At 42.8% G+C, this 144,179-nt stretch overlaps 7 protein-coding genes across 7 annotated transcripts; 5 read left to right on the top strand and 2 right to left on the bottom strand.

Annotated features, from left to right (window-relative positions):
* Positions 1-2,746: 2,746 nt before the first annotated feature.
* On the bottom strand, positions 2,747-4,990 carry LOC308429778 (beta-defensin 13-like; the record flags this gene model as incomplete). The annotated part of the gene is made up of 2 exons (XM_080928732.1): positions 2,747-2,889; positions 4,933-4,990. The coding sequence occupies 2 exons, from the start codon at positions 4,988-4,990 to the stop codon at positions 2,747-2,749; spliced, it is 201 nt and encodes a 66-aa protein (XP_080784858.1).
* Positions 4,991-43,892: 38,902 nt separating this feature from the next.
* On the bottom strand, positions 43,893-46,997 carry LOC308429928 (beta-defensin 12-like; the record flags this gene model as incomplete). The annotated part of the gene is made up of 3 exons (XM_080928962.1): positions 43,893-44,014; positions 45,762-45,803; positions 46,901-46,997. The coding sequence occupies 3 exons, from the start codon at positions 46,995-46,997 to the stop codon at positions 43,893-43,895; spliced, it is 261 nt and encodes an 86-aa protein (XP_080785088.1).
* A 233-nt stretch (positions 46,998-47,230) lies between these two features.
* Positions 47,231-50,222, top strand: LOC308429977 (beta-defensin 15-like; the record flags this gene model as incomplete). Its single annotated transcript, XM_080929044.1, has 2 exons — positions 47,231-47,279; positions 50,032-50,222. 2 exons carry the CDS (start codon positions 47,231-47,233, stop codon positions 50,220-50,222), a joined length of 240 nt encoding a protein of 79 aa, XP_080785170.1.
* Positions 50,223-56,514: 6,292 nt separating this feature from the next.
* LOC308429463 (sperm-associated antigen 11B) lies at positions 56,515-58,480 on the top strand (the record flags this gene model as incomplete). Its single annotated transcript, XM_080928303.1, has 3 exons — positions 56,515-56,575; positions 57,113-57,259; positions 58,347-58,480. The coding sequence occupies 3 exons, from the start codon at positions 56,515-56,517 to the stop codon at positions 58,478-58,480; spliced, it is 342 nt and encodes a 113-aa protein (XP_080784429.1).
* Positions 58,481-72,169: 13,689 nt separating this feature from the next.
* On the top strand, positions 72,170-73,779 carry LOC308429464 (sperm-associated antigen 11A; the record flags this gene model as incomplete). The annotated part of the gene is made up of 2 exons (XM_080928304.1): positions 72,170-72,224; positions 73,631-73,779. 2 exons carry the CDS (start codon positions 72,170-72,172, stop codon positions 73,777-73,779), a joined length of 204 nt encoding a protein of 67 aa, XP_080784430.1.
* Positions 73,780-97,699: 23,920 nt separating this feature from the next.
* Positions 97,700-98,543, top strand: LOC308430042 (beta-defensin 14; the record flags this gene model as incomplete). Its single annotated transcript, XM_080929135.1, has 2 exons — positions 97,700-97,757; positions 98,398-98,543. 2 exons carry the CDS (start codon positions 97,700-97,702, stop codon positions 98,541-98,543), a joined length of 204 nt encoding a protein of 67 aa, XP_080785261.1.
* Positions 98,544-103,276: 4,733 nt separating this feature from the next.
* Positions 103,277-105,774, top strand: LOC308429927 (beta-defensin 4; the record flags this gene model as incomplete). The annotated part of the gene is made up of 2 exons (XM_080928961.1): positions 103,277-103,334; positions 105,641-105,774. 2 exons carry the CDS (start codon positions 103,277-103,279, stop codon positions 105,772-105,774), a joined length of 192 nt encoding a protein of 63 aa, XP_080785087.1.
* Positions 105,775-144,179: the final 38,405 nt, after the last annotated feature.

Here is a 144,179-nt window from a genome sequence, read left to right as displayed (position 1 = left end):
GGGATAAGTAATTTGAATAGCTGTAATCCAAAATATCGTAGAGGATGGTAATGTCAAAATGGAGTCACCAAGATGTGAGGAAAATAATTCAAATAATATGAGGTTGAGTTTTGTAAATCACACATGTTCCTTTGCCTCTGTTCATTAACTCAGTGTCTGATCCCACCAACAGAGACATCACACACACACACACACACACACACCACACACACACACACACCCCACACACACACACACACACCACAGATTCAAAGTCTTTTGCTTCTGTGTCTCTTTACCCAGAGGGCATTTACTCAGTTGGCTGCTTAGTAACATCTCTTGGCAGCTTCCTCTTAAACATGATCCAGGTGGTGGATCATGCTAATTCTCCTGGGAGGCAACATTCTGGAAGCTACTTGCACTCACAGACAAGTGCTTAAATGCCACTTACGTGAGAAGTTGCTCCCTGTGACCATAGCATCTTCTCTGATGATGTCCCCAAAGTCTTCATTTAATGTTTCATGAAATTTCATAAAATTAACATTTTACCAGTCATGAGGCTATTGCATGGGAGAAGAGCCATCGTCGTTATCTCTACCTGAAAAGTGTCCAGACAAAGGTTTTGCCCTTAGATTCTACTACGACTTTGGTCACCATCGCAAACATGCCATGGTGTGTAAATTCCAGTGGGATGTGAGATAAGAAAGGAGCGTGGTATAATTCCCCAGTGATCCTGGTAGACACCGGGATCCAGTCCTTCCCTCCTGAAGACCTGTCAGGGTGGAGGTTGTGACAGGCATTAGTCACAGATAAGCTTCTTATTGTTACAGGCTAGAATTACATTTAAAACAAAATGCAGATTAGCAGTAAAATACATATTGCTTAAAGTGGATTAAATTATTAAAATGCTATAACCTGATGATGTATAAAGGTAATTAGCAAACATTTCAATATAGACCGATAACTAGAAAGACTTAAGAAGGTCTTAAGCTACCTCATAAACATTGTAGATCTTTATTTGTAAGCACCGGCTTCCTGTAGCAATAGCTCATGAACAGTCATCAGAGACAACCAGCACAGATTAACTTGTGTGGATCGCAGGGAGGAGGACAAGGAACAGAATTAAGGTAGTGAGATGTTGGTTTGGCACTGACACCTGACTGACTCTGTGAGGCTGAGCTTCACTAGGGCAGTAGGCAGTCACACACTTCTGCAAAATGAAATCATTGAGAATTATCTGTAAAATTCCTTTTCACACCGAGAGTGAATAATTTCAGTGTCTGAAGACAGCATGCTCAGCCCCCAGTTTCTAAAATCCTATAAACTATTTTGTTTATGGTATCTATTTCTGAAAGACCATATTCATTCGAAAAGAATCACTTCCAAGTTAATTTACAACGTATTTATGAGTGTAATACCTAGATGCTCATTATAGTAAACTTTCAGTGTTACAGACATAAATGCAAGCCAGCAAATTATTTATCTCATGTGCGCACATGTGTATTGTGAAGTCACAGCTTAGACACGTGTGTATACTGTGTGTGTGTATATGTGTGTGTGCTTGCACATGCTTGTCATCTCAAGTCAACAGATTCATGATTATGCAGCCACTTCTATAATTGAGATACACAATGGTTCTGTCACCTCCAAGAGTTACCTAAGCCTGATGGAAGCCTGCCACTCTCCACTCTGGGTAGGAGAAGAACTCAGGGCTCAGAAATGTTGGCAAATAAATGCTGTGGCCTCCACCCGAAGCCACAGGGCTGAGTGGGGACTTCAAGGTAGCATGTGTAGTAAGATGGGCAAATTCGGGCAATGCAGTTCAAGCACAAAGAAAACTAGGAGAGACTGGCAGAGCCAGACTGAGTGGGGAATTCAGCAGAAGAGACACCCTCACAGGCACGTTGAGAGAATGGAAGAGCGGGTGGAGGGGACCACATTGTAGGCCAGGAAAATACAAACAAGTCCCAGACTGTTGTCAGCACCCTGCACCATTGCAAAGAGAAGAGTGACTACTTTTTAAAAAGATTTATCTATTTATTTTATGTATGGGTATACTGTAGCTGTCTTCAGACACACCAGAAGAGGGCATCAGATGCTATCACAGATGGTTGTGAGCCACCATGTGGTTGCTGGAAATTGAACTCAGGACCTCTGGAAGAGCAGCCAGTGCTCTTAACTGCTCAGCCATCTCTCCAGCCCTCTACTTGTTTTTCTATGTGGCTGATTGCTTTTGACCGCCCTTCCACTTTTGCTGCTAAGAACTGCCACACCTTTATCCATGGCCTCTGCTTTTCCATCTTCGCCCAGAACATTATGTAATGGACAAGCTAAGAACATGAGACATAAAAGGCAGCAGTCTACACTGTAGTGCAGTGAGTCACAGACTGAGCGAGGGCTCATCTGTGGTTAGGCACTGAGTTCATGACTTCTGAGGACTGTGCTGTGGGCACAGGCTCTGGTTTAAGTTCCCACTGTATGTGGCCAGTGTGAGACACGTGGACTCTACAGCCAACCTGCATTTTGATGAGTTCTGCTCTATATGGAACTCCTTGTTTTAGGCCGGTCAGTGTGTGGAAATCAGCCTGAATGATTTCTCACAATGTGTGTCAGGGCTGTTGCTGAAGCTGTCTGTGTCCTGCAGGTAGCACATTTACCGTGAGGGTCGAGTTCTTTCTGTTTACAGGTATCAGAAATGTGAGGGGCCAGTGAGGGACAGCGCAGAGAAGATTCTCCCCAGAGTCTGCTCATGGCTGGTGCTGAGGATTCAGTGCTTCTTTCTTTTCTTGCAGCACAGTGGTGTAAAGTTGGCTCGGCAGGTCCCAATCTTTTTCTCGGAGGTAAGGCAGTCAATTTCACATCGGCCTTTCATCTTTTTACAGAGGAATCTTCTGTACAATGTGCCCCTGGCTAGGGGAGGGACAACTGTTAGTTATCTAGTAATCTTTTAGTAGGCCAAACAGTGAATACTTCATTACTTAATGAGAAGGAGAGACAGAGACACAGAGAAAGACAGAGACAGAGAGATATAGAGAGAGATAGGTAGAGATAGAGACCAACAAATATACTCACAGAGAGATAGAGACAGAGAGAGACAGAGACAGAGAGACAGAGACAGACACTCACAAAGAGACAGGGAGAAAGAGACAGAGACAGATAGTTACACACAGCAAGTGAGCAAGCAAGCGAGAGAGACAGAGACAGAGAGAGGAAAGAGATATCAGACTCCTGGTAAGTCATTTGTAATTAGTGCCCTTACCAATCAACTGGAAAAGTCACACATAATGTAATCCCCCCCCCCCCCCCCCCCCCGTTCCAAGCAGCTAACTCATATGGAAAGAGTGTTTGTCTCTTCCTAGGAGGGCGGCAATCCACTTCCCACCTCCAAGAAACCAACCTCCCCAACAAGACCTTTTCTTTGTACTTCTAATAGTGTCTGATATAGACCAACATGTAAAGACAGTGCGTTCCACACGTCAACAATAATCCAAGCCCGATATCGTATGATATTCATGTTCCAGATACAAAACCAGTCAACTGTGCTCTCCCTATTGGCACTTGCAGAAAAGAAATGCAAGCACAGAGTTCAAAAACTTAACTAGGAACGTGCTCTGCCACGGAGAATTCAGCAAGGGCTTTGCTGGGAGAGCTCACCATGGCTGTTTCCTGCATTTTCCTATGCCTTTTTAAAAAACATTTTTAATTAGATACTCTGTATTTACATTTGAGATGTTATCCCTTTACCCTGTCCCGCTCCTATGCCCCTCCCTCTCCATTTGGCTTCCCAAAGGTGCACTCTCTCCTGATCCCCCTCCCCACCCCATTGCCTTGGCATTCCCCTACATTGGGAAAACCTGCCCTGTCTGGAACAAAAGCCTCTTCTCACATTGATGCCAGACACTGCTATCCTCAGCTACATACGCAACTGTTCCTGTGTCGTGTGCTGCCTCTTAGCAAAGGTTCATGGAACCAGCTTCTCAGGAGGTCTTTCTGCATTCCCCAGTAAGAGTGTGGACTGCCCAGCACCTGCTTCTTCGTACTTGGCATTCTGGCTTTTAGGAAAAGGGCTTTTATTAAAGCTCTATGTACACAGTCTTTCCTCACTTACTTAGCAGTACACCAAAGGTTTGGAATGATTTTACTTTTTCAGGGACTCTATTATTTATTAACAGATATAGTTTGACAGCACTTTTCCAGAAAATTAAGGACAATGGCTCTGCTTTCATTATAAACCTCTGCTAACTTTGTATAGTGGAATGGAAACATCTGGAGGCAATGTCTCACAGTAGTAAGGATACACTGTTAGGGTCTCTTGTCTCCCTAGAGCATCTGGGGTTGACACACGTACCCAAGATGATAAAGACACCTGAGAGTGAGGGAGGCAGGGTGAAAGCTCAGTGCGGGGATTATGTAGCAGGGTGTTTGAGGGGGCTAGCCAGATTGTTGTAGGCGTAGGCTATGCTGTGCAAACAGATCTGTTTAAAGCACCCTGAATCTCACATGCAAACAAACCAGGATGGTAGCAGCTTCAATGAGATTGTTCTCCGTTATATATCAGGTCCTAAATAAAGTTTGAAATGGTCTCACACTAAGCTATGTGAACCAATTACCAAGATGTGGAAAATGTTGATTTCTTTTCTACTTTAAAGCCCTCACTTTGTCATGTGCTGAGATGTGTTGAGATTTGAGACCCAGGGAAAGGATCTAAAGCAATGACGGAGTCCGAACCCTGTGTAGACTTGAGAAGAGGCCCCGATGCTCTAGTCCTAGCTGATTTGAGTAAGTGTAACTGGAGTCTTCTGTTCCTCAGCTTTGATAGTTCCCAGTGATCATTTGGCTCCAGACTTAGAGATCACAGAGATGAGGGTGAGGTCTCCCTGGAGTTAGCTTGCTCTCCAAGGACAGATCCCCATCAAATTGCCAACGCTGCCTCTCCAGCGACTTTCCTCTTACCTGGGTAAAGTTGGAGAAGAAGAACAAGCCCAGCAACAATTAAGAAAAAGAGTCTCATGTCTCCAGGCAGCAGTGGAGATGAAGGAGGTGGAGTAGTGGAGCTCTGCTCCTTTATTAAGGAGAGGAGAGCAAGAGCCATGGTGATGTTCAGAAACAGCCTTAAGGGAGGACTGTTTTTCATGCTCCACTGAGTGACATGCATACCAGCAGCTGATCAACCTGTGTCTAAGTCTTTTATTGGCGGCAAGGCAGAGAAAGCACCCCCACTTTTTTGCCTGGAATATTCTTTTTCCTTTCCTCTTAGGCATTCCTCATTTCCTTTCATGTTCTGTCTCAAGGATTCCCAGTTCCACAAAATCTACCACCATCCACCCCTTCTTCCTATAGTAAAGTGTAATGTATAGCATACTCATTTATGCTACACACATAAGTTTCACCTACCAGTTCTTAGTTAATTGATTGATAGCAGGCATAGTGGCTTTTGTGGGGTAAATTCGCTATCCCAGCAGACAATGCCATAGAAGAAACCAGGTCAGCTTTGGTTTCTTTTCTTGCAGTGGGTTAAACATCACTATTGTTTAGGCTTCTAGTGATAAGCTAGTGATATGCCCAGGATAATTCATGACTAAACAAAAAATTAGATGCAAACTATCATTAAATCTTTGAAGTTTACACATATATAAGGATTTTGAAGAAGGTATAATTCTTAATACTTTTTCCACACTCATTTGTGGTAAAAAGCTATGTGCACTTGTACTGCAGGTATTTGCTACCACTAGGCCTTCATTTTGTCCTAAAACCAAATAAGACACTGTAGGATTTTGACTAGGAGAGATATCTGGAAGAATATTCTAGAGGAAAAGTCCACCTTCCCTTAACAGATAAATTCTTACACCAAGAGTAAAATTAATTTCGGCAAAATGCAGAGCTGCCAAAATGATGTGTAAGATCCAATGAAGTCATACATTGAGGGCATACATTGGAGGCATACATTGGGGGCATACATTGGAGGCATACATTGGAGGCATACATTGGGGGCATACATTGGAGGCATACATTGGAGGCATACATTGGAGGCATACATTGAAGGCATAAATTGAAGGCATAAATTGGGGGCATACATTGGAGGCATACATTGGGGGCATACATTGGGGGCATACATTGGAGGCATAAATTGGGGGCATACATTGGTGGCATACATTGGAGGCATACATTACATTGGAGGCATACTTTGGAGAAAAGAAATCATCTAGGTAAAAGATGAGTTTGGTGAGTTAGCAGTGGTTCTTTTATTTTTTTAATTAGATTTTTAAGTTTACATTTTAAATGTGATCCTCTTTCCTGGTTTCCCCTCCATAAACCACCTATCTCATCCCTCCTTCCGCTGCTTTTATGAGGGTGCTCCTCCCAACACCCCCTCCTGCCTTTACACCCTGACATTCCCCTACACTGGGGCATGGACCAGTGATTGTTAATGTGTTTGAATCTTGGTCCTCAGTGTGAGATATGATGGAACCTTTAAAATGTAGGGCTTAGAATCCAGCTGTGGTGTTTCACACCTGTCTGAGTACTCAGGAAGTGGAGGATGAGAATTTTAGACCTGCTAAGGCTGTAGAGTGAGTACTAGCCCAATCCAGTCTCAGAAGAACTCTATCTCAACAAAACAAAAGTAAAGCAAAAAAAAAAAAATGTATAGATTAGTATAATTAATTAGGTCACTAGGGCACACTGCCCTTAGAAGGAATAACATGGTTCTTATGGGGACTCACTATTCCGGAGAGGTTAGAGTAAGAATGTCCCCTCCCTGTTCTCCAGCTTCTTGTCTTCCATGCTGCCTTTTCCTCTTATCCAAGCTCCTCTCCAGGATGCCATCATGGCCTGGGAGATGCTCTCTGAAGCTGAACTCAGATGTCAGCTGATCATGGACATAAGCCTGTTTTAAAAATAAAGTACCTAGACTTGGTTGCTGTGTGTTAGCAAAAGAAAAACAAGCAAATACATTCACTTGTGCCTACCCTTAGGCAATGGCCCTGTTCAAGAGTCTTTATGAGAGACAGAACCAAAATAGGTGGTTCTTAGAGCTCACATTACTACCATCCCTTAGGCCCAGAAACCTGGAAGGTTTAACCTTCCTTTGAGTTCCTTCTCCAGGATCTCCTCTTGACCTCAGGCATCACTTTCTTTCCATTTCCTGAGCAAGGCTGGTGCTGTGACACTAAGTAATTTGATTTGGAAAAGCAGGAGAGGTGTCCCAAGGATGAGATCCCTTCCCACCGAAGGGCCCAGGGTGCTAAAGCACCACACCTGAAAGTATTTCTGTGGAAGGCTTGCCCAGGGAGACCCCAGGTTCCCTTGTGTGAGCTCTCAAAGCTTGGTGCAGCTACAGTCCAAGAGGACCTGGTGACTTCTCGAGCTGGCAGGAGAATTTGGATGTCTATGCCATCCTAGTTTTGTTGGTTGCCGAGTGCAGGCCCTGTGGGAATGTATAGACTCTAAGTAAGGTTCCAGAGAATGTAGCTTGTATGCAGGATGGTATACCAAGGTCAAATTTCCTGCAAAGAGCTCTGGCACAGGATTTACACAAAGCTCTGGGAGTGAAGTCTATGCTTTGGCCAAGATCCTAGGGATACCAAGAATGTTGGATTTCTACCAAGGAAAGCCACACTTATCAAATGGGCCAGTTATTAAGAAGCTATATTTGTTGCAGGAGACAGGGCTGCAGTAAAGAGACAGGGCTAGCTAGATCCCCCGGAGTTTACATCATGTTACCCCATGGCCCAGATGCAAGGCACAAAGCAGAAGGCTTTAATATTTGCACAATTGGATTTTGATCTGGGGTTGGGTCACTGTTCTTTGTTATCCTCATGATTCTTCTTGGAATAAAAATGTTTTCTTTGTGACATCATAAATTGGAAGCACATCATTTGACTATTTTATGTTTACATATGTTCACATCTGAGTTTCTGTTGAATCTTGGAAGAGACTGGATATTTGAATTTTGATGTGTCAGTATTTCCTTCAAGTATTTTAGGGTTCTGCTCTTAGGTGAAAAAATTTTAAATAGTGTATATCTTCTCTTGGATTGATACTTCAGTCATAGAACAACCTTGTCTCTCATAACAGGGTTTTCGTTGTTGTCAATCTGTTATAAAAGTTATATGTCTACCACTTCTTTCCAATGTGTTTTTGGAATGTGAAGTTTTTAATCTATATAACTTAAATATTAATCTGTCAATCTCCAATTGGGATGGTTAATTGATTTTCACTTAATGTAATAATCAGTAAAGTAGAATTTATATCAGTTTTGCCATTTGTCTATCAAGGATTATCATTTTTTCTCCCCCTCTTTGGTGCAATAATAATAAATTATATTATTCTTTGATGGTGACACTAACTTACTTTCAATAGTAAACCTGAACCACAGCCCCAGTTCTTCAGCTCATTTTTGATATACCAAGTAAGTTGGGGAGTTCTGGAGTGAGGGGTTCTCAGTCTTGAAGGATGAGGTTGCCATGGACAAAGGCACTGTCAGCAGGGAACACTAAGTAGTCTGTCCTTGCTAGAACCACTGAGGTTGGCCCCTAACTGCGTGCCTTTGGAAGACCTTTTGCCTTTGATGGCAGTGCAGCTCCAGTGGATGCTTTATTGTCTGTCAGTCTTGTGAAACACTGAAAAGAGGAACCATCAACATGAGACCCAGACTTCCTACCCGAGATAGTTCGAGAGGCAGCATGTGCTGTGTGAAACTGCTAAGGTCACAGTGGGCTCTTATACATCGACCTGAATGGCAATTGTATTTTAAGTTGCATGTATTCTGTAGAGGAGAATTTGATTGTTCTCACAAGGTTGCTGTGCTCCCCAAAGCAGTGAGCAGTTTCTCAAGTGGTTGGACATCTTTGTAATTGTCTTTTTATGAATTCATCTCAGTCCCAGAACTTTATGATAAAACCTCATCATGCTAAGTTCTTTCTCACCTCTGTGAACCACACATCTTGCTGCCCTCCATCCAGTATCCTAGGCTCTGCCTGTCTGGAGCTAAGCCTGCTGTGGGAGAACCAGGTGAAAGCTGAGGGAAAGCAGCAGCTTTAACACAGGAAACAAATTCTCTGATGGGGAAATATCCATTTCTGTTCCTACCTGCCATTCTTTTGGCAGATTACATGGATTAAACTCAGCCAAATGCAAGGAACCCTGGTGGATGTGGATCGATAGACCAGTGCTGATGTTTCATAGTTAGAAGGGAAAGAGTAAGAGAAGACCCGAGGTACCAGGTAATGATGGGCAGGTTCATGTGTCTCCATAGTGTGAGCCCCTTGGCTGTTAGTTTTGATGTTTAGGGTTTGAAGCTACAGATTTTATTTCACAAGGCGAAAGTTATAGTTTTACATCTGCAGATATTCTATGCAAATGACATTTTAATTAATTTCTAACCATTTCCTTTGCAGTCAAGAAGGATGATGCAGACTCAGGACCACAGGCATTAACAGAGTATTTGAGGGTTGTTTTAAAAAAATATATCATAATTGTTGTAATCTGCGGATAATAACAGGTTAGCTCATCAAGAATCAGACGAATGAACTATTTTGTATTCTATAGAAATACAAACTGTCAACAATAGAAGAACGACACTTTCCTTTGTCCATCAATCCCATAATAATTGGTATGTTAGAGAGACACAGAGAGAGGTAGTGATGCGAACACTGCCCCTTGTCTCCCAGATTTCCTGTACCACAGGCAGAAACACAAACCACATGCCTGGGTTGAATACAAACAAGAATGACAGTCACACGCTCTGGTGATTCTGAGCCCTGTGAGAAAATCCGGGAAAGAACATTGTAAGTGTTTGGAAATGTGGAGTTGTGCCAACTTGTACGGAAGGCATTCGTTGCTGTTTTGATTTTTGTCATTCTAAAATTAAAATGAAGATCAGAAACAGAGAGATGAGATGGGACCAAAAAGAGCTGACCATGACCCTGTGAAGCCACAAATGTTCTCTCCTTGATCATTCATTCAGCACATTTTCTAAGGCCCAAAGGCCATTGGTCTGTGGGTTCAGAAGAACATTCTTCAGCACTAGTGAAGGACAGAGTTAGGGGAGCTGCCAGGGCTTAGATCTGGATAACCTAAGTATGGAAGAAGTTTAATCAGCAGCTGTTCTTGAATGCTATACAGTCACAGAAGCCTGGATGTTTCTGGAATATTGCAATGATCTTTATCTTACTGGAGCTGATGATTTATCACATATTGTCAGGAGGAGGTCTTATTTCATCCCTTTTTAAATCTTGTTTTGTAACAAGCTTAGAGTCTTTAGATACTTTGCTAAATATAATAAAAAAAAGTATATGGCAAATATGTCAGTAGAAATGGGTAGAATACAGATGTTTCAACATCTGCTTGTGTACATCAGCACTTGTGTTCCTCACCCAGATATAGTCCTGGAAGAGGCATGTGTACATTCTCTCCAACTTCACTGCAGATTAGCTGTCACAGTCCCTAGGTAATTTCTGCAAACTGGTTAACTTTTGACTGTGAGTTACCTTGGCACCAAAGCAAGATACTAAGATGATCTATAGAGTACAACATTTTTACCTTCTAGGGAAACATGGGTCAGGTATGAAAGAGAAGATTTACATAGGTCAGTGTGTACAAGGGTCACTTAGTGATATGGACATCACCACAGTAACTGATTGGCCTGCTCTAGTGGCTGGTGAGTGGCTATGGGGAAGCCCAGGCAAAAGATCTACAGCTGTGCTTTTCTGATTAATTCAGATCCTACATCCAAACTGTCTGTCCTTCCAGTAACCCCTGGCTGAGGGGCAAGATATTGCAAGGAGAGCCTAAGAGGGTCATAGATATGCATTCATTCTCACATGATTTATAAAACACATACACACATGGCCACAAAAAGACAAACAGAGAAGGAAAAAAAAACAGAAGAAAAGATGAACTGAACCTTTGATGTTATCACTAAAGCCTAGCAATCGAAGGATTCTGCAGTGGGTATTGACAAGGACAGGTATGCTGCAAAACCCAGGGTATAGAAACCAGGAGAAGGTCTCACAGTTCTGGAGTCATAGATGAGAACTGAGATTAAACTGAGGTGTGCAGCAGTGAATTGTCTCACACTGCAGTCCAAGTTGGTAGGAAACTCACTTAGTAGCTCTTTCAGCTCCCAAATAAATGGAATCCTCAGGCCTTTGTCTACTGCAGGGCTGGTATTCCATATATGAACACCAGCACTGCTGCTCTCTTTTTACTTTTACTTTTTAAAATTTTACTGCTGTGAACAGACACCATGACCAAGGCAACTCTTATAAAGATGACATTTAACTGGATAAACGTTCAGTGGTTCGATCTGTTATCTTCAAATTGGGGACATGGCCACATTCAGGCAAGCATGGTGTAGGTTTGGCTGAGAGTTCTTCATCTTCATCTGAAGGTTGCTGGCACAAGACTCCCACCTAGAGAGTAAGGGTGAGAATCTTAGAGCCCATACCCCCAGTGACACACCTACAAAACAAGGCCACACATTCTAATAGTGCCACTCCCTGGGCCAAGAATATAAAAAGCACCATAGATGCCAATCCTTGTTGTTGAACATTCTTCAGCTCTAGTGAAAAACAGAGTTAGGGGAGCTGCCAGGGCTTAGATCAGGATAACCTAAGTATGGAAGAAGTTGAATCCAGCAACATGGCTGCTCTGGCAAGGGATCACATCCAAAGACAGTCTAAGCCTAAGAGACCTGGGTGAAATGCAGACACACCTTTAATCTATTACAATGAAAGTAAGGTTAGTTTGTAGAAGAAAGTAGCCATGTTTGAAAGCAGCCATGTTGGAAAGGCAAAGTAACCAATCAGAGAAATATTTGAGAGTGTGAGTCAGAGATACTATACATCCAACTCTTGTGAAAACAGCACAGAAAAGAGACTGTATTTAAGAGATGAACAGAGAGAAATGTGGTGGCATAGTGGTATGTGGAGCAGTTTTACTGGGGTGGGTTGCAGAGAGAACAAGCTAGAAAGGCAGAACATTAAATATAAAAACTGAAACATTCTAGGTCTATGTTAGCAGATAGAGACTGGAAAGTGAAGCCTTCAGGGTCTATATTTGCAGAGGATTAGATTGTATGAAGGCTAGAAGTGTCCAGGCTTAGTCCTTGGCAGAGTTAGAACAGAGAAAGCAACTCTCTGGGCTCATCCTAATCAATGTATTGATAAAGCTTGGTGTGTTAGTTAGGGTTTTATAGCTGTGAGTAGACACCATGACCAAGGCAACTCATATAGGGACAACATCTAATATGGGCTGGCTTAAAGGTTCAGAGGTTCAGTCTAGTAGCATCAAGGTGAGAGCAAGGCAGCTTTGAGGCGGAAATGGTGCAGAAGAAGCTGAGAGTTCTATGTCTTCATCCAAAGGAAACCAGGAACAGACTGAGCATCCTCAGACAACTAGGAGGAGTGTCTTCAAGCCCACCCTAAGAATGACATACTTCCTCCAACAAGGTCACACCTTCTAAGTAGTGCCACACCCTGGGCCAAGCATGTATAAACCACCTCATTTTACTCCCTAGCCTCCATCTATTTTTCATACACATGAGTCTATGGGTGCCATATATAAACATGGCAGACTGAAAAGAACAGTCATTCCAAGTTCCAAAGTCCCCATAGTCAATAGTAGTATCAACAATGTTTAAAAAGTCCAAAGTTTAAAGTCTTTTCTGAGATTCCATCCAATCACTTAACTTTGATCTTGGTATTAAGTCCGGCAACCAGCTGGGCAAAATCTAAATTATGCAATCTCCATGCCTAATGTCAAATTGGTCTTCAGGTCTTCAACTCTTTTTTCATCTTTGTTGACTGCAACAAGTTTCTTTCTCCTGAGCTGGTTCCACTTCATTAGCACCTTTCCTTGGCAGGTATCCCACAGCTCTGGCATCTTTAACATCTTGATCTTTCCAAGACAGCTTCAATGTTACAGCTTCTCATTTCAATGTCTGGGATTCACCTATGAACTTCTGGGCTCCTCCAAAGGGCTGGCTTTAATTCTCTAGCTCTGCCCTTTGTAGTACTTCAAGCTCAGGGTGATCCATTACACCCCTCCAGTTGTACTTGGTGATCATCTTGTGGTAATAGCCTCTCCAATATACTCGGGTTTTTCATTGCAACTAGGCTTCATGAATAGCCTCTCATAGGCTCCATTCACGGTGCCAAACCCTATATCCTTTCATGACCCCTTCAATCTTGGATTGTCAACCACTGAGGCTGCACTTTCACCAATAGCCTTCCAAGGCCTCTCACATTCCCAAGCCTCAGTTGTTTTCCATGATGCCTCTATGCCTTCAGAACAAGTACCACCTGGGTGATTCTTACACATTACCAAGTACAGTTGCAGCATGAGGTACAACCTTGGCTATTGCTGGAGCATAGTTTTTTTCCTCTCAGAAAACACTTCCCAGAACATTTCACCACAGTAATGCTGCTCTCTTCTTAATCACCACTAATTTTTTATCTCCAGCTGACCAGCATCAATTGTCCCATTGTTCTTTTTCTCCTGTTAAATATAAGGCCAGAGCCACATGGCCAAAGCTGCCAAATCTGCTGCTTACAGGAGCTAAAAATGTCCCCATGTTTTGATTACATAATCACTAGATTACTCTATTCTAACTCCTTTTCTGGCTAAGCTTGAATGTCCTAATCTTTCTCTGTAGATTGACCTTGAATTTAGAAATCATCATGCCAGTCCCTTTAGATTAAGAGTGTGTACCACCACACCTGAATTTAAGCTTTTCTTCACCTAGAACTTGCTCTGTTCTAGGCTGACCTTGAATTTAGACATCTGCTTTTCTTTGACTCCTGGGATTAAAGGTTTGTTCTAATTTGCCTGGAGATAATTTAGTTGGGTGGGCTCTTGCCCCAAGGTCTTACTTCCTTAATTCAATTGACAATTTTCTTTTAAACACAGGATTCAGCTCCATTTCATTTCCTGGTGTCCCTTTAATATGTGAACCAAATATTTTGTATCTTTCTTTTCTCAACTTGCTCCTTCTCATTAAAATGTTCGTCATAAAGTTGAGCTTTAGTAACCTCACAACAGAATTTACACCAGGCTGTTATGAGTTTTCCTCTTTCAAAGCAACTAATCTAAATCTCTTCATTTTAAACTCTGGAAGACTCTTTGGACAAGGGCACAAAGCAGTCATATTCTTCAGCAAAATACAACAAAACCAGTCTCTTGGCCACAAACTGAAATTCTCCACTGAAACCCCTTGATCCAAGTCAGCACATTTCAAATCACTCTCAGTAACAAAGTCTTCCACATTCCTTTAAGCCTCATTTAAAGCCTTCCATAGCTTTCTAAATCCAAAGTTGCAAAATCTACAATCTTCCAAAATAAGCATGGTCAGGCCAATCACAGTGATACCACACTCCTGGTACCAACTTCTGTCATAGTTAGGGTTTAATTGCTGTGAACAGACACCATGACCAATGCAACCTTCATAAGGACAACATCTAATATGGGTTGGCTTCCAGGTTCAGAGGTTCAGTCTAGTAGCATCAATGTGAGAGCATGGCAGCATCCAGGCAGGCATGGTGCAGGAGAAGCCGAGAGTTACACATCTTCATCAGAAGGAAACCAGGAACAGACTGAGCATCCTCAGGCAGCTAGGAGGTGTGTCTCCAGGCCCACCCTTAGAATGACATACTTCCTCCAACAAGGCCACACTTTCTAAGTAGTGCCATTCCTTGGGTCAAGCTTATGCAAACCATCACACTGGGGTGTGGCTTTCATCTCATTTCTTTGTCCAGTGATGTCAAAGTGACACTTAAGTCTAGTCTGAGTCAAAAGAGTTTTATTCCATGTGTACTTATATGGATCCATAGAGGATACAGCAGAAGATACCCAAACAGAGACACCTGAGCTGCTTCTGGTTGGGGACACCACCCACAGTTGGCTATAGATGCAGCTGTGACAGCACTGTGCCTGGCTAGTAGGCTGGGCAGATGCAAACCATTGAAGCTTGTTCAACAGCCTAGCTAGACAAGTTGTTGAAGCTCTAGTCACTGAGAGACCCTGTCTCAAACACAAAATTACAGAAAAATATAGTCACTGCTCTGTGGGCATCTTGAACACCCTTAATGCAAAAGCCAGATGAAGAAAGTTAGGACTGTCCTAAACTCATGGGTGGATGCCAAGTTTAAGATGAGACATGGGGTTAGTGAATTGAATCACTTTGGAGAAAGTTTTGTCTAGCCACCTAGCAAGTAGCCAACTAAGCCCCCAAACGGAGGCAATATTCTGACTATGGTGTACTGTATGCCCAACATGAGCTCTGTGACTTTCAACCCTGCTGTTACTGTGTACTGTTGAACATTCTCTTATTTCAATGGGAGATTGTCAAACCTAGACGAAACTGTCAGGATCACACACCAGGGCATCCTGAGCTTGAGTCACCAGGGCTCCATACCTTATTGTTTGTGTTACCTGGCTTTCTGGGTGTCAATAAAGACAGTGCCTCAGTAACACAGAAGAGGTTTGGAAGAATAGAACAGACTGTTTTGTGTCTCAAAGGTCCTAGGATCACAGGTGGCAGGTACCTGTGCAGAGTGTCAAAATGTCTAAGTGTCAAAGTAGTGAACCTGGTGCAGTAGGTCGAATGCCACTAGGGTTTTTGGGTTGCTATTGGGTCATAGGTAGTGTGAGATTCCCCGTGCACAACAACAAGAATACAAGTCATAGACATAATTTCCAAGGAAACTTTATTGGCGAAACTAGAAAATCTCATACAATAGCAAAACTGGCAGATAGTTTTGAACACCGAAGAAGCTGAAAGGACATACTAGAGGTCCCTGATGACAAGACTGGAGAGGACAGGTGATCTTTCTTCAGAGTTCTTCTAAGAGGCACACCTCTGAGTCCAGATATCATGTTGAGGTGAGGCTGGTTGCAAAGAGAGGAAAGGGATGTGATCCCAACAGCCATTGGGGTGCTCATTTGGAAGCAACTGGTCAAGATACAGTCAGGTTGTCTATCTGGTTAATTTGGTGTATGGAGCAGTCTGAATGAATCTTGAAATTAGAGCAGGGAAGTAGCATCTGCTCTTCAGGTGGTAGCTTATTCTCAATCACTGTCCTCTGAGGAAGAGGAGACCAGAAGGTCCTCATAGAGAACACTCACTTTGACCTGGGATTCTGCTGCCGATCTGTCCACTGGGAAGGCAGGGCTCTCAGAAGAAGGGGTTTGCTTCTCAAGGGGAAGTGGTGGGGTCATTGTTAGGAACCTGGAGCTCCAACAGTTCTTGCTGTGTCTGGTGAAGATCATTTTCAGGGATTGGCCTACAACAGGGCCCGCTGTTGACTGGTTGGACTCAATACCCTGGTGGTTGGCAGGATGGTGGCTGGACTGAGTTTTCCTACTGGGATCCTTGGCTTTTGACTCTTTGTGGAGCAGTTCACAGATTGCATTACTTTCAGGGACATCAATGGGGTGTTGATGTAAGATACCCTGCAGCTTTTGATCCACTAGGTTTTCTGAGGCTGGGTTTCTGCCATCCTTTCTGTACCCTGGTTTGGCAACACCAGGGACAGCCTTGTTGTGACTTGCCTTCTGCCTGGAATGGAAGTTGCTGTCAAAGCTTTGGAGGATAGGCTTTCTGGGCCATATCTGCTTCCCAAGAGAAGTTTTAACTGGTGGTGCAGGTATCATTCTTTTCCAAGGCATGACTGAAGTCTGTGGTTGCTGTAGAAAAAACAGACATCTGGAGAGATCAGACGGGCACTGTCAGCCTGGAAGGACAGTGAAAGCTTTCAAAACAATACCAAAAGTTCATAGGATTTATGGTGGTAGTTTGTGGCAGCTTTGTCTGATGTGAACTCATCAAGCTGTGATGACCCCCATTAGCTATCCAAAACTTGCAGCATAGTAGGTTGGGAAATGTAAGGGTGGGAGTTCCAGCCTCCTCTTAACGTTTAAGTGAAGCTTATTCTGATAATCCAAAAGTATTTGTGTGTATATGTGCCTCTCTCTCTCTCTCTCTCTCTCTCTCTCTCTCTCTCTCTCTCTCTCTCTCTCTCTGTGTGTGTGTGTGTGTGTGTGCCTGTGTGGTCTGACAAGAGGTACATGAAGGGAAATATTGATGTATTGATCATCAGAGAGACAGATAGGAAAAGGGCTATGTTCTTCTGTTGTCATAGAAGAACAGTTTGATTTAAATTATGTCATTTACAGCATAGTATTGAAAATTCTAATCATCTCACTTGGGAAATGAAGCAGAGCAAGAGGCACTGGCTTGCCTTGAGTTTTTCTGGCAAAGGCCTTTGAGGTCAGGGGTATAGCTAACAAACTGGGATGGTGGAAAAGGATGTGCCCATTCTGCTTAGACTTCTCCAGTAAATGTCCAGATTTATAGAAGCAGCAGACAAAATGTCAACCGCCAAGACCGTGGACAGATACACAGGTCACCAGAAATCTCAGAAAGCAGGTCCTGTTTATAATCTGACAGCAGACTGAAAAAAACCCTGGACACCTAAATCCATGTGAAGACATTGGGTGAGCAAACAGGCCCTGCAGAAGGAAGGTGCAAGTGGCAGAGGAGGGAGGAGGGACTTTCAGGAACTGGGTATCCACTTTTACTTACAGCCAAACCATCCTGCTGGTTCCCCTTTCCTGGCTCTGTTCGAAGTTTCTTGAAGGGAGCCTCCCTCGACTGCTCAGCACACCTGTGGGACAGACAATGCCATGGCAACTCTTCAGTTTTAGTCTCAAATAGTCTTTCTCTCCCCCCTCCCTTCCACCAACTCTCCCTTGTCAGCAGACTATTACTAGCTCTCTGGCCTTTCAGTTTGTTGATGGAGAGAAAAGACATGGTAGTCCCATGATCACTGCTCTGCCTGGGTCCTTTCTTCCTCCCAACCTGGTTCTCATCACTTGCCTTTGTCTTGTGGCTTGACTGAGTTTGTGCAGACCCTGGGGCCTGCAAGGATCCTTGTTCTCTTTCTCCTTCCTGGCTCCCAGAGGCTGTGGGAATAGGTGCACCACCTGGCCACACTTAATTGGACACCTTCTACTTCTTGCATAGTGGCCAAAGGCACCACAGTTTCTGCATTTCACATGTGAGAGGCAAAGAAGATGTCAGGGAGTCACAAAGGATCCATGAACCTTTCTACCCTTAATCCCTCCTCAAGAAGTAAAGGCCCTTTAATGTTTTCTGTTGAAGAAATACATTTCCTACAGAATGGGTTGTTTTTTTTGAACCTGGAAGAGGCACACTTAATTGGGAAATGTATGGGTGAGGACCGGGAGCCCTGTATCTGCCAATAGATGAATCCTGCCAATTAGGAGCTGAGCCTTCTTCCAGTCACTCCCTACTTCCACATGCAGGGGAAGCAGTTTGTCTGGCTCTCTGATACCTCTGATATGATCAAGACCATGGGTCAGTGTGACAAATGTAACAGGGTCCCAGACCTTAGTAGACCCCCAGACATTTGTATAACTATCTCTAAATATCCTTCTGGTCATAGAACTCATCCCATAGACACTACAGTATGGCACCATGGAAACCAGACCTGGAGGGACCATATCCAGAAGTTAGGCCCTGCACCTGATTGAGGGTGTGGCCACTCACTCATCTCCAAATTTTAACCCAAAATTACTCCTGTTCTAAAGGAAATACAGGGACAAAGAGTGGAGCAGCGACTGAAGGTAAGGTCATCCAGAGACTGCCCTACCTGGGTATAAATCTCATATGCAGCCACCAAACACAGACACTATTGCTGATGCCAAGAAGAGATGGCTGACAGGGCCCTGATATGGCTGCCTCCTCAGAGGCTCTGCCAGAGGCTGATCAATACAGATGCAAATGCTTGCAGCCAACCATTGGACTGAGCTCAGAGACACTAATGGGTAAGTTAGAGGAAGGAAGGACTGTAGGAGCTGAAGGGGATTCCAACAATATCAATCAGACGTGCCCTCCCCTAAGTCATGGACTAAACCACCACCCAAAAATACAAATGGAAGGACCCATGGCTCCTGCTGCTTGTGTGCTAGAAGTTTGCCTTATCTGGCATCAGTGGGAGGGGAGGCCCTTGGTCCTGTGAAGGTTCGATGCCCCAGTGTAGTGGAATGCTAGGGTGGTGAGGTGGCATTGGGGCAGTGGGGGAGCACTCTCAAAGAAGCAGGGGAGTGGTATAGGACAGGGGGTTGTGGAGGGGAAACCAGGAAAGGTTTCCTCTACATATTCCAAATGTAAATAAATAAAACCCAGATTTAATCCATTTAAGGCCACCATTCTGAGAAAGTCTTTGTTCCCCTTGTATCAGTGAATTATTTATTACCCTTGCCTTTCAGCCTCTGCTGAGTTTCTGCTTCTGTTCTATTGTTTTGGTTTCCTGGAATTCACCATCCTAGAACTTGGTTTCTGTGCCCAAAACTCACTGGGAGCAAGGCTCAGTGGTCCACTGAGTTTCACAGGACCTACCCACACAGCTCCCTGGACCAGTTGACTACTCAGATCTTCGTACTGGCTTAAACCCATATCCCAGCATCTTCTCTGGTGGATCCCGAACAACACAAAGATTTTGGGGTGTAGCTCTGTCTGTGTCTCATCTAGGCCCAGGGCTGGCTGACACATACAGGCCTCCACTTACATTAGGGTTCTCCTCTTTCAGTGATGGAAGAGTCTGTTCCCCTGAGCCTCTTGGCTTTCTCTTGGCTGTTCCAGCTAGAATGGCTGAACGAACGTCTGTGTTCATTTGCGATTCCATTTTGTGGACTTGTTGGCCTTGATTTTCTGAAACAGAGGTCAACTAAAGATTTTAATCAATGGAATTAAGCTTCATGACCTTGTTGTAATATGTCTGGTTATGGCTCTGACAAATAAACCCGAGTCTGTGTTTCCACCTCCCAAGCATGTTTCATCAGAGACAGAGACTTGAAGTTGTAATGCTGAGGGAATATTTCACCTCAAGAACCCATGTCAGCTGTCCAGCTCTGAATGAGAAAGTACTATTTCGGTAAAATGCCATGACCCTCGCACGAGAAATTCATCGCTGAGCTTCAGATTTATTTCAAAACACTCCCGTTTCTAACCACTCACCTGGAGAAAAACCCGATAAAAGATTTCCAACTGAGCACCTTCCTTCTCCCTGTGGTCTATCTGGAGGTTTCTCTGAGTTGTGTCTGGAGTCTGGGTCTGCATCCACAGGTGGAAGCTGTCTGAAACAGGAGTTTGAATATGGCGCTGCATTGCTTTCGTCACGCTGACATGAGAGTACTGGGCAGAAGTCACATCTCGTCAGCCCCCTGCACTGTGTTCTCATAGGTCCCCTAAGGTCTTGAATCTGAGATTCAATCTTACTTAATTAGCCTTTTATACAGAACACCTGAGCTTAAGGCAGCAACCCAAAGGCTTTGGTCCTGGTTTAATACATCGGTGAAGTTGGAGTCCTCATGACTTGAAAATCCAGCCTTTGATACTTGGGATGTTGGGTGGGGTACTTAGACTAGTTAAGATAAGGATGGCCTTGTGATTATCACACACACACACACACACACACACACACACACACACACACACACACACACACACCTGTGCTGCTCCCACTTGAGGAGTGTCTGAATTTATTGACAGAGAAGGAGCAATGGGGGAACCATTGCTAGCAAGATGCCAGTTTGTAGATGTCAGATGCTTGCCAGAGCACCTGGTACATCAGCAGCTGTTCTTGAATGCTAAACAGTTACAGAAGCCTGGATGTTTCTGGAATATTGCCGTGATCTTTATCATAATGGAGCTGATGATTTATCACATATTGTCAGGAGGAGGTCTTATTTCATCCCTTTTTAAATCTTGTTTTGTAACAAGCTTAGAGTCTTTAGATACTTTGCTAAATATAATAAAGAAAAGTATATGGCAAATATGTCAGTAGAAATGAGTAGAATACAGATGTTTCAACATCTGCTTGTGTACATCAGCACTTGTGTTCCTCACCCAGATATAGTCCTGGAAGAGGCATGTGTACCAACTTCACTGCAGATTAGCTGTCACAGTCCCTAGGTAATTTCTGCAAACTGGTTAACTTTTGACTGTGAGTTACCTTGGCACCAAAGCAATATACTAAGATGATCTATAGAGTACAATATATTTCCCTTCTAGGGAAACATGGGTCAGGTATGAAAGCGAAGATTTACATAGGTCAGTGTGTACAAGGGTCACTTAGTGATTTGGACATCATCACAGTAACTGATTGGCCTCTTCTAGTGGCTGGTGAGTGGCTATGTGGAAGCCCAGGCAAAAGATCTACAGCTGTGCTTTTCTGATTAATTCAGATCCTACATCCAAACTGTCTGTCCTTCCAGTAACCCCTGGCTGAGGGGCAAGATATTGCAAGGAAAGCCTAAGAGGGTCACAGATATGCGTTCATTCTCACATGATTTATAAAACACATACACACATGGCCACAAAGAGACAAACAGAGAAGGAAAAAAAGACAGAAGAAGAGAAAAGATGAACTCAAACTTTGATGCTATCACTAAAGCCTTGCTCTCAAAGGATTCTGCAGTGGGTGTTGACAAGGATGTGTATGTTGCAAAACCCAGGGTATAGAAACCAGGAGAAGGTCTCACAGTTCTGGAGTCATAGATGAGAACTGAGATTAAACTGAGGTGTGCAGCAGTGAATTGTCTCACACTGCAGTCCAAGTTGGTAGGAAACTCACTTAGTAGCTCCTTCAGCTCCCAAATAAATGGAATCCTCAGGCCTTTGTCTACTGCAGGGCTGGAATTCCATATATGAACACCAGCACTGCTGCTCTCTTTTTACTTTTACTTTTTAAAATTTTACTGCTGTGAACAGACACCATGACCAAGGCAACTCTTATAAAGACAACATTTAACTGGGTACACGTTCAGTGGTTCAATCTGTTATCTTCAAATTGGGGACATGGCAACATTCAGGCAAGCATGGTGTAGGTTGGGCTGAGAGTTCTACATCTTCATCTGAAGGCTGCTGGCACAAGACTCCCACCCAGGCAGTAAGGGTGAGAATCTTATAGCCCATACCCACAGTGACACACCTACAAAACAAGGCCACATATTCTAATAGTGCCACTCCCTGAGCCAAGAATATACAAAGCACCATAGATGCCAATCCTTGTTGTTGAACATTCTTCAGCTCTAGTGAAAGACAGAGTTAGGGGAGCTGTCAGGGCTTAGATCAGGATAACCTAAGTATGGAAGAAGTTTAATCCAGCAACATGGCTGCTCTGGCAAGGGATCACATCCAAAGACAGTCTAAGCCTAAGAGACCTGGGTGAAATGCAGACACACCTTTAATCTATTACAATGAAAGTAAGGTTAGTTTGTAGAAGAAAGTAGCCATGTTTGAAAGGCAAAGTAACCAATCAGAGAAATATTTGAGAGTGTGAGTCAGATATTATACATCTAACTCTTGTGAAAACAGCACAGAAAAGAGACTGTATTTAAGAGATGAACAGAGAGAAATGTGGTGGCATAGTGGTATGTGGAGCAGTTTTACTGGGGTGGGTTGCAGAGAGAACAAGCTAGAAAGGCAGAACATTAAATATAAAAACTGAAATATTCTAGGTCTATGTTAGCAGATAGAGACTGGAAAGTGAAGCCTTCAGGGTCTATATTTGCAGAGGATTAGATTGTATGAAGGCTAGAAGTGTCCAGGCTTAGTCCTTGGCAGAGTTAGAACAGAGAAAGCAACTCTCTGGGATCAGCCCAATCATGTATTGATAAAGCTTGGTGTGTTAGTTAGGGTTTTATAGCTGTGAGTAGACACCATGACCAAGGCAACTTTTATAAAAACAACATCTAATATGGGTTGGCTTAAAGGTTCAGAGGTTCAGTCTAGGAGCAGCAAGGTGAGAGCATGGCAGCTTTGAGGCAGGAATAGTGCAGGAGGAGCTGAGAGTTCTATGTCTTCATCCAAAGGAAACCAGGAACAGACTGAGCATCCTCAGACAACTAGGAGGAGTGTCTTCAAGCCCACCCTCAGAATGACATACTTCGTCCAACAAGGCCACACCTTCTAAGTAGTGCCACTCCCTGGGCCAAGCATGTATAAACCACCTCATTTTACTCCCTAGCCTCCATCTATTTTTCATACACATGAGTCTATGGGTACCATACATAAACATGGCAGATTGAAAAGAACAATCAGTCCAAGTTCCAAAGTCCCTATAGTCAGTAGTAGTATCAACAATATTTAAAAAGTCCAAAGTTTAAAGTCTTTTCTGAGATTCCATCCAATCACTTAACTGTGATCTTGGTATTAAGTCCGGCAACCAGCTGGGCAAAATCTAAATTATGCAATCTCCATGCCTAATGTCAAAGCAGTCTTAAAATCTTGAACTCCTTTTTCATCTTTGTTGACTGCAACAAAAATCTTTCTCCTGAGCTGGTTCCATTTCATTAGCAACTTTCCTTGGCAGGTATCCCACAGCTCTGGCATCTTTAACATCTTGATCTTTCCAAGACAGCTTCAATGTTACAGCTTCTCATTTCAATGTCTGGGATTCACCTATGAACTTCTGGGCTCCTCCAAAGGGCTGGCTTTAATTTTCCAGCTCTGCCCTCTGTAGCACTTCAAGCTCAGGTTGATCCATTACACCCTTCCAGTTGTACTTGGTGATCATCTCATGGTACTGGCATCTCCAATATACTAAGATCTTCCATTGCAACTAGGCTTCACGAATAGCCTCTCATAGGCTCCATTCATGGTGCCAAACCCTATATCCTTTCATGACCCCTTCAATCTTGGATTGTCAACCACTGAGGCTGCACTTTCACCAATAGCCTTCCATGGCCTCTCACAGTCCCAAGCCTCAGCTGTTCTTCATGAAGCCTTCATGCCTTCAGAACAAGTACCACCTGGGTGATTCTTACACATTACCAAGTACAGCTGCAGCATGAGGTACAATCTTGGCTATCTCTGGAACATAGTTTTTTGTCCTCTTAGAAAACACTTCCCAGAAGATTTTACCTCAGTGATGCTGCTCTCTTCTTAATCACCACCAATTATTATCTCCAGCTGACCAGCATCAATTGTCCCATTGTTCTTTTTCTCCTCTTAAATATAAGGCCATTGCCATGTGGCCAAAGCTGCCAAGATCTGCTGCTTATAGGAGCTAAAAAATTTCCCCATGTTTTGATGACATAATCACTAGATTCCTCTATTCTAACTCCTTTTCTGGCTAAGCTTGGATGTCCTAATCTTTCTCTGTAGATTGACCTTGAGTTTAGAAATCATCATGCCAGTCCCTTGGGATTAAAGTTGTGTACCACCACACCTGAATTTAAGCTTTTCTTCACCTAGAACTTGGTCTGTTCTAGGCTGACCTTGAATTTGGAAATCTGCTTTTCTTTGACTCATGAGATTAATGGTTTGTACTACGTTGCAAGGAGCTAAATAAGTTGGGTGGGGTCTTGACCCATGGTCTTACTTCCTTAGTTCAACTGACAATTTTTTTTAAACACAGGATTTAGCTCCATTTCATTTCCTGGTGTCTCTTTAATATGTGAACCAAGTATTTTGTATCTTTCTTTTCTCAACTTGCTCCTTCTAATTAAAATGTTCTCCATAAAGTTGAGCTTTAGTAACCTCACAACAGAATTTACACCAGGCTTTTTTGAGTTTTCCTCTTTCAAAGCAACTAATCTAAATCTCTCCATCTTAAACTCAGGAAGACTCTTCTGTCAAGAGGAAAAAGAAGCCATGTTCTTCACCAAAATTCAACAAAACCAGTGTCTTGGCCACAAACTGAAATTCTCCACTGAAACCACTTGATCCAAGTCAGCACAGTTCAAATCACTGTCAGTAACAAAGTCTTCCATATTCCTACTAAAATAGCCCATTAAGCACCATTTAAAACCTTCCATAGCTTTCTAAATCCAAAGGTGCAAAATCCACAATCTTCCAAAGAAAAGTATGATCAGGCCAATCACAGGATACCTTACTCCTGGTACCAACTTCTTTCACAGATAGGGTTTTATTGCTGTGAACAGACACCATGATCAAGGCAAGTCTTATAAGGACAACATTTAATTGGGGTTGGCTTCCAGGTTCAGAGGTTCAGTCCAGTAGTATCAAGGTGAGAGCATGGCAGTATCCTGGCAGGCATGGTGCAGGAGGAGCTGAGAGTTCTATGTCTTCATCCAAAGGAAACCAGAAACAGACTGAGCATCCTCAGGCAGCTAGGAGGAGTGCCTCCAATCCCACCCTCAGAATGACATACTTCCTCCAACAAGGCCACACCTTCTAAGTAGTGCCACTCCCTGGGCCAAGCTTATCAAACCACCACCCTGGGGTATGGCTCTCATCTCCTTTCTTTGTCCAATGATGTCAAAGTGACACTTAAGTCTAGTCTGAGTCAAAAGAGTTTTATTCCATGTGTACCTATATGGATCCATAGAGGATACAGCAGAAGATACCCAAACAGAGACACCTGAGCTGCTGCTGGTTGGGGACACCACCCACAGTTGGCTATAGATGCAGCTGTGACAGCACTGTGCCTGGCTAGTAGGCTGGGCAGATGCAAACCATTGAAGCTTGTTCAACAGCCTAGCTAGACAAGTTGTTGAAGCTCTAGTCACTGAGAGACCCTGTCTCAAACACAAAATTACAGAAAAATATAGTCACTGCTCTGTGGGCATCTTGAACACCCTTAATGCAAAAGCCAGATGAAGAAAGTTAGGACTGTCCTAAACTCATGGGTGGATGCCAAGTTTAAGATGAGACATGGGGTTAGTGAATTGAATCACTTTGGAGAAAGTTTTGTCTAGCCATCTAGCAAGTAGCCAACTAAGCCCCCAAATGGAGGCAATATTCTGACTATGGTGTACTGTATGCCCAACATGAGCTCTGTGACTTTCAACCCTGCTGTTACTGTGTACTGTTGAACATTCTCTTATTTCAATGGGAGATTGTCAAACCTAGACGAAACTGTCAGGATCACACACCAGGGCATCCTGAGCTTGAGTCACCAGGGCTCCATACCTTATTGTTTGTGTTACCTGGCTTTCTGGGTGTCAATAAAGACAGTGCCTCAGTAACACAGAAGAGGTTTGGAAGAATAGAACAGACTGTTTTGTGTCTCAAAGGTCCTAGGATCACAAGTGGCAGGTACTTGTGCAGAGTGTCAAAATGTCTAAGTGTCAAAGTAGTGAACCTGGTGCAGTAGGTCGAATGCCACTAGGGTTTTTGGGTTGCTATTGGGTCATAGGTAGTGTGAGATTCCCCGTGCACAACAACAAGAATACAAGTCATAGACATAATTTCCAAGGAAACTTTATTGGCGAAACTAGAAAATCTCATACAATAGCAAAACTGGCAGATAGTTTTGAACACCGAAGAAGCTGAAAGGACATACTAGAGGTCCCTGATGACAAGACTGGAGAGGACAGGTGATCTTTCTTCAGAGTTCTTCTAAGAGGCACACCTCTGAGTCCAGATATCATGTTGAGGTGAGGCTGGTTGCAAAGAGAGGAAAGGGATGTGATCCCAACAGCCATTGGGGTGCTCATTTGGAAGCAACTGGTCAAGATACAGTCAGGTTGTCTATCTGGTTAATTTGGTGTATGGAGCAGTCTGAATGAATCTTGAAATTAGAGCAGGGAAGTAGCATCTGCTCTTCAGGTGGTAGCTTATTCTCAATCACTGTCCTCTGAGGAAGAGGAGACCAGAAGGTCCTCATAGAGAACACTCACTTTGACCTGGGATTCTGCTGCCGATCTGTCCACTGGGAAGGCAGGGCTCTCAGAAGAAGGGGTTTGCTTCTCAAGGGGAAGTGGTGGGGTCATTGTTAGGAACCTGGAGCTCCAACAGTTCTTGCTGTGTCTGGTGAAGATCATTTTCAGGGATTGGCCTACAACAGGGCCCGCTGTTGACTGGTTGGACTCAATACCCTGGTGGTTGGCAGGATGGTGGCTGGACTGAGTTTTCCTACTGGGATCCTTGGCTTTTGACTCTTTGTGGAGCAGTTCACAGATTGCATTACTTTCAGGGACATCAATGGGGTGTTGATGTAAGATACCCTGCAGCTTTTGATCCACTAGGTCTTCTGAGGCTGGGTTTCTGCCATCCTTTCTGTACCCTGGTTTGGCAACACCAGGGACAGCCTTGTTGTGACTTGCCTTCTGCTTGGAATGGAAGTTGCTGTCAAAGCTTTGGAGGATAGGCTTTCTGGGCCATATCTGCTTCCCAAGAGAAGTTTTAACTGGTGGTGCAGGTATCATTCTTTTCCAAGGCATGACTGAAGTCTGTGGCTGCTGTAGAAAAAACAGACATCTGGAGAGATCAGACGGGCACTGTCAGCCTGGAAGGACAGTGAAAGCTTTCAAAACAATACCAAAAGTTCATAGGATTTATGGTGGTAGTTTGTGGCAGCTTTGTCTGATGTGAACTCATCAAGCTGTGATGACCCCCATTAGCTATCCAAAACTTGCAGCATAGTAGGTTGGGAAATGTAAGGGTGGGAGTTCCAGCCTCCTCTTAACGTTTAAGTGAAGCTTATTCTGATAATTCAAAAGTATTTGTGTGTATATGTGCTTCTCTCTCTCTCTCTCTCTCTCTCTCTCTCTCTCTCTCTCTCTCTCTCTCTCTCTGTGTGTGTGTGTGTGTGTGTGCCTGTGTGGTCTGACAAGAGGTACATGAAGGGAAATATTGATGTATTGATCATCAGAGAGACAGATAGGAAAAGGGCTATGTTCTTCTGTGGTCATAGAAGAACAGTTTGATTTAAATTATGTCATTTACAGCATAGTATTGAAAATTCTAATCATCTCACTTGGGAAATGAAGCAGAGAAAGAGGCACTGGCTTGCCTTGAGTCTTTCTGGCAAAGGCCTTTGAGGTCAGGGGTATAGCTAACAAACTGGGATGGTGGAAAAGGATGTGCCCATTCTGCTTAGACTTCTCCAGTAAATGTCCAGATTTATAGAAGCAGCAGATAAAATGTCAACCGCCAAGACCGTGGACAGATACACAGGTCACCAGAAATCTCAGAAAGCAGGCCCTGTTTATAATCTGACAGCAGATTGAAAAAAGCCCTGGACACCTAAATCCATGTGAAGACATGGGGTGAGTAAACAGGCCCTGCAGAAGGAAGGTACAAGTGGAAGAGTAGGGAGGAGGGACTTTCAGGAACTGGGTGTCCACTTTTACTTACAGCCAAACTATCCTGATCCTGCTGGTTCCCCTTTCCTGGCTCTGTTCGAAGTTTCTTGAAGGGAGCCTCCCTCGACTGCTCAGCACACCTGTGGGACAGACAATGCCATGGCAACTCTTCAGTTTTAGTCTCAAATAGTCTTTCTCTCCCCCCTCCCTTCCACCAACCCTCCCTTGTCAGCAGACTATTACTAGATCTCTGGCCTTTCAGTTTGTTGATGGAGAGAAAAGACATGGTAGTCCCATGATCACTGCTCTGCCTGGGTCCTTTCTTCCTCCCAACCTGGTTCTCATCACTTGCCTTTGTCTGGTGGCTTGACTGAGTTTGTGCAGACCCTGGGGCCTGCAAGGATCCTTGTTCTCTTTCTCCTTCCTGGCTCCCAGAGGCTGTGGGAATAGGTGCACCACCTGGCCACACTTAATTGGACACCTTCTACTTCTTGCATAGTGGCCAAAGGCACCACAGTTTCTGCATTTCACCTGTGAGAGGCAAAGAAGATGTCAGTGAGTCACAAAGGATCCATGAACCTTTCTACCCTTAATCCCCCCTCAAGAATAAAAGGCCCTTTAATGTTTTCTCTTGAAGAAATACATTTCCTACAGAATGGGTTGTTTCTTTGAACCTGGAAGAGGCAAGCTTAATTGGGAAATGTATGGGTGAGGACCGGGAGCCCTGTATCTGCCAATAGATGAATCCTGCCAATGAGGAGCTGAGCCTTCTTCCAGTCGCTCCCTACTTCCACATTCAGGGGAAGCAGTTTCTTTGTCTGGCCCTCTGATACCTGTGATATGGTCAAGACCATGGGTCAGTGTGACAAATATAACAGGGTCCCAGACCTTAGTAGACCCCTAGACATTTGCATAACTATCTCCAAGATGGGAGTATCCTTCTGGTCATAGAACTCATCCCATAGACACTACAGCCTGGCACTATGGAAACCAGACCTGCAGAGACCATATCCAGAAGTTAGGCCCTGCACCTGATTGAGGGTGTGGCCACACACTCATCTCCAAATTTTAACCCAGAATTACTCCTGTTCTACAGGAAATACAGGGACAAAGAGTGGAGCAGCTACTGAAGTTAAGGTCATCCAGAGACTGCCCCACCTGGGTATAGATCTCATATGCAGCCACCAAACACAGACACTATTGCTGATGCCAAGAAGAGATGGCTGACATGGCCCTGATATGGCTGCCTCTTTGGATGGCTCTGTGAGAGGCTGATCAATACAGCTGCAAATGCTTGCAGCCAACCATTGGACTGAGCACAGAGACACTAATGGGTAAATTAGAGGAAGGAATGACTGTAGGGGGTGAAGGGGATAGAAAAATTATTAATCAGACTTGCACTAGCCCATGTGAAAACTAAACCACCAACCAAAGAATACAAATGGAAGGACCCATGGCTCCTGCTGCTTGTGTTCTAGAAGTGTGCCTTATCTGGCATCAGTGGGAGGGGAGGCCCTTGGTCCTGTGAAGGTTCGATGCCCCAGTGTAGTCGAATGCTAGGGTGGTGAGGTAGGAGTGGGGCAGTGGGGGAACTCTCTCAAAGAAGCAAGGGGAGTGGTATAGGACAGTGGGTTTATGGAGGGGAAACCAGGAAAGGTTTTCTCTCCATATTCGAAGTGTAAATAAATAAAACTCAGATTTAATCCATTTAAGGCCATCCTTCTGAGAAAGCCTTTGTTCCCCCTATATCAGTGAAATATTTATTACTCTTGCCTTCAGCCTCCTCTGAGTTTCTGCTTCTGTCTGATTGTTTTTGTTTCCTGGAATCTGCCATCCTAGAACTTGGTTTCTGTGCCCAAAACTCACTGGGAGCAAGGCCCAGTTATCCACTGAGTTTCACAGGACCTACCCACACAGCGCCCTGGACCAGTTGACTACTCAGATCTTCGTACTGGCTTAAACCCATATCCCAGCATCTTCTCTGGTAGATCCCGAACAACACAAAGATTTTGGGGTGTAGCTCTGTCTGTGTCTCATCTAGGCCCAGGGCTGGCTGACACATACAGGCCTCCACTTACATTAGGGTTCTCCTCTTTCAGTGATGGAAGAGTCTGTTCCCCTGAGCCTCTTGGCTTTCTCTTGGCTGTTCCAGCTAGAATGGCTGAACGAACCTCTGTGTTCATTTTCGTCTCCATTTTATGGACCTGTTGGCCTTGATTTTCTGAAACAGAGGTCAACTAATGAGTTTAATCAATGGAATTAAGCTTCATTTCCTTGTCGTAATATGTCTGGTGATGGTTCTGAGAAATAAACCCGTGTCTGTGTTTCCACCTCCCAAGCATATTCCGTCAGAGACAGAGACTTGAAGTTGTAATGCTGAGGGAATATTTCACCTCAAGAACCCATGTTAGCTGTCCATCTCTGAATGAGAAAGTACTATTTCGGTAAAATGCCATGACCCTCGCACGAGAAATTCATCGCTGAGCTTCAGATTTATTTCAAAACACTCCTGTTTCTAACCACTCACTCACCTGGAGAAATACCCGATAAAAGATTTCCAACTGAGCACCTTCCTTCTCCCTGTGGCCTATCCGGAGGCTTCTCTGAGTTGTGTCTGGAGTCTGGGTCTGCATCTACAGGAGGAGACTGTCTGAAACAGGAGTTTAAATATGGCGCTGCATTGCTTTCGTCACGCTGACGTGAGAGCACTGGGCAGAAGTCACATCTCGTCAGCCCCCTGCACTGTGTTCTCATAGGTCCCCTAAGGTCTTGAATCTGAGATTCAATCTTATTTAATTAGCCGTTTATACAGAACACCTGAGCTTAAGGCAGTAACTGAAGGCTTTGGTCCTGATTTAATACATCGGTGAAGTTGGAGTCCTCATGACCTGAAAATCCATCCTTTGATACTTGGGATGTTGGGTGGGGTACTTAGACTAATTAAGATAAGGATGGCCTTGTGATTATCACACACACACACACACACACACACACACAAACATACACACATTCACATACACACACACACACACCTGTGCTGCTCTCACTTGAAGGTGTCCTTCTTCGTCCAGAACATTAATGAACAAGCTAAGAACATGAGACATAAAAGCCAGCAGTCTAAACTGTAGTGCAGTAAGTCACAGATTGAGGGAGGGCTCATCTGTGGTTAGGCACTGAGTTCATGACTTCTGAGGACTGTGCTGTGGGCACAGTCTCTGGTTTAAGTTCTCGTATGTGGCCAGTGTGAGACACGTGGACTCTACAGCCAACCTGCATTTTGATGAGCTCTGCTCTATATGGAACTCCTTGTTTTAGGCTGGTCAGTGTGTGGAAATCAGCCTGAATGATTTCTCACAATGTGTGTCAGGGCTGTTGCTGAAGCTGTCTGTGTCCTGCAGGTAGCACATTTACCGTGAGGGTGGAGTTCTTTCTGTTTACAGGTATCAGAGATGTGAGAGGACACAATGTCAAAGATCTTAAAGCTGAGGAAAACTAGAGAAGGCAGCTTATCTGAGTCACAGGCCAAGTCTTCATCTTTTTTTTTTAACAACTTTATTTAACAAGACAAAGATAAATGTACAGATTTTAAACATTTTTTGCATAAACTTATACAATACATTTTTGTCAATACTTTTTTTCTGATTTTAAAATAATTTTTAGATAAAACTATATGAATATATTTTTTAGTCAGTACTTGATTTTTTTAAAGGTTTGATAGTATGCATTGAAAACTTAACAGTTACAATGAGCATAAAGTACATGTAAAAGAAAATTTAACATGGAAATAGTCAAAGTTTTCTTGTTGTGTAAAGATTTTTTTTTGTTTTCTTTTGTTTTCTTTATTTCTTGGACTTTATACAGCCTGTGAGTTGTTTCTGGGGGAGTGCGAGCCTCTGGGGTTAGCATCCCACTATCAGTGACTGCATATTATGTCTGTTCTTTTGTGACTGGGTTATCTCACTCACGATGATATTCTCTAGATGCTGCCATTTTCTTAAGAATTTGGTTAAGTCATTGTTTCTGGTGGCTGAGTAAATGTACCACAATTTTTGTATCCATTCATCTTCTGAAGGACATCTGGGTTCTTTCCAGCTTCTGGCTATTATAAATAGAGCTGCTATGAACATTGTGGTGCATATATCTTTGTTGTGTACTAAGGTGTCTCTGGGGTATATGCCCAGAAGTGGAATAGCTGGGTCTTCAGGTAGTAAGTACTATGTCCAATTTTCTGAGGTATCACCAGACTGATTTCCAGAGTGGTTGTATTAGTTTGCAACCCCACCAACAGTGGAGAAGGGTTCCTCTTTCTCCCCAACCTCACCAGCATCTGTTGTCATCTGAGTTTTGGATCTTGGCCAATCTGACTGGTATGAGGTGGAATCTCAGGGTTGTTTTGATTTGCATTTCCCGGATGGCTAAGGATGTCAAGCACTTCCTCAGATATTTCTCGGCCATTCGATATTCCTCAACTGAAAACGTTTTGTTTAGCTCTGTACCCCATTTTTTAATAGGATTATTTGATTCTCTGGTGTCTAGCTTTTTGAGTTCTTTGTATACCTTAGATATTAGGCCTCTATCTGATGTGGAGTTGGTAAAGTTCTTTTCCCATTCTTTTGGCTGCTGTTGTTTTCTTGACAATGTACTTAGCCTTACAGAAACTTTGCAATCTCATTAAGTCCCATTTGTTAATCTTTGACCTTAGAGCTTGAGCCATTGGTGTTTTGTTCAGGAAATTTTTCTCCTGTGCCTATGTGTTCTAAGGTTTTCCCTACTTTCTCATCTAATAGTTTCAGTGTATCTGATTTAATGTGAAGATTTTTGATCCACTTACACTTGAGCTTTGTACAAGGAGATAAGAAAGGGTCTATTTTCATTCTTTTGCATGCTGAGTGCCAGTTGGACCAGCACCATTTGTTGAATAGGCTGTCCTTTTTCCATTGAATGTTTACTGCTCCTTTGTCAAAAATCAGGTGACCATATACACAAGGGCTCATTTCTGGATCTTCTATTCTATTCCATTGATCCACGTGCCTATTTCTGTACCAGTACCATGCAGTTTTCAGCACAAGTGCCTTGTAATATAGCTTGAGGTCAGGGATAGTGATTCCCACAGATGTTTTCTTGTTGTTGAGGATGGATTTCGCTATTCCAGGTCTTTTGTTGTTCCATATGAAATTGCACATTGATCTTTCCAATTCCATGAAGTACTGGGTTGGAATTTCGATGGGGATTGCGTTGAATCTGTAGATTGCTTTTGGTAGGATGGCCATTTTTAAAATGTTGACCTTCCAATCCATGAGCATGGGAGATCTTTCCATTTTCTGAGATCCTCCTCAATTTCCTTCTTTAGAGGTTTGAAGTTCTTGTCGTACAGGCCCTTCACTTGCTTAGTTAGAGTCACACCAAGTTATTTCATAGTTTTTGTGACGATTGTGAAGGGTACCTTTTCTCTAATTTCTTTCTCCACATGTTTGTCCTTTGAGTATAGGAAGGCTATGGATTTGTTTGAGTTAATTTTGTATCCAGCTACTTTGCTGAACTTGTTTATCAGCTGTAGGAGTTCTCTGGTGGAATTTTTGGGGTCACTTAAGTACACTATCATGTTATCGGCAAAGAGTGATGTTTTTATCTCTTCCCTTCCGATTTGTATCTCCTTTATCTCCTTTTGCTGTCTAATTGCTCCACCCAGGACTTCCAGTACTGTGTTGAATTGGTAGGGGGAGAGTGGGCAGCCTTGTCGAGTCCCTGATTTTAGTGGGATTGCTTCAAGTTTCCCACCATTAAGGTTGATGTTGGCTGTTGGTTTGCTGTATATTGCTTTTATTATGTTTAAGTATGGGCCTTGGATTCCTGTTTTTTCCAGGACTTTTAACATGAAGGGGTGTTGAATTTTGTCAAATGCTTTCTCAGCATCTAGTGTGATGACCATGTGATTTTGTTCTTTGAGTTTGTTTATATGGTGGATTACATTGATGGATTTCCTCATATTAAACCATCCCTGCATCCCAGGGATGAAGCCTACTTGGTCATGATGAATGATCGTTTTAATGTATTCTTGGATTCGGTTTGCAAGGATTTTGTTGAGTATTTTTGCATCAATGTTCATAAGTGAGATTGGTCTGAAGTTCTCTTTCCTTGTAGGGTCTTTGTGTGGTTTAGGTACTAGGGTTATTGTAGCCTCAAAAAATGAGTTAGGTAGTATTCCATCTCATTATATCTTTTGGAATAGTTTGGAGAGTATTGGTGTTATATCTGCAATAAATGTCTGATAAAATTCTGCACTGAACCCGTCTGGACCTGGGCTTTTTTTGGTTGGGAGGCTTCTGATGACTTCTTCTATTTCTTTAGGTGTTATAGGGTTATTTAGATGGTTTACTTGGTCCTGGTTTAACTTTAGGGTCTTGTATCTGTCTAGGAATTAGTCCATTTCCTCCAGATTTTCCAATTTTGTGGAGTATAAGTTTTTGTAGTAGAATCTGATGATTTCTTGAATTTCCTAAGTTTCAGTTGTTATGTCACCACTTTCCTTTCTGATTTTGTTAATTTGTATACTCTCTCTTTGCCCTCTATTTAGTCTTGCTAAGGTTTTATCAATCTTGTTGATTTTCTCAAAGAACCAACTCTTTGTTTTGTTAATTTTTTCAATGGTTCTTTTTGTTTCTATTTGGTCTATTTCTGCCCTAATTTTGATTATTTCTTGCCGTCTACTCTTTTTGGGTATATCTGCTTCCTTTTGTTCTAGGGCTTTTAGTTGTGCTGTCAGGTTGCTGTTGTAAGCTCTCTCCAATTTCTTTTTGGAAGCACATAGGGCTATGATTTTTTCTCTCAGTACTGCTTTCATTGCATCCCATAGGTTTGGGTATGTTGTGTTTTAGTTTTCGTTGAATTCTAGAAAATCCTTAATTTTTTTATTTCTTCTTTTACCCTGCTATCGTTTAACAGAGCGTTGTTTATTTTCCATGTGTATGTGGGCTTTTTGTTGTCTTTGTTGTTGTTAAAGACCAGTCGTATACCATGGTGATCTGAGAGGATGCATGGGAGTATTTCAATCTTCTTATATTGATTGAGGCTTGTTCTGTGTCCAATTATGTGGTCAATTTTCGAGAAGGTGCCATGGGGTGCTGAGAAGAAGGTGCATTCTTTTACTTTAGGATGATATGTTCTGTATATATCTATTAATTCTAGTTGGTTCAAAGTCTCTGCTAGTTTTGCAGTGTCCTTGTTCAGTTTCTGTTTCCATGATCTGTCCATTGGTGAGAGTGGGGTATTAAAGTCTCCCACTATTATTGTGTGGGGTGAAATGTATTTTTTGAGCTTTAGTAGGGTTTCTTTTATGAATGTAGGTGCTTTTTTATTTGGAGCATATATGTTAAGAATTGAGAGTTCCTCCTGACAGATTTCCCCGGTAATGAGTAAAAAGTGTCCTTCCTTATCTTTTTTGATAACTTTTGGTTGGAAATTTACTTTCTCTGATATTAGAATAGCTACTCCAGCTTCCTTCTTGGAGCTGTTTGCTTGGAAGTTTTTTTTCCCACCCTTTTACTCTGAGATAGTGTCTGTCTTTGTCTCTGAGTTTCCTGTATGCAGCAAAATTCTGGATTTTGTTTATGTCTCCAGTCTGATAGCTTATGTCTCTTTATTGGGGAGTTGAGTCCATTTATGTTAATAGATATCAAGGAATAGTTGTTTCTGTTTCCTGCTATTATTGCTTTTGTGGGTTGAGTTGTGTCTGTGTCTTTTTCTTCTTTTAGTTTTCTTGTTTAGGAGTTTTCTTGTTTTTACTAGGCTGTATTTTCCCTCATTGTATTGGGTTTTCCACCTATAATTTGTTGTAGTGCTGGGTTTGTGGTCAGATATTGTGTAAATTTTGATTTGTCTTGAAATATCTTCATCTCTCCATCTATGGTGAATGATAGTTTTGCTGGATATAGCAGCTTGGGCTGGCACTTGTGCTCTCTTAGGGTGTGCATGATGTCTGTCCAGGCTCTTCTAGGTTTCATAGTCTCTGTTGAGAAATCGGTTGTGATTCTGATTGGCCTGCCTTTATATGTTACCTGACCTTTTTCCCTTACTGCTTTTAGTATTCTTTCTTTGCTTTGGGCACTTGGTGTTTTGACTATTATGTGTCGGGAGGTATTTCTTTTCTGGTCCAACCTATTTGGAGTTCTGAAGGCTTCTTTTATGCTCGTGGTCATCTCATTCTTGAGGGTAGGGAAGTTTTCTTCTATGATTTTGTTGAAGATATTTAATGTGCCTCTTAGTTGATACTCTTCTCCATCTTCTATTCCTCTTATCCTTAGGTTCGGTCTTCTCATTGTGTCCTGGATTTCCTGGATATTTTGGGTTAGGAGCTTTTTGTTTTTTGCATCTTCTCTGGCTGTTTTGTCTCTGTTTGCAATGTTGTCTTCTGCCCCCGAGATTCTCTCTTCGATCTCTTGTAATCTATTGGAAATGCTTGCTTCTGTGACTCCTGATTTCTTTTTTGGGTGTTCTGACTCTAGGGTTATCTCTTTCAGTGTTTTCTTTATTGTGTCAATTTCTGTTTTAATTTCCCTCTTCCATTCCTTTATTTCTTTGATTCTGTTTTCCTCTAGTTCTTTGAGTTCTTTGAGTGTTTTTCTTGTTTCTTCTTTAAAAGCTTCTGAATCTTTTTGCTTTTCTCCCTTTCCTGTTTAAGTATCTCCATCAGCATCTTGAGGTACGATTTCAGGTCTGTGTCTTCTTTTTCTGGAGTGTTTGGAATTCCGATGTTTGCTGTTATGGGAGAGCTGGGTTCTGGTGTTGCTAGATTGTCTTGGTTTCCTTGGGATATACTCTTTCGCTTTCCTCTTGCCATTTTGTTGTCAGTGATATGTTCTCGCCTTTCCCTTGTATCTGGTCTGTGTCCTGGATCTCCACTGGTCCAGGAGGCAGATGGGCCGAGCCCTGTTCTATGCCTCACAGTCGCCGGGTGCGAACAGAATTTCCAAAGTTCTGTTCCTGGTCCCTGGAACAGGCAGGTCGGAGTGTGCACTTTCTGTGTGCACTCTGCAGAGATCTCTGCTCCCTGGATGCCTAGAGGGCTCTGTTCTGCGCCCTCCCACGTCTCCATCTTAACTGCATTTCTGGGTTTTCCTGTTTTTGTCGGCAAAGGAACAACCCATAGACTGTGCCAGAAAGAGGGTGTGTAGACTTTGTTTACAGGACATAGAGTCAGCCTCAGGGAGGCCATTTTCTGCTGTACTAGACACTGCTTGGACCTGACTTCACAAAGTCCAACACTGGAGAAGAGTCCAGTGAGGGACAGCGCAGAGAAGATTCTCCAGAGAGTCTGCTCCTGGCTGCTGCTGAGGATTCAGTGCTTCTTTCTTTCCCTGCATCACAATGGCATTAAGTTACCTCAGCAGGTCCCAATCTTTTTTGAAGGGAAGGCAGTCAATTTCACATTGGCTGATTTTGTGTCAACTTGTCACAAGCTGGAGTTATCACAGAGAAAGGAGCCTCAGTTGAGGAAATGCCTCCATGAGATCCAGCTGTAGGGCATTTTCTCAATTAGTGATCAAGGGAAGAGGGCACAGCCCATTGTGGGTGGTGCCATCCCTGGGCTGGTAGACCTGGGTTCTATAAGAAAGCAGGCTGAGCAAGCCAGGGGAAGCAAGCCAGTAAGTAACATTCCTCCATGGCCTCTGCATCAGCTCCTGCTTCCTGACCTGCTTTAGTCCTGACTTCCTTTGGTGATGAACAGCAATGTGGAAGTGTAAGCTGAATAAATCCTTTCCTCCCCAACTTGCTTCTTGATCATGTTTTGTGCAGGAATAGAAACCCTGACTAAGACAGGAAACTTCTGTATAATGCGCCCCTGGCTAGGGCAGAGGCAACTAGTAATTCTTTACTAGGCCAAAAAGTGAATACTACATTACAAAATCAGAGTCAGAGAGAGAGAGAGACAAAGACACAGAGAGAAAGGTAGAGACAGAGTGAGACATACACACTCAAACACACACAGATAGTACAATTAATTACGTGTCCTACATAAGCCCCTACTTTAATGGGAAGGCCACAATGTTTTTTGGGATTTCTGGAAATCAGTGTCAATTCAGAACCAGTATCCAATAGACCCCGAAAAGTCTGATTATTTCCTTTTCTCCAGTGCGCAGTTACCCTTGTAAAAGGCAGTAGCTCCTTCTGGGGAAGAAGTGGAGAAAGGCTAACAACAAAACCTTTAGATGTCTTATCAAAATCCTTCCATAGGGAAACCTGGCCACTCCTTCATTCAAAGGGTTCTGGGTCTGCAAACTGCCTCAAGTCTGGAAATTAATTCACTGCCGAGTCTGCCTTTTGCCACCATCCAGTGTAGCCTTTATTTCATGTGTTTGAGAATTTTTCTGCTTATACATATCAAAGAGAAATGCAGTAGGCTTCCCATGTATTTCATGCCTGGAAACAGCATGACTGGTTAGCCATACCAAAGGTCTGAACGAGTCATGCCAGAATAAATTCCACCCCCCTTTGCTGGCCATTTTGGGCTATGTCATTATAAACATTGTTTTGTCCACACTGTCCATTATAACAAATACGATCACCTTGTCTCTGACAATTCAATGCTGCCACCTGGCCCTTGTTACCTTGGGGCCCAATTAAATTCATTGTATTTAATTCATCCAATTGAGCAGCAGCATCTCCAACACTAAGGTCTGGCACAGGAAAAGGGCGAGAACAAAACCCTTCAAATGTGCTGGTGCCCCTCTCACCAGTTCTCATCTTATAGGATTTGTGAAGGTCATATCTTCTGGGCCTTTGTGGAGGATTAGATACAGAACATAACCACTTCAGCCTTGCAAATTCCCTGAGCCTTAAATCAACACTATGCTGAGGAATATCAAGCATCTCCAACTCCTTTTCAGGAGGCCATCCTTTGATAAATGCTTCAGCCAGCCATTCAAGCTTCTGACACCCCTTTTACCTGTCCGAGCTTCCATATTAAACCTAGAATCTCCACTTAGAGGGCCCATGTCAATAAATGTAGCCTCATCTAGTTTTATGTTCCTTCCACCCTTAAGTCCCACACATATTCCCCAGACTTCTGCTTGAATGAATTAGAAAACTCATTAAGCTCCTCAGTAGTGTAGCACATTTCCTCATGGACTGACTGCACTTTCTACCTCCCTTCTAGGGGCCTGTTTTGCTTTGAGTCTGATTATGGGTCTAGAAGAAACTATTGGTGGCCCTTGAGAAACATCAGTGTTGTCTTGTCTGGCATTTTCTTCAGGGAAAGTCACTGCTGGTTTATCAGACTCTGAAGAATTAATTTTCTCATGTGAAAGAGGCATTATTTCAAGGGGTGGACATGAAGGTACTACTTCCTCGGGTGGGGCAAACCCTTGAGAATCTGAAGATTCAAAATTCTCAACTTTAACAGTGTCCTCCCATACATCCCCATCCCACGTTATAGGATCTTGTTCTTTGCTAATTAAGGCCCTTTAACTGCTAACACCCTCTGAGGCTGAGACTTGAATTTTTGCTGTAACTCAGCCAACCTTATAATGAGGGCTTCAGTTTGAATTTCTGTAACTCGAGCCCTAGGGCTGTTGGAGAGAAGATTCTCTTCAAGGACACAACTAGCATCCTTTTGATTGTTTACTTGCACCTGGAGCCTTTTGATTTCACCATACAGCTCATTCTTTTCCTTCATTATTTTTTTTTCCAGAGATACCAAGAAAAACATGCCAGCAAAATAATTTTCCAGTTTTTTTCCCATATTGTAGAAAGTTTTGTACACTGAATCACCTAACTCATTAAGATAATCAAAGGCACTAGCTTCTTTAAGTTTGAAATATACTATCAACCACGGATCTTGAATATTCTCTGAGCTCCCAGGAGAGAGTATCTGGAGAGGTTTTAGTAGTTGAAGGTGCTGGTGAATTACTAAACTCCATATTCTTAAAGACTCATCCAAAAACTTCTGCTTCTCTAGAACCACTCCTAGTACCAACTTCTGTATTACTCAGGGTTCTCTAGAGTCACAGAACTTATGGGTAGTCTCTATATAGGAAGGGGATTTGTTGGTGACGTACAGTCTGTAGTCCAACTACTCAACAACAGTCAGCAGCAGCTGTGAATGGAAGTCCAAAGATCAAGCAGATGCTCAGTTTGTAAGGCAAGCAAGTGAAGAGTGAGCCTTCCATCCTCCAATGTCCTTATATAGGTCTCTGACAGAAGGTGTGTCCCAGATTAAAGGTGTGTACCCCCATGCCTGGATCAGCTTTGTCCCAGATGACCTTGAACTCAGATATCTCCTTGCCTTAGAGTTCTGGGAGATCTAGCCTCATGATCAGGATCACAGGTGTGTCTTCCAATTCTGGATTGAGGCTCATTCCAGATATAGTCAAGTTGACAACCAAGATTAGCAACTACACCAGTGATTGTTAATGTGTTAGAATATTGTCCCTCAATATGAAATATGATGGAACCTTTAAAATGTATGGCTTAGGTGACCCATACCTGTCTGAGTACTCAGGAAGTGGAGGCAGAGAGTTTCAGGCCAGCAAAGGCTGTAGAGTGAGTACCAGCCCAATCCCATCTCAGACGGACTCTATCTCAACAAAACAAAAGTAAACAAAAAATGTATAGATTAGTGTAAGTTAATTAGTTCACTGGGGCACTGCCCTTAGAAGGAGTAACATGGTTCTTATGGTGACTTGCTATCCCAGAGAGGTTAGAGTAAGAATGTCCCCTCCCTGTTCTTTAGCTTCTTGTTTTCCATGCTGCCTTTTCATCTTTTTTCCCTCAGTTTCTTTTTTAAAATTTTTGTTGGATAGTCTCTGTATTTATTTTTCAAATGTTATCCCCTTTCCTCTAACCTTGAATTTCAATCGCCTTCCACTTGTGTCCTTGAAGATGCTGCCTCTCCAACCTCCCTCTCCATCTCAGCACCTTGGCATTCCCCAACACTGGGAAAAACACAGCTTCACTGGACCAAAGGCCTCTTCTCCCATTGATGCCAGACAATGATATCCTCTGCTACATATGTTACCGGAGCTGTGGGTCTCTCCATGTGTGCTCAATGGTTGGAATTGTAGTCCCTGGGAGTTCTGGAGGGTTTCTTTGATTGATATGTAGTTCTTCCCATGGGGTTGCAAACCCTTTCTCCTACTCCAGTTTTTTCTATAGCTCCTTCATTGGGGACCCCACGTTCTGTATGTATGATGGTTTGCTGCAAGCATTCTCATCTGTATCTGTATAATTCTGGTAAAGCCTCTGAAGATGCATCTGTATCTGGCTCCTGTCAGTAAGCCCTTATTGGCATCAACAATAGTGCCTGGGTTTGGTGGTCCCATATAGGGTGAATGTTTAGGTTTGGAAGTTTTGAATGATCTTTTCTTTAATCTCTGTTCTGCTATTTATCCCTGTATTTCCTCCAATGAGTTTTCTGTTTTCCCTTTTAAGAAGGACTGAGGCATCCACAGTCTGGTCTTCCTTCTATCCAAGAATCATAAAGTCTGTGAACTGTTTTTTGGTTATTCAGAGATTTTGGGGCTAGTATTCATTTATCAGTGAGTTCATACAATGTGTGTCCTTTTGTGACTGTGTTACCTCACTCAGAATGATTGATTCTAGTTCCATTCATTTGCTTAGGGATTTCATAAAGTCATTGTTTCTCATAGCTAAGTAGTACTTCATTGTGTAAATATACCACAATTTCTGTATCCATTCCTCTGTTGAAGGACATCTGGGTTCTTTTTAGCATCTGGCTATTATAAATAAGGCTGCTATGAACATGGTGGAGCATGTGTCCTTGTTATATATTAGAGCACCTTTGGGGTACATCCCCAGGAGTGGTATAGGTGGGTCCTCAGGTAGTACTACGTCCAGTTTTCTGCCAAACTTCCAGACTGATTTCCAGAGTGGTTGTACCAGCTTACAGTCCCACCAACAATGGAGGAGTGTTCTTTCTTGGCATCCTCATCAGCATCTGCTGTCACCTGAGTTTTTGATCTTAGCCATTCTGACTGGTATGAGGTAGAATCTCAGGGTTGTTTTGATTTGCATTTCCCCGATGACTAGGAATGTTTAACATTTCTTTAGGTGCCTCTTAGCCATTTGGTATTCCTCAGTTGATAATTCTTTGTTTAGCTCTATACCCCATTTTGGTTGTGGGCCTAACTTTTAATGGCTGAGCCATCTCTCTAACCCATCTGTTCTGAATTTTCAAATAGGATTATTTCATTCTCTGTCGTCTAACTTCTTGAGTTCTTTGTATATACTGGATATTAGCCCTCAATCAGATGTAGGATTGGTAAAGATCCTTTCCCAATCTGTTGGTTAACATTTTTGTCCTCTTGACAGAGTCCTTGGCCTTGCAGAAACTTTGCAGTATTATGAGGTCCCATTTGTTGTTTCTAGATCTTAGAGCATAAGCCATTGGTGTTTTGTTCAGGAAAATTTCCCCGGTGCTTATGTGCTCTAAGCTCTTCCCTACTTTCTTGTTCTATTAGTTTCAGTGTTCCTGGTTATATGGGGAGTGACCCAGACTTCCTACCTGAGATAGTTTGAGAGACAGCATGTTCTGTGTTAAGCTGTTAAGGTCACAGTGTGTTCTTATAAAGCGACCTGAATGGCAATTGTATTTTAAGGTGTGTGTGTTCTGTAGAGGAGAATTTGCATGTTCTCACAAGGTTGCTGTGCTCCCCAAAGCAGTGAGCAGTTTCTCAAGTGGTTGGAAATCTTTGTGATTGTCTTCTTATGAATTCATCTTAGTCCCAGAACTTTATGATAAAACCTCATCATGCTAAGTTCTTTCTCACCATCTTGCTGCCCTCCATCCAGTATCCTAGGCTCTGCTGGAGCTAAGCCTGCCGTGGGAGAGCCAGGTGAGAGCTGAGGGAAAGCAGCAGCTTTAACACAGGAAACAAATTCTCTGATGGGGAAATATCCAGTTTTGTTCCTACCTGCCATTCTTTTGGCAGATTACATGGATTAAACTCAGCCAAATGCAAGGAACCCTGGTGGATGTGGATCGATAGACCAGTGCTGATGTTTCATAGTTAGAAGGGAAAGAGTAAGAGAAGACCCGAGGTACCAGGTAATGATGGGCAGGTTCATGTGTCTCCATAGTGTGAGCCCCTTGGCTGTTAGTTTTGATGTTTAGGGTTTGAAGCTACAGATTTTATTTCACAAGGCGAAAGTTATAGTTTTACATCTGCAGATATTCTATGCAAATGACATTTTAATTAATTTCTAACCATTTCCTTTGCAGTCAAGAATGATGATGCAGACTCAGGACCACAGGCATTAACAGAGTATTTGAGGGTTGTTTTAAAAAATATATCATAATCGTTGTAATCTGCGGATAATAACAGGTTAGCTCATCAAGAATCAGATGAATGAACTATTTTGTATTCTATAGAAATACAAAACTGTCAACAATAGAAGAACAACACTTTCCTTTGTCCATCAATCCCATAATTCTTGGTAAGTTAGAGAGACACAAAGAGAGGAAGTGATGCGCACACTGCCCTTTGTCTCCCAGCTTTCCTGTACCACAGGCAGAAACACAAACACATGCCTGGCTTGAATACAAACAAGAATGACAGTCACACGCTCAGGTGATTCTGAGCCCTGTGAGAAAATCCGGGAAGGAACATTGTAAGTGTTTGGAAATGTGCAGTTGTGTCAACTTGTGTAGAAGGCGTTCATTGCTGTTTTGATTTTTGTCATTCTAAAATTAAAGTGAAGCACAGAAACAGATCAAGATGAGATGGGACCAGACAGTGCTGACCGTGCCCACAGATGTTCTCTCCTTGATCATTCATTCAGCACATCTTCTGAGACTCAAAGGCCACTGGTCCGTGGGTTCAGATCCTCTCCCGACAGCAGAAGTTCAGCTTGCACTTGCCCGCAATCTTCTCACTATCTGTGCAAGTCCTCCTGCATTTCCCGCGCCCCAGCCTGCACGTTTCACACACTGCAAACTCACCTGTGCCGGGAAAGAGCTGCTGACACATTTGCTGGATCTTTGTGGGGGTGGGAGGAATATCTAAGGCCCCTGGCTGGCAGGGCTTGTCTATATGGCCACGAGTGCTTTCTAGAATTAGGCCAGAGGTGTTGGGGATAGCTCAGCTGGCAATGTGGTTCTTGGATGATCATGGGAGCCTGAGTCTGATTCTTCATGCCCAGGTAAAATGCCAGACACTTCTGTACTCTTACAGTCCACAGTTTGGGAAGCAGGGACAACTATTCAGTCAGCGTGGCTGAACTTGTGATAGATTCTGTCTCAGAAAACAAGGTGGATGGCTTCTGAGGAATGTCCTTCAAGTTTGACCTCTGGCTTCTACACAGACATGAACACACACACACACACACACACACACACACACACACACACACACACCATAAGAAGAGCACTACAGCATAGCATCTGAGTATCACAGTGTGGAGGTGACAAGTAACAGGCAACCATCACCGGTGTTGCCCAGGTGTTTACTGTCTTTCATGGGCCCGATGTCAGAGACAGGGCAACATCTATTCTTCAGAACTATTAACATCCATATCTGTACCACTGAAAATTGATAGATAGCCTTTGGTTTCAAACTCTTGAAGCTGGAATGAATAACAACCTCAATACTTGTTTGGGCCTAGTACCAGCTGCTTAATTTACCGAGTTCCCTTCACCTGAGGGTCATAGTAGAAATACATGTGCACATTTTTAATTTGTTGAGTGGTGAAATGAAATGACTATGAAAATGTTTGTGCTGTATGGTATTTATTAGTAAGGGGGCTTTAATAATTAAGTGGCATAATCTGTGAGTGTTTTTAATGGTTGGAGAAATTAGTACTCCATGGTAGTTCTCACTCTATTCAGTTATTCATTTATTTTTATTATTATTATCATTATTATGTTAGTGTGCATGTGTGTGAGAGAGAGAGGTGTATCATGCAGTACAGGTGCACATGTGTGTGCAGGCTCATGCTCACATGTATGTGCACATAAAACATCAAGGAAAAGGCCTTGGGTATCCTCACCTACCACTCTCAGCTTTGAAGCAGGGCCTCTCTTTGAACCTTAGCTCACTTATCCTAGCTAGTCTGATTCTCAGTGAACCACCCAGCTCTGCCCTCGAACCCCCTAGCTCTAACCCATCGTGCCGGGGTCACAGGGTCAAGTGAAACTGTGTGTGCTGGAGTCCAGACTTGGGTCCTAATATTTGCACAGCAAACACTCAATCTGTGAGTCACTTCTCCAGCCCTCCAAGAGTATTTCAACATTTCTTTTAATTGTGTTTGTATCGTGCTGTCTTTCCATGTAAGAGAACCTCTGGTGCACACCCAAAGCTTGTGGCTAACCATTATAAACAGCATTTCATAGTGAGGGTGGCACCTCACCGACCATCTACACCATTCTATGTCACCCTCCTCAGCCAGCAGATGCCATTGTGCAGTCAGTCCTTTTCAAGTTAGGTTAGAAGGGAAGGGAAGTCAGCATCTCTGGGTAATGCTAATTGGTGAGGGTGAAATTGATCATAAGCATTACAAATTAACAGGAAAATCACTGAAAAGTACAAATATGACCATGGCCACAAGAGTAACAGAAGATGGAACCAATTGACCAGAAGTCAGTCCTTTCACAACTGCCTCCGTTTCTTGGCCTTCCCAGTCAATGAGAGTTAACTGGGCCTGAGTCCCCGAGAGTGAAGGAGAAAGAACAGGTAAAGGATGTAATTTACCTCCTGGCAATGACTGGGAATACTCAAGTCCTGCCCAGGACCCTAAATTTAAATCAAAATGCATTTAGAAACAAATATTGGAAAGTAATGGGCCACGTTCTAGGTCAGTGAAGTGAATCAATAAAGAAAGCACAATTACAGGCTCCATTTGCCAGGATCAAGAGCTGGTGCAGTGAGTTATAGCCTGGAGCCTGCAAAGCCCCACTTCCCCATGCCTAGCCAGCATGGAGTTGACTGTGGTCCAAGACTTGGAGAATCCAGGGCAATGCTCAAATCTACTGCAGAAATCTGGGTGAGAGGATCCTGAAAGGTTTCCATGACTTCTCAAGGAACAACACTCATATTCTTTGTAGCATATCCTTGGGATCCAGTATGATTTCAACTCAGGAGTCCTTTGAATGCTCATCATGCTTACAGAGCTCTGGTGGGGACTGGAGGTAACCCAGAGATGTGCACACTGACCCTCCTCGTTCTCGCAGCTGTATTTATAAAGCTTTCAGGAGAACATGAGGAGTAACAGAACTTTTGCAAAGCTACCTTTGAATCCCATGCCTGTCAGATAGCTCATCAAAGACCAAAGTCAAAACCATAGCAACCTTTAGTAATCAAAAGCATGGGCATCAAAAGAATATTCATGTCAAGTCTCCAAACTGTGTCCTGTGTAAGCCACCTTGATGCTTATAGTTACATGGTGTTCTGGTTCTCAGTCTTTGAGGCAAAGCTGGCCTCATGTCACAGGTCTGTAACCCTGCTATTCCAGAGACTGAGGCAGAAGCACCACAAGCTAAAGGCTGGTGTGGGCCACACAGTGAGTTCAGTGAGTTCAAAGCCAGCCTGTGTAACTTGGTGATACTTTAATCTAAAATAAGTTAAAAAGGGGGCTGGGTGGTAGCTTACTAGTAAGTGTTTGCCTGGCACATGCAAAGCCTACATTCAATTCTCAGTGCCCTCCTCTCTCTCTCTCTCTCTCTCTCTCTCTCTCTCTCTCTCTCTCTCTCTCTCTCTCTCTCTCTCTCTCTCTCTCTCTCTGCAGTTCAGAGTCCTGACCACAGGCCACCAGTTCTTCACTGAAACATGGGGTTCTGTGTACTCATACTCCCCTAGACTGGTGATCTGAAGCCACCGGGGAAGGAGCTTACTCAGGATTAGAAGTGCAAATGACTGGACTCCAGATTCTTTTAGCAGGACACCTGCACCCTGCCCATCCATCTCTGCCCACCTGTACTCTATGCTCATGCCTAATTTCCTTCTTGGGAACTTTCCAGAATCAGGGAAAGAACAGCAACACACTGTAGGTTGAGTGACACCCACTGAGGCAGGTGTGCTCCATGTAGCAGGGCGTGGGGTCACTGGTTCCAATAAACTTCACTGATCAAGGTCCTGTTTGCTCTTCAGAAGCCTATAAAGGTGGGTGGGTACTGCTGCATTTTTCCATGGACACCATGCTGACCCTCACAGCCCTTCAGGTCATGAAGACATTCTTATTTCTCTTTGCTGTTCTCTTCTTTCTAGACGCAGGTAAAGGAAATGAACATCTTTACATGGAGGGGGATCTGTGCTGATGGCCCAGACACAAGGTCTACCCTGAAACTGCCCAGGTGTGATCAGTCCTAGGATTTAGGATACATTTTGTCTGTTGGACTTGAAAGAGAACAGTTGTTACAGAAGGAACTTCCTTAGGACTTACCATCAATGCATCATGTATTGATACATTGCCTTTCTATTAATGATAAGTGGTCACAGGTTTGGATAAGTTAAAGGGCATCACCAGGAAAGACAACTTGATGCCTGCTTTTATGCTAATTAACAAAAACAATGGCCAAAAGTTAAAGGAAGAACAAAAATGAAGAAATCCACAGATTTAAAAAAAACATTTTTAAATATAGAATAAAATAGACAATGAAGAGCTAGAAAAAGAGAGACATGGAAGAAGAAATGGTGGAGTTTCACACCCACTGTGGCACCAGGCAAAAGCACACAGTGGAGACAGCCAGTTGTTAATTGCACATCTAAAGAAGGGTGCTGCGCTGTACAGTTGTGTAATAAACACATTTACGTCTCCAAAGCCAGTGCCTTGGAGGAAAATTCTGTTGTACTTTAATTTAGAGATACTCAGGGTTGTCTTCTTTTTGGCTTGAAATACATACTATATGTATTGTGTCAGTCAGGGTTTCTATTCCTGCACAAACATCATGACCAAGAAGCAAGTTGGGGATGAAGAGGTTTGTTCAGCTTACACTTCCATATCGTTGTTCATTACCAGAGGAATTCAGGACTGGAACTCAGGCAGGTCAGGAAGCAGGAGTTGATGCAAAGGCCATGGAGGGATGTCAGTTATTGGCTTGTTTCCCCTGGCTTGCTCAGCCTGGTTTCTTATAGAACCCAGGTCTACGAGCCCAGGGATGGCACCACCCAAAATGGGCTGGGCCCTCCCCCCTTGATCACTAGTTGAGAAAATGCCTTACAGCTGGATCTCATGGAGCCATTTCCTCAACTGAGGCTCCTTTCTCTGTGATTAACTCCAGCTTGTGTTAAGTTGACACAAAACCAGCCAGTACATGTATATTGTATGCATATGGAAGTTGGGACTCGGTTGGGCAAAGCTTCTTTTCAGGGACATACAGGTAAGTCAGCATTGATACTCTGTGTTGCACTATGTGACCTGTATGGGACCTCCTCTCCACATCAGAGCTCTCTCTACTTTCTCACACTCATGGCAAGTTTACAAAGATGTAGCTGCATTCCCTCCAAAGAGAAACAAGATTAGCCCTTTGGCAATGCCATGGAGCTGAAGAAAGGGACTCATGGGAGTTCAAGTGAATCTAACTTTCTTGCAGATGCTAGTGCTGTGTCAACTGATGTGTGTACCCCTGATGTGTATTGTGACAAAGCTATGTGAGCAGATGCTGCATCAGGATACAGAGATGTAGACCTTCAGTAGATAAATGATAGGTCATGCATTCTGCTGGCACTAATGTGAACACTGGAGGCTGAGAAGAGATATGAAAATTGCTCATAAGTACTGCATAGTTAGTTAACACGATGTAAGATGATACAGTATAAAATTATCTCTTGTGACAAAAGCACCGCACATGTAGAGACTCCATTTGGACTCAGTAGAAAGCTATAGGTTTCTTTTGGTCCTTTTGGTCCAAAAACTGCTGGTTTATCATTGTGAACTGTAGATGCTGTGAAGGTTTCCATGGCAGATTAAAATCTTGATCCTCTTGTCTGATGCTGCCTTACTATGTTAGGAGAGCAGAGAAAATATTGATCACTGCAGGGAAAGCCAGGATTTAAAGGGCTTTGAAATCATGGCTACTTATACTTGTGAATGGATATTCAGACAGTAGATAAGGGCTGGAAAGTGGGAGTAGTCACCCCCTTGGGTTTCAGGATTTGCATACATCTGAGTTAGCAGCTTGATGTATTCCCATCAAGTAGGATCTATGTACTTGCCGTAGCTCCATGGCATGTACTTCAAGTGAGTCACTCTTGAGATTTTGATCCTGGTAATATGGCTTGTCTGCCTTTGGTATGCAGCCTCAGACTCCTTTCATGAGGGCTAATGCAAGAACTACAATTTCATGCAAAGAATAAAAGTCACAGGGAGCTGGCCTCAACTAAGACCCTTCCCTGCAGTGTCTGACTTTTACAGTGGGGTTTCAGTGGAACGTGATAGAGAAGTTAGTTTTCTTTGCATTCTTGGGGATCTGTGATGGCCCATTAGAAACCCATTAGCAAAGATGTCCTTTGTCTTCAATCTTCCTGGGTCACCACTGTGAATTGGATATATTCCAGGCCTCTTTACTTTCTGTCTTCTCCATTAAGCTTTTGTTCATTGTATACAATTCCACTTTTAATACCAGTCTTGAGCCATCATCTCCTCAGCCACCTCCTTGCTCTCTTCCTGGGTGGCAATCTTTGAAAGTATGTAAGGCAAGTTCCAGGGTGCAAATGTGCTTATGAGTTGAGTTGATAATCTTCTTTCTAGTATATTTTGTATAAAAGATCATTAGCTTCTGTCTTATAAAGTCCTAATCAAAACTATTCAGGTGTTAGCTAATTCTCTGTGCCATTTCATCTTGTGTGACAGAAGATGGACTTATCACACAGAAAATGTTTCTGCAAGCAGTTCATCTACCAGAGTCTCAAGGAACTAAGCCGCAGCTTTAAAGAGATTGTTGCTGATGTTCGACGACGACAGCAGGTAGTAATTAGCCACTTTCGAAATGGAATTAACCTGGGCGGGGTTTCTTTTTTTGTGAAGCAGAGAGCGCATTTTTCGATGAAAAGTGCAGCAGGAGTAACGGGAGATGTGCGGAGTCTTGTCTGAAGAATGAAGAACTCATTGCTCTCTGCCAGAAGAATCTGAAGTGCTGCGTGACCGTCCAGCCATGTGGGAGCACCAAGGATAACGAGTCAGATGAAGACCCGGGTCACCTCGGGACTTGGGGGTGAACTAGCTTTGTCTTTTTGCCGTGGCATCTGCTTCTAGCAGATGCTTCAATGAAAATAAACGGCTGCTTCTCTTCAGCTTGTCAACTCCTTCAGAAGGCCAAGAGTAGCTATCTGAACTCGATGGTCCCTCTGTACTTGCTTCCCCCCCCCATAGATTTGGGATGCAATTATCCCAAAGATACATGATATCTATTTTTCCCAGAACAAGGGTACTAGGAGAGCTTAGCCTTTACCAACTGGCTTCAACCAAAGGGAGGAAGAAAGGAGTCTGATCATGAGAAATGAGCATGTAGACAGCTTACATGTACACATAAAAATTGAATCTTAAAAAAAGAAATCTGCAGGCAAGATGCTCCCATTGGCACAATAGTGGTAAGGCTGTTTGGAAAGGAGCTGCCCTCTGATTGGATTCCACGCCCACGCCATGGGAAACGTAGGTACAAACCTATGACTGGGCAAATTATCAAACCTAGGGAGGAGCTTACTCCCTAGGTCATGCTAAGTGGATGTGGTACCAAACTGCATTTAAATATTTATGTTTATGTGGTACATCAATGCTACTCTCAACTTTGGTCAGAGAATCATCTGTGTGCAGTGGTTAGCGCTTAATACAGAGCCTTATGAGTGGCTAGATCGCTGAGAACAAATGGCTTATCCCTAAGCAGGAACGCTTAGTATCACTCATTGCAAGTACCAGGAAACATCACAGAAGGGGGGAGGAAAGAAGGTAAGAGATGGAGGATGGGGAGAGTCTTGGAAATTGCTGTCTTCTCTAAAGACACACCAATAACATTATGAACACACAGCTGGGGCTACCTGCACAGGACATCCACAAACAGTAGGACGTGAAAACAGGAAGGAGATCTGTGGGGAAGAAGTGTGCAAGAGTGGGAGGCGATGAGAGGGGACAATACATTACGCTCACACGTGTGTACGCTGTCAACCTCTTGTGTTAGAAAGAGACCCAGGCGATACAACAGCCAAGAAGCATGTAGAAGCAGAGAGGGCACAGAGAGGTGAGAAACAGCCCCTTCTCCAATGCCGGGTCCCAGGTGGTGTGCAGGAGATGAAACCACAGCCACAGGCTGTGGGTGTTTGTTCACTCTGGGTTTGTTGACAAACTGAGGGCTTCTGAGGCAAGGGCCCAGCCTGCAAAGCTCTCCTGGGTCAGCAGTGGTCCAGGTGTGGGAAGACAAGAAGCTTTGGCCTCAGTCCACAGTGGCTCAGCGCTCCGCCCACAGTGGCTCAGCGCTCCGCCCAGAGTGATTCAGCGCTCCGCCCACAGTGATTCAGTGCTCCGCCCACAGTGGCTCAGCGCTCTGCCCACATGCAGTCTTATATCCAACAGTGGGAAGACCAGAGCCAGACAACCTCTACCCCTCCTCATGCTAGAAAATTCCATAAATAGCGGTCCAGGAAGCTTTTCTAATTCCTTGTCAATTTTAAAACCAGTCTCTTTCTCTCCCCTCCCTCTCCCCTTCCTCTCCCTCTCTCCTCCCCCCCACCCTATCTCCCCCTCTTATTACATTCTAGTATTGTTTTAAACTTTAATTTTATTGTAAGACACTTAAATGTTGTCCCCTCCCCGCCTTTATCTGATTCATTTACTTGTGTCTTAGGTAGCTCTGGTTTTTGTAGCTAGTGTGTTTGATGCTATTATGGTTTGTCTACACTGCTCTTTGATATACTAAGAATTACGTGATTAAGTCCTCAAGAGAAGACCATTTACTAGCAGGACCCCTATCTAGCATCCAGAGTTGATCCCCAACAATACACAAATTACAAGTTTGAAATACAAAATAGCAAATGAAATAGAAAAAGGGAGGAAACATGATTCTGCTAAAAGCTCACAACTCTGAAGTGGTTAAATTCAAACATTCAAGGGGTGAAATGACAGGTAAAGAATTCAAATCTACTTTTAAAAACGAATGATAGGGCTGGAGAGATGGCTCAGTGGTTAAGAGCACTGACTGCTCTTCCAGAGGTCTTGAGTTCAAATCCTAGCAACCACCTGGTGGCTAAAAACCATCTGTGATGAAACTGATGGCCTCTTCTGGCCTACAGATAGAGCACTCATGTACATGTAATAAATAAATAAATCTAAAAACAATAAACTCACTTCAGATTCAAATAAACAGGAAACTGAAGAAAACAGGCAATCCATAACTTGGATTTGGAGAAAAAGTAGTTGGGTGAGAAATTTCTCAGAGACACAGAGATCCTGAAAAAGCAACAGAACAACAGCAATCACAGGAATGAAAGCTCAAGGAATCAAATGAAAAGCTCAGAAGAGACATCACCAATGACTAGGCCAGAGAATTAAGGATACTGGGGATTGAGGCAAGGCTGAAGAAACACATTTACCTAACAGAAAAATATTGTCTACAGTGTTCAATACCCATGAAAATCAGTGAAAATCAGCAATTGATTGGACACAGGTGGTGGGGAGGGAGAAGTAAACTACTAGCTAAAAGCCCAGAATATTTAGTCAATAAAATTATAGAAGGTGATCTCCTGAATTTAGGGAAAGAAATGACATAAAAGCACTCGAGACTTTTAGAAGTCAAGTAATCATGGCCAGAAGTAAACTTACATCACATTGTGGTTAAAATGCCAGGGATACAGAATATTGAACATTGTGAGAGAGAAGTGCTGGATTCTTACAAAGGCAGATGAGAGAAGAAATATGAGCAGGGACGGTAAGTGCTGAGGGGATGGGAAACGACTTAGTTCAAGCCCTAAAACACCGGAGCTGCACCCAAAGACTGCCAGACCCTACTGAAAAAGCCAAGGGAGACATGAAGACCTGCGGTGATCCACATGTATCAAAGAGATTCATGGTCACCAAGCCGGCACTACAGACACTTACATGGAATCTGTACCCAGACAGGAATGAGAAACAAAAACACAACAGCTCAGAACCCCCCCCCCCAAAACTCAAATCTCATATTAGAACAGATTAAGATTTGAGACATAGGAAAGAATCAGACAGGGTTGTAATAACTCGGTAGCCAGCAGATGTCTAAAATGGATAACTTAGTAAAAGCTTATCAGACATAACCCTGTTTGTAAACAGTGTTAACTTCCAGGTTAAAAGAGAGACTGATTGGATTATAAAAAATATACAACAGTTTTCTATCTAAAAAACAAATGTGATGGAGAAGGTTTTAGACAAAATTAGAAGGCATATGGAAACTCACTATAAATTAATAATGGGAACAATCTATGTATATAATCTTAAAGACTTATAATGACTGTAAATATAAGGACTGTAATTCACCTAACGTCATAGGATGAGCACTGTGAGGTTAAATGGCAGACAGGCCCAACACAGTAACCATCGGTGATTTAAAATAGAAACTGCAGGGTAAATTGTTCCATGGATCAGGTCGTCTACAGACAGTCCTGTCCATCAACTCCAGAACAGAGTCTTCTCAGCATCCCACAGACACTTTGTCCAAGCAGATTATATTTACAACATGAAACAGTAATTACCAATACAAAAACTCAAAATAATATCCTGTGTCTTATCTATTGAAATGTAACAAAAAGGAAATAGCAAGAAAACTCCAGAAATTACAGAAATGTGGCTATTAAACACTTTGTCCTACATGTGTATACATTTGATTTTGTTTTCTTTGTTGCACTGGCTGTCACATTCAATCTGTGGATATTTTGCATGTGTGTTCATGTGCATGCATGTGCGCGTACACACAGACAGACAGACAGACAGACACACATACACTAAAGCACTGGCGTTTTATTGACCATATACTTAAAAACAGTACCTTTCCTATAACCAAATAGTGCCTTCCACAATGGCAGGAGATAAGACACAGTACCACTGCCTACTAAAGCATGAACTCGGATTTCTGTGTTTCCAGGGCTCATTCCCGTCCACAGCTGAGCAGATTCAACCCATTGCCTACACAATCTCAAGACTGCTCACAGTAGTGCTTCTCAATGATTCCCACGTGTCTATTGTGAAAAGCACACCAGGCAACTTCCACCTGACACACATTTGCTGAATGGAAATGCGCTGACACACTGACTGCTCCCAGTTGGTGCACAAGCATACTATGGAAGCAGGGCTGCTGCACATCTGATGTGTGCCCATCTTTCCCTGGGGTTTTTCTTCAGCAACCCTGATGCCTTCTTGACCTGGACCCAACTCCTTGCCCCGTTCATAAGTATGGATTTGTATCATGGATTAAGATGAGGGTCAATGTTGTTCTTTCTCCCTTTTATCCTCTATCTAACCCTCAAGGTACTTCAGAGATCAATTCTATTTCCTATTTAGTTCTTGCTCTTTGCAGTCCCCGACTGGGTGATTTTGGGATCTGCCCAGTTACTGCATGAGGGGAGTGGTTATAATCAGTATTAATAATAAGAAATAATAGACAGTTGCTCTGAGGCCATGCACATGCTCTCTCCAGCTAAGGCATATGAGCAAAGTCTGACCTGTGATCCAGGGTGAAGAGAGTTTATTCAAGGATGTGGACTTTCAAGGCTAGGCATTTATACTTTACTTCATTGGTTTTTCTAAAGGTAAAATTATCAGGAACGTTGCCCAAGGGCAAATGCCTGTCTTGCCTGTGGACAGGGGTGGGAGACAAATCCTAAGCCAGTGTCTTCAACCTCATTGTCTTCACTGAATAACTTGTAGAACATTGGGAGCCATAGTCTACCTACCTCCCTCCTGTAATGAAGCTTAGATTTAAGGAGAAAAAGTCCCAAGCAGGACAGGGGTCAGGGACCCTGGCCATCATCTGTGGGATCTAGAAAGCTGTCTAGGTGTTGCTCTTGATTCTTTGCCATCATTGGCAACCTCTAGAACCTTCTTTAGGTGTTGATTGCTCTTAGGCTTTTGGGTCAAGAGACTCGATATCTGTTCTGCTCTGAAGAATAGATCCAGGTGTGGTTGATATGTAGAAATGAGGTGCTCTTTGCCATCTGCCTCCTTCTGTGCAGCTTTTCTCTGTACCCTAAGTTTGACTCTCTCTGACACTACCATATTATAATGTCAAAATTTAGAGAAACACATTGCATTGACTGGAACAAAGGACAGTTTGTCGAAAGCAAAAATGGTAGACCCTAAAAATCTTTATGGGTTACCCTACCATTTTCAGAGCAAGTCCTAAAGCAGAACAGAAAGATCCATTAGGACCACAGGGACCAGAATGGAGGTCTCACACCCAGGAGATGCTCTGCCTGGGATCCTCTTGCTCACATCGCCCACTTGAAAATTTGGTAGCTGGGGCTTCCCAGGTAGTTTCTGCAGGATGCTGGGTAAGTGTCTACTCCAACGCTCTACTGTTCTTCTGTTGCTTGTTTTTCTTTTATCTTTTATTCCTGGTTGCTCTATACATAATAACCTCATACATTCAAAACTGAAAGTGCTGGTATCATGGATTAATCCCTGAGCAAAATGCATAGGGCATTTCATGAATAAATAATCTTTCACCCAAAGCCTGTGCTTTTTGGTTTAGTCTGAATCATACTCTCAGGAATGTGCATGCTTGACAGAAGGCAGTGAGACAAAACACCCACCTGGGAGAAGATGAAGGAGAAAAGGGAGGAGAGCCTTGCGTGTGGTTATCACTCCAGGAGAAAGTGTGGCCTTAACTCTAGGACATTTTTCTGCAGAACTGAATTGGGTCTAATGGCATCACCAGGAGGTGCCATGGGATAAGAGGAAGGAAAGGAAAAATGAAGATGACTCCAATAACATAAAATGAGAAGAAAGAGAGTCAAAGGAGAAGAAGGAGAAGGGAGGGGCAAATAAATACGGAGAGACTGAGGAAGATAAGGACCAGCAGTGAATAGTTAAACTCACCTGACTGTGTGGAGCCCTACATAGCCAGTGTGTCTTATGTCTCCATGTACAATAGTGTTCCACTAAGACAAACGTGTTCTGTAGACAACACAGAATCAGCACTGTAGCCTTATGTTAAAGCTATTGAAAAGTAATTATGAAAGCTGCTGTTGTGCTAATAACATTTATTTTTGCCTCCCATGCCTTTTTTCTTAATTTGCCTCCACGAATTCCCTTATTCATCAAGCCCACCCAAAGCATTCAGGCATATCATTTACTTCCTGGAAAAACAAAACCACATAACTCACCAGTTTGTTCTGGGAACAGTGGGGGAAGAAACACATCTTCTAGTGACCTTTTTGACTGTGGACTCTGTCTGGAGGCTGCCAGCCCACACTCCCAGCTCAGCTATAAGAGAGCCTGCAGCAGCTGCCCATCTTCCGGGGCCCTTCACTGCCTGCAGTCCCCTCTGCAGCCATGAAGCCCAGACTCCTTCCTTCCTTTGTCAGCCTCCTCCTTGCAGCCCTTCTGTTTCCAGGTAAAGCAGAAACATGGCTTAGTCCTTGGGCCCAGGCTCCTTCAGCAGTTGTCACTTTAGGTCTGGAAGTCTGGGGCAGCCATAAGATATCAGGGTGCCCTGCCGCACACAGCACGTTTTCCTGATGGCGCGTTTGGGAAGAAGTCAGTGAGATGGGTTCTCAGATGGACTGGTGGTATTAGTTTTCCAAGAGGAAGGGTTCCTCCTCGTTCTTCTATGTTACACAGAGGACTTGGAGACATAGATTTAGGGATCTTTGCAAGTGCATTTATGATGTTCATGATGGAGGCTGAGCTTGTTGTTGTTGAGGTACCCATTGTTCCTGGTGCATTTCTTCACGTGCCACTATTTCCATTTTCCCACACGTACATACACATGGATACATCATGCATACATGTGGATAAATATATGCATAAAGATTTTGTGTGAATCCCTCGAAGTTCTTCCAGTCTCTTGTCAACCCCCCCTCACTGTTGAAATGTGTTCTATCCTCTTGAGTTGCTGAATAGAGTTTCTAACTACCCTTAATTTCGGCAGGCTTGTCTAGAGCCTCATCCATTAACCACTTAGTCACTAAACCCCCCAGTTTCCCTAAGGACGAATTTCCTGCCCGAGGAGTAAATGGGTCTCAGCTGTTGCATCACAGAGTGAAACGCTTACCTCCGAGAACCCCTCCTTACAATGGTAAGTCAAGCACCCGAGAACAAGGCAAGTTCACCCACTTGGGAAATACTGAGGCCATGTGATGGGAGGTGACAGTGGGGATGGGATGAGGTGAGCATCTCTGTTGAGAAGACATGGAGTTGGTGGTTCAGTCTTTCCTAGATGTCAGCAAAGTCAGGAGGTCCTGCAGCCTCTGCTGAAGTTGGGTCCTTGAGGGACTCAAAAGCATAGGCCAAGAGGTGAGTTGTCTGAATTCACTATGGTAATGTCCTATTGATTCAAGCAGTAACCAGAGGACACAATTCTCCTCCTACACAGTTCCTTGTTCCCTGGTCTTGGAGGTCGTTTTTCTCAATTGGAATTTGTTCAAAACTTGCTAAATTCTGGATATCAGATGAAGTTCTGGCAGGTTTCCTGGGGAAGCAGGTGGAGGACAGACTGAGCTGTTTGCCACATCCTGTGGCGACAGATACAAGGGAGTGGCAAAGTACCACAAGCCCAAGCATTCCTCTGAACTCTTCTAGTCAAATCCAGATTTCTTCTCTGTCTCCACGCCCTGCCCCAGAGCCAGCTCCAAACCCACAGATCTTGCAGAAGTTGGTAGTTTCTGAAATGCCCTTAATCCCAAAGTTATTTCTGACTCAGAGACATGGGTCAGTGGACATGGAAGACAATGGAATGCTGCCAAATTCCTGATGATATTCAGTAGATACAGTCCCACCAACTCTAACTGCTTTCTTACCCTATCATGATCTCTGCTTCCTTGGAATTCACCTCCTGTTTCAAAGGAAGTAGTTTACCGAGGGAAGAGAAAAAGGGAAATGCAATTGTCATACCACTAATATAGGCCGGTGCAATGGGGGCATATGTTCTTTCTGACAGTGTGCTGTGAGGAAACATTACAACACCATTGTGTTAATATGTGAATTTGGGAGACTTTGAAGGACAGAGCTCTCCATGAACTTGTGTTCGTGGATTAGAATTTGAAATTATGAACACTACAAACTATTTCCTGTTGCCATCTCCCACATTTCCTTACTTTAGAAATGACCCCTGACTCATGCTTGTCACAATCCTATGATACTAATATGGACATTCCTTTCTACAGAGCCTGAACCAAATTACAAAATTATCAACTGCAAGAAGAGCGAGGGATATTGTCAAGAATACTGTAATTTCATGGAAACACAAGTGGGCTACTGTTCAAGAAAGAAAGACGCCTGCTGCTTACATCCCTTCTAATGCTGCTGAAGCTGATGTGACCTGCACACCTGTAAGGTCTCCTGAACTGTTGTGTGTCCTTCCAAGTGTGCACACACTAGAGAAGAGCCTAATCAAAGAAAGGCATTTCTATTCATGTCCAGCAACCTAAGCATTTTATTACAGCAAAACTAAACAACAGAGTCTGGGTACACACTAGCTTAGGAAAGGCTTGCTAGCTTCAGTCACATCTCTAGAGTCACACCATTCATGTTGGAAGATGTGACAATAATAAACCTTCATAGGAAAGCATTCAAACAATGTGTTCATTCATTTAAGGAACAACTTGAGTTACTTCTCTTTGTCGTGGATACTGAGAAATGTGAGAGGAAAATGTGTAAGATACACACGGAAATAAATATCTGAATGGATAGCACAAGTGAACTGGTATCTTTTCTTTAATATGAGTGTATTTTACACAGTAGTAGTGGAGTATTAGGAAGTGGCATTGAAGGGTATGTAGGATGACCAGAAATTTGTTAAGTTGGGAAAGGTGACAGAAATTTCCAAGCATAGGGTATAGTTTGTACAAAAGCTATAGAGACATGGAAGTATGTTTAGCCCATTAAATAGGAAGAGTTCAAGTACAGCTTCAAGGGAGGTCACTTTGCAGAAGCAGGTGTTCTCCATGTGGGAATGGGTACAATGCCTTCATGGCCAACTGGGCACAAAACCTTGGAGTCCTAAACAAGAGGGAGTTGTATCAGGTGCTCTAGGATGCCACCAGCCCGTCTGTGCTCATTCTAGTGACAGACTTAAGAATGTACTAGAGATGAGAAGCCAGGGAAGAGGCGACTGCTGCTGTTGAAGATGAAGAAAATCAGTTACAACTGAGGTTGAGAAAACAGTCGAGAGGAAGTCACCAGTCAGGGGCTGTAAATAAGTGGAGTGCCTGAGACTGCTGACCATGGAGAAGGAGGGACCACAGGGTAGAGGTGAGTTATGCCACCGAGCCTACCTGCACAGTACAGAGGGCGCAGAGATTTTCTGGACATGTTGAACTCTTAAGGCTTTCACAGCGAGGAGATGAATGAGTATGTGCGAATCTAGGAGAGAAGAGGAAGTGAGATCCCTAAGTTGTAGTCATTTGTCAGTAGGTGCTAAAGCCTGTAGTTAGAGATGGCTTTCCAGGAAATAGAAATCTGTAATTCAGATAGGGCTTTCAGGGTGTTGTGGGGAGTTACTAAGTAAAGTACCTGAAATAATGAATTTCCAAATGATGAGGAGTGTGGTGGTTTGCTGGGTTGGACAGCAGAAGTCATGCCCGACTGCAGGAAGTGGTCCTGGAGAACAGCCATGGATAGCTCATCTGCCCGTCCTCCTTTTTGGAGCTGGCACACCGTGGTAAGGGCTGGGACCCCTGGCCTCTAGACTGAAAATTAATTACCAATAAAGCCTTAGATGTTTAATTGGAGGAGGTCAGTGATTTTTAAGTGAATATAACAAAAATTACTCAAGAAAGAGTTTTGTTTGTGGGATAACAGTTAAAATAGTGAATAAAGAAATTCCCATCTATATGAGACAGACTCGAAGAGGGAATGGAGATGAGAGGGGGAGGGGAGGTGTTTCAGCCTTCCATGTAGAAAAGCAGTGCACATGTTTCATTATTTGTCTTAAATCTAACATTATTTCTCTTCTTCATTCACTCGATTGCTCAACAAATATCTAGTACCCACCATCTTTCCTTCAATCGTTATTTTAGGTTCAAACATTCAATCATCATCAAACTCACTATGCTCATGAACTTTATACTCTAACTAGCATGATTAACCATGAGGAAGGCATGCAAGTACCATATATGCCATCGCAGGAAATAGTAACTATAATGAGAGAAGTCTAAAGGATATCGGGGTATGGTGGACAGAGGTATCAAGGGGGAGGGAAGAGCACAAAGCAATGCATTGAGAACCAGCCTAGTTTTTTGGGGAGGAGGCCTACATGATCAGAACAAAGGAACTAAAGAATGTAGGGTGAGCTAGCAGGGTTACTAAATCACCTTTCAGGCTGGGTGGAGATGCTGTATCATAGCCAAGTGCATTGGGAAGAAGGCCATTGTCTTTTTGCTGCATTGGAGATTTTGGCAGACCCTTCTTCAAATGGTAGCATCCCATTGTTCAGTCCATCTTTCTGAATAAGAAAACTTCCATCTATTGTCCTCTAATTAGCTCTCTCTTCCTCCTGACCCATGTTGGGTAAGACATGAAATGTACTCCAGTGGATTTGGACATGGTGTCTTGCAAATGTAATATGATGTCTTCTCTGTTTAGGTCTGCAAGTTCATTATCCAGTCTTACACATCATTTCATTATGCAGTGCAATTTCAACAGAGTGTGTTTAAGGAAATTTTGTGTAGATTCAACTAGAAGGTCCCTTTTATGCATCTTCCTAAAAAGGCACCCAGGGGACCTTCACACATAATATGTAGTGCTAGTCCTGTTTTAATGAATGCATAAATTTTGTTTCTTGGACAGGCCTATCTCATTCAGTCATTAACATATAGGATGCTGACATTTTTTATTTTAAGGACATGAAAAACACTTTAATTATCTTTAATAATTATACCAGCTAACAAAATTAACATTGTTAGGTTGTATGCCAAATTTCCTTTTAGAGACAGGATTTCTATTTATTTTCCTATCAACAGTGTATTAACACAGAAAATACATATTTTTAAACTCCTAATATTATTAAAAATTAACTTTGGGTAGAAAATCTTTAACAGCATAGTACCTTTTCCTTTTTATTTTTGTACATATTTAAAAGGTATTGAGAGTGAATTTTTATGCATATCCATATTGAATGTCTGTAACAGAAGCAGACTAACATTCTGTCTTATATAATTGACTTTTGCAAAGGTAAGAATGTCTGGGCTCTTCCAGATTTGCAGATATTGGGTATGCAATGTCATGTTTCTCACTGCAATCCTTACATCCCTTGGTGTAGAACTGGGTCCTGTATAACTGTTCCTTTGTACCAGTTAAATTTTCTGTCCCTCCTCCTGAACCATTTTCTTCTTCCTCTTCCTTGATATTTAATTATTTTTAAACCTATATGTTTAATTTTTTTAAAAATTTAATATGTTTCTTTTTGAAAAATTATCATATACATTAGATTACATTGTGGCAATTTCAGACAAAGAGTGTTTATGTGGGTACCTTTCTCCCAGTCTTCCACACCCCTTGCTACCCTTATTCTCCCTGTGTACTCTCCACCCCCGATTTCCCTTTTTAATCTATAGAACCAGGGACAAGAACCAGAGAGAGGCACAGATGTCACAAGTCCCAGAAATGTGGCTGGTCACCTAATCAACAGGAAATTACTGAGCTCAGGAAGGACTGGCAAGGTTTGTTGACTTTGTTCCAACATCCACCAACCCTCTATAAAGCAGGCTGGCTGGAGAGGGTACACAAGGCAGTATTGTCTAACTTGGTAACCCTCTACCTTCTCAGGTCACTAACTCCAATAAAACACAGCCTGAAGATTCAACCCATTTCTGCCCATTGACATTTGCAGAGAAAGATAGTGTGAATGTAGGAGTCTTCTCTTACAACAAGTCTTCTAATTCAACAAACATCAATAACACAATGTTAGTCTCTGGAAAATGTACACACACACACACACACACACACACACACACACACACACACCCCACACACACTCCTGCTCAAGTATATATGCACAAAGAAACTAATAAAAATATAAAACTAGCTCTTAATTCCCTATATCCTCAGCAGATGTGAAGATACAAAATTTCATTCATTTCTTGGGTTCATCATTCAGGTGAGAGCTGTAAACTTTGGGCTGTTGCTTTGACTGTTTTATTTCTATTCTAGGATTGTATGTAGCCTACACAAGGCCCAAACTCAATCTGTAGACAAAGATGACCTTGAACTCTTGATTCTCCTGCCTTCACCCTGCAGTTGCTGGGGTTAAAGGCATGTATCACCACACCTGGCCTAGAAGTTGAGTTTTTGGCACAGAGATAAACTTCTTTCAAGGGAACAGTATTCATGCAAACTGCTCCCACCACGAACTGGATGCCTTGTGCCTATTGACCTTGTGTCGTATAAGAAAGAGCTTCTGTAAAAACTTGTAGCATATTTAAAGCCACCTCTCTGGTCTCTGTGCTTTAGAGACACCTATGAGTGCTCATATAGTCCCAGGACCAGCTAAGTCAGGAGTCAACTCTACAGAGTTAGGAGCACAAATGGCCTACAAAATTCCTTGGGAAGCACAACGTCTCAGTCTTTCTATAGGAATGAAAGACTGAAAATGTGTCTTCTCATCATCTCGGCTACACCGCTCTTAAAAATCATTCCCAGGTGACAACAAAAACATTTTTAAGTTTTGGAAATAATATCATGGTGTTCTAAACAGGACAATATTGAAGCAAGCTGTCTCCTTAAACAGATATTACACAGCCCTTAAATGCAAGAAAGACAAAAGCATCATGAAACCAAAAAAACAAAAAATTAAGATAATTTGCTCAAACTTAATTGTTAAAACGGTTTAAAATCAATCTGAAGTCCAATGTAAATATTATTGATGATTTAATTCAGTATATCTTACAGGGCACCCCATAAATTATTGCATCGTTTTTATTTTTTAAATATACATGTAAAGAACAAGAAGCTCTGTGCTCCAGAATATACACGTATGTACAAAGCCATCTTCCAAGCATAGTGAGATATTCTGTTGTATATTTAAGTAGTTCTGGATTATAAATTTCACCAAAGAGAGAACTTTCTGGACATTAAGATAATAAGGCTTTAAAACACATTACCTAGGAAGATTGTAGAGTCTCACTAAATTCACAAGAAAAAAACCCTATTTTTTTTTCACCCATCTGAGGTAAATGCTGCATCTTTGTTTGTGGGCAAGGGAGTGGATCCGATGACCTCTCGAGGTCAGGTCTGAGCCATTGGCTCAGTCAGTCATCTTGTTTATGTTAGCTTTGCAGAGCTGTTTATTACAGAATCCCAAACAATGACACTACCTTTATGGACACCAGCTGTCCCCTAGTGGGAAGATACTCTAGCCAGCGATATCTCAGGCTGCTAAAGAGCTAGCTTGTCCTCATTTCTATTTTACTTTGCACACACTATGTCCTCCCACACACTGAGCATAGAGGCCTTCCAAGGCTTGGATCTCTGCTTTGTTCATGGCTCGGGGCTTCCCCGACATTGGGAAGTCTGTTTCTTCCTTCTCACCTGGCCAGCCTGGCAGCTGGTGGTGGGCAGGAGCAGTTAATCCTGTTCCCAACTTGGCTTCCTGTGAACTATGCTGACCACACATAACCTTTTCTTTAGTCAGCATACATGGTGAACATAGCAACCCTGAGGCCTGGACTGCTAGGGACTGGCTTGTCTTCATTCTTAGGTCATGGGAAAAGATGGCATGGCTCTCAAGACGTGGGGGAGTAAGAAGGAAAGCAGTGAGGCTGAGTTTGTGAGTACAGCTCTGTTGCTTTCTTGATGAAAGAAAAATGGCATCCTGAAGCAATCTGAATAATATCAGCTTCCCCATGCAGATGGGGGAGGCAAGGAAATAGTGCACAGCTGTCTGGTATGGCAGAGATATCCTCAGAGGGGTCTCATACACGGATTTGATGAGCTTATCACGTGATGGCACAACACAGCAGGTCACCAAGCTTTGAGGGAAGTAGGAAAATATTCCAGAAACATTTCTCTTTCCTTTTCTTTTTCTTCTTCTTCTTCTTCTTCTTCTTCTTCTTCTTCTTCTTCTTCTTCTTCTTCTTCTTCTTCTTCTTCTTCTTCTTCTTCTTCTTCTTCTTCTTCTTATTTTTTGCTTAACTTTCTGGGGACTCCCCCTTGGAACCCAATCCCATCCTCTTCTAGTAAGAACTCTAGACATAGAGAATTCTAATCATTTTCTGCTACATTCTCATTTGAGGCCCTGCTCTGGGCCAGTGTGTTCCCCTGTTTCACTGTGAGACATACCACACATCAAGGGATTGGATCTTTAAGTAGTGTGTTGTCTAGATCTGGGATCTGAGAAAGCAAAGGGTTAACACCTTGAAAACAGGCTGTCTGCTTTCTCACCTGCAGTCAGAAGACATTTTATGTAAGGGAGGGGCAAGGACATTCAGGCAAGCAGGAGCCCTGGGGCCAGGTTGTCTGAAATATTTATGAGACTTGTGACAGGTGTACCTCTCTACCATCCACTGTTCCCTTCCTTGTTCTCTGGACATCTGGGTTCAGCTACTTTCGGAAGACTGAGTCATGTCAGCCACCTGCAGTGTTAACTCAGAACAAGCAAATGTAACATTGTGTGCTGGCAAAGCAACTAATGCCACGTATGTGTAGACTCTTCTACAACACGGAGACAAAAGGGTCCCCATTCATTCCTCTGTTCCCTATCACTTGGTCTGATTATGAGTATGAAGCAGACTTTGAAGAAGGATAGGTTAATTCTGTGTAGATGTGACCTTAGCTTAGTCACATTCATACACACTTAGCACAGAAGGACTTGGTTGTAATTATGTTATTTTATTAATATATATATCTATATATCTATATATCTATATATATATGTGTGTGTGTGTGTGTGTGTGTGTGTGTATGTCTGTCCATCCATTCATCTGGTCTGTCCATCTATCTTATCATATCTTATCCTATCTTATCTTATTTTATCTTATCTCATCTTATCTATCTATCTATCTATCTATCTATCTATCTATCTATCTACCTATCTACTTATCCATCCATCCATCTATCTATCTATCTATCTATCTATCTATCTATCTATCTATCTATCTATCTATCTATCTATCTACCTATCTACTTATCTATCTATCTATCTATCTATCTATCTATCTATCTATCTATCTATCTATCTTTTACTTTATTTGCCAGCATGGACATATGTACACAATGTATATGCTTGGCACTCATGAAAGCTAGACAAAGGGTGTCAAATCTCCTCATTAGAGTTACAGACAGTTGCAAGCCACCATGTCGGTGCTGAGAACAGAACCTAAGCTATTTGTGAGAGCACTGAGCCATCTTCCTAGTCCCCATAGTCATCTTTGTTCTTGGAATGATGTAAGGAAGTGGGTCTTCTTTCGGCGTGGCAGCCATCTTTCAGTTAACTCGCCAACATGACGAACACAAAGGGAAAGAGGAGAGGCACTCACTGTATGTTCTCTAGGCCTTTTAGGAAAATGGAGTTGTTCCTTTGGCCACATACATGCGAATCTACAAGAAGAGTGATATTGTAGACATCATGGGAAAGGGCACTGTTCAGAAAGGAATGCCCTAGAAGTGTTACAACGGCAAAACAGGGAGAGTCTACAATGTCACCCAGCACGCCGTGGGTATCATTGTAAACAAGCAAGTTAAGGGCAAGATTCTGGCCAAGAGGATCAATGTGCGGATTGAGCACTTAAAGCACTCGAAGAGCAGAGATGGCTTCCTGAAGTGGGTGAAGGAGAAAGATCAGAAGAAAAAAGAAGCCAAAGAGAAGGGCACCTGGGTTCACCTGAAGTGCCAGCCTGTGCCACCCAGAGAAGCACACTTTGTGAGGATTAATGGGAGAAAGCCTGAGCTGCTGAAGCCCGTTCCCTATGAATTCACGACCTAATGTACAAAGAGAAATAAAGGACCCGGACTAGAAAAAAAAAGTGGGTCTTTTTTTTTTTTTTTTAAACAACCTGTTTGTCACAGTGGTCACCTCTGCTTACATAAACTGCTGCATGATATCTGGGTGTACTGACAGAAGTCAGAGGAAATATGGAAATTGTGCACAGGGAGATTTGTGTGGCCTTTAGCCTCTGTTGCTCTTACTACTGTATCTTGCTAATATACCATACTATAAAAATTAATTATTTTATTTGACATGTTTTCTATTAAGCACATTCAATAGCAATTAGCCAAGGCATGAATGTGAATGTTTCATGAAAACTTACTTGTACTTTTTAAAAACGGGTGGTGAACATATATAACATAACAGTTCAATATTGACCAGGCATTGTGCCCACATAGACTATGGTGGTATCATGGAGCCAATAAAATTGGTCCACAGGTTGCTGTGGAAATGTCGGCAACTCCAATGAGATGGTACAGTACCAGCAGCTGCAGACAGTGAAATTACTCTTTAAATGACTTTACGTTAAACGATGATATAATTTAATATGGACAGCTGAAGTGTGTGGGTGGGAGAGCAGACAGCTGTAAAGGCTGGAAGCCATGTGTGACTCCTGAAGATAAAGGAAAGGCTTTGCCACATTTCCCTTTTAGTGGAGCCAAAAAATAAATAAATAAATAAATAAATAAATAAAGCCATCATCGATTGCCTTCTCTATTCAATCAAAAGTTTAACACTGAACAAAGAATTGTTTATTTCACACGAATGTACAATTTGGCGGAACAGAAATAGTGTGGAAACTGTCTTTACTGAATTACATTCTGTGGATCAGGATTGACCTGGACTGATGAAACTGCATCCATACTTAGCAATTTCATTCCTAGCGCTGATGGTTTCCTGTAAAATGGGAGCTGTGCTGTTAGGGGTACATACTTTTTTTTTTCTTTACCACAATTTTATAACAAGAAAAGGTAAATTACAACGATGTGAATGTTTATTTTCCTTATTGGAGAACAAATTCTTTTTTTTTAAACAACTTTATTTTACAAAACAAAGATAAATGTACAGATTTTAAGCATTTTTTGCATAAGATTATACAATACATTTTTGTCAGTACTTTTTTTTTAAAGGTTTGATAGTGTGATAAAGATCCCACCAGTAACAATGAGCATAAAGTACATGTAAAACAAGATGCAACCTGGAAATAGTAGAAAAAAAAAGTGGGTCTTAATATGTAAAGTTAGAGGAAGAACTTAGTACCCAGCATTCCACTTTTCAAAGGGCAATGAATTATTTTTAAAAGCAAAAAAAAAATATTTGGTCATCTGTGGCTTCTGGGACGAGCATGATCACTTTTGTAATGTAACTCCAATAAAGTCTCTCTCTCTCTCTCTCTCTCTCTCTCTCTCTCTCTCTCTCTCTCTCTCTCTCTCTCTCCCTCTCCCTCTCTCTCTCTCTCTCTCTCTCTCTCTCTCTCTCTCTCTCTCTCTCTCTCTCTGTACATATACATCTTATAAAATAGCAGATCTCCATGTGGCTTTCAGAAACCCTCTCTGCTGCTTTTTCTTTCCTTCCATCTCTCCCCTCTTAACATGTCTTCCTGTTATTTCCCCTTTGAGAGTTTATGGCTTTTGGGTGAAGGAGTCAGTTTCTTTAAGCATGTGGCTCTGGTGGGCCAACAGCTCATGACAGCACAAGGGCTTTATCGAAGGTCTAAGTCTGATGACAGTTTTATCAATCTCATCTGAAAACCATTAGCCCTACCAACTGCCGCATAGTTCTGAAGTCTGAGGAATTTTAACAGCTGTCTTCTGACACTGTTTCTTCTTTGACAGTCCTCCAGCGTGCAGGTGCAGGAGTGCCAGGCCCTGTGGGGTGACTGGCCTTTGACCTTTGTGTCTCACCTGCTCTAGTTGCTCCTGCAGGTGTGTCTCTCCTTCCTTTGGCTTTCCAGCTCAGGTCTGACCCTCACCTCAGCAATTTCAGTTGGGAAGTGGTGCCTTCTCTTCCATGCCATAGCTTCTTCTACTCTCCAAACCCTCCCTGCCCAGCCTATTCTTCTTGGCTCTTACCTTGTCTTGTTCTTTAAACACTTGTTTTTAATTAGCAGAGATTAATTTTTGCTAAAATGGGGCATACCTTTATCTTCCAATTCCTTCAGTGTCTTAAAATTAGAGATGTTCTCACATTTGGTTTCCCCAATAATATCCCTGTCCCTGACCCTTACTTTGTAGAGTTAATTGTTTACCTATCCACTTGTTTAAGTTCTGTGTCTGTTGACAAAAAGGCCAGCTTTTTTGACAGATGTTTACTGGTACCCACTAGATGCCAAGCAACATTCCAGATGCAAAATATACAACAAAAAATGAATGGGCCACATCTCTCTACTCTCACAAGACCAATGAATGGGAAAAGCGATTGGTTTTGCTCATGTCTGATGCAGATTGGTACAGTTTAGTTCCCGAACCACCTCTATCTCAGGTGAGTGTCGCTGTTCGACCAATTCTATTCTGTCAAGTGACTCATTTCATGGAGGCATTGAGAATACATTGGAAAGAAAATCTCTATGGAATGTTTGGGAGGCCACAGCAGAGCCACAGGAGTCTTCCAGCCAAATGTGGTCCAAACTGGACAGAGATAATCAGCCACCCATGCCTCAGATTCCTGCTGCGCTTTCCCACCGGAAAGGCTCCAGCCCCTCCACCTTTGAGGCTATTATAGGGAAGGTGTAGGGTTCCAGTTCACAAAGCTGTTCCCAAAAGATGTCAATCACTTATGAAGCACACAGTGATGCAAACACAGTGTTAGGACTAAGCAACCCCTTGAAGTAGCTTTTACTATTCTCATCAAACCGATACAGAACCCAGAGATAAAACGCAAGCCAGTCAGTGTTTAGTTACTCCATGAAGGGGAACTTTCTGCCAAAGTCATAGAAGGTCAAATTCAGGTCGGTAAGAGTTAGGTCGTAGGGCTGGAGAGATGGCTTAGCGGTTGAGAACACTGACTGTTCTTCCAGAGGTCCTGAGTTCAATTCCCAGCAACCACATGGTGGCTCACAACCATCTGTAATGAGATCCGATGGCCTCTTCTGGTGTGTCTGAAGACAGAGACAGTGTACTCACATAAAAATAAATAAATCTTTTTAAAAACAGAATTAGGTAGTAGTGGGGTGGGGAATTATTGTCTTACCATGCAGTCTGTCTACTGCATTGCTATTTTATAGCTGTACCCCGACAGGCTCAGACACTTCAGCTTCCTGATACTCTCTGAGTAATTAATTACTTTTATCAGATTCCATGTTTTAGAAAAACGTATTAAGAGTCTTGATAGTAGAGGGGGACTAGTTGAAAAGAAAGGTCCAGAGGGTGGGGGATAAGACGGGTAATGGTGGGCGAATGTAATCACAATATAGTGTCTATGTACACGTTTATAAGAAATAAATTCAGAAAATGCCACTACAAAAAAGTTACAAAAACCTTCAGCCCAGTTAGAAAACTTCATAACCTGCGTTGAAAAGTCGACTTATAAAGGAGTCCTCCATATTTATTCAACTCCCTCTTCCCCGGGGTTGAGTCTGTTTCCAGGGAAGAGATTGGGACGATTCTCAAGTAAGAACTGTGAAGTCGATCTGGAGAGTGAGGCAGCGCTGTTCTAAAGGACAGAGCTGAGAAAGTCAAGCTCGCAGACGGCTCCTACCAATGCCCCAGCACAGATGCAGCTTCATGTGGATAATGCTGGGTTGTAGGGAGCCAAGTTCAGTTTGTTCCAACACACAGCATAGTTATCAGTGTGAGTCTGATCCTCACACACGTATAGAGCTCATGTTTGTTTTACATTCATATGTCTCACTTAGAGTAATGATCCATTTCATTTTCACTTATTTCTATGGTTGACTGATTGAGGACACAGAAGCAATTTCATGGTCCCATTCACCCTAAAGTTATATTTTCATCACTACGTTGGTTTTTCTATTATTATTTTTTTTAATTTTAAAATTGATTCTTTGAAATTTTTACCCGATTTGTTTTGATCCGAGTCAGCAATTTTCTGTACTTTTTACAGAGGACAGAAAGACCCATGGCTCAGGGACCAGTTGCTGAGGTCCTCAGACTTTGATCATCGTTACAGAGCTGGAGATGTCTGGTGGACACTTTGTCCTCTCTGCAGAGGACACTCACTGTTTAGTTATATAGTCACCCGGGCATCATGTTTGACTCTTTTTTTTTTTTTTTTTTACCAAAACCCACTTTGCTCGGGTTGACGGTCAAATGTGTGTGTTGTAGACTAGTTAATTGGTGTGGAGATCAGCTGACAAGATCAGTATGAAGTTGTTATAAAAATGAGAAAGCTTTCCACAATCCCACTTAAAACATCTCTCCAATGTATGCCAAGACCAGAATGTATATATGAATATCTGTGGATATATATGGATATACAAAATTCCACAGTGATGTGTGAAGTCTGCTGGTTTTAGGTATCGACTGGGGGTACAGATGCATATATGCTTACTAGCAAACTAGAAGGGACTAGAAGGGTTAAGGAGGAACTATTAGAATTTTCGCTGAAGCACTGAGGATAAACTAGGTTCTTTTTACTCTTTGGTTTGTAGTTGATACACATTAATTGTGCATAATGAGCTTTACCATGACAGTTTAATGCATATACACCTTATAGATCAGCTTCACACCCCTTGCTCTCTTGTAACCCCTCCAACTTCCGAACAACTTAGTCTGCTTCCTGATGTCCCACTTCCGTGTCTCTAACTAGCCTGGAGTCACTTTAGGGTTGCTTTCAGACACACTGACGTTGGTTTCTTGACTGGAGACCTTAGCTGTATGAACACCACACAATAAAGTGTCTCCCTGACTTCCGGAAACCATTAACTCCCTGTAAATTCTCAGGGAGGGGTTAGGTCTTGAGTCCCTCCCCTGATCCTTGGCAGGATGTTGGCCAGCCTAAGTTTGTGCAGGTAACCCCAGCCCCTGTGAGTTCAAGAACAAAGCCTTTTCAGTTTTTGTTAGAATCTTAAGAGAAGTGAATCCAGTTGGCCAGAGACTAAACTAGGAACAAGATGACCAGCTGCACCAACTATGTGTCTCAGGCTCAGGAAACCTTCATGAGAAATCTACCCTGGATTCTACTTCAGGACACCCTTTCTAATGATTGCTTTCTGTCTCCAAAATCCAATGGGGATATTTATTCTGTGCCCACAAAGCCCTATAAATCTCCCTCTAGATACACAGCAGCATAGTTCCACATCCCTGGAGGCTCCCTGACCTCTTCAACTGACTTCTTCAAGCGGGAAGAACCTTGACAGGTAGGAGATATACCTTCCTCTTCCAATGTGGGCAATATTCTGGCTCCCTATAGTTTGATTTTGCAAATTTGTGAGTTTGGTGTGTTCTAGCTGGCTTTCTGTCTACTTTGCATTCCTGTGGTGTGGCTGACTTCACCCTGTTTTTCTGTTCTCATTGCTATGTGGGACACTGCTGATTGCTTCACTGGGTTGTAATGTGCCACTTGAATTTCAACCAGAGACTATGATGAGTAACACTACACTGAATGTTTTTTTACACCCTCTTAGGCGCACTTGGGACTTTTTTTTTTGGGGGGGGGGCAGATTATCTGGGAGTGGCTTCTGGTCACACTCTTTGTGGTGTTTTCAACTGAGGTGGATGTAGCCAGTTGAGTACTTTGAAAGCCAAGGGCACATTTTTATAGACTTGAGTCTCTGTCACCTACCATCTTACCACACCATCAGGGCTTGGTCAATGTAGCCAGTCTCCGATGATTCCAATGTCCCCAAAGGTGATTTCTTTCTTTTTAGGTTTCACATGCTACACTGGCCAATCTCTGCCTCTGGGGAATACAACAATGTCTGTCTATTTTTAGGCAAAAAAGAAAGATTACCTGGTACCATCTGCCCACATCCTAACTCAGTAGACCAGATAAATGTACTCATTCCCGAGTAGCATTCTCCAAATCTATAAAGGTCCTGTTTTGTGCTTCCTCGCCTGACTTAGCCCAATCGTTTGTCTCATCTGCTTTCCTGCACAGCCATAAAACATGAAGGTTTTGTTACTCTTTGCTGTTTTCTTCTGCCTGGTCCAAGGAAACTCAGGTAAATGTCTTCTTAGTAGCCCTGGAGAAGGCAGGGACTCTCTTATGTTTGTAGACAGCATCGGACACAGAGTGGGACCACTTTCATAACAAAGAGGTTTTATTTTTATTATTCTTTTGTTTCCTCCTTTGTTGAGAGTTGTAAATTTTATAGGTCAGAGCAGGAGCTGCAGATGAAGTGTAAGCTTGCTGCCATGCTGCGAGCAGAGGAGACCTCACATTCATGGCAGTCCTCTGGCTTTTGCATGTAACTTATTATATCCACGGAAAACCAGAGGTAGTCTTTAAATGAATTTAAAGTAGAGAAAATAGGTTCCTGTAAGAAAGCTAGTGTCCAGATCCTTGGAATTACGGGCTCTTCTGTCCAGGAGGACTACACTCACATCTCCATGTCCTCTTTAAACCACGGTAGGTTTGATGAACACAGGATCAGAAATCAGTCCCCATCTGAAGTCTGGCTATTTCAGGAGACCATTGTTCTAAACGTGTCAGACGTGTTGTTGCTGCTGCTTTTGAACACAGAGTGTGGAGCATTGTTAGAAAGGCCTCTTTTGGCTCTGCCAGAGCCTGACAAATACAGAGGCTCACCGACAACCATTGGACTGAACACAGGGACTCCAAGGGAGGAGTTAGAGAAAGGACTGAAGGAGCTGAAGGGGTTTGCAACCCCATAGGAAGAACAACAGTATCAACCAAACAGAGCTCCCAGGGACTAAAGCACCATTCAAAGAGTACACATGGAGGGACCCATGGCTCCAGCTGCATATGTAGCAGAGTATGACCTTGTCAGACATCAATGGGAGGCCCTTGGTCCTGTGAAGGCTCGATTTCCCAACGTAGGGGAATGCCAGGGTGGGGAGGCAGGAGGGAGAGGGTGGGTGGGTGGGAAGCACCCTCATAGAAGCAGGGGGAGGGAGAATGGGATGGGGATTTCTGGAGTGGAAATCTGGAGATTTTCATTTGAAATGAAAAAAAAAGGGCTTTTTTTTTTAAAACTTAGAAGGCCACACAAGACACATTTTAAGTTTTCTTCTTTTTATTGTAGTAATAAGAGTGAAAATTCAGCCACAAGCTGAGACAGACCCAGTCCTAAGTTTTCTACAGCCTGAGACCCACCTCCTGCTATTCTGTCCTGTTTTCTTAAATACCACTCTCCCGTTCCACACCATGCCTCTGTCTCCAGGTGGCTGAAGAGCCCTGCTGTATCAGGGCCTCCAGCGGGCCAGGTGATTTCACACTCGGCCTGCGTGCCACCCAGGAAACACCATGAGATGTAAATGATTGTTACTGAAAGCTAAGGAGGAAAATCTCAGTGACACAGAGACTCATTCTCTGTGAGAATGGAGCAGAATCTTCCAGCAGAACCGAGGGCTGGAGTCGCTGTTTACCTGTCTGTTGTATTCACAGGGGACATACCACCCGGAATCAGAAACACAGTGTGCTTCATGCAACAGGGTCACTGCAGACTCTTTATGTGTCGTTCTGGTGAGAGGAAGAGGGACATCTGCTCTGACCCCTGGAATAGATGCTGCATACCCAGTTCTGTTAAAGACTGAAGATAGAAGACTTACTGGAAGACCTGGGACACGGGGGTGCAAGGCCTGGAAGCACCCCAAAGGCTTTGAGTATGTGTAGCTGATGGTGTGTGCTCAATAACTAGCTGAATAAATCTATCACCGAGGCAATGGTCCGATAAAAGGATTTGACTGAAAAAGTTGTCAGTTTGCTATGTATTTTAAAGGACTTTGCGGAGTTCCTTAATTTCTCTATTTCGTCCTTTCTTCTGCACAGGTAGTGTCTTCTACATGCTCAGGGACAGGGCAGAGCGGAAACCAAGCTCAGCCCTAAACATTGTTTTCAAAGGGACAGGAATGGCCGACTCACTGGCCTTCCTTCCTCTACGGCGCCTGTCATATCAAGTTCAGTGCCAACTTCTCTCCTCTTGCTTAGGCCACTAGGGATCCTTCTCCATGTCCAGAGCCTTCTCACATGTGACACCAGCACCTAAGTATGGCTTTGTAGCCTTTCAGCATTTACTCTTGTCACAACCAAGTAACATGTGACCTTGCCCTTACAGAAAATATAATAAGGCTTAAAAACGGCCATTCCGGGGATTTAAGAAAAATGAAAACAAACAAACAAAAAACTCATGAGGCCAATCAAAATCAGAAATTCATAAACAGGATTTCTGGTGTGCCTGCAAGAGTGTTCATTCTGTTACTTCTATCTTTAAATGTTTGTTAATTTGTGTGTGTGTGTGCAGTATGTTTATGAGTGTTTATGTGTGGTGTATTTGTGTATGTACAGTGTGTGTGTGTGTGTGTGTGTGTGCAGTATGTTTATGAATATTTATGTGTGGTGTATTTGTGAATGTACAGTGTGTTTGTGTGTGTGTGTGTGTGTGTGTGTGTATGTGTGTGTGTGTGTGTGTGTCTGGTCTCTCTGTGGGAGTGTGGGGTGAGTGTGTACACTTGCTCACGCCATGTGCACATAAGGAGGTAAAAGAATTTGGGGGTGAGTTCTCTCCTTTCTCCATGGGTGATGGAGACTTTGTCTCCTGCCCTCTTTAAACAAGTATTCCTAAACAGTTAAATCCATCAGGGCCCACTGTGAGAAACTTTCTAACCCTGAGGAGTTTGCTGCTCCTCTCTGCAGGAGGTTCTGCTGTGGGGGCAGGTACCTAAGAATTAATGAAGTGAATTAATGAAGGTGAAGGACTCAGAGGCTCACTGAGGGGAATGTGCTGCTGAATCACAGATCACATGCCACGCTTTCTCTAGATTAGCAGACAAAAATCCCTTCTTTCCACGTTTCTACTTACTGCCAGAATCTATGTTGTTTATGAACCAGCTGAATCTCCTTCAGAGTTCCTGCCTGGCTTCTCTTCCCAACACTCAACACTCTGGCTTGGCCATTCTTCAGCCTCTTCTCAGTGTGTTCTTTATTTTTTTTTTCTAAATACAACCCCTGGAACTGCTCAGAAGGGAGCCCCCATCAGACACCAGCATCTCTTCAAGGCCCCCTCTTGTCCCCACAGAGAATGGAACATGTAGTTCACACCCACGTGAAGGCCTGTCTGGGGAGGGTTCTGGCTCCAGGCAACCAGTGGTGAGGTCCGGGCAGGATGAGGAGCCTGGCTCCTTCCTCACAGCCTAGGCTGGTGGTAGGCATCCTCATCTTCTGCATCTCAAGCTTAGAGGAGGAGGCTGGGCTAGAAATCTGAGGCCCCAGCCCAGGAGACCACCAGAGAAGAATGACTCTTCCTTAGTGGCTCTTGGTGGGATTCCATACAAGCAGTGAAGAGGAAAACTTCCCCCATGCCTTCTTTCTAGCACACATCTTAAACATGCAGCAAGAGCAGCTGTGAGCCAGGCCAGATGGATTTCATAAATCCATATTATAGACTCACACCATCGAATATGTTGCTCACTGCACAACACTTTTTAATGTGTGCTTGGTGGCTGTTTATTATATTTTTTGTGGACACTTTTTCATGTAGTTTAGGCTGGCCTTGGACACCTGATCATCCTGTGCCCACCAACCAAGAGCTGGGGTGACAAGTGTGCACCACCACACTGGAGTTATTCAGTACTGGATACTGTTCAATCCTTACAAATGCTAGGCCAGAATTCTAACTCGAAAGGTGCCCCTGGACTCTGAAGGGATCGGTTTAGACTGCCTAATGAGCGCCAAGGACAGCATTCATTCCTCTTCTGCGTACAATATGTTTTCTCACATGAGTAAATGAAAGCATATTTGGACCCGAACAGTACTCCTGGCCTAGTATTTAATGCTTGTCCTCAGAGACCACAAAAAAACCTGATGCTGGTGCACTGCGCGTCAATACCAATAATAACCACAAGAGGGCGGGCAGCCACTGCTAATCCCTGAAGGGTTTTGTTTTTCTTTTCTTCTTCTCTTTTCTCTTGCTGTATATTTTTATTTACATTTCAAATGTTATTCCCCTTTCCCTGTTTTCCCTCTGGAAATCCCCTGTCTCATCACCCCCCACCCACGCTCTCCTGCCTCCCCTTCCTGGCATTCCACTACAACAGGGTATCAAGCCTTCACAGGACCAAGGGCCTCTCCTCCCATTGATACCAGACAAGGCCATCCTCTGCTACATATGCAGTTGGAGTCATGGGTCCCTCCATGTGTACTCTTTGGTTGGTGATTTAGTCCCTGGGAGCTCTGGAAGGAAGGGGTCTGGTTGGTTGATATTGTACTTCCCATGGGGTTGCAAACCCCTTTAGCTCCTTCAGTCCTTTCTCTACCTCCTCACTGGGGTCCTTTGATCAGTCCAAAGGTTTTCTGTGAACATCCGCCTCTGTATTTGTCAGGCTCTGGCAGAGCCTCTCAGGAGACAGCTATATCAGGTTCCTAGCAGCAGGCACTTCTTGGCATCTCCAATAGTGTCTGGGTTTGGTTATTTTATATAGGCTGGATCCCCAGGTAGGACAGTCTCTGGATGGCCTTTCCTTCCGTCTCTGCTTCACAGTTTATCTCGGTATTTCCTCCTATGAGTATTTTCTTCCCTCTTCTGAGAAGGACTGAGGAGCTAAAACCATTCAGTGGAAAAAAAGAGCATTTTCAACAAATGGTGCTGGTTCAACTGGCAGTCAGCATGCAGAAGAATGCAAACCAAGCCTTTCTTGTTGCCTTAAACAAAGCTCAAGTCCGAGTGGATCAAAAACCTCCACACAAAACCAGATACACTCAAACTCATAGAAGAAAAAGTGGAAAGAGCCTGGAACACATGGGCGTAGGGGAAAGTTTCCTGAACAGAACACCAGTGGCTTATGCTCTAAGATCAAGAGTCAACAAATGGAACCTCATAAAATTGCAAAGCTTCTGTAAGGCCAAGGACACTGTCAAAAGGATAAAACTGCAACCCAAAGATTGGGAAAAGATCTTTGCCAATCCTACATCAGATAGAGGGTTAATATCCAGTACATACAAAGAACTCAAGAAGTTAGACTCCAGAGAACCAAATAATCCTATTAAAATGGGGAACAGAGCTAAACAAAGAATGCTCAACTGAGGAATACTGAATGGCTGAGAAGCATCTAAAGAAATGCTCAACATCCCTAGTCATCAGGGAAATGCAAATCAAAACAACCCTGAGATTCCACCTCACACCAGTCAGAATGGCTAGGATCAAAAACTCAGGTGACAGCAGATGCTGGCGAGGATGCGGAGAAAGAGGAACACTTCCCCACTGTTGGTGGGACTGCAAGCTGAAACAATTACTTCCTTTTTGGTTTACTTTTTATTTTATTTATTTTGTTCACTGAAGCTGGTCACATGGCTAAGGAAAATCCCAGGATTTTTTGCAGAATTCAGAAAAGTAATTTTACTTCTAGCCCGGATTCCTTAGTACTAACTGTAATGTCTTTATTTCTGGCTTACACAGGTTAGGCATTAACTCTAGGTCACTCTAGGGAATGAGAAGGAATCAGCTCAGACTGATTCATAGGGATTTATTAAAGCACCCCCTTTAATACCCTGTGTGAGAGTAGTGTCCAGCCAAAGATGAAGATAACAAACTGAGAGTCCATCTGTCCTGTGGCTAGTGTTCACAGGCGGTGACACTAGCAGGTCCTTCACTTAGTGTTTAGCAACCAGCGGTCAGGTCCATGGCAGGAGGTGCACAAGGGCCCAACGCTGGCTCAGTGCAGGGTTCATGGGCTCTTCTAGCTTTGGCCAGCAGCACAGATGTGCTGCAGGGATGCCTCCTTAGAAGGATTATACCAGAACCTGGGAACTTCGATGAGTGCATCAAATAGAAGCAGGCTGTGGCTTTGACTTTAGGGGCCTTCAAGTCCCAACACATTTCCCTTTTTCTTTCTCTCTTTTTTTCTGGAATAAAATTCTTTCTTTTTCTTATAAAGACAACATTTAATTGGGGCTGGCTTACAGGTTCAGAGGTTCAGTCCAGTATTATCAAGGTAGAATCATGGCAGCATCCAGGCAGGCATGGTGCAGGTGGAGCTGAGAGTTCTACATCTTCATCTGAAGGCTGCTAGCAGAATACTGGCTCCCAGGCAGCTAGGGCGAGGGTCTTGAGCCCATGCCCACAGTGACACAACTATTCCAACAAGGCCATGCCTCCAATATGTAGCAGAGGATGGCATTGTCTGGCATCAATGGGAGGAGAAGCCCTTGGTCCTGTGAAGGCTTGCTTCCCAAGTGTAGGGGAATGTCAGGGTGCTGAGGTGGGAGTGGGTGGGTGGGAGGGGAAGCATCCTCATAGAAGCAGGAGGAGAGGGCTTTGGGGGAGGAACTGGGAAAGGGGATAACATTTAAAATGTAAATACATAAACTATCTAATAAAAAGAAAAGAAAGAAAAAAACCCACAAAATATAATAAGAGAGAGGGAATTGGGAGGGAGAGAGGATGGGGGATAGGTCAGGATTGGGTACTGGAAGGGACAGGAGAGAAGTACAGAGGGTCAGAAAATTGAATAGAAATATGTAGCAGCAGGGGTGGTGAACTTGGGGATCCTTGTCATCCAACAGGGATGGCTTTAATTCAAATACCCAACAAAGGGGAGAAAGAACCAACAGAGACCACCTCCCGTAGATAGGCATGGCCGTCAGTTAAGGGATGGGGCCGCCCACGCATCTCAAAATTTTTAACTCAACACATTTTCAGCTGAGATTTACCCACCATGTGCTTGTGCTGAGACCTGGAGGCAGCGGCCAGGGGAGCTGGGAAATGTTAGGAATATGCATAGTCCTCCTCTCTTGATGGGGGAATCCATGGCTCCAGCCTCATATGTAGCAGAGGATGGCATTGTGTGGCATCAATGGGAGAAACCCCTCTACTGACCCTGGAAGCAGGTGACTTGGGGGTCTGAGGGCTTGGGACATCCTGGAAAGTAGATGTATCAGGTTTGGTGCAAGAAAGCAGAGCCAAATCCTCAGAGCCTGCAGGGCTGTTCACCTAAGAGAAGTTCAGGTAACCTGCAGGGGGCTCTGGCTTCCTCTTCTGCGATGGCACAGTCAGTTGGAAGGACAGTGGTTCCCACTCTTGCTCAAGTGTGGCGTCCACAGTTACCCTTCCCCTCCTCCCTTCCCACACCACTGCTGTGCATGGTCGGTTACTCTGTTTCTTTTTGTCCCTTGTACCTCTCAGGCACCCCTGTTATAGGACTCAGCCTTCTGGCCCCAGAATCTGTTTCCATGAATGTTTTTCTGGTTAGATTTTGAACTTAAAGGCCACATTTGTATAAAGGGTCTGGTAGTTATAAACACTAGCATTTATACTTTTACTAACTGAAGACAATTACATGTGGATTCATGAACTAATTAATCCAAACGTGAACTCAGACTGGTTTCCTTCAATGCGCTGCTCCTATGATTGCTCACCTAGAGTCTGGTATGTGCATAGTAGCATCCTTGGCCGGGGTTCTTAGCCTTCTTAAGGCTGTGGCCCTTTAACACAGTTCCTCGTGTTGTGGTGACCCCCAGCTATAAAACTGTTTGCATTGCTACTTTATAGCTGTAATTCTGCTACTGTTAGGAATGGTAATATGATTTGTGACCCACAGGTTGAGAGCCACTGCCTTAGAGGAACACAAAGACACAAAGGGTGGTCCCCTAGTATTCCCAGAGGTGACTTACTACTATTTTATCCCACCCATTACTGTGCTATACTGGGATAGACTATGGTATTAGCCCCACCAGACACTTTTTCAAGCCAAAGCATACCTCCTAATGCTGAAACATAGTCATCCAATACAGCTGTCTTGGAGACAGATGAGATACACATTTATAAAATAAGAAACAGTCAACAAACCCCTTCTGGGAGCCAGAAGATAACTTTATCAGTAACATCACAACATCTCAAAATATCAAGATTTATTTTATTTTATTTTATTTTGGAACTGTCTTCAGAGTCAAGTCTTCTCCTGCATAACATCTGCTTCAGTAAGACCACACACTTCTCTTCCAAAGGAAATCAAGTCTCTGGAAGCTAGGAGGTCCACTACAGTCCTCTGCCATTTTCTTCCCTCAAAGGAGAAGCAAATCTTTGTCAGTTCACAGACAATGGATATATCTCTCAATTCCTGAGTCATTAGGGTGGCTGGAGGCCAGGTGAACCTTCCAGGTTCCCAAGCTTCTTCCTGGGAGACGCCCAGTGTGTTAGCTCACACTAGACTATAGGTGACTCCATTTGGAGGCTGTTATGAGTCCTGCCCACAAGGAAACGTGCATCTTTCAGCTGAGCCTGAGAATTCACAGAGAGCTTTTCCCATCAGTAGAGCATCTAAGGGTGGTGGTTTCCGTATGACCCACAGAGAACAAAGAATACTGTAGCTGGACTCCATGCAATGCATGACTCAGATGAGGTCTTCCCAGCCAGGTGCAGATGAATTCTGGTAAAAAATATCCCAAAGACAGGACAGCATTCCAAAGCATACCCAGCTTCATCTCACATCTGCTTTCTGTCACTATGACAAAACACTGGAAATAATTAACTTTTCCCCACTTGTTATTATTTAGCATATGGGATATCAGTATGACATTTTCAGACAAAGTCTTATAGTGAGTCTCTCACCTTCTCTCCCCCATTCCTACTGCCCTGATTCCTCCTTGTAACCTTTGTCCTAATGTCTTCTCTTTCACGTCCCATGTGTCTTTGGAGCACCTCATCCTTCCTCTTAGTCTTACTTAGTCTTATACTAGTCTTACTCTCTCTGGTCTCTTTTATAGTTTTAACCACTACAGGAAAACAAGAAGAGTAAGTCTAAGAGAATCAGCCTTTAAAGAGAGAGAAGAGTTATTTGGGCTCAAACATTTGGAGGTCCTAGGTCATGAGCTGAGGTGTTGGTATTTTGGGTTCTAGAGAGGGGCAAGACAACAAGGAAAATGGGAAGCAACGGGGGGAGAGGATAGGAGGTCTTAGGAAGAGGAGGGTGAGGAGGAATATGAAAAGGAGGTAAGAGTGAAGAGGAGGAAGAGTGTGAGAAAGAAGAAGAAGAGAAGGAAGAAGAGGTGGAGGAGGAGAAAAGGGAAGTGTTGAGAACAACCAGTCTCCTCAGAGGCATGGCCCTCACACTAAGACCCTCTCACAAGGCTATTCCAAAGGGTTCACTGTCTCCCAACGGCTCCACACTGGCCCTGAGCCTTGAACACTCATGGCTTATCTAAGCCCTTTCTGTCACAGCTTCTGTGCTTAAACACTTCCCACAAATCTACCTCGGCTCATCTACAGAGCGGCATGAACATGTCCAGGGTGCAGACAGGACACCTACGTTTCAGACATAGGACGTCCCTTACTCATAGCCACAGAGCTTCTCTGTGAGGAAGCTCAGCTCTGCTCTGTCAAGGAGTCGGCAGAGACTTTTAGTGTGATCATATTAGAGTGCTGAAATCAATTTAACACACCTCATGTTTTTAACAACATACTCAGGATGCAGCACACCCGTGTATCTCTGCACCGTCTGTTGTGGTCTTCATCTTGCACTGGCTGAGCCAGGTAGGTGCAACACGTGACAATAAAGTCTAAAACTTTCAGCTCTCTGCAGGAAAAAAATAACCATAACTTGAGATACAGGACTCATAACTGGACATGCTGATGCTTAGTAAATATAGTTGGGTTGGTAGATCACATGCAGTTTCTGTATGGGTAAGAGCAACTCCCAGTTTGAATCTCACTAGTACAGGAGGGAATGTACTCGTCCAAACCAACCCACAACACTCCCCCACACACACACGAAAGAAGGAAAGAAAGACATATAGTTATGACCCTTTGGAAGTCAATGGTGGGCTTAGATAGATGGCCCCTTATGACATATTTTCTCATTTCATAAAACATAGGGATTGTGGTGTCTGTGTATAGTGTGTACAATGTATATTCTTTCTCTTCAGAGATTTCTTCTTTTATTTTTAATTTTTTATGAGTAAATTTATTTTTATTGGATATTTTATTTATTTATATTTCAAATGCTATCCTCTTTTCCATTTTCCCCTCCACAAGCCTCCTATTCCAATTCTCTTCCCCCTGCTTCTATGAGGTTGCTGCCCCCCACATACTTTTACCTCCCCTCCCTGGAATTCCCTGACACTGGGGCATTGAACCTTCATAGGACCAAGGGCCTCTCCTTCCATTGATGCTAGACAAGGCCATCCTCAGCTACATATGCATCTGGAAGCCATGTGTTACTCCATGTGTACGCCTTGGTTGGTGGTTTAGTCCTTGGTCTGGTTGGTTGATATAGTTTTTCCTATGGGGTTGCAAACCCCTTCAGCTCCTTCAGTCCTTTCTTTACCTCCTCCATTGGGGTTCCTATGCTCAGTGCATTGGTTGGCTGCAAGTATCTGCATCTGTATTTGTCAGGCTCTGGAAGAGCTTCTCAGGAGACAGCTATATCAGGCTCCTGTCAACATGCACTTCTTGGCATCCACAATAGTGTCTGGATTTGGTGTCTGTATGTGGGATGAATCTCCAGGTGGGTCAGTCTCTGGATGGTTTTTCCTTCAGTCTCTGCTCCACACTTTGTCTCCATATTTCCTTTAGATAGGAATAACTCTGGCTTAAAAATATGGAAATAAGTGGGTGGCCCCATCTCCCAACTGGGTTCTTGCCTAACCTCTGGATATGATTTCTACAGGTTCTCCCTCCACTTTGTTGGGCATTTCATCTAATATCATCCAATCTGGGTCCTGGGAGCCTCTTGCTTTCCTGGTATCTGGCACGTTCTGGTGGCTATCACCAGTTTCCCATCCCCCATTGCTACACACCTCTGTTCAATTTTCTGACCCTCTGTATATCATCTTTGTCTCCTCCCATACCTGATTCAGCCCCTCTTCCCCCTCCCTCACCTATTCCCAAGTCCTTTCTATCCTCTATCTCCTGTGAGTATTTTGTTTCCCCTCCTTAGATCGATTAAAGCATCCAGATGGTGATCTTGAGACTCTTTTGGGGCACAACATTAGTGGAAGTCTGTGAACTGAGAATTGTTTCATATATGTGCCTGACTCTGAGGAGAGATGAGTCAGCCGCCAGTTCCAGGGACAGCAAAATGGGTGTCACAGGAAAGCAGTTTATGACTGGGCAGCTAATGATGCTGCATTGAGGGAGCAGTCTGCTGAACCCCTTTGGTGGGTGTATGTGAAAGGACTTGATATTTCTGCATCATTCTTTCTTACCTCCTAAACTGAGCAGATATTTTATATTTTTGGACAGAATAAAGAAAGGGAAAGAGAGAAAGAGATGGGAAAAATGAAGGAGGAGAGAGGAGGAGAGAGAAGGAGAGAAGTGGGAAGAGAAGGGAAGTGAGGAAGAAAAGAAGAAACAATGGGAGTCTCCCCCCCTCCTCGCACACACACATACCAGACTGGGATCCATATAGACAAGACCCTCCAGAATATGGGAAGGGTGAACAAGAGCTGTTTGTCCTGCCTGTGTTCTCGTTGGCTCATTCCCCAGCAGTAGGGCCAGGGAACATAAGAAAGAAGCGATGACTGCCAGATCAGATGGCAGGGCAGCCAATGGGAGGGAGGAACAGCTAAGGAGAAAATGCACCCAGTCTCTGGAGGGTGGACCAGTGTACAGGTAACTATGGAAGTCCTCAAAGGAAACATTTCTGGGTCATTGTGTTCCTCCGCCCTCTTCCTCTAGAGAGGGAGTGTTTCTCCTTCCCACTCCTTTCCCAAGTGTGCCACCTCCTAAGGTGAGGAAAGCACTGTGGATGTTAGCAACCTGGATGCAGATAAGCACCGTGAGACAGAGTGCACGTCTGGGCCTTTCCCAGTGGAAGGCATTGATGAGTCAACCCAGGACTTCCTGGAATCCACATTTGCCAAACCAGTTGGAAGCAAAGGGTCATGATGACTCGCTTAGTTGGCTTCACTGTAATGCTTGAGGCTAGGTGTGGTGCACGTCACAGGTGAGCAAAAACATAGGAACCAGAAAGTGTCCCGTTTCACTGTGACCCTCCCTGTACTGTCATGGGGAGGAGACTGGAAGTACAAAGACGCTTCCTTCCGGTCACTAGGCAAGTCTTGTCTGTCCACCACTCATGTCCTCACCTTCTAGGAGTCAACTTCCTCCGATGCTATGATGCTCACCCCATCTTTGGAGCTTTGAACATTACTGGGATCTGCACTATGCAACAGGTGTAGCTCCTTGACTATTTTATCAAGATTCTTGAAGGGCACTTATTTTACACCTTGAGGAGACAGACACCACCTACATCTGTGGAATCCTGGCTCCCCCTTAGCAGCCCATGAGTCTCCCTCATCACAGCCATTCTGAGGCTCAATTGAGGGTAATGATAATCATCTCTCCTTACGTCAGGTCCTCAAACTCCCTAACGCACCTGCCCTGGATGTGTCAGATGCAAACAGAAATATCTCCAGCCTTAGCTTAGAGACAGTAAAATGCTAAAGTCAAGCATGTTTACAATTTCTTTGGATTCTAAGGAAAAAAAATGCTCCTGCCCGAGCCCTCTAAAAAGCTGGTTTTCCAAGTGGTATCTGATGTGATCCAGGCTCAGTTTCTTACCCCAAAGCTGTCCTCCTGCTCCATCCATTTTCTTTCTCCCATTTCCTCCAGGAAATTCCATTCCTGACTCTTCAGGCATGACTATCTGAGGACTTTTTTTTTAATGGCCAGACTGTATCACTCACAACAAGGAGCAGCAGGACAGTTGTGGGTGATAATGGTGCCTAGGTCGGGGAGGATGAGCATGACAGAAATGAGATTTCGATGGCATTCTGACTAGAACAGCATTGATCCAACATCTTGGGCTCCCTCCTATGTGCTTTCTAGCGTGAGTGTGGATAATCACATCTCTTATATCATAATCATGCTTGGCAGAGTGTTTGTATCACTCTTTAGGATGGGTATTTGCCTTTCCTAGTGCAGTTGTAATGAGGATGGTGAGGGGAATAATTCCCTCATTGCTAAGCCATTCCTCATTTCCCAGATCCAGGAAAAATGCATTTGGTAACTTCCCCATTGCACCTTATATCTGCAGGGACACTTAAGGACACACTGTTCTCTCTTTGTTTTTGGGGTTGTGATGTTCATTTTTCCAGTTAGGAACCGATGAAATGGTTGCATCTCCCTGAGGAAGGTGAACAGAGGTAATTTCAGACATTCAAAAACAGGAAGTAAAATGTGGGGCACGAAAACAATCTAACACCTTACTTAACTAAATTGAAATAAAACATGTAGAGAGATAATATATAGAAATAAAAACACATGTAAAGAAAAAGGCTTCCTTTGGATAAAATAAAGTCTGTCTCTTCATGATAAGGGGAGCTTTGTAGCATTCTCGTGCTACTGTTGGTGTGAGAAATGGGCAGTGCTTGGGAGGGATGCCAGATTTTTGGTTCCTATCACACAGCCTTCTCCTTAAAAGGATATTTCTTCAGTGTATTTTGGAGAAAGGCTAAAACATGGTTTTGGATGATGGCATGTCTCATGGTATGAGTAACTCATAATTCTGATATATAAAAGATACCTAACATTGAGATGGGTTGATTACAGGCATGTGCCACACTCCCTAGCTTTTATGTGGGTGTTGGGTATTGAACTCAGAACTTGAGTAGGAAAGTTCCAGTGAGGAAAGACTCTGGATGAAGGGACAGAATGCATAGCATGGATTATCAGGTGACAAGGCTACTAAAACCATCATGAAACCTGTGTGCCAGACCCATTCTATCCTGCATGTACGCCAGAGTTCAGCAAGCTGCACCCCAACATCTAACTCCAGATGCCACTTGTTTATATAGTGCTTTATTGGGACAGAGCCATAAGGATTTGCTTCTTGCTTCTGATATATTTTTTTGTTATTCCTGTAAAGTTGAGTCATTTCGGTAGAAGGTGTGTAGCCAGCAAAACCTAAAAGCCCTTACAGTATATATAGCCTTGGTAGAGAAGGCTCGCTGATTCCTAATGAATGAAATTGCTAAGCTGTGAAGAATACAGAAAATAAGTCATCTTGTGGTTGAGATGCCATGAGTAGATTTCTCTTTAGTGCCAGCATCCAAGATGCCACAGCCTGCAGTTCCGTAAAGTTCCTGTAAATTCTCAAAACCAGAATTGCTCTGTGGTTTACTGAATATGTCTTCAGTTCCTAAACCTCTTTCATTCATATTTCATCACTTGCAGATGCTGGACTTTTCATTAAGAAAATGAACTTCCGAAAGGGTGTAAAAACAAAAGGGGAGCTCAAGTAGTAAAGGGAGGTTTTAGGATAATAGTATGTGAGTCAGATGGCTTGGCCTGCAAATTTGAGCTCAAAACTATAGCTGCGTTTTTATTACAATATAGATTATGATACTATCTTCACATCATTTAGACCAGAAAAAAATGACTAAGTTCAAGTTAAAAAGAAAGTTAGAGCTACTCCAGTGCGGGGTATATACTCAGAGCTCTGTTGAGTAACAGCTATCATAAACAGTCAATGCACTGCCCTTGCCCGTTGCACCATTAGCCAATAAGTTCATTTTAATAACCAGTTCTAATTACATAATTATGCCAGACATCCTATTGAAAATAACCCCTGAGGATATGAATAGGAAAACAAGAAGTCAAATTATCTCTATTTGAAGATGATACGACATATATTATACTTAAGAGATTCTAAACTTTTCACCAAAAGACTTCTAGAAACAATCAACAATTTCGGCAAAATAGTAGGGTACAAAATCAATTTCGATAAATCAGTAGGTTTTGTATACATCATCAATATACACACTGAGAAAGAGGTCATAGGCATACCTTCATTTACAGTAGCATCAAGGATGCTCCAGCTGAGGAATCAGTTAGCTTATGGTATCTATACTGTAGCTCCAAAAACAATAGAAATGTCTTGGAATAAATCTAACCAAGGAGTGAAAAGACCTCTTGTCTTAGTCAGTGTTTCTATTCCTGCACAAACATCATGACCAAGAAGCAAATTGGAGAGGAAAGGGTTTATTCAGCTTACACTTCCACATTGCTGTTTATCACCAAAGGAAGTCAGGACTGGAACTCAGGAAGGTCAGGAAGAAGGAGCTGATGCTGAGGCCATGGAGGGATGGAGGGATGATTTGCTCAGCTTTCTTTATTATAGAACCCAGGTCTACCAGCCCAGGGATGGCACCACCCACAATGGGCGGGGCCCTCCCCCCTTGATCACTAGTTGAGAAAATGCCTTACAGCTGGGTCTCATGGAGGCATTTTCTCAACTGAGGCTCCTTTCGCTGTGATTAACTCCAGCTTGTATCAAGTTGACACAAAACCAGCCAGTACTCCTCTACATTACAAACTTCAAATCTTTGAAAAAAGAGATTGATAAAGACACTAGAAAGCAGAACAACTCCCATATTCATGGACTAGTAGAATTTATATTGTGAAAATGACCATCTTAACACAGGAAAGTTATAGATTCAATGCAGTTCCAATCAAAATACCCACAACATTCTTCACAGCACAGAGATGGAAAAAGAGCATCATCTTAAAATTCATATGGAGCCAGAAAAGACCATGGATAACCAAATAAACACTAAGCAAAAAACAAAACAAAACAAAAACAAAAACCCTAGGAAAAGTGGCATTCTAGACTTTAATATATATATCATAGAGTCATAATAATAACAAAAATGTATGGTACTGACATAAAATAGATGTGCAGTCTAATCAAATTAAATAAAACACCCACATGTGAGTACTTATAACTACAACCAAGAGACATTTGAGGAAGAGCCAATAAAAAAAAAGTAAAACATATAATAGAGAAAAGATAGCATATTCAACTAATGGAGCTAGGGAAACTAGAAGACTACACCCAAAAGAATAAAATTAGACCCATATCTAAACCTGAAAGAAGTTAGATCTAGTTGTATCAAAGACCTCAATTTGAAACTTTGAATTTAAAAACCGATGGAAGAAAACAAAGGTAGTTCCCCATAAGACATAGAAGCGGGAAAAGACTTTCTGAACAAGACTCCATTAATCAAGGAACTGCAGCCAATAACTGACAACCCAGACATCATAGAACTAAAAGCTTCTGTACAGCTAAGGAAACAGTTAATAAAGTGATGAAGAAACTCATAGTGTGGGAAAGAATCATTACCAGCTATATATCTGCTGGAGGATTAGTAGGTAGAATATACAAAAATATTAAGGAAACAAACAACCCAATTTTTTAAAAAGAAATGAGGCATGGATATTAAGAGAAAGTTCTAAATAGAAGAAATAAAATTTGCTAAAAATACATTAAAAGGTGTTCATCATCCTTGGTGTGATCGTTAGAATAAGATGCTCCCCATCCAAAGGCTCATTATGTGTGAATATTTGGTTCTTCATTGGTAGAACTGAGGAAGAATTAGAAGATATGAACTTGTTGGAGGAGGCCTGTTATTGGGAGAGGGCTTTGGAGTTTCAAATTCCATCTATCCTCAGATAGCTCTCCCCTCTCTCCTTACCCCAGCTAATGTTTGTGGGTCAGATGTGAGCTCACAGCTACTGCTCCAGTGCCATGCCTGCTTGCCTGTTGCCATGTTCCTCACCATGATGGTTATGGATTCACTCTCTGAAGCTGTAAGCCCAATAAACTTTTCCTCTAAAAGTTACTCAAAATAAAACAACATTTAAAGAATTTGTTTCACCCCAGCCATAATAGCCAAGGTCAACAAACAGCCAACAATGAGTTCTGGGGGAAATGGGATAAATAAAACCCTCATTCACTATTGCTGGGAATACACATTGGAAAGCAGTGTATAGAATTCTCAAAAAAAAAAACAAAAACAAAAACAAAAACAAAAACAAAAAACAAAAAACAACAAAAACCCTCCAAAAACCTAAATCTACCATATGAGCCAGGTATACTACCCCTTGACATATGCCAAAATGGTGTAAAATCCTACCCCACAAATATTTTTCAGGCATATTTGTTGCTGCTCTACTCACAATAACTAGAAAATGGAAACAATCTAAAGGTCCTTTAACAGATGAATAGATAATGAAAATATGCACGTCTCAGCTGCAAAGAAAAATGAAATTATAAAATTTGCAGGTAAGTGAATGGACCATAAAAATTGATATTGAAAAACCCAGATTCAGAAAGACAAATACCATATATTCCTTCTCATTGATAGTTTCTAGATCTAAATTCTCAGATGTAAACGTTTTTTTCTAGGCTTTCTATCACTGTGTCAAAGCACCATGACCAAAGCACAATTTGGAGGAGGAAAGGGTTTATTTAGATTACACATCTACTTCACAGTTCAAAGGAAGTCAGGACAGGAATTCAACCAGGGCAGGAACCTGGAGCCAGGAGCAGATGAAAAAGTTATGGAGGAGTGCTGCTTACTGGCTTGTTCCTCATGGTTTGCTCAGTCTGTTTTCTTATATAATCTAGGATCACCAGCCCAGATGGCCCCACCCATAAAGGGCTGTGAACCTTTTGTATAAATTAATAATCAAGAGAATGCCCTTCAAGCTCAACTATAGCCTAATATGGTAGAGATATTTTCTCAATTGAGGGTCTCTCCTCTGATGACTCTAGCTTTTGTCAAGTTGATAGAAAACTAGTCAGTGTAGAGCATACGCAACATGGAGTAACCATAGAAACCAGGAAAGTATAAAGCTACTTTAGGGGGATTGGAATTTGGAGAAGAATAGCAGGATGCATTTTATACAGATGATATGGAAGATGGAATAACATGAATAGGACTGCATTTGGGGAGGTGGGAAGGAGATAAATATATAAGGAGAAAGAAGCATGAGGTGCTAACAAAAACTGGGTTATTTGATAAACCCCCAAGGAGTCTCATCATATAATATTTACCTGAAATCATACTATATATCAGCCACTTAGGCTGACAATGTTCCCTGTGAAACTGTAACCTAAAAACGCCAGGCATGAGAAACACACTTTTGAATGATTGGTGAGGGTAGTCCAAGTGATTCCCAAAGAATATGGATCTTAGATGGACACCTTGACTGAAGGCCTGTCGATACCTTTCTTCATGGGATGAAGATACCCACCTATTGCTGAAGACACTACATGCACTTTGGCCACAGGACAACTTGGAATGGCTCAAGCTGTATCTGAGCTGTATAAGTCTCTTTTCTGTGGTCTGTCTTCTATGGTTTCAGAAAAACACTGTGCAAACTGCCAAGAGAGAGAAACAATCATCCAGCCGCAACACCTTTGAACCATGAAGATTGCCAGTATGGCAAGACATGGACAAATGTGCAAAAAGTGCACTCACATGTAAGTAGCAACCAACAGCTATCGGACTAGACTTTAAGGCCTACTTACCAGGAAGGCATCATGCCTGGTACTGGAAATCTAGCAAGTTTTGCAGAGCTAATGAGGTCACAGATCTTCGAAAAGAGACTACCACTGTCAGTTTGCTAGACCGGCATACTACAATCTGAATCAATTTTATTACAATCTTATTCTTATGCCCATAGATTAGAGCAGCTACCACCCCAACCAGTGAAGCCTCTCTTTTCAACAAATTGGGAGCATCACAGAAAACCACAGGTGGGCACAGTTCGGAGACTGTGTGTAGAATTCAACCCCAATGGATACATCTGTGTCACAGCCCCTGCCTTAATAATGATCAAAACATCTCAGAAGAGAGGTCTGTAAGGTTGTAAGACCCAGCACACCAGGAAGTCTGCTTATGAAACATCCTCTCCTAGAAATGTCTGCATAAAAAAGACCAGAATAATTGCAATATCAATGGACATTTTAACACAGAAGGAAGGACATCTCTGGAAGTCTCTCCACTGGACAAAAGTACAGGCAACTAATGACATCAGAATTAACCTCTCTGAGAGATGCACCCCTTCATAAGTTAATTTAAAAAAACAGAGTGGTCAAACTTGGAACTGCATACACACCACCAACAAAAACAGATTCAGAGGGCTGCATTTATGTACATTCGTGTACACATATACATAAACACACATACATGATAATAGCAATAATCAAATAAAAAGAGGCTGCCAACCTGAAAGTGGGGTTCAAGGAAAAGTATTTTGGAGAAGCAGAGGTAGGAAAGTCAAGGGGAAACCTATTAAAATAAATAAGTAAAAATAATTTCTGGGGTCCCAAATTTTGCCTTTGAATACATGATTTTCTCCATCCAGGTCCCTAGACTATGACTTCAAGATCATTTTATAAGAAACGTTTATAGCTTTAAACCTCCTGCCTTCTTTCAAGGCTGTTGGCAAATATTGCTTCATGGTGAGGTCTCTCTGCAGCTTTGTTGTGAAATGCAGCTGGATGATCTGATGAGAGATCAAAAAGGCTCCATTGTACATTTGTCTCCCTGGGCATGATCTGGTCCCTGGTAGATATATAGAAGAACGTTCTTGGGTCAGCCTTTTATAGAATTTAATGTGTTATCTCTCACTTGATTTCAGTCTTAAGAGTCAAGAGTCAGCCCCAGGCGGGGGTGGGGTGGGGAGGGTATGGTTGGATGTGATTTTGGAAACTATGACTTGCGAACCTCTATCACTGCTAAGTTTCAAATTCTTAAACTAGTTCGGGCATGTTAAAAGTGGCCGTAAGGGCATACAGAAACTGTAAGATCAAGCCAGACAAAAATCTCGGCATGCACAAAGGTGGCAGACTCTAAGTTCTGCCTCAAGCTGACATGCAGTTGATGGCCACCGGAAGAGGTGTGTCCGTTATCTTCAGGGTTGGGGCACTGAAGGGAATGTCCATGCTCCAGTAGATGGGCGTTTACCCAAGCACAATGGCAACATTGAGTGTACTCTGTCATTTTTGAAAGAAGGAACATGAATTATAGTGCAGGGGTAGGGAAGGAGTTATCAAAATACATTCTATGCGAGTGTCATTATAAACAACAAAAACGGAGGGTGTCTTCATTCTGGCTTTCTCAAGGTCATGTCTTCCATTACCATTTGCCAAATGTCACCCTAATTCTCCTCCCCAAGGGTACCCTAATCTGTTTCGGGGTTCCTCCAGGTATCATGGCAGGGAAACAAAACTCGAAGAGATGAGAATAAAAAATTGGTACAGCTTGACTTGCTCAGTCAAACTGAATCAAAACTTCCTGAGAGTCTGATCCTGTGGTTTAATCCTATGGTACGTTTAAAACACAGTCAAACTTTGGGCTCTCATAAGAAAGCTTTAGGCATCGCTACCTAGGAGTTTTCTAGCAAAGTAGCAAAGTGCCCATGAGCTTTACAATAATCATGAATTTTACTGGCTGATAAACAGAGCTCAGAGAGAGGGTCAAGGGAGGAAAGATTTGTGATGAGAATAAGGTTAGATTCTATTGGTGGAGGGTGCAAAGTACGAGAGGCCTCTCATAAAGATGGTTTCTATGCAATGAGAGACAAAAGCCCAGGATCTGGGCCTAAACAGTGCTCAGGATATTGGAAGATTTAGGAAGGCAGGCTCCATAGACTAGCCAAAGGATCACAAGATTATCAGACAACATCCACCCCGGCCGACCGGGTGGTCAGGTGCCGTCCATCTCCTTCCATTACGTGACTGACATCTGGGTTTCTCCGGTGGTTACTGTGAGCAGAACTAACTACACCCGTCTTTTCTTCCCCGTGTGATACGTAGAAGTCAGGCAGTCTTCACAGCCGGCTCCCTTTCATTACTTCCTCAACTCAGGCTTCCTCCTGAATGACTCCAACTCTCATGATCACGGTGCTTACTCCATTGGCATTGGAATACAACTTCTCCATTTGCTTGGTCCCCTGGTCTTCATTTTCACAACCATCTAGCCTGCCTTTTGTATCTGTTTACCTGTGAACTTATTTCTACTTGATGTACTGCTGTAAATAGTTTGTGTGATTTTTCATTATCTGATTCCAGTCCTTTTATTTACCCTCTCCTTCCCCAATTACTTGTTCTTAACAATATTTGTCTTGGAGTATCTGAGGTTTAAAATGTTCCTGAATTTCAAAGAGTAAGGGGGAAAAAAATCAGACTTGAGGCTTTACTTTCTCATAAATCTAACCAGACAAACAAAAGGACGATTATCCATACAGATGATCAGAAATGGTTACAAGCAACATAACATACCCACTGTGAAACTGATGGAAGCTCCAGCTGCCATACTAGCTGTGCTCTGAGTCAGCGCACAGTACTGAGGGGTCCCTCTTAATCACAGTGGTGGGGGTCCTTAAGACATGATATTTCAGCCAGGCTCTGAAGATTGTGCAAACCACCATGTAGAAAACGGTTGTATGAATACAGTAAGTGACTACATTTGAAAAAGTAGAAAATAAGAAGGATTTTAAAAAGGGGTTGAAGTTCCAGTTTCCATAACCAAGAAAACTGGAAAGTGCAGGTGTCATTTGAAAAAAACAAAACAAAAAACAAAACAAAAAACAAACAAAAAGCCCCAGAGAACAAAGGATCTTCCACATGGTGGTTCACAACCATCTGTAATGGAATAAGGTGTCCTTTTCTGGGTATGTCTGAAGACAGTGACAGTGTACTTACATATAATAAATAAATCTTGAGAGAGAGAGAGAGAAAGAGAGAGAGAGAGGAGGGGGAGGGAGGGAGGGAGGGGGAGGGAAAGAGAAGGAGAGGGAGGGAGGGAGAGAGAGAGAAGGAGAGGGAGGGAGAGAGAGAGAAGGAGAGGGAGGGAGAGAGAGAAGGAGAGGGAGGGAGAGAGAGAAGGAGAGGGAGGGAGGGAGAAGGAGAGGGAGGGAGAGAGAGAAGGAGAGGGAGGGAGGGAGAAGGAGAGGGAGGGAGAGACAGAGAAGGAGAGGGAGGGAGAGACAGAGAAGGAGAGGGAGGGAGAGAGAGAAGGAGAGGGAGGGAGAGAGAGAAGGAGAGGGAGGGAGAGAGAAGCACAGATACCAAGCTGATCATCAACTAGGTCTGAAAGCTAGTCAGAAAAGGTGGGAGACAGTCTCTACCACTGGGTAACAATCTCTACCACATGCCAATATTTTGTGTGGTAATAAGAGATGAAGGGAAGAAAACTTCATCTCTAATTGAGAGTGTGGGGTATTTGATCATCTTCTCTAAGCTTTTCTTTACTTATCTGTAAAATACATATAACTTTATCAGATAAACTACTGCCTGAGTCCAATGGAATCAAGGCATTTATCTATCTTGTTTGCCATTGTGTATGGTGTGTAAATGTGTGCTTGATGAAGACTGGCAAGGATGACAAGACCAGGAAGAAGAAAAGAATTGTCAACTTCTTAAAGATGTTATCAGGTATCAAGATTGGGGATGGGAGAAAGAGGAGACAACCCATGAAGAATTACAAGCAGCAGCCAGGACTGAAGAAAAGAGAAAGTGTATTCCATTACCACATCGATTTCTGAGGGATTTCTAACATCTAACATAGAACATGGATCCCAAATACTGTTTATGTTTGATCCTTGTGCATCCTCACTTCCTAGGGTCCCAAGAGAGGGTGTGTTAAATGTTTTCTGGGTGTTGAGTTGATGTGGTGGGGTGGCTTCAGACACAAATATACCCCACAGTTTACATGATGCAAAGAGACCAATTTAGGTGAAAAAAAAAAGCCAGTTGATTGAATATGTAAAAAACACGATTGAAGTTTAAAAGGAAATTTTGGATGGTTTATTTAGACAGATGCCAGTAAATAGTAGGTTTATGGGTAACTTGGTGAGTATATGATAGGTATATACATATATTTATGGGTAAAGGCCTCCATAGATGCAGGGGAGAGAGAGAGAGAGAGATAAAGAGAGAGAGAGAGAGAGAGAGAGAGAGAGAGAGAGAGAGAGAGAGAGAGAGAGAGAGAGAGAGAGAGAGAGAGAGAGGAACAAAGAAGTAATGGTGCAAAAAGAGATTATTCTCTGAAAACAGAATTAAGAATGGATAAGGTTTCTGTTTTCTCGAGCAAGAGCCTATATGGAGATTTAGCTGGGAGATTTAGTGGTGGGTTCTGGCTCCATTAAGCTAAACCACATAGAGAGGAACTGTGCTAGGAAATGCAGTCAGGCTGTGGATACGTTCAGGACCAGCTGCTTGTACCATGAGTTGGGAATTCTGGGTGCCTAGGCAGGGCTCCCCTGAATCTTTATGCGTGCATCAAGGGCCTCTGACATTCACACAGGCTTCCATTTTCCAGAATCTATTAGTAGGACCCTGTTTCTTCCACAGTTGCAAGAAACATAGGTATAACCAGCTGCTGCAGCATGAATCTGGGGCTTTAGCTCCCAGTATTTTGAATCATGCATACCTTAACCCTTTTCTGCAGGACAGACCTCTGCCTTTTCATCTTGATCACAAGTCCTGGCCAGTGAGAAAACAGGAGGAACTAGTTTTTAGAAGCCTGTATAGGCCCTTTTCATCTTTTCTCAAAATTGTGCCCTACGAATTAACCATTTACTTACCTCCTTAATTCAGGGGACACTAATTTCTTTTTCCTGATAGAAACAAATTTGAGTGTGCATATAAACCTTAGATTACACTTGCCCAGCTTACCCAGGGAACCCTGCACCTTCTCTACAGTGATCTGGTCTCTCATCTCTGTACATAGAGTTTACTGGCTCAAGCCTTGACCTCTGCACAATACAGTCTTCAGATTCTACTCCCTGTAGTCCCTGGAGGCCCCATCTCTCCATGCTGTTTTGGTTTTCCCTGTTCTTACCGTAGTGGCTTGTTCAGGCAATATAAGCTGAGCATGATGCTTCCTGGAAAGACAGTATTGAGGTAAATTTGAGGGTTTGAACCCGTGATCTGGAAATCTGTGGAGTTGGTGACCTGTGTGAATGTAATCTCATCTTTCATTCGAAAGCCAAGCACATATGTGTCTGCCAGACACCAGAGTATGGTGATGTGGATGAATGGAAATTTGGAAGAAGGTCTTTACCTTAAGCATAATCTCTGCTGTAGAAAGGACAGAGAAGATATACCAATGATTTCTCAACAACATAGCTACCCAAAAAGATCTGAAGAAAGACAACACCAACACACACGCTAACATGCAAGGGGGAAATCTCATGAGGATTTAACCTGAGACTAAGAACTTCAGGCAATTAAAGAATGCTAAGAGTAGAAGAAAACAGTCTTCCTTAGATTTATTAGCTAAATTGTGTGCTAATAAATAGGTATTTATTTAGACCATCTCCTCCGTCTTCGTGTAAGGAATTATTAGTTAGATCAGAATTCCAGGTAACTGAATTTTAGCTTTAGTCCCAAACACACCAAGCTTCGCTAACTAAATCAAATACAGACTTGTCTCAAATCTTGGCCACTATTCCCTGTTTCTCCAAATGCTTCTGCATTTCCCACCTCTGTGATTGTGCTTCCGGGGCCAAATCACGCCCATGTGACTGCACTATTATTGACTCTGCCACAACGTGAGCCCTATGACTCAGGATGAGCCAGGGATTTTTTGTGGTAAATTTTTATTCTCTGCTCTGGACACTCCACCCTCATCTTCACTCATCACTGGTTTTTACACTTGTACAGCCCTGTGCTTGAGTCTGTGCTATTCTTACTTCAGCACCTATGCTACAGTTGAACGTCTGTTCATAGGCTTGAGTACACTTTAAGATCCTTGAGAGAAGAAATCAAGCTTTGTCCTTCTTCCCATCCTAGGTATCCCGGTATTTTGAACCCATTCCATCCTAGAACCAGCACACCCTGGACCTTGGATCCACTATAGTTGCATTGACACATTGCAACAGCTGGGATCTCTGTGATGACTTGATCTCCTGACTGAATAGATTATCAATAAGCATTCAAGTGTATTAGTCAAATATTGACTGTTCAGCTACTGAATTGATACCTAGTAGAATTAACTGAACCTTGGCCTTTTTTAAAAGCTCATGGGTAAAGAATGCCTAGAAGTCTTCAGTGTCTTTGTAAGCTTCTCTGGTACAGGGAAAAGATGAATGTGTATCACTATGATGTTCTCCCCCTCCCCCGATAAAATGAAACACCCCAACTCATGAATCTAGGTACTTTTCAGACAATGATGAAGTATAAGACAGGTTTTATTGAAACTAAAGTGCTTCTACAGTGAAGACTTTTCAACATAGTCCACGTTTGCTCTTGTCTTTACTCCCTAAATTCTAGTTCTGTCTCTCAATCCTGAATGTGCCCAAAGCTTATCTGATTTGGTTCCCAGAAGACAATCGCGTCTCTTTCAGGCTTTCCTATTGCTACAGAAAGCAAAGAATGTATTCAAAGGCAATCCAGTCCCAAGCTACATGTCCTAGGGCAATTCCTAAAAAGAAACATTTTGTCCACAGGAGTTCTCTCTGTGCCCACAGCCAGAAATTGATCTGGAAAGATGCCCAGGGTCTGGATGACGTCAAGAGAGTCCCAGCAAGCTTGACTACACCCTTCAGGCTGGTAAGCGCCTGGATGAGTGGGCGTGTTCTTCGAAGTGAGAGACATTGGAAAGAAACACCAGGAAATACTGTCATCATGGTGACATTTCAGGAATTGTAATTGTGGCTGACCTTGTTATATAGGTAGACAGGCACACATTTTGGCCCAGTCTCAGCTTGTTGAGAAGCAGTCAGCTATGAGGCTTCATTATCTGCTATTTGTATTCCTCATCTTGTTCTTGGTGCCTGCTCCAGGTAAGAGGGGTTGGGAAATAAGGGGTGGAAAGGGTTCGTAACATGTAATTTAGTCTGATCTTCTTTGTACTTCTGGGTGAGCATTAAATCAGGTGGATTTGCTGAATGGAAAACAAACATCACCAATGGCTTCTTCCAACATCAATCAGTAAGAGCCTGAAAGCAGGCTTCTGTCTGTGCTGTCACACTCTTAAAAGACTAAACACTGTCACAGATGCCAACTCTCCACCCACCTCATCACGGGACTACTATTAATGAGACCATAGGAAGCTGATGTGAAATTTGAATTCTGGCAGAAATGAACAGTTTAGTCTGGTACCCAGACCCACAGATATCTACTCCAATGGGCTTAGTGGTTGGAGGTAGAGAGAGACGCGCTAGGCTGCTTGGAAGGTACTACCAACTATGGTGGCCTCGATCCCCAGTTCTTATGGGAGGCCTATAGACCAGGCCACTGTGTGTTTACAGCCGAGGTACAGCCCATAGAGACATTTGTTTCTTGCTGAGACCTCCTTTAACTTTATGTGTGATTTTATAAGAAAAGAGAAACAAATGGGAAATGAAACTAAATCGGTTTGCTAGATCCAACATCTTTCTAACACTCTTTTTCCTAAAATGTTCTTTTTTTTTCCTCTTGCAGGGGATGCATTCATCCCAAAAAGCCTCCGAAAATTTTTTTGTAGAGTACGAGGTGGCCGCTGTGCGGTACTTAACTGCCTTGCAAAGGAAGAACAAATAGGTCAATGTTCTAACAGAGGTCGGAAATGCTGCCGAAAGAAGAAGTAGAAGACCCAGATGTGAAACAAGAATGTTGCCATGCAGGATGAGGGTGGGGGAGGTCCTCCTGGAAATGTATTAATATAAATATATTTTTAAAAAGCTAGTAGCTTAATCTCTTTGAACATTCTGCTCATTGTTAACAAATAGGCAACTAAGAAAGTCACTAGACTCAGCCTGATTTGAATGAAGCAGCATTTCTGCAGTAGTCCACGGGATGTGTGTGCATATGTGTGTGTGTGTGCAAGAGTGTTTGCATGAGTGTAAGCCTGTGTGTGTAACATGTATATAAAAATGTGTGGATATATGATACAATCTATAATTTGTACATTTTATACCCCATTGAAAGGGGTGTTATTATCTCTTGAAATAACCCCTTTGGGTCTTACTAGATATTTTGAACTTTCTGGTCTTTTCCCCAGAAACTAAAAGTTCCCCCCAGATCAACCTTTACCCCTTCTGAAACCTTTGCTCAGAGAAACGGGGTTTCCTGCTGCTCTGGACTTTACTCAGGTGCCTCCTGCCTTGTGCACACTTCACCCACACGGTTCTCAACTATAATGCACTCCCAGCCCCCAGGAGCTGCCCTACAGTCTCTTCTTCCTCAAGACAGCAAGCTGCCCCAATAGGCGCAGTCTTTCCCTAGATGTGCCGGCCACAAAGTCTAAGTCCTCTGTCTTTGACTCTTGCTTGTTTTTTCCCCAAGATAATGAGTTTATTGATTATTTGGGAAGTTTACATTATATACCCCAATCGCCCTCACTTTGCAGTCCTCCCAGGTTTGCCCCCAACCTTGTGATCTCCCAAAAAAGTGAAAGGGGAAGAGGAGGAGGAACATGGTCAAATTCCCAGTCTTCTGCCATTCACAGCCCCAACAGAAGCCTTCAGTTGTTTTTGATCTGTGGATACTCACATATGGCCACCTTCCACATTTTGTTGTATGGTTCCTAATTCCTAACAATGCAGTCTTGATTTCCATTTCTGGATATTTAGTGCCTTGACAGTGCAACTGTTTAACAAGCCTGCTCTGAGTCGAAGGACATGCATACAGCTTAGAGATGCTTTCACTTTATTTGCTGTTCCTCAGATGTCGGTACAGAGTGATTCAGGTAAACCCAGAGGTCTTCTTTTCTGAGAGCAGCATGCAATTAGAGGGGTGCACAGACAGGATATCTGGGGTCTTAGCAGGGAGCATTCTGTTCGAGGGGTGCGCAGACAGGATAGCGGAGAACAGAAGAACCACCCCTCCTCACAGGTTTATAGAACTCATCTTTCAACAAAAAGAACGATGTGAAAGGCTGCTGCCAGACTAAACAACCACCAGTGCAGACCTGTGATAGAAAGACAGGCACCTTTATCACACAGGGCAGTTTCTAAGTCAAGTCACAGGGAGGCAGAGTCCTAAGATCAGCAAGCAATGCTGTATCAGGAAGCCATGGAGACAAATTCAGTTCCCTTTACAAGTGGGGAAAGGAGGATGGGGTCTCAGACCGACACAGTGTTTGATAGCTGTTGGAATGGAAGAGGGGACTTCAGGCCTGGGTGAGTGCTGACACTTAGAAATAAACATCATATGGCCAGAACAAAATGAAAAGGCAAGAAAGGAAGTGTGTGGGCGTTTCTGGAGCGTGCTAGGCTGGAAAATGCATTCCCACCAGAAGAGCAGAGAGGGCCACCTTGCCAAAGTAGCGCAGCAACGCTACCAGGTCCTTTACTAAGGTTTCTGTTGCGCTCTGACACGTTTTCAGAAGCATTTTTGAAAGTCATCTGAGGAAAATCTAAATCTGAGCCCAGCTCGCCTTTAAGTTCAACACTCATCACTCAATAGTCCAAGTCGTCCAAGGTGCTAACTGCCATCGAAATGACCAGATAGGCAAAGAAGGGTACAGTCCACGACCAGAAGAAAAGTCGTGCAGTTAGAAGAACCCACTGAAGCCGAGACGCCAGAATTAGGCAGCCGAGGTGTGAAAGGATTATCCCAAGCAAGGCCTAGAGGAAAAATATTCCCGTGGAAGAAGATGAAGCATATAAAGGGTCAAGTGGCACTCCCAGAGTGAACAATAAATATCGGAATAAAAACATGTGCTGAATTATGGCTGTAGAAGTAGCTCACTTGGTAGAGCGTTTATCTGGCATTCGGGAAGCCCTGGGTTCCATCCACAGCACTGACTAAACCTAGGCGTGTGGTCTCATGCTTGTAATCCTAGCACGTGGAAGGTGATCGCAGGGTGATTCAAAGAGGAAGGCCATCAAACTTGATAAGCAGCCAAGGATGACCTTCATCTTAAGGGAGCATGGACAAAGGTTCACCACAAGGTGACAGTAGCCTGCAATCCTGGCAAGTTGAGGAATTGATTTGCACTCTTCTGAAGGGACTGGTGGATGGCAGTGCCAGGTAAAGGGCGGTGTTTGGTAGAGCACCCACCCAGCTCTGTGCAGTAAAGAAATGAGGGTGTAAAGTCACCAGGAAACCTTGGTCACAGAATGGGGGATTAGCAGCAAAGAATTTGAAGACAGGCTGAATTTGTTTTCCCATGGCCACCCTGTTACTTCCGTAGCTAGGTGATTTCAGGTGTCTCTAGCTTTTCCAGGTCCCGAGGTTCTCATGTGTGAAATTGAGTACGTCCTCTCTGACAGGTTTGTGGATGAGGATTAAATGGCATGACTCATACTCAGATGATCAAAACAGAGCCAGCTACAGATCTACAATGCTCAGTGCTAAACAAAAATGCAGTCATCTTACAAAAGGGTCCAGGAAAGGAACTTATAGCAAGAACAAGGAGATAAACTTTATTCTTTATTAACACTTTATAACTTGTGAAAGGCAATAAAAGCAAGAGCTTGAGGGGGCCAATAGCACAGGCTTGCAAATGAGAAACTATCCTAGTTGTTATAAATTTGGAAAAAGTACGTTCTTAGTGAAATATATTAATTATTGATATGTGATTTTTCTGGTCAACATTTTTGCAAATCCATTTCTTAGATCATTGACACATACTTAAAATCATTGACCCATACTCTGGGCAACTTAGTTACTTTTTTATTAGGTGATGTATTATGGGGGAGCAAAGGGTATTTTGCAGGCTATGGAAATATTAGGACAAGTTAATATGAAACAAAGACGTTTCTATATCTGGAGACTGAGGATGGATACAGCCACAAAACATCACCTTAGCCCATATAAAGAGAGACGCATGAGCCACAGCCACAAGAGTTCCTGAACACCCGCTGTCCTCAACACCTAGGCTGATGAAACCATCTCCTTGATGTATTTGTCCTCAGAGGAAGAAGGGAAAGGGCAATGCCTGCTCCCTTCCCCCCGCCCCTCCCCTGCGTGTTTCAGATTGTTTTTGCCTCCTTTTTAAATCAAGGCCTACCTCATTCAATGAGTTCACATTCAGGAAAGTGTGCTGCTGATTGCTCCCTGGGATTGCAGCAGGACTTTCTGGGAAAATCACACTCCTGTGGGTAGATCTTTAAATGACAGTGCATTGCTTTAATAGTAACTGGAGGCAGCTGAGTCATCCAGAAGAGCATGAGTTAGAATTGATACTAGGCATGCTCTTGTGGGAACCACTACCTTCTTTCAACCTCTAAGCCCAACAAAGCCTCTCCCCTGTGTTATGAGAGTTCCTTAAGACGGCTTGTTCAAAGTAAAGCAAAGTCTATGGGTAAATCGCCACACTAACCTGATTCAAAGTGCATTTTTAGATTTAAAATGACCCAGGGAGAGAAATCAATAGCTAATGGGATCCTACTTGTAAAAATGGGAGGTATAGGAATATTGACCAGATACTTCTTCATGTATGTAAATAGGATTGTGATGTACAAGGACATTTCCCCTGAAGAAAAATATGATGAGATAATTAGGAAAAGGTTTGTTGAAGTTTTGTGATTCACAATTTTCTTTTCCCTTTTTATTAACACCGATTTTTTTATTAGATACTCTCTGTACTTATATTTGAAATGTTATCCTCTTCCCCCACCCTGCTTCCATCCCCCTCCCCCTCCCCTTGCCTTCAGGAAGGTGCACTTGCTCCTAATCACCCTCCCCACTCCATTGCTTTGGCATACCTTGCATTGGAAAAACGGTTTCACAAATTAAAAAAAAAAAAAAAAAAATTCACCAGGTGGTGGTACACACCTTTGATCCCAGGACCCAGAAGGCAAAAAGGTGGATGTCTGAGTTTGAGCCACTTTGGTCTACAGAGTGAGTTCCATGACAGCCTGGACTACACAGAAAATCCCTGTCTCAAATGTTTTTTCCCCATGATACTAGGGAATGACCCATGAGTCTAGTGTGTGGTAAGTGCTATCCAAGGTAAGGTTTTCTTCTAGAATTCCTTTTCCTCAGTCCAGTTTGAGACATGGGAAATTAGTCCCCACTGAAGCCTAAGCCCATCATAGCCAGACTCTGAGATGACCAAGTCAAATGTCTGAGGAACAGCCAAGTAATGTCAAATTGTAACCAGTAAGTCTGTCCTGGGACAGAATGGGTCCCTTGTACTTAAGAAGTAGGGCAGGAAGCTGTTTTTGGTGAGGAACCAAGGAGGAAATCATCTGAGGCTCCCCACATTTAAGGGCCACTCCTTGACAAAAGAGGTAAGGTGCATTGTGTTTCATAACTGTAATTACTGGGGCTCTAGACAGTGTGGAATCCTCCCCAGAAGGCAGCACCTGGTCCTATATAAGGCACTGAGCTCAAGTTTCTCTGCACCTCTGCATCTCATCAGGCTTCAATCATGAGGATCCATTACCTTCTCTTCACATTTCTCCTGGTGCTGCTGTCTCCACTTGCAGGTGAGGCAGGGAAATAGGGTGGTCCCAATGGGATATGAGAAACAGCTCCCTACAGCATGTGTGTGTGTGTGAGAGAGAGAGAGAGAGAGAGAGAGAGAGAGATGTATCTCTGTGTGTGCCTTTTGTCTCTTTCTGTCTTTCTCAAATCCACTTCTTACCTTCCTCTTTTCTTTCCTCTAGGCACATTTTAGACAATGTGTTTTATGTAACTGCTAACACAAACCAAGGACTATTTCTTATTGCCTTGAAGGAACCTGACATGACTCATGCTGGGCTGATCTGCAGCCCCTGACTTCTATTTCCTAACTCCTGGTGATAAGCTTAAGATTATGAAATGAGTCTCTTATAAGTAGCTTAAAAATAATTACATGAAGAATGTTTGATTATTATCTCAAAAAAGGGCACTCATTTAGAAATTTTTACGTTCAAGGAATAGAGTCTCTACTCGAAAGATTTCCTCAGAATAACTAGCACATCCTCTATTTGAGAACTTCCTGTCCCCCTACCCCCAAAAAGACCCTTAATCACACAATGTTTACAGGGGTAATGAGGCCCATAGCTCAGGGAAGGCAATGGAACACAACTTCCCAAACACTGCCTACATTGTATCTTGTGGAAAATGTTTATATTTTTTATATTATATGTGCATGTAAGGATCTGTGTATGAGTATGGGCCAAGCAGCAGTCATTACAGAAAGCCATAAAAGGAGATCTAGTCTCTCAGAGATGCAGTTATAGGCACATATGTGCTGCCTGACATGGTACTAGGAACCTATCTCTGCTCTTCTGCAGGAGAGGTGTGCACTCCTCCCTGCTGAGCATCTTTCCAGGCTCTGCATTGTATAACATACTTGGCATTAGGCAAACTGAAGAAAGGGGATAGACAGCCCCAAGAAATGGAGCTAAAAACAATTAAGAGAGAATGTGAAATGAATGAATAAAGCAAAGGCCTCAAACTTCATCAGACAGAAATTCTAGAGAAAAAACCAAATTTCACTAACTTTGCTGATGGATTCTGGTTTACAGAGGAGCCCCTGTGTTCTACTAGACACCCAAACACTTACTCTGTCTGACATTTAGACGAATGTGGAGAAGAAGAAGAGAAGAGGAAGAAGGAAGGATAAGATTAAGACCTCTTTTTAGACATTAGAAACTATCAGAAAAGTTAATTTCTACTTTTGATTTCCATTGTAAGTTACTTAGGAATCAAGTTATCATTAGGCAAGTCCTACACATGGAGGTTTGGGTCAAATACTCAGTTTAAAATAGGTTTCTGGAAGTTAGAATGTCTTAGTTAAAGATAGGAAGATGGCTCAGTGATTATGTGCTTGGTATGCAAGTCTGAAGATCTGAGTTTTGATCCAGTGTCCATGAAGAAGCAGAGAGAGCTGGTGCCCATCTGTAATGCCCATCAAAGCAGGATCCCAGAGGCACACTAGCCAGCCAGCCAGACACACCCAGTCAGTGAGCTCCAGGTTCAGTGAGAGACTGTCTAACAAAATGAGGCTGAGAGGAATTGAAGAACACGTCTGATGCCAACCTGTGGCCTCTTTATGTGTGTGCACTCTTGTAGGTACACACTTACACCCACTAGCTGTTTCTGATGATACAACCAGGGACTTGTCTTTGGAAAAGGGAAGGCAGGGCTGCTGTGGAGCAGCTGAGGACTGTTGGACCCTTTAACCTTGGGCCACCCTTTCTCCCCTGCTGAGCCTTTTCACATACCGTGGCAGGAACCTGTTCATACCCTTGGCAGCTGCTCTTGGCCCCCTGTCCTTGGGCTGGGACTTCCATAAGGCAGCTATTGCTTCTTGGTTCCTGGTTAGGGGCTTTCCACCAGAGCAGTCTGGTTTCTTCTGAGAAACATCTGGTACTTATCCATTGTGTCTCGATCACTACTTAAGAACCTGCTCAGTAAAACTCGAGGGTATTCTCCTTGAACGAATGACCAGTGTATGTGTTTTCTTTCAATCCCTACGCCCAATACTAGGACTCAGGCAGCGTGGGAACTATCAGAGGCCACACACAGAATCTTTGCGGACCTCCTCACTGAGGTCCCTGGAAACTCCAGTCAGTCAGGGGTGGAGCAGACACTTCAACATTTGGGTCCTAGGGAAACAAGCAGCCTTTACACAGCAGCAGGGGCCAGAACTGGATTCAGTCCGGCTAAAACAGACATCCCAGGGTTTTTTTTTTTTTTTAAAGGGAGGGGGGGCTGCTGGGATTTACTAAGGATAAGAGTGCCTTGGTCTGGATTTCAGACCGGAGGCTTTTAAGTCTAATGTGTTTTCTTACTTACCTTCCAGCCTTTTCCCAAAGGATCAACAATCCAATAACATGTCTTACCAATGGAGGCATATGTTGGGGTCCGTGCACCGGCGGTTTTAAACTGATTGGCAACTGTGGCCTTCCTAAAGTCAGATGCTGCAAGAAAAAATAGATAAAAAGACCAAGACCAGGGAGACGAATAAATCAATAGAATTTGCTCTTCCATGAAGATGCACAAAACAAACCAAATTAAAGTTCTTGTGATTACCTTCAGTAACTCCGGCTCCAGGGGATACAGAACCTTTTTTGACCGTTATGGCGACCATTTGTGCACGGTACATACAGGAAAAATACTATAGACCTAAGATTATTAGTAGTGATAATTACAATTTAAAGAAGAGTCATCGAAGAAAACGCTTTACCTTCAGCTTTCACACACATGTTATTCATATATTCATCCATATCACCAAATAGTATATAACACACACAAATACATGAAAGTGATTTAAAATATCTACAATTAATAGGTATTTGGTTTTTATTCAAGGACACCATTTGACCTTTTGATTGCAGAAGAAAATCCATACATTTCACATTGTTGCTGGGCTCCGCAGACACTGTCCTCAAAGAATTACTCTTAATAATCCATTTTTTTTATGTATTATAAACTTGTTTTTTGGCTGATGCTCAAAGTCACTTATGAATGTTGCAGGAATCACATGACTTTTACTGCAGGAAGTGAAGCATCAATTTGGGTTTTCTAGAGGATGGCAGATCTCACTAGGTTTTGTAGCAAATTTCCTGAACTGTGAAAAGATTTTAATGGGTATTTTGTTTTTTTGAAGAAAAGACCCTTAAAGTTAAAATGGATAAAACCAAAAAAAAAAAAAAAAAAAAACCCAAAATAAATAAAAAACAAACAAACAAACAAACAAAAAAACTAAATGGTGTTGCATTTCTAAAAATAAAAGGTCCCTTTAGTTTTCTGATAGAACCAGAGCTGCAGGTACACACCAGTGGAGCTGGGGGTGGGGGTGGTAATAGCATCAGAAACCGTTTATAGCACATCCTCGGAATCCAGCAAAGATATCATCCTTAAGGGACAAGACCCGCCTGTGTCCGTTGTCATGGCAATGGTCACACACCCTTTGCTTTATCTGTACCATCTGCAAGTCATCACCGGAATTGCCTACATCAAGGCCTGAATTAAAGGCGTGAACCCGACCCATCTCTCTCTCTTCCTTGCTTCTTCCCCTCTTTCAATAAAGATCTCCCAAAGTGTGAACTTTGTGCTGTTTTCAACTAACATTGCTGCTGAAGCCTGGGACTTGCTAGGGACCACTCAGGCAGGCCTGTGGCTCCACAGGCAGCCCCACAGATGCTACTGTGGGGCACAAAGTCCACCATGTGGGATGGTCACTGCTATGTGGGCTAAACCCTCGATCTGGAACTCATCCTGACAGGCCAGCTGTAGTCTCAAATTTCCTGCCCGTGGATCGCCAAATCCTTCACACAAGCATTGGTAGATTGGTAAGTTTTTCGTTCTGGTCAGTGGACTGGGCCCCTTCTCCCAAACAGCTTTGGCCACCCCCTACAGCCTTAGGAGATGGATCTGCCGAGGTCCCTATGACCAGACTCCTTGCTGATGCCCTGGTTTAGAACTTTGATCCTTGGGTTCTCTCTCTCTTAAGCGGTTTTAGTGACCCCTCTCACTCGGGCCATCCCTGAATACGCCTCTCTCCTGATCTCACAAGCTGTTTTCTCTTGCTGCTGTACAAAAATCCTAAGTTTAGGTAAAAAAAAAAAATTAGGACTCAATAACTATTGGCGTCCACATGACAATCAGGCACATCAAGATTTGGCTGTTATTGATTAGTTATTGAATTTTTTTCCTTGGTACGCCTGTAAGAATAGATCAATAACATCCCCACCACCTAATGGGTATCTTACTTCAGCGGTGCCTCCAGGTTGCCCTCTGAGATGTATCTGGAAAATCTCAAACCTCTAAAACTTATGCCTGATTTGAGGGTATCCAAATTTACACACCTTTGCAATAAGGTCTGGATGAAGCCCCCATTACACAACAACTCCAAATGGCTACTTAATGACACATGATTCTACCATTTTAAGGGACGTTCATACATAATGCAAGCAATCCAGTTAATAAAAAGAGGTCCCTCATGCCAAAGTTTTTACCTATCATTGCTCCAAACCTTCTCTCTGGTCTTATTGTGCCCCAACTCAACTTCTAGCTAAGAAACATCACCCAGATGACACTGCAGTCATCAGACCAGCTAACATCGGCCCACTTACCACTGCAGAGTTGTCTCTACAACCTGTTCTAAAACCCCAGCCCCCCTCAGCTTCCTCTTCTTACCAGACTTCCACAGAGCCTCCTTGCTTGGCCTCTCAAGACTCCTCCCCTCCTCCTGTTCCAGCTGCAGGCAGCTCTAGTCGTCCTGCACTGGCTCCTATTTCAGCCTTCCCATCACTCATTTTGAGTCTACAGCAGAACCCCCCCCCCCCCCCCCCAGTTCTCTCCCTCCCCAGTCTAACCCAGCATCAGTTCTCCCTTTAAGGGAGGTTGCTGGGGTAGATGGTCTAATCAGAGTTCATGTCCCTTTCTCACTAAGTGAACTTTCTCAAATAGAACACAGACTGGGATCCTACATCTCCAATCCTTCTGCCTTCATAAAAGAATTTCAGTATATCACTCAATCATATAGCTTGACTTTCCGTGATGTACATACAATTCTCAGTAATAATTTACTTCTTGAAAACGCAGGCGAGTATGGGAACAGGCAAGAATACATATAGAGGAGACTCATCAAACAGATCCAGCATATCCAATCAGATCTGAGATGGTATCTGACCAGGATCCTTCATGGAATTATAACTCCCTAGGTGGTATGTTAGCCTGAAATAGATTCATAACCTGTCTCCTGGCCACTCTCCATAAACCATCTCTAAAACCAGTAAATCTGGAAAAACTCCAAGAGGTCAGCCAAAATAAATAAGAAAACCAGTCTCAGTTTTTGGAGCATCTTACAAAGGCACTATTACAATATACTAATTTAGACCCTGAAAACACAGAAGGTAAGCAACTTGTGATGACATACTTCTTTTCCCAGAGCTACTCGGAAATTACAGCCAAACTTAGACACTAGGAGAGGGAACTCCCAACTTCATAGGTAGAAGTTTTGGTGCTGGCCTTCAAAGTGTACCATCAGAGAGATGCCTGTAGACAAAAATACCATATGATGGAAAAGGCTGTGTGACCAGCCCCAGCTAATGCCTGCACTTTCTGGTTTTCTAAGGTCGAGGAATTACAGGGTTCTTGCTATAAATATGGACAACAAGGGCATGGGCTTGCCCTAAACCTCCCAAGCCAAAGAGGACATGTCCAAGGTGACATCAGGAGAGACATTAGGCTGTCAATTGCCCTCATGCTATACTCAGGACAGAGGGACATTACTCCCAGGTAACCCTCTAGCCAATCTCATAAAATTGCCTATGAACAACAGAAGAGGTTCAATCTCTCTTGACCGGACTGCTTCCATCAAGAACAGGGAGACCCAGGTAGTCATCATGGTATGTGGATGGCCCATCTCCTCCTCTTGGAAAATGGGTCAACTTACTCTATCTGTACAGAGTTTTTAGGACACACCTCTTCTTCTAGTTCCCTTATTTTCAGGACAACCTTGCCTTCCTCACCAAATCCCACCACTGAGTTGCATTTTTAGGAGTGTTCCTCTTACTTATTCTTTTTTTTTTTTTTTTTTTTTTGGTAGTTCCAATGTGTCCTGTCCCCTTATTGGGAAGTGATTTTCTAGCTAAGTTGGGAGTCTTTATGTATTTTGCTCCCCCATTAGCATAAACCCCAAGCTCACCTGAAGGCCATCACCTTCTCCTCCACCTCTTCCTCTTCCTCCTCCTAGCCACTTAACCTATTAACATTAACATGTTATTTCCTTTGCCAGCTTCTCAGGTACACTCTCATGTTTGGGACTTCCAGAATGCCTTTGTTGCTAAACATCATTCTCCTGTTGTCATCCAATTATTGGACTCTACCAGGTACATTACCCAAGCTCAATACCCTCTTTCTCTCCAGAGCCTCAGGTGATTTAAACCTATCATCCTTGACCTCTTAAGGAAAAACCTACCTCTTTCCCCCTTTACATCTCTATACTAGAAGTTAAGAAATCTAATGAAGACTGCCACCTGGTTCAAGTTCTCAGGTGCATTAATTCTGCAGTGGTTCCTCTCCATCCTGTTGTAGCTAATCCTTAAACACTTCTTCACATTATCCCCTTGGAAACTTCTCATTTCTCAGTCCTAGATTTCAAAGATGCATTCTTCTCCATCCCACTACAAGCCTCATCACAGATCGTTGCCTTTATCTGGACTGACCCTGACACCCATTTTTCTATTCAACTCACCTGGACTGTTCTACCTTAGGAATTCCGGGACAGCCCATACCTATTTGGTCAGAACCTGGCTTCTGACTTACCTTCTCTGTCTCTCCCTAAATCTACAATAGTTCATTACATAAATGACATCATTTTCTGTAGCCCCTCTCTAAATATTAAGTGGATCCTTCTATTTCACATAGGCATAAGTACATAAGTATGCCCAGTTGTATAATGCCTTTGACACTCAGCAGTGAGTTACAAGGCATCCACATTTTAAAACTTTTAAAATAAAGAGAGCATGATTTAAATAATTGTGGTGTACAGGGATATAACTCCCCCTTTTTTATTTTATGAAGATAGTGTTTTATAGCTCTACAATACCTATTCACAATACTTTGTCCTTGAGGATTATAAGGAATCCCAATAATATGAGTTGATATTAAATTGTCAACAAAGCATCTCAAATGTTTGACTGTAATAGCCAGTTTCATTATCTGTTTTAATCAGATTTGGAACATCAAGTACAGGAAATCAACATAGGCAATGAGTAATTTTACTTTTAGTTGCTTCTCCTGTTAAAGCAGTTGCAACTAGAAAGCCTGACAAAGGTGTTAGTTAATATTCACAAATAAATATTTTAATTTTTTAAAGTCAGAAATATGAGTAATATCCATTTGCCATAATTGATTAGGTATAAGTCCTTGAGGATCAATACCATTATGTGATACAGGTAGAAATTGAGGACACTGAGCAAAAGTTTTTATAATTTGATGTGTACAGTCTTTAGAAATACCAAATTGTCTCAAGCTATTACTATTTTGCTTATATAAAGAACAAATTGTAATCTGCCTGGTATACAAATCTGCTGTGGCATTGTCCTTACTAAGGGATCCAGGAAATCCAGTATCTCTTAAATATTCTATAAAGTATGGAACAGTATGTTCTCTTATGTTGAGTTGTATTTGCTTAAATAATTGTAAAACTTGAGAATTAGCATTATCTAAAAAAGGAACAATTTTAGGCATTTGCAAACCATAAGCTATATATTGGCTATCAGTACTTAAATTGAAAGCTTAATTTTTCAACATTTAAAAACAGTGACTACAGCATGTAATCCAATAATCTGTGCCACAGCAGGGGGAAACTCAAGAGAATGAACACGTGATCCAATTGTATATGCTGCTATTCCATCAGATGAGCCATCTGTAAATACAGTAAGCACATTTTTTATGGACTGCACGAATGCATAAGTTTACAGGAAATACAAAAGAATGCACAGAGAAAAATTTTAACAACTTGCCTTTTTGAATAACAATTATCAATTTTTCCTAAAAGTTTACACATGCAATAGTCCAAATAACAGTATTCTGCAATAACCAATATAATTGCTGTTTGTAATAAGGAACAAATATTTTGTCAGTTTCTTAAAGAAATTCTTCCTAAATACTTTCATGGTTCTATCCTACAATTTTGTATTAACACAGCAATAACTTTATAATAGGGAGTTAAAACTTTATTTATAGAGGAAGAAAGATGAATACACATTAATGGTCCCTTTTGCCAAAGGACTGCTGTGGGTACAAAGCAAAAAACACAAACAACCAACAATTGATCATAATCTATATAATGTATCTGTTGTTAACTAATAGTTTCCTCCATACTTTCCGAAAAACTTAGTCTCTCATAGTTAGTTGTTGAGGGGAATTAGGATTTGCATCCCCATTGAGAATATCAAACAAAGGCTTATGTCCTCTTGTGGTGAGCATAAGGCTATCTCCTAACTTTTGAAAATGATTTAAGGTAAGTAATTTATCTTTTCTTATTTGAATTTTCTATGTCACAATTTGTTTCAAATATAACTGATGACCCAATTACTGAAAAGGACATTGACTTTGAACCTTTTTTGGAGCAACAGTCACTCCACAATTTTAAAGCTCATCGTATAAGAGCAAAGCCTTGTAGTAAAACTCCTTCAGAGGAATCAACTAATAAAATATTCACATAATAATATACATTGAAGGATTCCAACTCCTAACTTCTTGTATTGAAGCTGCAGCAAAATTTTGACACAATATAGAGCTGTGAGCCATTCCTTGAGGCAAAACTTTCCAATGGTATCTATTGCTTCACAGTTTCTTTAAAATTGCAAGCAGACATGCTAAAAGCAAACCTTTTACAATCATGAAGATGCAAAGGAATAGTATAAAACAGTCTTTTAAATCTATAATAATTCTTTGGAATGTCAGCTGAAGTAGGTAAGCCAGATTGTAAAGCTCCCACAAGTTCCACTACCTCATCAACCCTTTGCAAAGCCTGCAACAATCTTTACCTGATTGATGTTCTTAATTACAGAAATGTGTGAATGAAAATCCTGAGCCTGTGATTGAACTACAAACTGAGCCTATAGAACACTGGCAGTTCAAACACAATCTTTAAGTTTCCCTTGTAACACCATAGCACAACCACAACTTTAGAACGCAAAACTCAACCTCCAAACAATCCAGTCTCTCTAAAAGCAACACCAAGTGCATCATCCTCATGTTATGAAATCTGGCTGCCAGTTCCTGCACACAAACACACAACAGTGCAGCCTCCAATACCCCAAAGAGACACTGTCCTAAATCACCTTATTACATAAAATATTACCCAATTTAGAGGTACTTTAGAGACCTGTTTCCCTGGGTTGGTTCATTTCATGTGTTGTTGTCTAGAATGACTTCAATCCTGAGTTTCCAGTTCTAAGTCAATTTTCTGTTACCAATATTACAAATTTTTAATCATACCCAATTAGTTATAAGCCTATAAGCAAGACATGCAGAGCATATTTATACATTTAAAATCAGTCAAAAACAAACATGAAGTGTACACACATCTTATATATTTAATCCAGACTAAATTACTACTTTGTCTAGCTGTAATTTCAAGAGAGGATCACCTTGTTACTTGCTGAACTTAATAAACACAGTCAGATATTTTTCTAGGAGATCTAGCCATCAGCTCTTTTTTTTTTTTTTTTTTTTTTTTTTTTTAAACGATTTTATTTTTCAAAACAAAGATAGATGTAAAGATTTTAAACATTTTTTGCTTAAAATTATACATTTTTGTCAGTACTGTTTTTTCAGACATTAAAATAAATTTTACATAAAACCATGTGAATATGTTTTTTTGGTCGGTACTTGATTTTTTTCAAGGGCTTGACAGTATGCATTGAAAACGTACTAGTTGCAATAAGCGTAAAGTACATGCAAAACAAAACGCAACATGGAAATAGTCAAAGTCTTCTTGTTTTGTGAATATATGTATAGTTTTTGTTTTCTTTATTTCTTGGACTTCATACAGTCTGTGAGTTGTTTCTGGGGGAGTGCAAGCCTCTGGGGTTAGCATCCCACTATCAGTGACTGCATATTATGTCTGTTCTTTTGTGACTGGGTTATCTCACTCAGGATGATCTTCTCTAGATGCAGCCATTTTCTTAAGAATTTGGTTAAGTCATTGTTTCTGGTGGCTGAGTAGTATTCCATTGTGTATATGTACCTGCTGGCCCTTTAAGAGCGGCTTGTGCAGACAATCAGCTCCTAGCTGGGCTTCTCCAGCTGTGCTAGACTCCTAACTTCAGGTACAGGGCTCCAAAGGCCAATTGAGACTGCTGTTTTCTTTTTTTCTTTTTTTTTTTTCTTTTTTTCTTTTTTGAAATAAGTTAAAACTAAATCAAGGGTTGAAGGACCAACGGATAAAGTTTTAACCTTTTTTTTTTCCTTTTTAGCATAACACACAATCAAACAACAAAACTGAAACATGGACAAGGGCAGATTGACAAACAATACACAGGAGAGAGACGAGAGCTGCATGTGTCCCCAAAGGGACCCAGATATCCCAAGGGACCCAGAACCAGAACTAAACACTCCTCCAGTGGGAACCAGAGAGGAAGGACATCTCCTGACCTCCTCCTGTCCCTAGGAAAGCTCTGGAACAGTTTATGTTCATTTTTCTTCTCTTTTGCCAAACCATCCCAGACAAGGGAGTGGACTGCTTTCCTCAAACCCGTTCTCTCTCTCAACACTAGGAACTAAACTATCTCTAATCTATGTACAAAGACACAAAAGCCCCTATTTGAATTACCTTCATCCCTCTAGATCTTTAGCATATCTACAAACACATACACAAAAGACATTTTACCTTTACCCTGTCCCTTTTTACAAGGTTTATCACTGCTGGCCCAAACTTTCCTCTGCGCACACTTCCTTTCCTGAGGTGTCCTTCACTGTACCCTGTGTACTGGCTCCACATTGTGGCACCATTTGACCAGGTCAGTCAATCAACAGGTTCCCCAGGGCAGGAGCGAGGATTGAAAGAAAAAAAAGAGACAATTCGACAAAACTGTAACATGGCTCCAGCCAGTTCTGAGGCTGAAGTGAACTTTTTATTTTTCAGTTTGCTTTTGAACCTCTTTAATCACATGCAGAAAGATAAGATCAGTTCTTAATCAAGGCACAAGCAAGGCAATAAACAAAAGTCCTTTAAACATCTTTCCTAGGGGCTAGGCAGGAAGGTCACTGCCACAAGAGACAAACCTCTGCCTAGGCTGCCCTGAGCTTCAAACGTAAATGTTCTTAACCCAGGCCTATTTCCTGAGAAAGGCCAGAGTCAGATTCTTGCCTTGAGATTATTTCTTTTGTCTTTGTAATGTCAAATTCCAGCCACGTGTCTAGAAGCAAGTGGCTCTCGAAGGCCCTCCACACTGTCCCCTGCTCAGTGCCTGTCAACAGTGGAGACCAAGTTCTTCTTTCCTCTGCAGATCATCAGCCCTCATCTCTCTCCTAAATAGCAGGGCCCTTTCAAGGTGATTCTCACGACTTCCACTGGTTTCACCTCAAACCTTTCACCCTTCCACCTCAAAATGACTCTTTTTCTTACTCCTCAACCCAACGGGACCCAGTTCTCTTAAGCTCTTGGAGATTTCAAGACCACCCACCTTGTTCCAAATCCTAGTAAAATGAGACTCCACTCCGGCAGCTGTGCTCCACACCACTGGATTTGACATGGGCTTCTCAACCTTCCCCTGCTGGTCATTCCATCCAGGGGAGCCCTTACATCTGGAGATTTGAGGTTCAAGAAATCCCCACTGATGACAGTCTTTCCAAATAGGGTCAGAAAGGTGCTACATAGCCAGATTCCAGGAGCCAATCCAAATGGCTAACATCCCTGAATTCACCATTCCGTCTAAATAGTATGACTTTGTTTGCTTCCTCTTTGACCTCTGATGGTTGCAAAAAATGGCCAGTCAAATATGACGCTTGCACATATTGGTCTTGCCAGATACATATGCTAAGATTATGGACCACTCACTTTTTCTATAAACAATGCAAGACCCTCTTCTTCTATATACAAGATCCACGGAATCCCAGGTGGGAAACAAAAGTAGGTGCTAAGCTCTATCATAAAAACCAGTCTGGGTCATCAGTGAGTACTGTTCACAACTAGAGAAAATATGTCTCAATTGTTCAACCTCTAGATATCAGAAAAGATAGAAGTAATCAAACCTTCATCCAAAGTCCTTACTTCCTTGACACTACCCTCTCATAAATGGTACTAACCAATTGTTTTGCCTTTTGCTTCAGACCCTGACCTTAGCCTATAAACTCCTAAAGTCACCTTACCTGGTCACTTTAAAGATTGCTGGCTGTGTGTACCCCCGGAACTAATTCACAATTGCCACTTACATCTTCTCCAGTGACCCTACCAAGCAACCCCACTTCACCTTTTATCAGCTGCCCTGACTCCGATGTTGCCATGACCCCATACCCTTTTTCTATTTCTCTTTGTGGTGTGGCAGACTGCTTTAAGACATCTGATCTGGGACATGGTCTGTAGAAAAGCTAGGCTCCCAAGATTGCAATAGAACCACAACCCTTGATATATCATCTCTCCCACAGTGCCCTGCAGTCCAAAACAGGACAATTTTCTGTGGCACTCAGGTATATCACGGCCTACCTGCCAGTTGGTCAGGAGTTTACACATTGATGATCCTTTTCCCTGAACTGGGAGTGATCCACAGAAAAGAGCCTCTACTAATCCTGGTTGTAGACACAATACCTGCCCAGCATGACAAGATTGCAGTTTAGGTCTTGCCACTACTGGTCACTGGGAGAATAACTATAGTTGTTGGTGCTGGAACAGCAGGACCGACTAACTTCTCAAACCCTTTACAAAACGTTTGCTTCTCATCTTGAAAACAGTTTTCGAGAAATGACTGAAACCATGCTCACCATTCAAAAGCAGATGATTCTTTAGCAGTAGTGGTCTTTCTGAACTGATGGGTACTAGATATTCCCATAGCTAAATAAGGTAGTATTTGCCTGTTTCTCAGAGAAGAATGCTGTTTCTATGTAAGTGATTCTGGTATAGTAAGAAATAAAATGCACCAGCTGCAAACAGACATCCAGATGTGCAGGGAACAACCTGAGACCTCTGATTCCTGGGTTTTTGAAAACTCTATATGAAAATGGATACTGCCCCTTTTAACACCTCTTCCTTTCATTTTTCTGGCTTTACTATTTGCTTACTGTCTCATTAACCTTGTCTTCACATAATAAATAACTAATTAAAAAAAGTTTCTAACCAATAACTGTTCCTTTTCCAGGATTAACAGCAACTGCCCACAGAGGACCCTGATACAAACGACTATCAGGTGGGCCCTAATGGTGAAAGTCAGCTACACCCCCAAATTGACAATGCTCCTAGACAGCAGGAAACAATTTAAGAGATCTGACACCCCTATTCCATTTTCACTGTTGGCTGCCCTCCCCCCTTTTCTCCTCTTTAGCAAAAGAAAAAGGAGGTATATTAGCATCAGAAGTTTTTTACACCTGGCCTCTGATTTCAGCTGTGATGTCATCCCTAGGCAACAGGACCCTCCTGCATCCATCCTTTGGCATGCTCTTGTGTTACCTGTGTCAGCTTTGAGTCATCACCTGCATTACCTATGTCATGGGCTGGCTTGAAAACAAGAACTCAACCCATTTCTCTCATCCTCACTTCTCCCCTCTGTCAATAAAACCTCCCAAAGTGTGAACTGTGCTGCTTGGCATGATCTATCCAGGAATAAACTGGTTTCAACTAAAAGTTAATGTTCTCAAATAGCAGCACAGTTGGTAGGGGAACACACACATAGAACTGCACCATTGGTACCGGGGGAAACACACACAAAAACACTGGGGCTGGGAGACACTCACACAGCACTGGGGCTGGGGAATACACACACAGCAACACTGGGGATAGGGATCACACACACAGATCACTACTTGGTTTGGGGGAGCAGATCAACACTGGAGCTATTCAGTATCTTACCTAGCTTGGCTGAGATACTGAATATCCAGAAGAAGACAAGAGTAAAGTTTTGGCTAGCCTGAGATTTCTCGAGAATTTGGTGAGACATTCTGCAAATAGGCCTAGTAGAGGTGAGCTAGGTTTGGACACAGCACAGCAATGGGTATTGGCATACCAATCCCTCCCTTCTGCTTCCTGGTTACCAGGAGATGAGTGACTTTACCTCACCACATGCTCCTTGTCATTTATGTCCTGGCTTGTGGCAGACCACCAAACAGAGGTGCCCACTGACCATGGAGTGAATCTCTAAGCCTTTAGCCAAAATAATTTTTCTTCTATAAAAGTTGATTCATCAAAAGTATTTGGCTGTATTGATAGGAAATGAATAAGTTTGCCTTTTACTGTGGGAACTGAGGAAATTATGCAAACAGAGAGGGGAGGTGTATTAATTCAGGCTGAGCATTTACAGACAATTATCTTTCCACATTAGGTTTTTGTCTGTGCTTCCTTGGTCTGGACGAGGTATCTTAGCTTTGGGGATGAGTAAGCATGCTTTTTCATTACAGGCCTGCATCTCACAGGGAAACAAAGTCCCGACGAAGGATGAGATGGCATGTGACAATCCTCCAACCCCAGACAGAAGTTGTTTATAACATGCAACATTACCTAAACCTAAACCAGCCCTGTTATTTCCTAATCCAGCAGAAACTTCCTCTTTCGATCAAACCATTATTACAGATTACTCACCAGCTACTTTTAAGAACCCCTCAAATTGCAGAGTAGGCTAAAAATGACAAGAGAAAGGTAGGAGTAAGAAGACATAGAAAGAAGTTAGTGTTTTAAAGAAGATAGGAGTGGTTTCCACTGAATCTATTGTATATTAGTATCACTGAATGAGAGGAGATTGGAGCTGCTCTTAGTATAGTGAAATGACTCAGTTTGAAGTGATGGATAAACTATTTATCTTGATTTGATCATTGCCTACCCCATGTATACACTGAGATAATACAAAATAGTTCACAGATATGTTTACTTACTGTGCCTGATTTTCTTTTAAAATCTCTTGTGTATGCCAGTCAAAAATATGTCTACCAAGCCCAATACCATGGGTTTTCACAGCACAGTGGTGGGAGTGAGGCTTTGAGTGTGGGTCCAAACTCTTCCTTCTCCAGCCTCAAGTATCTTTGCTGGGAACTCCATATAATAGGCTTGATCAAAACTGTTCATAAATTATAGATTTCCCCCTGTCTGCTAATTTATTTCATCTTGTATAGAGAAAGGAATCCTGATTAATGTAACTTATTTTCCCTTACAAAAATCCTCATCTTTCAGTTCTTGGCATGGGTTATAGTCTGACTATATTCAATGGTTTTCTAGGATAAAAACAAACAGCTGTGTTACAGACTATACAAGAGACTTCACTCAGAAACAAAACAGATAACCTTCCTCAGAACAGTTCCCAGCAAGAGCAACAGGAAGACAGTAGGAAGGACTGAGTCCTACTGTCATGGATTCTCATGATAAAATCTAAAAAGCAACTTGAACCCTGATACCCAAAGGCTAGCAAGTCCCAGGAGTTGGCCATCACCTTCTGTTTAGAACCAGCAAGTAAGGTCAAATAGTATCCAGTATGTCTGTCCCAGGACAGCATGACTCCCCCTTGCATCAAAGAAGTAGGGCAGGAAGCTGTTCTTGGTGAGCAGTGCAGGAGGAAGTCATTCAAGGCTCCCAATATTTGCATAAAAGACACTGAGTGTGCTCTTAAAGGGTCACTTCTTGGCAATAAAGGTAAAGTGTTCTGTGTTTCATAATTGTAATTACTTGGGTTCTTGTCAGCGTATAACTCTAGCCAGGAGGCAGCACCTGGTCCTATATAAGGCACTGAGCTCAAGTCCCTTCACCTTTGCATCTCATCAGGCTCCAATCATGAGGATCCATTCATTACCTTCTCTTCACATTTCTCCTGGTGCTGCTATGCCCACATGCAGGTGAGGCAGGGGAAATAGGTGGTCCCAGAGTAAAATGAGACAGCCCTCAAGAGTGTGTGTATGTCTTTCTATCTTTTTATCCCTGTGTGTCTGTACGTCTCCCTCTCTCTCTCTCTCTGCGTATGTCTCTGTTTCTCTGTGCCTGCATCTGTCTGTCTCTCGCTATGTGTGTATGTCTGTCTCTGTTGAATGTGTTCATCTGTCTCTGTCTTTATCTCTTTTCCTCTTCTACCATTATTACCTTTTCTTCCTTCCCTTATTTCTTCCTTCTTTTCTTTCTTTCTTTCTTTCTTTCTTTCTTTCTTTCTTTCTTTCTTTCTTTCTTTCTTTCTTTCTCTCTCTCTCTCTCTCTCTCTCTCTCTCTCTCTCTCTCTCTCTCCCTTTCTCTTTCTTTCTTTCTTTCTTTCTTGCACATTAAAGGCAATGTGTATTGTGTAAATACTAACATAAAGGAAGGACTCTTCTTACCTTGAAGAAGCCTACCTAACATAGACTCATTCTGAACTAATCTGCAGCACTTTCATTTCCTAATGCCTTGTGTTAAGTTTAAGATTATGAAATGAGTCTCTCATAAGTATCTCTAAAATAATAACATGAAGAATGTTTGATACTTTTCTCCAAAAAAGGTATTTATTAAGAAATCTTTATATTCAAGGTATAGAGTCTCTGCTCACTTTTTAGAGTTCTTCAGAATTACCAGCCCAGCCTATATTTGAGAACTCACTCCACCCCCTTGCTGTCCCCATCCCCATTCCATAACATCTACTGTGCGGTGAGCCTCATTACCATTAAGCCACATTTTCAACAAGGGTAATGAGGCTCACAGCACAGTGGATGTTATGGAAAACAGCTTCTCAAATCTGTCTACATTGTATTTTGTGGAAAATGTTTATTTTTTATATTATATGTGCATGTAAGGATCTGTGTATGAGTATGTGCCAAGCAGCAGTCACCTCAGAGGCCATAAAAGGAGATCTAGTCTCTCAGAAATGCAGTTATAGGCACATATGTGCTGCCTGACATGGTACTAGGAACCTATCTCTGCTCTTCTGCAGGAGAGGTGTGCACTCCTCACTGCTAAGCCATCTTTCCAGGCCCATTGTATAACATACTTGGCATTAGGCAAACAGAAGAAAGGGGATAGACAGCCCCAAGTAATGGAGCTAAAAACAAGTAAGAGAGAATGTGAAATGAATGAATAAAGCAAAGGCCTCAAACTTCATCAGACAGAAATTCTAGAGAAAAAACCACAATTTCACTAACTTTGCTGATGAGTTCTGGTTTACAGAGGAGCCCCTGTGTTCTACTAGACACCCAAACACTTACTCTGTCTGACATTTAGACGAATGTGGAGAAGAAGAGAAGAGGAAGAAGGAAGGATAAGATTAAGACCTCTTTTTAGACATTAGAAACTATCAGAAAAGTTAATTTCTACTTTTGATTTCCATTGTAAGTTACTTAGGAATCAAGTTATCATTAAGCAAGTCCTACACATGGAGGTTTAGGTCAAATACTCAGTTTAAAATAGGTTTCTGGAAGTTAGAATGTCTTAGTTAAAGATAGGAAGATGGCTCAGTGATTATGTGCTTGGTATGCAAGTCTGAAGATCTGAGTTTGGATCCCAGTGTCCATGAAGAAGCAGAGAGAGCTGGTGCCCATCTGTAATGCTGGCCCAAAGCAGGATCCCAGTCAGTGAGCTCCAGGTTCTGTGAGAGACTCTGTCTAACGAAATGAGGCTGAGAGGAATTGATAAACGCATCTGACACCAAACTCTGGCCTCATGATATGTGTGTACACATGTACATGCATGTGCAGAGTCACACCCATGGGCTCTTTTTGATACTAGGACAAGGGATTTGTGTTGGGAAAAGCAAAGGCAGGACAGCTGCAAAGCATCTAAGGCTCACACAGAATCTTTTCTGAGCACCTGCCTGCTGGCCCTAAAAACTCCAATGAATCACATGTGGATCAGGCACGTCAACTTTTGGGGCCTAAAAAATCCATTACCCATTTACACAGCAGCAGTGCCTGTCTCTTTCAGGAACTGGATTCAATCCTGCTAAAACAGACATTCAGGGGAAAGCCTACTAGGAATTACTCAACATAATATTAAATTGGTGGGTACTTCTGACCTGGTGTTTCCAACTCTATCATTTGGTTTTTCTTACTTGTCTTTCAGCTTTTAGCCAAAACATCATCAAGCCAATTACTTGCATCCTCAAAAGAGGTGTTTGCTGGGAACAGTGTGTTGCTGGCACTAGAGAGATCGGCACATGTGGCTTTCCTAACCTCAAATGCTGCGTAAGAAAGTAGATAAGAAAAGAAAGATCCTGTGAGACAAATAAAAGGCCAGCATTTTCTCCTCCATGAAGATGCAGAAAACTTAAACCAAATTAAAGGTCTTCACATAAATGGAAACATGTGTTGCCTAGAATCTGTGTGAGTTTGCAGTTTGTTTTCTCATGGGCTGAATTCTAAAATCCTCAAGAAGGTAATCTGTGACGCAAGCAGTTCTCTCCTAGGCTTCCCTGGTTTATGGATATGTGTTCCTGTCTCTGACATGCTGGGTGATTCCTGAAGCCAGCTCACATACCCATCCTGCCTGTATTCTATATCCCTTTACCTCCCTAACTCTTTGCTTTGTCCATCCAGGTCCAATGTAAGGCAGAGAAGGCAACCAAAATTTCTGATATCTTGTGCCTCTCAGTCATTTATGCTTGTATTTGTGTTAAGACATTAATGCACACTTTGGCTATGAGAGCTCTTGGGTGTGGGTTTGATTCTGTTCATTTATGCACTGGTCACTTACAGGAAATATTATATCAGGTTATTTAAATTGAATGGCCAGTTGAGTCAGTATGGGCTCCCTGTCTGGCTAGGACAAGGCTCTTCAGTTAATGTGCATCAAATTTATGTCCATGCATAAAATGCAGCTCCAGCATGATACCTTAGATTCTCTAAACCCCAAGACTGAAAGAAGAAATGAGACCCCCCAGAGTAAAGGCATCTCACCTGCATAGATAACTTGATAAAAGAAACACTGGTCAGATGATTGACATGAAGCAAAAGAATGTTTGCTGAAGATACATATCCTAACGCAGTTAAAGGTAGGGGTGTGAAGATGGCACAGTCAACAAGGGTGTGCTGTGCAAGCTTGTAGATCTGAGTTTGATCCACAGCACCCGTGGAATAAAGCAGGGATTGTAGCACGAAATACTAAAAAAAGAAATCATGCTCGTGCCGGCTAAGCACAGGCCCATGGCCTCAGTCTGTGTCCGGCTTGGCAGACAGGCAGACACTGCATTTTTTCCCTTTTGCCAAAGCCTGGCTCTCTGACTCAGAACTCCAAAATCGCTCTCTCCACCCAACTCACTAAGTTCCCAAGGCTGACTGCAGCCAAGTTTGCCCAGTACCTGAAATTCCTGAGGCTGGCTGGGGTACACTTTGTGCACACCCATGCCCTGACACAGTTACGTTCCTCTGAAACCCAGTGAGTCACCACCTGAAGGGTGACTACACTGTGGGGACAATTGCCAGGCGGTGAGGGGTACCCCGGTTCTTGGTTGAGAAAAGTGAAGTCCTGGAGGATCCTAAGGGATTTTCTAGTTTCCCCAGAAATCAGACCCCTTCACACCACCATAACCACCGCACTGCCCCTGCCCACCCCATAAAGTGGCTTCAGTCATGCACCATGTCCCTCCTCTGTAGAAAAAGATGTGACGTGGACCCCAGCCAGATCAGCCATGCTCCAAGTCCTGCCTCTGCAGGTGAGGACATGGCCACAGGTCACAGCCCCAGGCAGAAGCAGGACCACACCCCCAAATATGTAGACAAGGTATTTCCAAGCTGTATTGGCTGTTTTTATGTCAACTTGACAGAAGCTGGAGTTATCACAGAGAAAGGAGCCTCAATTGAGGAAATGCCTCCATGAGATCTAGGTATAAGGCATTTTCTCAACTAGTGGTCAAAGGGGGAGGACCCAGCCCATTGTGGGTGGTGCCATCCCTGGGCTGGTAGACCTGGGTTCTATAAGAAAGCAAGCTGAGCAAGTCAAAGGAAGCAAGCCAGTAAGTAACATCCCTCCATGGCCTCTGCATCAGTTCCTGCTTCTTGACCTGCTTGGGTTCCAGTCCTGACTTCCTCTGGTGATGAAGAGCAATGTGGAAGTGTGAGCTGAATAAACCTTTTTCTTCCCCAACTTGCTTCTTGGTCATGATGTTTGTGCAGGAATAGAAACCCTAAGACAACAAGCCCCCAGGCCAAGCCAATAGGAAGCACCTGTTGTCAGACTTTGAATCATCCCAAGTCTGTATATAGGGGGATTGTCCAAAGGTGAAAGTGCTGAAGTATCATACTGTCTTCTGAGAGCTTCTGTCATAAGAGCTGTTAACATCGCCATTTGGGAAGAGATTTGGAGCCTCCCACTGACTTGGTTTAGCCCATCCTGGTGTCTCCTGGCAGCAGTAGAAATGGGGACAGGCTGGAGCCAGAAGCAGAAGCGGCGGAATCGGGTTTCCCCTTCCCTGTTTTGGTCTTTTCCCTTTTTGCCTGAACCCAGGTGCCCAGACGGACCCAGCAGCTGAGGTGGCAGAAGCCCCTCCTGTCCCTGACCAGAGATCTGTGTGGGGCTTCCAGCACCCAGCCTGGCCCAAAGTTCCACACCAGGCGCCAACAATGTGGGGCTCGACAGCGACCCAATAGCTTAAGCAGTGACCCAAGGCTCGAACAGCGGCCCAACTGCATGGACAGCCATGGCAGGAAGGTGAACCCTCCCCCACCTCCTTACAACTCTGGAGACAAGGAACCCATCCTTTCCTGCTGTGATTTCAGTCTGTGGCATCGCATGGATTCGGACAAGTTCTAGGGGCGACTGAAGCCTCCTGGCCAGAGCTGCTCTCTGATGTTGGCCGAAGGTCCTCTAGCCCCTGTCTAAATCCCGGCAGCCTGCAAGGACGTCGGCAAAGACTCTGTCTAGCTTCTTCTTAAGACAAAAAAGAAAAACCTGGTAACGCAGCAACCACTTAAAGCCACAAAGGCAGCTGCCAGTTCTTAAATCCTCTGGAAGGCTTAGCGCTTTTGGACCTCAAGGCTGAAAGGCAAAGGGAATGTTCCTATTGGACAAAGCTTATCTTTTCTGTAATGGGTAATTCGCCATCACATAAAAAATTTCCCCAGGCCAGGGAGATATGTGCCTTACTAAAGTCCCTTAGGATAAAAATAACTAAAAACAAGCCTCCTTGTTTTGGGACGAGGTCCTTCAGATAGCACCCTGCATGACAAATAATATTTATAGCCCGCACTCATTGGGCCCAAATAGCTTCCCTCATCAAAAACAAAGATACCCAAGAAGGAAAACTACCTTCTTGCGATATTTTGACTGATCTTAGCTGTGCTCCAGCAGTGCATAGGGCCATTCAAAACAGGACAGTCTGAGAGCAACTCGGCTCCTAAGCCCCCTTGGTCAGAAATGCACAAAGATCAACGTCCTGAAAACCACCCAATTTCAGCTCTCGAAGCCCTTGTCCTGCTTATAAGGGAGATAAAATCCATCGGCCCACCCGGCTGCCTTAGGATTCAGAAGAAACACTCCTCCCGCCCCACCCTCTCTCACCCAAGGGCAGGGCACTATTAATAAAACAAAGGAGCTTCCACCTGCCTCTCTTACTCCACCTCCCTCTATCCAACCAGAGAGAGGTATTTCTCCTCCCCCTTCTCTGAGCTACAAAAATGAAAAACTGGTAGACAAAAGCCCGCCTAATTCCTTGGTCCCTCACCCCCAATCATCTACTACTCAACAACTTTATAACTTTCTGGATTCCCTAACAAAAACAAATCCTGCCTCCCATGTTACTCAGGAGTCTGACAGGGAACTAGAACCCCCAAGTGCTCGAACATTCCCTTTTAATATCAACCCCAGTCGAAGGAAGAAACTCAACTGGTATCCACTGCAAGCCTCAGACCTAAAATCACTCAGGCAGGCAGTGAAGGAAGATGGCGACTGGCATCTGATCCCTGGGCCTCAGCTCCCAGGCATTCATCCCCAAGGAGACATATAGGCAAGAAGACACTGATGGAGCTACTGGCCTCATGTGCCCTCTGGTGGCTCAAGTAGCCATCAATCTTCTAGGAAGAGATATCTCGCAAGTCTTAGAGGTAGTTCTTACCACCCATCCATCCAGAGACCACATTAGGAGACCCTAAAAAACTTCCTCCAAATAATTCTAAGGGCCACTGTTCATACTCCCTGCCTTGATTGGCTCTTCATCTAGGTCCCACAGTGGCCTCTATCAATGTGGAAGTTTAGAGCCCTCACATAGCTGGTAGAAAAACAGCTGGTGCTACAACACATCTGCCCCGCCCGCATTAAGCCATACAAGTTATGGCTCCCCACAAAGAGGGTTACCACACATCTCAGCCATCCCTGCCAATGTTCCCCTATTAGCAATAGACAGATCTTTATTGTAATGAGGAACCTAAAAGGCCTAGAAACTTGCCAATTACCATTTTCTCTAGACCCTCTTCCCTACAGAAGGTTTTAAATCTCAGGCCCACCATATAAAGTCAGGGTATGTGGTTTTACTCATCCACCATTTAAACCCATAAACCATCCCTTTTTTATCCTGACTTGCCACTGGGAACTGATGGGAAGCCTTTTGCCTAAGAAGGCTTCTTTGTGTTTCTAGCTGCAGCTGCCATTATACATAAGACTACAGCACTGAGACCAGCCCGAGTTTGGGAAGAGATTTCTTCTCTTCAAGCTTCTTGCACCCTGCACTGGAGCCTCCTGCTGGCGTGGTTCTGCCTGGCCCAGCATCTCATGGCAGATGCAGAAGTGGGACAGGCCGGACCCATCAGCAGATGCGGTGGAATCGCTTTCCCTTTCCCTGTCTCGGTCTTTCCCTCTTCGCCTGAACCCATGTGCTCAGCCGGACCCAGCAGCAGAGGTGGCAGAAGCCACTCCTGTCCCTGACCAGAGATCTCTGTGTGGGGCTTCCAGCATTAAGTCCAGCCCAAAGACCCACAAAACTCCACTCAATCTTAGTTTAGGATCAACAGGTAACACAGTCAATCACTGGGCACAGAACCTAACATCCTAATTTTATAAACTAATCTATGTTATAAATCCTCGAGTGGCAGATCTTGGTGGACCTGACAGCCTACGGCTTCCTACATCCAGTCTACCTTCCTCACTCTGCCAGTCCAAAAGGAAGTTCCTTTCTCCTGCCTTCTTCTCGAACAGTTATTGTTTTTGTTTGTTTGTTTTGTTTTTTTTTTTTTTTTTTTTTTTTTTTTTTTTTTTTGGTCTTTATCATCTAATCAGTTAGGGGAAGTTTCTACAAGAGACCACAGCATGTCTGTACTCTTAGCACTGGGAGATGGGATGGAGAAACATGGATACCAGAACCCATTAGTCAGCCTGCTGCACCAAATGTAGGAGCTGTGAGCTCACTGAAAGGTCCATCTCCAAAAGAGGACATAAAAGGTGGACCTGCTGGAGAGATGGCTCATCACTTAAGAACACTAGCCACCTGGAGGACCTGGTGGGATTCCCAGCAACCACGTGGTATCTCATAACCTTCTGCAACTTCAGTTCCAGGGGATTCAGCACTTTCTTATGACCTTAATGGCAACTATATGCACAGTACACACAGAAAAAAATATCATTCCTATAATAATAGTAATAGTAATAATAATAGTAGTAGTAGTAATAATAATATAAAAAATAAAGTAGAGAGTGATTAAAAAAACACTTTACATTCAGCCTTCATACAGATGTATACATATAACCGCCCATATTAACAAATGATTTATAATACACATACACACATGAAAGTGATTTAAAATATTCATAAGTAATGATGTATTTGACTTTTATTCAAGGATATCATTTGACCTATTTTATGCACAAGGAAACCCATATACTTCATTTTGGTACTGGGCTCCTCAGACCCTGTCCTCAGAGAATGATTTTTACTAAACCATACCCTTTACTGTCACAAGCTTGTTGTTCTGTAGGTGCTCAGTGTCACGGTTGCAGGATGAGATGAAGTTTCCTGCAGAAGTGAAGCATCACCCTGGCTCTTGAGAGGATGACATGAATCGCAAGGTTTTTGTAGCAAATTTCCTTACTTGAGAAAAGACTTTATTTTGTTTTTTGAAGATGAGACCTTTGAAGGGATAGGTACAATGGATAAATATATTAGCTTTGGGGATGAGTAAGCATGCATTTTCAATACAGGCCTGCATCTCACAGGGAGAAAAATGTCCCGAAGAAGAGTGAAATGGCATGTGACAATCCTCCAACTCCAGACAGAACTTGTCTATAATATGCAACATTACCCTAACCAAATCCTGCCAGTCCCTAATCCAGAACAAGCTCTCTTTTTGGATAAAACCATTATTACAGATCAGTCACCAGTTACTATAAAGAACTATCAAATTGCAGAGCAGACTAATAATGACCCGATAAAGGTATGGGTAGAGAAAGATAGTTTTTTTTAAAAAAAGAGAGGAGATTTATGTTTGATTTTCACTACATTTATTGTTTATTAGTATAACTGAAGCGAATGAGAGGGATTGGAGATATTATTAGTATAGTGAAATTATACTATTTGGAGTAATGGATGAACTAATTATCCTGAATTTATCATTGCCTACCCTATGTGTATGCTGAGACAGTTCACAGACGCCCACAAATATGCATGTTCCCTGTGTCTCCTTTTCTTTTAAAATCTCTTCTGTTTGCCAGCTTAAACATATTTCTACCAAGCCCAAGACTGTGGGTTTTCACAGCACAGTGGTGGGAGTGAGGCATTCGAGTGTGGGTCCAAACTCTTCCTTCTCCAGCCTCAAGTATCTTTGCTGGGAACTCCATAGAATAGGCTTTGTCAAAACTGTTCATATGTTATAAATGTCTGCTTATCTGGTTATTTGTTTCATCTTCCTGTAGGGAGGAAGAAAACCTGATTAATGTAACTTATTTTTCCTTACAAAATCCTCAACTCCCAGTTCTTGGCATGGGTTAAGTCCTGATTCTTGCCAATGGTTTCCTAGGATAATAATGAACAGCTGGGTTATGGACTAATCAAGAAAACCCACGGTATTGGGCTTTGTAGACATATTTTTAAACTGCTATACAAGGAGATTTTAAAAGAAAATCAGATACAGTTAACTATACATATTTATGGATTTTGGTGTACTATCTCAGTATACACATAGTGTAGGCAATTATCAATGCAGGATAATTAGTATATCTATTGCTTTACATTGCATAATTTGCCAATACTAAGAGTAGCTCCAATCCCATTTCATTAGCTTCAGTGTTACTAACAATCAATAGATGAATAATTCTCCTCCTTCCTTTTTTAAAACAATGACATTCCTCAATTCTCCTTAAACCTACCATTCTCTGGTCATTATTAGTCTGCTCTGCAACTTGATGGTATCTGTTGATTGATCTGTAATAATGGTTTGATCCAAAGAGGGAGTTTCTCCTGGATTAAGGGATGGCGAGGCTGGTTTAGGTTTGGGTAATGTTGCATGGTATAAGTAAGTTCTGTCTGGGGTTGGAAGATTGTCACATGTTACCCTTCTTTGGGACTTTGCATCCCTGTGAGATGCAGGACTGTATTGAAAAAGCATGCTTACTCATCCCCAGAGCTAATATATTTCTTCCAGACCAAGAAAGCACAAGCAAAAACTTAATGTGGAAAGATAAATGCTCAGCCTGAATTAATACACCTCCCCTCTCTGTTTGCAAATTTCCTCACTTCCCAAAGTAAAAAGCAAACTTACTCATTTTCTATCAATACAGCCAAATACTTTTGATGAATCAACTTTAATATGAAAAAAGTTATTTTGGCTCAAAGCTTAGAAATTCACTCCATGGTCAGTGGGTACCACTGTTTTGTGGTCTGCCACAAGCCAGGACATAAATGACAAGGAGCATGTGGTGAGGTAAAGTCAGTCATATCCTGGTAACCAGGAAGCAGAAGGGAGGGATTGGTATGCCAATACCCATTGCTGTGCTGTGTCCAAACCTAGCTCACTTCTACTAGGCCCATTTGTAGAATGTCTCACCATCTTCTAGAAGTGTCTCAGGTTAACCATAATCTAACCCTTGTCTTCTTGTGGATATTTAGGATCTCAGTCAGGTCAGGTGTAGTAGTGACTGTTTTGGAGAGAGCACTGTTCTGTGTGCTCCTTCAACCCAGTGGTGCCCTCCTCTGTGTGTACTCCCCAGGTCTGATGGTGCCCTGCTCTGTGTGTACTCCCCAGGTCTGATGGTGCCCTGCCCTGTGTGTACTCCCCAGGTCCGATGGTGCCCTGCCCTGTGTGTACTCCCCAGGTCTGATGGTGCCCTGCTCTGTGTGTACTCCCCAGGTCTGATGGTGCCCTGTCCTGTGTGTACTCCCCAGGTCTGATGGTGCCCTGCCCTGTGTGTACTCCCCAGGTCCGATGGTGCCCTGCCCTGTGTGTACTCCCCAGGTCTGATGGTGCCCTGCTCTGTGTGTACTCCCCAGGTCTGATGGTGCCCTGCTCTGTGTGTACTCCCCAGGTCTGATGGTGCCCTGCCCTGTGTGTACTCCCCAGGTCCGACGGTTCACTGCTCTGTGTGCACCTCCAGCCCTGGTTCTATAAGAAACCCAAAGGGCCCACTCATTTTTAGAAGTGCAAAATCATTTAGAGTTTTCTTGCTTTTATCTGTTTTACCTGTGCCTCCCTGGGTTGTGCCTTCAGTAAATACCCATTGAAACCTTTGCTCAGGTAAGGAAATTTGCTACAAAAACCATGGAAGTCTGCCATCCTCTAAAAACCCAGAATGATGCTGCACTTGCTGCAGGACCTTCATCTCATTCCTTCAACAGTCAACAGTGACTTTGAGCATCAGCTAAACAACAAGTTTACAATAGAGAAAAGTGTGGATTATTAAAAACAACTCTTTGAGGACAGTGTCTGAGGTTCCCAGCATCAAATTTCAGTGTATGGGTTTCATTGTGCAACCAAAAGATCAAATGCTATCCTTTAATAAAACTCAAATACTTTATTATTTGTGGACATTTTAATTCACTTTCATGTGTGTGTATGTGTGTCTTAAATCACTTGTTTACATGTGTGAATATATATCTCTCCACCTTTTATGTTCTCTTTTTGAGATGGACCTTTCACTGAGCTCACAGCTCCTACATTTGGTGCAGCAGGCTGGCTAATGAGTCCTGGTGATCCATGTGTCCATCCCATCCCCTAGTGCTAAGAGTACAGATATGCTGTCATCCCTGACTTATTCCATGGGTTCTGTGAGTCAAACTCAGTTCTACAAGCTAGCACAGAAGGCATTTTGTTGACTGTGCCCTATCTTCTGACCTCTACCTTTAACTGAAAGATGCACTGCATTAGGATATGTATCTGCATCAAACAGTTTTTTGTTACACATCAATCATCTGACCAGTGTTCCTTTTATCAATTTATCTATCCAGGTAAGATGTATTTACCCTGGGGTCTCATTTCCTCTTTCAGTCTGGGGTTTAGAGGATCTACGGTATCATTCTGGACCTGCATTTTTTTGCGTGGATGTAAATTTGATGCACATTAACTGAAGAGCCTTGTCCTAGTCAGACAGGGTGCCCATCATACTGTTAAAGCCCCAGGGGAAGGTCAGGACTAGGACAGACTCTGACCTCTGTACCTTACTCATCATAGTCTCATTTGATCTTCGACCTGCTCTTCCTTCTTACTGCTTTCAATAATGTCTTATATCCATAAGTTCCTTGTATCTTAGGTCTACATATAAGAAAGCCCCCTACTGACCCTACTTGGACATTCAATTTAAAATAACCTGGTGCAATAGGTTACATCACTGACCAGTACAGAAATGAAGAAAACCAAAACCACACCCAAGAGCTCTCACAGCCAAGCGTGTATTGAAGCCTCAACACAAACACACAATGCATAAATGGCTAAGAGGCACAAGAAATTGGAAGCTGGGTTTGCTTTCTTGGCCTTGGATTGCAAGTGGATGGACAAAGCAAAGAGGTTAGGGAGGCAAAGGGATGTAGAACACAGGCAGGATGTGTGTGTGAGATGGCTTCAGGAAATCACCCAGCAAGTCAGAGACAGGAACAGATTAGCTAGGGAAGCCTAAGAGAGACGTGCTTGGGTCACAGCTTGACTACTGCAAGGATTTTATAATTCAGCCCATGAGAAAACAAACAGCTCATGCAGCTCCTAGGAAACACGTGTTTGCATTTAAGCCAAGGCCTTTTATTTGGTTTAAGTTTTGTTCATCTTCACGGAGGAACAAATTCGGGTGTTTTATTTGTCTCACAGGATCTGGTCTTCTTATCTATTTTTTCTTGCAGCATCTGAGTTCAGGATAGCCACACGTGCCAATATCTTTTACAGTGCCAGAGCACTTTATCCAGCATATGCCTCCAACGGCTTCACAAGATTCTCCACTGTTGATATCTTTGGTAAAGGCTGGAAGATAAGTAAGAAAAACACATGTTAGAACAGAAATCCCCAGGTCAGAAGTAAAGACCAATGCACTACTACCTTGCCTAAATCTCAGCAGGCTTTCCCCACCAAACCAGAGCTGTCTGGTTTATTCAATCCATTTCTGGCTACTGCTGCTGGGTAAAGGGTTCTGGTCTTCCTAAGACCCAAATGTTGAAGGGTCTTTTCCACACCTACCTGATTGGAACGTTCAGGGCCATAAGGCTGGAATGGAGTGAAGATTCTGTGTGAATCCTCAGCTGCTGCACAGCATTTCTGATTCTCCTTTTGCTCATACAAGTCCCTTATTCTAATATCAGAAATAGCCAGTGGGTTTGCATGTGTATGTACATGTGTGCACACACATGCAGAGCATAGAGGTTGGCACAAGACGTGTTCACTAATTTTTCTCTGCCTGCTTTTTTGAGACAGTTTCTCAAACTCACTGATTGGGTTTGCCGGTATGCATCTGGGATCCTTTTTAGTGTTAGCATTACAAATGTGCACCTGATCTCTCTGTTTCTACATCGACGTAATTAGGTAGTTAAATTTCACTGCTGTGAATAGGCACCGTGCTCAAGGCAACACTTATAAGGATAGCATTTAATTAAATGGGCTGGCTTACAAGTTCAGATCATCATTGCTACGGTAGGAACATAGCAGCATCTAGGCAGGCATGATCAGGAGGAGGTTAGAGATATACATCTTCATCTGAAGGCTGCTAGCAAAGTACTCCTGTCTAGGCATCTAGGATAAGGGTCATAAAGCCACAGTGACACACCTACTCAAACAAGACCACACCTACCCCAACAGGGCCACACTGTGTAATAATGCCACTCCATGGGCTGAGCATATATAAACCATCATATTCCATACCATGGCCAACATAGGTTTATTCAAACATATGAGCCTATGGGGCCCATACCTAAACATAGAATAATGCAAAGTACATATTATCAACAGTCCCTACATTCAATAGCAATCTCAACAATATGTAAAGTTGAAAGTTCAAAGTCTCTTCTGAGATTCATCCAATCACTTAACTGTAACCCCCAGAGTAATATAGGAAAACAGTTGGGCAAACTCCAAACTCTGTATGTCCATGTCTGATGTCAAAGAAGTCTTCATATCTCCAACTTCTTTTTCAGTTTTGGTGACTACAACAACCTTCTTTCCCCTGGACTGCTTCTACTCCATTAGCAGTTTTCCTCTGAATAGTTCATGTCTCTGATATCTTAAATATCTTGGGGTCTTCAAGGCAACTTTCATGTTACAACTTCTTCATTCAATGTCTGGGATGCACACATTATATTCAAGACCCCTCCAAAAGGCAGGTATTACTTCTCCAGCTCTGCCCCCTGTAGCACTCTAGGAAATGGCTTTACTCTACTCCATAGCTGCTGCTGTTCTTGGTGGCCATTCCATGGTGCTGGGATCTCCAAAAAACTAGGGTCTTCCATTATAACTAGGCTTCAGCAATAGCCTATCATAGACTCTGTACATGGTGCCAAATCTCAAATCCTTTGTACACCTCTTTCAATCCAGGGCCACCAACTGCAACTGAGGCTGCACCTTCATCAATGGCCTTCCATGGCCTCTCACATTGTCGAGCCTCAGCTGCTCTCCATGACTCCTTCATGCCTTTAAAACCAGAACCACCTGGGTGACTCTTACACACTGTCAAGTCCAGCTGCTGAACAGGGTACAACCTTGGCTATCTCTGGAACACAGCTTCTTTGTGCTCTCAGAAAACCCTTCCCGGAAGATTTCACCTCAGGAATGCTGGTCTCTACTTAACAACTAATGTCTTAGCTCCAGCTGACCAGTGTCATTTGTCCCAGTAGTCTCTTTCTCCTCTTAACTACTATAAAGCCAAACACACAGGGTTGAAGCTGCCTAATTCTGCTACTTCCTGGAACTGGAACACAGTCCCCTTGTTCTATTATCAACTTTCTGCTTTCCAACTCCCTCACTGCCCAAAGCTTGGTTGTCCTAGAACTTGCTGTGTAGATTCACTTTGAACTCAAGAAATTTGCATGGCTCTGTCTTCTAGCATTTAAGGTGTGTAAGACCATGACTGGACTTAAGGTTTTCTTCAGCTAGAATTCCATATTTTCCAGACTGGTCTTGAACTCAGAGATTTGCTTGGTTTTGTCTCCTGAGGTTAAAGGTGTGTAGCACCATGCGTGGACATAAATGTAGCTGGGTAGGATCTTGGCCCAAAGTCCTACTCCCCTAATTTGTTATCTTCTTGAACACAGGATTCAGTTCCATTTCACTTTCTGGTACCCCTTTCATACTCAATACACACACACACACACACACACACACACACACACACACACACACACGTATGTATGTATGTATGTATGTATATATATATATAAATTCTCAGCTTGCTATGCTTGTTTACAATGCTCTTTATGAATCATAATCCTAGAATGAAGTCTGTGATGGCCATTTCTGAGACTTCCTTTGTCAATGCAAATATTGAATTCTCTTTACCTTAGCCTCAGGCAGACTCTTCAGACAGGGGCAAAAGCATCCACATTCCTCACCAAAATACCACAAAACTGTCTCTAGTCCACATATTAAAAAAAATCTTCACTGACACATCCTGGGCAAGATCGGCATTATTCGAATCACTCTCAGTAACAAAGTCTTCCATGTTGCTACTAGGATAACCCATTAAGAAAATTAACCCATTTTTAAATCCAAAGTGCCTAAATCTACCTTCTTCCAGACAAAAGCAAGGTTAGGCCTATCACAGCAATACCCCAGTCCCTGGTGCCAACTTCTGTCTTCGTTAGGGTTTTATTGCTTGAACAAACACCACGACCAAGGCAACTCTTACAAGGACAACATTTAATTGGGACTGGTTTACAGGTTCAGTCCATTATCATCAAGGTGGGAGCAGGGCAGCATCCAGGAAGGCATGGGTTAAGAGGAGCTGAGAGGTCTACATCTTCCTCTGAAGGCAGCTAGCCAAATACCTTCTTCCAGGCAGCTAGGATGAGGGTCTTAAAGCCACAATGACTCAACTACTCCAACAAGACCACACCTCCTCCAACAAGACCACACCTCCTCCAACAAAACCACACCTCCTCCAACAAGACCACACCTCCTCCAACAAGACCACACCTACTCCAACAAGACCACACCTCCTCCAACAAGACCACACCTACTCCAACAAGACCACACCTCCTCCAACAAGACCACACCTCCTCCAACAAGACCACACCTCCTCCAACAAGACCACACCTCCTCCAACAAGACCACACCTCCTCCAACAAGACCACACCTCCTCCAACAAGTCCACACCTCCTCCAACAAGACAACACCTCCTCCAACAAGACCACACCTCCTCCAACAAGACCACACCTACTCCAACAAGACCACACCTCCTCCAACAAGACCACACCTCCTCCAACAAGACCACACCTCCTCCAACAACACCACACCTCCTCCAACAAGACCACACCTCCTCCAACAAGACCACACCTCCTCCAACAACACCACACCTCCTCCAACAAGACAACACCTCCTCCAACAAGACCACACCTCCTCCAACAAGACCACACCTCCTCCAGCGGGGACACACCCTCTAGTAGTGCCACTCCCTGTGCAAGCATATACAAACCATCACAGTCCTGACTATGGGGACTCAAACTCAGGCTTTCCTAATTGTACAAGCAGTTTTGTTTACTGAGCCATCTTCCTATTTTTAACTAAGGTATTTTAACTCCCAGTCACCTATTTTAAACTAAGTATCTGACCTAGACTCAAGTGTATAGGACTTAATTAAGGATAACTTGATTCCTGAGTAAAAATAACCTTTTCTGATAGTTTCTAATGTCTAAAATCAGATCTTAATCTCATCCTTTCTTCTTCCTCCTCACTCCTTCTTTACATTCATCTAAATGTCAGACAGAGTAAGTGTTTAGGTACCTCACGAATCACAGATGCTCCTCTGTAAACCAGAACCCATCAACAAAATTAGTGAAATTGTGTTTTATTGCTAGAATTTTTGTCTGAAGAAGTTTGAGACCTTTGCTTCATTGATTCATTTCATGTTCTCTCTTACTTGTTTTAGCTCCCTCTCTTGAGCTGTGTGTCTCTTCTTTTGTGTTTGCCTAATGTCAATTATGAAATACAACCTGGAGCCTGGAAAGACGGCTCAGCAGTGAGGAGTGCACACCTCTCCTGCACAAGAGCAGAGATAGGTTCCTAGTACCACGTCAGGCAGCTCGTATGTGTCTATAACTGCATCTCTGAGAGACTGAATGTCCTTTTATGGCCTCTGTGGGTACCATAGTGCTTGACACATACCCATAAAGAGATACATACATGTATACATAATTTATCAGAAAAGAAACCTTTTCCACAAAATACAATTTAGGCAGAGTTTTGGAAAGTATGTTTCATAGCCTGCCCCGAGCTAAGAGCCCCATTATGTCATAGACAGTGTGTGCTTAAGGGTCTTCCATGGGGGCTGAGAAAGAGATAGTCCTCAAATAGAAGCTGGGCTGGTTATTCTGAAGGATTCTTTAGAGTCAGCAGACATTCTACTCCTTAAATGTAGTAATTTCTAAATGAGTACCTTTCAGAAAATAAGAATCAAACATTGTCTGTGTTATTTTTAATAACCTGTAAGAGCCTCAATTCATAATCTTAAGCTTAGCACCAGGAGTTTGAAAATGGAAGTCAAGTGCTTCAGATCAGCTCATGATGAGTCTGTGTTAGGTTCCATCAATGTAAAAAGAAAGAGTCCTTGGTTTGGTTAGCAGTTACACAAAACACATTCTCTAAAATGTGCTTAGAATTAAAAAAAAGAAGAAACAGAAGGTAATAACGGTAACAGAGGAAGAGAGAGAGAGACATAAACACAGACAGAGAGGTGGACACATACACAGAGAAACAAGCATACACATATATATACAAACAGATTCACCCAGAGAGAAACACACACACACACACACTCACACACACACACTCACACACACACACACTCACACACACACACTCACACACACACACACTCACACACACACACACACACACTCACACACACACACACTCACACACACACACTCACACACACACACTCACACACACACACACTCACACACACACACACACACACTCACACACACACACACTCACACACACACACTCACACACACACACACACACACACACACACACACACACACACACACACTGGGTAGAAAGTGCCCTCTCGTTTCCTGTTGGGACCACCCTATTCCCCTGCTTTACCTGCAAGTGGAGACAGCAGCACCAGTAGAAATGTGAAGAGAAGGTAATGGATCCTCATGATTGGAGCCTGATGAGATGCAGAGATGCAGAGATGCAGAAAGAACTGAGCTTAGTGCCTTATATCCAGATGCTGCCTCCTGGATAGATTTCACCACTGACTAGAACCCCAAAATTACAATTATGAAACACAGAGCACCATCCCACTATTTTCAAGGAGTGTCCCTTTGAGAGCACGCCCAGTGTCTCTTATGCAAAGGTGTGAGCCCTAGATAATTTCCCCTGCACTGTTCTCCATGTGTACATTCATGCCCTACTTATTTTTCAACATTATTGGATAATCTCTGTATTTACATTTCAGATGTTATACCCTTCCTCCCCCCAGTCCCATTCCTCCTCCCCCTCAACTTGCTTCCATGAAGGTGCTCCCTCTCCCAATCACGCTCTCCACCTCAGTGCCTTGGCTAATGATGATGTCGTTCTTCCTATGAGGGTGCAAGTCTTTCAGCCATCTCAGTCCTTTCTCTAGCTCTTTCATTTGGGTTCCATTTTCAGTGATGTTTAGCTGCAAGCATCCTCATCTGTATCTGTGCGAATCTGGGAGAGCCTCTGAGGAGACATCCATGTCTGGTTCTTGCCATTCAACCCTTCTCGGCATCAGCAATAGTTCTTGGGTTTGGTGGCTTAAAAAAAATTATTTTATATAAGTACACTGTAGCTGTCATCAGACATACCAGAAGAGGGCATCAGATCCCAGTACAGATGGTTGTGAGCCACCATGTTGTTGCTGGGACTTGAACTCAGGACCTCTGGAAGAGAAGTCAGTGCTCTTAATGGCTGAGCCATCTCTCCAGCCCTTGTACCCTACTTCTTAAGTGGGAGAGACCCATGCACTCCTGGAAAAGACTTACTGGTTAGAAGATGGTTTTACTTGGCTGTACCTCAGACATTTGACTCAGTCATTGTCTGGAAACAGGCTTAGGCCCCAGTGAGGACTAATTTCACATAGATCTACCTGGGCTTGGGCACACTCAGCGGCTGGATGCAGGAGAAAGGAGAATGTGAGCCAAGTCAAGGTTTCCCAAGCTTTCCAGGTGAGAACATGGGTCTCTTCTCATAGAGTTTTTTTTTCCAAGTTACTGCACAATGGTGAAATTCATTTACTACTATAAACCTTTGGCAACTCACCATCCGCCCAATATGATCGACAAAGAGTCAGATAGGTGTGCTATTTCCACTCTCAGAGAAAGCAATGAGTTGGTGTCATCTTACACGAATATGGGGACCTGTGCCCAACTGGAAGAAATCGGTGAGTAGCTAGTTCTAGCCACCAGGTGATGGGAAACTCATGGGATTGGCTTGTCTTTGGGTCTCTGTTTCTCCTCTTTCTAAGATAATGTATCAGAGGGGAGGGGTCAACTTTCTTTTTTGAATTCTATATTGAGAATACATTGGAGTGGGAAATTGTAAATTCTGTCACCAGCTGTCCATTTTTATCCTAAAAATCCATTGACAATAATCAGGATATAACCCATGCCAAGAACTAATATGTTAGTTAGGATTTCTTCTTTTCTACAGGAAGATGAGAGAATAAGCAGATAGACACAAATCTATAATTTAAAAACAGTTTTGACGAAGATTGTTGTATGGAGTTCCCAGAAAGAGATTTGAGGCTGGGGAATGAAGAATTTGGACCCAAACTCGGATACCTCACTTCCACTGCTGTTCTGTGAATACCCACAGTATTGAGCTTGGTGGACACATTTTTAAACTGGAATACAGAAGAGATTTTAAAAGAAAATGGGATACAGTGAGTAAACATATTTGTGGACTTCTATGCACTATCTCAGGATATACCTACAGTTGGCAATGAGCGAATCTGGATAATTAGTATATACATCACTACAAATTGCATAATTTTCCTATACTAAGAGCAGCTCCAATCTCCTCTCATTAGCTTCAGTGATACTAATATACAATAGATGCAGTGGAAACAAGGTATAATTCTCCTATCTTTTTTAAAAATTCTAACCTCTCTATTCTCCTTACCCCTGCCTTTCTCTGGTCATTATTCGCCTAATCTGTAAATTGAAGGTTTCTTAAAAGTAGCTGTTCATTGATCTGTAATAACAGTTTTATCCAAGGAGGAGGTTTTGCTAGATTAGGGAATGGCAGGTCTTGGTTTATGGTAATGTTGCATATTATGAACAAATTCTGTCTACGATGGGAGGATTGCCACATGCCATCTCACATCTTTCCCATCTATTGTTTCCCTGTGTGATGCAGGCTTATATTGAATGAGAATGCTTAATTATCTCTAACACTAAGTACCGATAAAAACATGATTAGGAAAGATAATTTTCTGTAAATGCCCAACCTGAATTAAAATACCTCCCTTCTCATTTGCATAATTTCCTCACTTCCCACAGTAAAAAGCAAACATCCATTTTTGTATCAATGCAGCCAAATACTTTTGATGAATCAACTTTGATGCAAGATAAGTTGTTTTGTCTCAAGCCTTAGAGATTCACTCCACGGTCAGTGGGCACCACTGTTTTGTGGTCTGTCACAGGCCAGGACATAAATGACAAGGAGCATGTGGTGAGAGGTAAAGTCACTCATCTCCTGGTAACCAGGAAGCAGAAGGGAGGGATTGGATTGGTATGCCAATACCCATTGCTGTGCTGTGTCCAAACCTAGCTCACCTCTACTAGGCCTATTTGTAGAATGTCCCACCATCTTCTAGAAGTGTCTCAGGTTAACCATAGTTTAACCCCTGTCTTCTTGTGGATATTTAGGATCTCAGTCAGGCCAGGTGTAGTAGTGACTGTTTTGGGGAGAGCACTGTTATGTGTGCTCCTTCAACCCAGTGGTGCCCTCCTCTGTGTGTACTCCCCAGGTCTGATGGTGCCCTCCTCTGTGTGTACTCCCCAGGTCTGATGGTGCCCTGCCCTGTGTGTACTCCCCAGGTCTGATGGTGCCCTCCTCTGTGTGTACTCCCCAGGTCTGATGGTGCCCTGCCCTGTGTGTACTCCCCAGGTCTGATGGTGCCCTGCCCTGTGTGTACTCCCCAGGTCTGATGGTGCCCTCCTCTGTGTGTACTCCCCAGGTCTGATGGTTCACTGCCCTGTGTGTACTCCCCAGGTGCAATGGTGCCCTGCCCTGTGTGTACTCTCCAGGTCTGATGGTGCCCTGCTCTGTGTGTACTCCCCAGGTCCGATGGTTCACTGCCCTGTGTGTACTCCCCAGGTCTGATGGTGCCCTGCCCTGTGTGTACTCCCCAGGTCTGATGGTGCCCTTCTCTGTGTGTACTCCCCAGGTCTGATGGTGCCCTGCCCTGTGTGTACTCCCCAGGTTCGACAGTTCACTGCTCTGTGTGCACCTCCAGCCCTGGTTCTATAAGAAACCCAAAGGGCCCACTCATTTTTAGAAGTGCAAAGTCATTTAGAGTTTTCTTGATTTTATCTGTTTTACCTGTGCCTCCCTGGGTTGTTCCTTCAGTAAATACCCATTAAAACCTTTGCTCAGGTAAGGAAATTTGCTACAGAAACCATGGAAGTCTGCCATCCTCTAAAAACTCAGAATGATGCTGCACTTGCTGCAGGACCTTCATCTCATCTCTTCAACAGTCAACAGTGACTTTGAGCATCAGCTAAACAACAAGTTTACAATAGAGAAAAGTGTGGATTATTAAAAACAACTCTTTGAGGACAGTGTCTGAGGTTCCCAGCATCAAATTTCAGTGTATGGGTTTCATTGTGCAACCAAAAGATCAAATGCTATCCTTTAATAAAACTCAAATACTTTATTATTTGTGGACATTTTAATTCACTTTCATGTGTGTGTATGTGTGTCATAAATCACTTGTTTACATGTGTGAATATATATCTCTCCACCTTTTATGTTCTCTTTTTGAGATGGACATTTCACTGAGCTCACAGTTCCTACATTTGGTGCAGCAGGCTGGCTAATGAGTTCTGGGGATCCATGTGTCCATCCTATTCCCCAGTGCTAAGAGTACAGATATGCTGTCATCCCTGATTTATTACATGGCTTCTGTGAATCAAACTCAGGTCTACAAGCTTGCACAGAAGGCATTTTATTGACTTAAACTATAAATCCAGAAACACTTGGATGAATCTCCTAAGTTAGGCTGCTTGCTAGAACTGTACATGGTCCCCTTGTTCTAATATTAGATTTCCACTTTCTAACTCTTCACTGCCTCAGTTTCACTGTCCTAGAAGTTGCTCTGTAGCTGGACCTTGAACTCAAGAGATTTGCAGGGCTGTCTCCTGGGGTTAAAGGTGTGTAGCACCATGCCTGGACATAAACGTAGCAGGGTAGGATCTTGGCCCAAAGTCCTACTCCCCTAATTTGTTATCTCCTTGAACACAGGATTCAGTTCCATTTCCCTGTATGGTACCACTTTCATACTTGATCCATATATATATATATATATATATATATATATATATATATATATATATATATAAATTCTCAGCTTGCTATGCTTGTTTACAATGCTCTTCATGAATCATAATCCTAGAATGAAGTCTGTGATGGCCATTTCTGAGACTTTCTTTGTCAATGCAAACATTGAACTCTCTTCACCTTAGCCTCAGGCAGACTCTTCAGACAGGGGCAAAAAGCACCCACATTCTTTACCAAAATACCATAAAAACTGTCTCTAATCCACTATTGAAATTCTCCACTAACACCTCCTGGGCAAGGTCTGCTCTATTCAAATCACTCTCAGTAACAAAGTCCTCCATATTTTTACGAAGATTAAGCCCCTTTTAAACAATTGCACCGCTTTCCAAGTCCAAAGTCCCCAAATTCTCCTTCTTCCAGACAAAAGCATAGTCAGGCCTATCACAACACCCCAGTTCCTGGTACCAACATTTGTCTTAGTTAGGGTTTTACTGCTGTGAAGAGACACCATGACCAAGATAACTCTTATATGGACAACATTTAATTGGTGCTGGCTTACAGATTCAGTCCATTATCATCAAGGTGGGAACATGGCAGCATCCAGTCAGGCTGAGAGGTCTATATCTTCATCTGATGGCTGCTTGCAGATTATTTGCTAAGCAGCTAGGCTGAGGCTCCTACGGCACAGTGGCACATCTACTCCAACAAGACTACACCTACAGTAACAAGGCCACACCCCATAATAGTGCCACTCCTTGGGCAAGCCTATACAAACCTTCACATATATGGATATTGGAACCAAACTTCTGATCTTCATACTTGCAGAGCAAGCTCTTGTTATTGCTGAGATATCTTGTTATTTTTAACTAAGATATTTTAACTTTCAGGTACCTATTTGAAAGTGAGTATTGGACCCAAACCTCCATGAATAAGACTTTTTAATGATAACTTGATTCCTTAGTAACTTAGGAACTTAGTTCCTTAGTAACCAAGGAAATAAACATGAACTTTTTTGATAGTTTCTCATATCTAAAATCATGTCTTAACCTCATCCTTCCTTATTCTTATTCCCTCTTTCTTCACATTCATCTAAATATTAAACAGAGTGTTTAGAAATTTCAAGGAACACAGATGTTCCTCTGCAAACCAGAACCCATCAAAAATTACTGAAATTATGTTTGTATCACTAGAATTTCTGGCTAAAGAAGTTTGAGGCCTTTGTGTCATTCATTTATTTCACATTCTCTCTTACGTGTTTTCTCTCCCTCTCTTGAGTTGTGTGTCCCCTTTCTTCTGTTTGATTAATGCCAAGGATGAAATACAATGTGGAGTCTGGAAAGAAGGTTCAGCAGTGAGAAGTGCATATGTCTCCTGCAAAAGAGCAGAGAGAGGTTCCTAGTACCATGTCAGGCAGCCCATATGTGCCTATAACTGCATCTCTGAGAGACTAGATGTCCTTTTATGGCCTCTGTGGCTACTGTACTGCTTGGCATATACTCATACATGTACACATAATTTAAAATAATACAAACCTTTTTCACAAAATACAATGTAGGAAGAGTTTGGGAAGTTGTGTTCCATAGCCTTTCCTGATTACGAGCCTCATTACCCCTGTAGACATTGTATGCTGAAGGGTCTTCCATGGGTATAAGGGGACAGGAGGATCTCGAATCGGGGCTGTACTGGTTATTCTGAAGGATTCTCTAGAAAACAGAGACTCTACTTCTTAAATGTAAAGATTTGTAAATGAGTACCTTTTTAAGATAAGAATCAAACACTCTTCATGTAATTATTTTTAAGCTACTTGTAAGAGACTCATTTCTTAAGCTTAGCACCAGGAGTTAGGAAATGGAAGTCAAGTTCTGCAGATCAGCTCAGGATGAGTTATGTTAGGCTCCTTCCAGGTTAAAAAAAAAAGAGTCCCTGGTTTATGTTAGCAGTTACACAAATGTGCGGTGTCTAAAATATTCTTAGAAGAACAAAAACAAAAATGAAAGTAAAAAGGATAGGAGAGAAAAAGCATAAGAGAGGGACAAAAACAGACACAGAGAGATGGACACACACACACAGATATAGGCATGCATATATGTAGAGAGATAGATGAACAGACACACACATAGAAAAGAGAGAGGGAGGGAGGGAGGGAGGGAGGGAGAGAGAGAGAGAGAGAGAGAGAGAGAGAGAGAGAGAGAGAGAGAGAGAGACAGACAGACAGACAGACACACAGACACACAGAGAGAGACAGAGAGACAGAGAGAGACAGAGAGTGGCAGAAATACACATACAGATAAGGATGCCACACACACACACACACACACACACACATATATATATATATATATATATATATATATATATAGAGAGAGAGAGAGAGAGAGAGAGAGAGAGAGATCCCCTACCTCAGCGAATGGAGCATCTCATGGTGAGATGCAGAGATGCAGAGGGTTATATAGGGCCAGGTGCTTCCTCCTGGGTAGGATTCAACACTGACTAGAACAACAGTAATTACAATTATGAAACACAGAGCACCTTATTTCTGTTGCCAAGGAGTGGCCCTTTGAGAGCAGACTCAGTGTCTCTTATGCAAATGTGGGAAGCCTCAGATAATTTTTTCCTGTACTGCTCACCATCAGCAGCTTCCTGCCCTACTTCTT

Source organism: Micromys minutus, assembly GCF_963924665.1.
Source record: "Micromys minutus genome assembly, chromosome: 14".
In the NCBI taxonomy this organism is placed as follows: Eukaryota; Metazoa; Chordata; class Mammalia; order Rodentia; family Muridae; genus Micromys; species Micromys minutus.
This window is presented reverse-complemented; position numbering and strand designations above follow the sequence as displayed.